The 136,909-nt window shown below is 40.7% G+C and overlaps 4 protein-coding genes and 1 long non-coding RNA gene across 10 annotated transcripts; 2 read left to right on the forward strand and 3 right to left on the reverse strand.

Moving 5' to 3' along the window:
* Positions 1 to 6,242: 6,242 nt before the first annotated feature.
* SCRG1 (stimulator of chondrogenesis 1) lies at positions 6,243 to 14,133 on the forward strand. 2 transcript variants are annotated; one of them, XM_071807703.1, is made up of 3 exons: positions 6,243 to 6,319; positions 10,963 to 11,213; positions 12,709 to 14,133. In XM_071807703.1, exons 2-3 carry the CDS (start codon positions 10,978 to 10,980, stop codon positions 12,761 to 12,763), a joined length of 291 nt encoding a protein of 96 aa, XP_071663804.1. In that variant the 5' UTR covers positions 6,243 to 6,319; positions 10,963 to 10,977; the 3' UTR covers positions 12,764 to 14,133. The 2 variants fall into 2 exon arrangements, with proteins under 2 accessions (XP_071663804.1, XP_065693719.2); XM_065837647.2 differs by lacking the exon at positions 6,243 to 6,319 and adding an exon at positions 10,577 to 10,690.
* A 2,007-nt stretch (positions 14,134 to 16,140) lies between these two features.
* On the reverse strand, positions 16,141 to 23,420 carry SAP30 (Sin3A associated protein 30). Its single transcript, XM_065836891.2, has 4 exons — positions 22,810 to 23,420; positions 21,268 to 21,390; positions 18,525 to 18,623; positions 16,141 to 16,476 (listed from the first exon to the last, which is right to left on the reverse strand). Exons 1-4 carry the CDS (start codon positions 23,116 to 23,118, stop codon positions 16,354 to 16,356), a joined length of 654 nt encoding a protein of 217 aa, XP_065692963.2. The 5' UTR covers positions 23,119 to 23,420; the 3' UTR covers positions 16,141 to 16,353.
* Positions 23,421 to 27,243: 3,823 nt separating this feature from the next.
* On the reverse strand, positions 27,244 to 37,810 carry LOC139827807 (uncharacterized). 2 transcript variants are annotated; one of them, XR_011738801.1, is made up of 2 exons: positions 37,692 to 37,810; positions 27,244 to 28,657 (listed from the first exon to the last, which is right to left on the reverse strand). It is a non-coding gene; the product is annotated as an uncharacterized lncRNA (long non-coding RNA). The 2 variants fall into 2 exon arrangements; XR_011738800.1 differs by lacking the exon at positions 37,692 to 37,810 and adding an exon at positions 31,665 to 32,790.
* Positions 37,811 to 37,955: 145 nt separating this feature from the next.
* On the forward strand, positions 37,956 to 40,288 carry HMGB2 (high mobility group box 2). 2 transcript variants are annotated; one of them, XM_065837758.2, is made up of 5 exons: positions 37,956 to 38,090; positions 38,588 to 38,758; positions 38,905 to 39,050; positions 39,131 to 39,305; positions 39,757 to 40,288. In XM_065837758.2, exons 2-5 carry the CDS (start codon positions 38,609 to 38,611, stop codon positions 39,907 to 39,909), a joined length of 624 nt encoding a protein of 207 aa, XP_065693830.1. In that variant the 5' UTR covers positions 37,956 to 38,090; positions 38,588 to 38,608; the 3' UTR covers positions 39,910 to 40,288. The 2 variants fall into 2 exon arrangements, with proteins under 2 accessions (XP_065693830.1, XP_065693831.1); XM_065837759.2 differs by having other exon boundaries at positions 37,992 to 38,128.
* A 6,200-nt stretch (positions 40,289 to 46,488) lies between these two features.
* Positions 46,489 to 121,391, reverse strand: GALNT7 (polypeptide N-acetylgalactosaminyltransferase 7). 3 transcript variants are annotated; one of them, XM_071807704.1, is made up of 13 exons: positions 121,091 to 121,391; positions 89,688 to 90,145; positions 73,959 to 74,125; positions 67,859 to 67,989; positions 67,494 to 67,573; positions 65,961 to 66,143; positions 62,477 to 62,594; positions 60,433 to 60,555; positions 58,198 to 58,416; positions 55,916 to 56,014; positions 54,450 to 54,578; positions 47,417 to 47,486; positions 46,489 to 46,588 (listed from the first exon to the last, which is right to left on the reverse strand). In XM_071807704.1, the coding sequence occupies exons 1-12, from the start codon at positions 121,214 to 121,216 to the stop codon at positions 47,454 to 47,456; spliced, it is 1,866 nt and encodes a 621-aa protein (XP_071663805.1). In that variant the 5' UTR covers positions 121,217 to 121,391; the 3' UTR covers positions 46,489 to 46,588; positions 47,417 to 47,453. The 3 variants fall into 3 exon arrangements, with proteins under 3 accessions (XP_071663805.1, XP_065693505.1, XP_065693506.1); XM_065837433.2 differs by lacking the exons at positions 46,489 to 46,588; positions 47,417 to 47,486; positions 65,961 to 66,143 and adding exons at positions 49,555 to 51,784; positions 65,610 to 65,792 and having other exon boundaries at positions 121,091 to 121,281; XM_065837434.2 differs by lacking the exons at positions 46,489 to 46,588; positions 47,417 to 47,486 and adding an exon at positions 49,555 to 51,784 and having other exon boundaries at positions 121,091 to 121,279.
* Between the last annotated feature and the right edge of the window lie 15,518 nt (positions 121,392 to 136,909).

A 136,909-nucleotide genomic window follows, 5' to 3' on the forward strand; every position in this document is an offset into this window, starting at 1 on the left:
GCATGTTAGACTTTGACCTTTCTCACAGGTAAAAAAGGTTATTTGGATTTTGAAATGGAATCTCCTGTGTTCCATCTGGTGCCTATTGCCTCTTGTCCTGTCACTGGGCACCACTGAGAAGAGGCTGGATCCATCCTCTTTACCCAATCCTCACCAGGTATGATAGATAGATAGATAGACAGACAGACAGATAGATAGATAAAGATCTCCTCTGAGTCTCCCCTTCTCCAGGCTGAAGAGCCACAACTCTCCCAGTTTCTCCTCGTCCAGGTCCTTAATCACCTTTGTGGTCCTTCACTGAACTCACTTCAGTTTGTTCGCATTTCTCTTGTACTTGGTCACTCAGACCTAGATACAGCACTCCAAGTGTGTCTCACCAGTGAAAAGCAGAAGGGAAGAATCACCTTCCTCAACTTGCTGGCAACACTCCTTCCAATGCAGGCCAGGATGCTGCTGGTCTTCCTTGCTGCCGGGGTACATTGCTATCTCATGTTCAACTTGATGCCCACCAGGATCCTCAGGTCCTACTCTCCAAAGCTGCTTTCCAACCAGCTGGTCCCCAGCCTGTCCTAGCACATCAGTTATTCTTCAGCAGGTGTAGGACTTTGCATTTACTTTTGTTGAATGTCATGGTATTCCTGACAACCTGTTCCTCTGGGACCTTTGAGTAGCAGCCTAACCATTAGGTGAATGGTCCCCTCCCTCCACTCCTGCTTCATTTGCAAGCTTCCTGAGGTTGCCACCACTTCCTCACTCAACTGTGGGTTGCCACCTCCCTCTTCTGTTGTTCCTTGTTTAAAGCTCTCCTCACTAGGTTGGCCAGCCTGCTGACAAAGATGCTTTTGCCCTACACAGTCACACTTAGAATCATAGAACCGTTTTAGTTGGAAGAGATCCTCAAGATTGAGTCCTTCTATTAACCTAACACTGGCACTAAACCATGTCCCTGAGAACCTCATCTATGTGTCTTTTAAGCACCTCCAGGGATCATGACTCAACCACTTCCCTGGGCAGCCTGTTCCAATGCCTGACAAGCCTTTCCATGAAAATTTTTTTCCTAATACCCAATCTTAACCTCCCCTGGTGCAACTTGAGGCCATTTCCTCTCATTTTATCTCTTGTTACTTGGGAGAAGAGACCAACACCCTCCATGCTACAACCTCCTTTCAGGTAGTTGTACAGAGCGATAAGGTCTCCCCTCAGCCTCCTTTTCTCCAGGCTAAACAGCCCCAGCTCCCTCAGTCTCTCCTTATAATACCTGTGCTACCAGACCCTTCACCAGCCTCACTGCCCTTCTCTGAAGGGCAACTTGCTACTTTCCGTGTCTCTGTTGGTTGTGTTGTTGGTGACCGCATAGGTGAGCAGCAGGGGTAAAAGTCTGAGGGTGGGTCAGGCCTTCACAGTCTCTGCAATGCTCCAGATCTGAGCCCCCAGCAAGCAGCCTTGTGTAGGGTCAGAGCTGTCCTGTTACAGTCAAAAGGCAGTGGCATGGTCAAAGACTTCAGAAGTCAGTGCAGTATCTGCAATGTTTTCAGTGGTGGTGATTAAGGAAAACTAAGTCAGAACTTATAATTAGCATAAGTTTGTGGAGGTTTTTGTTTTGCTTTCATATTTTTTCTGTAACTACAGAGAAATTACCACAGGTGATAGACACAAAGGTATCCCTTGGTTTCTCTATTGGACTCCTGGCACCAACCAGCTTCAGCAGCTGCAGAACACTCCACACCCTCAAGGCCGGGTGCCTTGAGTATCAACAGCTAATTCCTAGCAAAATATAAAAAAACCCAACCAAAGAAAAACACAAAACCAAACACAAACAAACAAGCAAACAAGAATAAAACCACAACACCAAAACATTTTGAATCAACAAAGAATTGAATCAGGCATGTACTTCTAGGTATCAGGCAAGCAGTATCTGCGATGGCTGGTAACTTGGAATAGTTTCCCACCTTAGAGTAATTTTTCAATAAGACATTCACATTGCCAGTCTGAGACACCAGATTTCACACATACACACGTACAACATTAACTCATTTGAACTGCCTGGAATTGATAGCTCATAGTATCAGCAAGTTCTGAATATTTTGCATCCTGTCTGCCTTCACAGAAAAGCAGCAACAGCCTGAGTACGCCAATAGATCATTGATCTGAGGAAATATACTAAACGATGACTTTGATTAGCCCAGCACTTTTTTGTCACATATTTTAACAAAGCAGAGATTGCAGCCTGCAAACAAAGTTGAGAGAACTAACTGCAAAATCAGGAAACCAAAAATCAGACACATAGAGAGAGAGGAAGCAGAGGGGCTCTGGGGCTCCACAGAGAACAGTCGCTGGAAGTAAATCAGCACCCAGCAACAATGGGAAAAACAAAACAAAAACAACTAAACAAACAAAACCAACAACAAAATAAATGTTGCATGAACAAGAACTACTGCACCCACAGTTTCTTCAGAAGAAACAATGAACAGTGTTCCAGAAAACTCAGATGAATCCCCCAGGCTAATGCAGGTACAAGGTATAAAGCAAATCATCAGATGCAGGAATTGCAAAGGCAATTGTAGAGTATTTAATAGTACAGACATTTTCTAAAAACACTCATCAACAGAAAAAGGGACAAAAACATTAGAATTACACAAAGTAAAAGCACAAAAGACTGCTTTCAAATACTTTTTCTGACTGACATTATAGCAGATGTTGAGTGATGGAAAGCATGACATAAGGGGTGCAATGCAAGTTATATTTGTTTTGCACATGCAAATATTTTTTTAAATGAGCATGTGAGATTTTTATCTTCACTTACAAATGCGTTGTGCTGAAAACTGACTCCAAGGCACCTTACCTACTGTGAGCCTGTAACAAACGATGACAGCAGCTAATGTCTTAGTTGTGATGGCACTGTCATTATTACTAGCATTAAGTCTCCAAAGTCTTTATGTATCCCTACAATACTTAACATTCCTTTACAGTCTTCAAGTGTAGGTTTTGGATTGCATCATCTGCCAAAATGATGTTTTCAGTTTCCTTATAGATCTCCTCATATAAGCTGTTATGTATTAATGAGCTGGCATACTCATAGGCTGAGCAGTATCTTTTAAAATCTAATCTGAGTGGAGGTATTTCTCACTGTCAGCCTGCTAAGAGCTCAATGTTGATATCAAGGATACAATAAGATGCAAATCTAGTTTTATTTACAGAAAAAAAAAAAGATAAACCTTTTTGTTTAACCTGTGTGGGTCATTCTAAACATGCAAAGCACATTTAGAATGTTGAGTATGTTAAAAAAAAAAAGTTATTTTTCCAAGGTATGTTACACAAATATAGCCTAGAGTAATGCTGTATCCCAGAGGTAGCCATGCTTCTGCAGCGGAATTTCAGTGCTGCCTTTTCTTTCTTCCTTCTCACCCTACCTTTGAAAACTACTTCTCTCCTATGGATGCTGCTGCTACCTTGTCACTACCACCTCCTGTCTCCATCTGCCACTGACTCCTCATGGGCCATCACTTCTTGCTGGCTCCAACAGCTCCAGCCTGAGGGGGAAAGTAAAAAAAAAAAGGCTAAAGCAGATCTACTTCACATCTCACCACTAATACTGCCATACCTCTTCAGACAGGAACAGGAATACTTACATATCTAAAAACCAGTCTCTAAATATAAGGAATTGAACACGATTCATGATTACCAGATCTACACAGATGAAGCAGGGTGAAAAAGCAAGATTTCCATATGGTTCTCCTGCAGCACCCAGATGCCATGGTGGAGAACAAAAAGCCTCTGCAATTCTCAGCACCCCTTTGTGAGGGCTGGCACCCCGCCAGCCTGTGCCAGACACCGGCTGCTGAGCTCGCTGGGGACACAGCACTGGAGGAAAGAGACAGAAGGAAACCAAAAATAAAGAAAGGGCCACTGGGGCTGGAGACAGAGGGTGAGGTAGAGTCAGTATAGAAAGGGATATTTAGTATAGAAAGAGATATTGAGGGCAAGGAGCTAGGGGCAGAGTAGAGAAAGGGGAAAGGAAGTAAGATGTGGAATTGCTGCTTTGCACTTCGCTTTCTCACACTGCAGGTATTCCTGTCCTTCAATGCATTTTCCTATAAACTCCCTCGCTTTTCACACCTTAAAGACATGTTCCTACAGCAGCCTTCTCCTACCTCCTCTTGAATTGCATTTTCCTATCAAAATTCCTTAAAACTTTTGCTTCCTTCAAGTCCCAGTTCGCTTCCCAGTCTCTACTCTGAATCAGCATCATGAAGGAGAAAATTTCCTCCTGTTCCTGAATGTTTCCAGTGACTGAAAACATCATACATGAAGCTATGGAGGGAGAGGAAAAAAAATCACCAGTGAAACATCAGTGTTGTTAGAACTGGCTTTTCTCAAATTGCAGTAGGACACTTGCTGAAGAAAACTATCCCTCACACACTTCACTTCATAAACAAAACTGTCAGTTCACTATACTGCCGTCCAAACAGGGCTCTCCCAATATGTTCTGGAAACACAAGGTACTCCCTGGAAAATACAAGAGAACCTAAACAGGCAGCAAGGGAATAAATCTAATACACTTTTATTACATCTTCTGATTAAACCTTCAAATTATTCATACCAAAACGTATTTGCTGTTAACTGAAAAAGGATCCAAATTCAGAGCATCAGCACAATATGGTCTCATTCCTTCCTCTAAGTTTTATCCCTGCTTACAGCCGGGATCCTGCTGATTTCCATCCGCACCAGGCTCCCAGTCTCCTCCCGCATCAGAGTGCTGCCCTGGAATGCTGTGTTCCCCAGAGGCATTAGGATAATCTTGTTTAAGGCACAGACTGCTGTGGGCAGGATCCATGCTAGAAAATAATTTCTGTAGAAAAGCAGAGCCCGTGCTGGGCATTTTGTCACCCTGAAAAGGCAAGAATGTCCTGTTCTGACAGCAGCTGCCTGTAGCTACCTCCTCCCTCCCCTTTTAAGTTGCCATGCCCATAACAGCAGCAGGAAAAAAAACATCCTGCCTGACTTTTCTAATCTGAAATAGAGGTAGAGGTACAACTGTGCATCCTGCTCTCTGCTGCCCCAGCTGCCCTTTTTCAGGGTAGAGGGGGGCTACCCTGCTGGGTAGGGCCATCAATGAGTATGTAGGTGGGCTCAGTTTCAAGATGCTTATAAGCATCTGTGCTCCCTGCCTACTCTCCTTGCTGAGGCAGCAGAAGATGTGACATGCACCTCTTCAGAGACCTAAGTTTACTTCTGGTATATTGGCCTGAATGATAAATCCAACTGGACAAGCACCAAGATATCCAATTGCAAATTGAGGCAAATGAGCAGAGGTACTTTTTTGCACTCCTAACAAACCTCTGTACTGTAATAGAAGCAGCCCAACAGATAAACACTTACAAAGCAACACCAGAATCAAAACAATACAGACTAGCAAGCATAAAAATTACAGTTCAACAGCTAAGCTGCAACCATATTTCTCTATCCAATTAGCAAAATAGAATGGCCATAACAGAACGAGGTCACACACTTTACCCCCATGACTATTTACTCATTAATATACAATATACTTCAATTTAAGAACCTCATTATGTGTTTTTGTGATACCCAATCATTTTATTAGCTGTATTAGTCTAAAATAACTTCATCTGAAATACTGTCCAATGTGGTGCTTTAGGTCCTGATTAAATGTTTGGTCACTAAGGAACTCAAGGCATGGCATCATTGTACTCTGTATTAGCAGTCGGGTAAAAGTAATTACAGTTTCTTTATTATTTCAGTTTAAAAAAAAAAAGGAAGAATCCCAAAATCAGGAATTAAAGGATTGCAGGAGATTTTTGTTAAGGTCTGTTCTTCCCATCCAAAGCAGAATAAGGCATCTGTCCAGTAACCACGTTCTTCTGCCTGTGCAACACTGTCAGCTCACTCCTTCCCACTCCCCCCAGCCTGCTCATGCTCTGCAGCAAGACAGAGTTATTCCACAGCGTGTTTCCTATTCCTCCATTCTGGATGTTATGCTTTGCTCTCTGAGGTTGTTCTCCTCACTGAACCCTGGATGAACTAATCATTTCCTGCTGGAAAAGATGCGCTCATTTTTTCTGCCCTGGTCTAGGTTGGCAGTGACTGAAAGAGACAGCTCTGGAAGCCCATCCTCTGGCCCCTCGCTGGAGAAGAGAGCAGTCAGTCACAGATAGAAGTCAGGACAAACAAAGGGCTGTTTGTAGAGCACCTCCCGTCATCCCTCCCTCTTTCTTGTCCCAGCAAGCTCTCACTCTATCTGGGTACATCTAAAAAGGCAGAGCTGTCAAGAAAGTGAAAGGGAGCGAAGCAGAAGAGAAAGGTATGTCTTGCTCTGGAAATTATCCTTGCACACTTGTTCTGCTGATGCTAGTTACAGAGTATAGAATTAGAAATATACGGGATTGTACAGGACAAGATTTGGAAGATGCAGATACATCATATGCAAGAGACCTTATTCAAGACAGATAACACTCTCACGATCCAGCTAATTATTTTACTACCTTGCTCTTCATCAACGTTGGATGCTACATATTAACATCTGAAGTCACAAAACATACTATATATTGCCTTCCAGTGCTCGATAACATCACAAAATTGGAGAGAAGTGTGTTCATAATTAATTGCTGTCTTCAAGAAAACCAAATAGGTCTTAATGAGAACTCAGTTTCTGGGAAGAATCATGGTATTGATGGTAATTACAAAGCAGTAATTCACTGAACTCATTCTCAGTGAACTAGCTGCTGTCCTTACAATACACCAACTGTTCAGGCAAAATAGATTTGAAGGAATTTTATTTTTTTTTTGTATGGAAAAAAACTTATTCATAATAATATCAGTTATGCAGCTCTTGTGTAATGATTTCTTATGAATGCACTGATAAACCTAACTATTACACACTAACACAACTAAGCATTCTACAGGTGTTTCCAAAATAGAAACTTGACAACCAAACAATAAAATACATTTTATTTTGAATAGTTCTTGAACTCAATGTGTATTAAGAAGCAAATATATATATCAAACTTGTTTCCTTTTAGGTGCAACTTAACCCAGCACATGCCACTGGGACAGAATGCAAAAGATCATACAACAAAAGTGTATCATTTAATGTATTCCTTGTTTTCAAGATTAGGCAATTAGACATGAAGCCTGCTTAATTACCCTGAAGGGTATATTAAATGGTTGATAGACCAAATTGTAAATATTTTATATTTTCCCAAACATGCAGGATCTCTAGGGGTGCTGAAATACACATTTCATGCAATTTCTCAGTTTTCTCTATTTCTATCCGCTATTTCTAACACCTGAGCTTCTACTAATATCACGTGACCTTTAAAGGGCATCACTTCTCATGAAATATTACCCTGTTGTTCTCCATCAACAAGACTGAAATTTGGACTTTTCTCTTAAGTCTTTTCTGACTGCCTCTGCATCTAGCAGATCCAAAGACTATATGGTACCAAATTGCCTGGCAGGATAGTTGAAAAACCCTCAGCTGAATGAGCGGGACAGCACTGATCCCAGACTCACTGTGCGTATTCCCAAACCAACTGTTTTCCTTTACATAAAATTCCAAATTATTTCAAAGCATTTGTTATGCCAGCTACACTTGGTCTCAAACTTTACTTACGTCAAAGTAGCCACAGTGATTCATTGAAAAAAAATCCATGCAAATGCAAAGAGCTCATTTTAACTATTTTTAGATGGGTTTAGTCCCGCTAGAATTTGAAATTATATGATTTCTATAGAGCAGTCTGGTCAGACTTAGCATGGTTGGCATTGTTACCTTTCTGGAAGGTTTTATAAAATCATGTAAGAGGGTGCTTATTCACAATGGGTTGAGTCACCTTAGTGATTGGAAAAATTAATCACATTTCCCTGATTTGTTTTATGAGAAAAGACTGTTTCATTAGTATGCAAAAGCAAAGAAGGTCTTTGACGTGTATTTTGAAATAAACATGCACATACTAGGCTCTGTTCTTTACCTAGGCAATCAGTGACACACCATCATCTGTGCAATCTTATTCAGGAAAAGTAGTTGCAGCAGTTTGTCAGAAAAAGACACTGTATCTGAGAGGTCTGCTGAGTTATCAGCACCAATACTGTGCAGGGAGCTGATGGGACACTTCAGGTCCTTGGCAGTCTTTCATCTGCAAATAGGGAACATTCTCTCACAGGAATGGAATAACCTTTTGAAGAAAGGTCTTTTGACTAAAAGTTTCCTTTTGGTTACGATCTAGGGAAAAACAACAACAACCACCACCACCACACAAACAAACAAGCAAACAAAAAAAAAAACAACAAAAACCCCGAAATATTTAAGCAGAAATAAAATTATAGTAGAATAAATATTTTTCTTCCTGAATAACAGCAATGCTGAGCATTGTAAGATGCATAACTGACCTGTCAGTGAAGCTGTCTATGCATAGTTCATCAGCATATTGACTTTGCTAATATTGATTTTGGCAGTCATCTACGTAAGTCTTCTCAATTGCGCACTATAGCAATATCCTGCTACATTTCAAGGCAAGTAGTGAGTTACTTACCTTAAATAGTAGGTTGCAACTTCTGAATCCAGCAGTTTGACAGTCTATAGAGAATCTGCCCTTTTTCAGGACAGAATGAGTTCCTATGAATTTTGAGCAGACAGGCAGCTGGCAACAGATTCAAACGAGCATTCTGGCTGAAGTCCAGGTATGGAAAGATCACACAAATTATTAGGAATTAAAAAAAAAAAAAGTACACAAGAGTAAGATATGATGAATGCCCCAGCCTCACGGGCAGAAATTACAGAATAATCCAGTCACAGGAAACAAAGGCATAAAGCCTGTTTCCTAAATGTCTCTTTCATGGAAATTTTCTTCCATTAAATACATAACTAATTAAGCTTAATTATGTGAACAGAAGAATATTAAATTGTATTTCTTGACATTGGTATTTATCGAGGCATGGTATAAACAAACTTGTTTTCTTTGAGCATTAGACTTCTCTGAGCAGAACCCTCGTAACTGCAGTGTTTATACTCCTACAAAATAAAACCGTTATTATAACAACACAGAATCTTTACTTTAGTCTAAAAAACAACACCGGGCAAAGTCAGAACAATGTTTGCTTCATTTGAGAAGTAGTTCTGAGGTCTAAAACGAATGAAGACAGTAGGTTATTCAATATTGCACTCTAAGGTAATTAAAAAATAGATCCCCAAGTCTCCATTACTAGTAGTTTATAGGAGTCTCCTGCTCAAAAGTTCACATACAAGTTCATTGAAAATAAGAGGAATCATTCAATGAATTTTCCGTCTCCAACAGGAGTTTAAAAATACGCAAGAGCTTATTTTCACTTCAGTCATGTTCTTTGATATAACGTCCACATTTTAATACTTTATTTGGCTACTGGTATTCAAAAAACAATTTTGCACTAAATCTTATGGAAAAATATAATCAAAGAGCATCAAGGTGTAGTACTTTACCCCTAATATGGATCCAAATCCCCAGATTTTCTTATAGTCTCTAGTATGTCATTAATTGGTTGAAAAAACGGAAGATCAGAAAGATAGCTATGGTGGTGACATAACTATCCAGGAAAAATTACGACAAAATACAGTAAACTTCTACATTTAGTAGCTTACTGTTCGTTTCTCAATTGTGACCTGAAGAGTTTTACAAAGCAATCCAAGTGGGACTCTGTTAGTTGACTTCCATAGCTGGCATGCTGATGTTTGTTTTTTTTTTCTTATTGAGGTAATAGCTCTGCCACCTTAATGTGGCTTTGACCAGACATTGCCTTATGCCTAGTTAATTTTGGGTTAGTCTAGAGCCCTCTATTCTGCAGCCACACAAGACTAGAACCACCCCACGGTGATGTGGTGTCAGGAGGCTAAATCTAAAGTGCTAACACGATGAAGGGCAGCAAAGTCTTCCCCAAGGGGCACTCAGGAAGAGCTCACTGGGTAGAGCTGGCCATTGCTTTAAGGTACTTTTCAGCGCAGAATTCGTATTTGAATTCAATAAGGTATCAGACCCCCTCCATTCAAGCATGAGAAAGGTGAAAAACACTCTCTTGTCTAAATCAATAAAGCCTAGGTTGAAACATTGTTCAAAATGCTAATTTAAAAGTAAATGCAAGTTCAAGGGTCTTATCCAAAGTTTTGTGGCATGGTCAGTCACTGTGCAAAGCAGCACTGAATAGCAGAGCTAGCATCAAATACAGATGACAGAAAGCCTAGTTACCAGTAGCAGAGGTTTGCAAGGATTTGTCCCATATTTTAGAAAGCAGCATCAATTTAGCCATAATGGCCTCCTGTAGCAAGACTAGGCTAAGCAGTACGCAGTTCTAAAAAAAAAATTAGAAAAGAGAAAATTGTTCGCAGCGCTGTATTGCTGTAACACACCAGAGCTGGCTCTCCTGACAGGGGCACCTGGCAGCACCGCCGAGAGCTGCAGCCTCCTTTGCTGTTTAATGCTTCAGTTTCTCAAGCACTCCATTACAGAGGATTCAATCAGCAGTTTTTTCCACAGCTTCGATGGGAAAAAATACTATTAATTTTGTGTGAGTGACTCCTGTTTTGACAGGCAAAATGGCCAGGAAGGCAAGGAAACACACCTGGACATTCTGCCCTGGTTTGGTAGCAATCGATACGTTCACTTACACCACAGAGAGAACATTGCCAGCTCAAAGCAATTTTCTCAAGGTGAGAGGCCAAAGAAACAACAAAATTGCCAGCAACAGAAGCCTCAATTCCCAATGAAAGGATTCCCAAGGTTGTACAGAAAGTAATGAATATAAATTCTGCTACAATATTATTTACCTCCTAGGAGAAAACACTCTCCGGCACTCAGGCTCAAACCTCCATAACTTCACAGGAAAGAAAAATGCAAGCCAGAAAGCAAATTGAGGGAAAAGATCTGTTGAATGGCTATAGCTGTGTCACGTACCTCATTCTTCTTTAAAACTCTACTGCAGGAAGCTTCGCAAAAAATGAAGATGGTCTCAGCACTGCTTCTGCTGAGCACCCTCCTGGGTGCCCCCGCGATGCCTTCCCGGCGTCCCTCATGTTACAAGAGGGCCCTCAAAGGCCACAACTGTCACAACATCCCTGAAGGCACCGAGAACCTTCGACAAATCAATGAAGGTTTGCAAGACCACTTTTGGGAAGGGAAGGGCTGCGAGGTGATCTGTTACTGCAGCTGGAATGAATTGCTCTGCTGCCCCAAGTAAGACCCGCTCCTTTCATACACACTTGTACACTTCTATACGACCATCCATTATATTTCCACTGTTTTACAGTTTCCACTGCAGGAAATAAGCTATCATTTTAAAATAAATGCACCACTTCAGATGGTTTGAAACTATATCGAGATATAGCAAATTACCTGATCTGCTGCCAGTTTTCAGCTTTTGTTTTTCAGGGACTCACCTAGGACCTGCTCAGCATATTTTGCAAACCTGTATATCCTATTACAGAGGAATTCAGCATTTAAATCACCCAACTTTTTATCTAAACTAAGTGTGAGAACTACATCAAATCCTTATTCACAGCAATGAAGATGTTTTCAGGACCATAAAAAAACCCATTTGATTTCTGTTCCACAGTAAAGAACCGTATTGCTATTCTAAGGCATACGCAAATACGTCAGTTGAATATATTATTGTGTAAAAACAGCTGTTTAAAGTAGGAAAGCAAATGGGGGAAACAGAGTTCACAAACGCCTGCAAGGGAGGGAAAAGATATAGCCCTAGAATATTGACACATCCCTAGCTCGCTGGCACTGCTGACAAAGCTGAACAGTGAAGTTCTCACTGAACATCATTTTTTTGGTTTTGTTGTTTTACAGAAAAAATGTACATACCAACAAAATTAATACTGAGTTACTAAACCCCACAAGTCCATATGGATTTGAAGTAATAAAATGTATTAAGAGGTACTATTTAATTCAGCTTTCCAGTGAAATCTTTAATTCAGGAAATTTAGATTAAAAATATCAACATTTCAAAACTTACTAATACTTCAGGGACACCAAAATGTGACGGTATTATGCAGGCATGCAAAAACAACTTTTTATGCATCCTTGTCTTACCACCCAGGTTTCTCAAGCCACCTAAAATCCAATAAAAGGCAACTTTTCATAATTCCCATAGGGCACTAGATTTGAACCAAGTGGGAATGACTTCTAAAGCTAGAAACCTCACATTCAAACTGAGAGCAGGGTTTAAACAGGTGATATTTCACTCTCCCTAAAACCAGATACGATACACTCACCCCGAAGCACACTTTGGGTTTCCAGTTTCAACCTTCCAGCAGCCTAATAAAGCCTCCTTGATACAAATACATAAGGAGGTCTTCCTATAACTGTCTTCAGGTACAGAAGACCTACTTCGCAGGTCTGCTCTCAGGACAAATTGCACTAAACAGTGCAGGCACATACTGAAGCTCTTTATTTTTAAAATGTGATGTATTTGGTAAGTTTACTTTCTCAAAGCTAAAATAGGGGGGTGAAGTCCTGCCACTTCGATCAGAGGTAGAAATGCAGTATCTTCATCCAGACCTGCAGTTGCATTTGAATTGCTGGAAAGGCACCCCTCAAACACAGTAATCCCACATTTATCCCACCATAAGCTAAAAAAAATCCACAATTGGAAATGCATGCCATGTTGAAGTTTTGATAAACCAATGATCTAATTGTTTAAATATCTGGTGGTATCTTTCAGGGATATTTTCTTCGGACCAAAGATATCTTTTGTGATCTCCTGCAATAGTCAGTGATGGACATCAAGTCTGTGAAGACAACAGACATCATTCTACAATAACGTAATAATGCTTTCAAGGAGGAAAACAAAACCACTACCAACAGAAAACCCCACCTTCCTTTCTGACCACAATACAGTGCCTCTTTTTATAATGTAGAAAAAATTCCTTTCTGTATGTTTTTAGTCTCGAATATGTGAGTTCTCCTTTCAAATTTGGTAGCTGACTTGATTTCCATAATGGTGTAAAAGACTGCACAAGCTTTTGATGCATCTCCCAGCAAAAAGCCTAACCCTTGCTACTCAGCACATTCTCAGTTAGTTTGGATAAAGAAAGTTCAAGCCTAAGCCTTCACACCATTAGGAACGTGACTCTCTTAGCAAACTACCACTGTGCAGCTTCTTATTGCCCTATTGCCATCACACAGTTAATGCTGGTTAGAGCTGAAGCTACTCAGTCCCTGGCACTCCTGCTGACAGGCTCCCACATTAAGATGCCCATAGGCATCTTAGAATACATGCACATACAAAAGGCAAACTTTCATCATTCGTATTTTAAAATCTACTAGCAAAAGTCAAAACTCCCATTAACAGTACTAACGCACACTTAAGTCTTAATTATGTCTAACTGGTCATCTGTATTAACTATGGAATTTGTAAAAACCTTAAATTGCTTAATCGTAACACTAAATATTTAAAACACTAGAACAGATACAATAGTATATATATTTATAAGGGAAAACATCTAAGGAGGATGTGACTGATGCAAAGTCTGTTAAGACAACATAAAAATCTGCACATAGGCAGCTTTTTTCATCAAGCCTTGTTGGAAATACAGTACCCCAGAATTAAGTCAAAATGTTGGGATTATTTTTAGGCTAGCTCTGCAAGGAACTAGATAGTGAAGTAAAGACAAAGAGGTATCTCAAAATAGTAGAAGTAATCATCTTAATGTTTAAGACTTATCATGATCTAGGCTATATATACACAGGCACCTCTCAATACTGATTGCAGTACAACAACAACAGAAAAAAGCCAAAAATGTATGTCCCTTTGTAAGTTAAAGAAAAGTCATCTAACAAGCCAGGCTTACAAACAGTAAGCCTGGCTTATTGTCTTACTTATAAAGACTCTTATAGCTAGCAAGTCAGTCACATGGAAGGTGTGTAGTACTGAAGCAACTATTTAGTCTTCCACTCAGAAAGTGTCCTGTTCATCTAATCTTAACACCGTTGCATCACAGAAATTGCTAACACCAGTTTCCCAGACATTTCACATGCAGTACAAAATATCACCATAATTGTTTTTCTTCCTCTGTTAGTAATTGAAGGTTGGCTACTGGGGGAGGGAGGTGATTATACATAGCTAATAATAAATGTTTCAAGTAAATCTGTGTGTACTATTTTTGCCAAGTAATTCTTAGGTTACTGACTGTTAAACAAACAATTTGTGTCACCAGGCTTTTTAAGCCTGGTTTGTGTAATTATTCCTGAGTCATTCGGGCTTCCCACCAAATCACCAATTAAGGGTAAAAAAAACTCCATAAATCTGGCAACCCACAGTCAAAATATCCAAAGTCAGCACTCTGCTAAGAAAACATATGGTATCGGCTCTTGTGCAAAATCTTCTATAAGCTTCTAGCAGTAATAAGGGCACATAACTTCTGTTAGTTATGCCATCCAGTTTCTACATGAATCATGGTGCATATGCCTGGCATTTACAGCCTTCCAAAGAAGCAGTAGCAAAAAATTTAAGGTGGATGCAAATTCGGGTAGTAAAGTTAGTAGGTGGTTTTCAGTTATGTTCCTTCCACCACTCCTGGTTAAGAAAAATCCATAACCCACTGGAGAAAAACTTTGCCACTTTCCACATGCAGCAGGACAGGGTCATTTAGGCTACTACTTTAAGACTGATTTCCCATAGAAACTTGGCTTGTGTTTCTCTTCCCGCTCTCCTCTTCTCCCAAAGCTGCTTCTACAGGTCCTGCCAGGCCTCAGTGAGAACATTCGGCCCAGTCACGCACTCAAGAGACAAAAACTTTATCCTTTGGATACCCTATCCACAGCCAGGTTCCCTGGCTGAATATGTGCAAAGAATATTTAGCAAGCAACTAGGCACTAACATTTTCTTCAAAGGAACACCCATTTTAGCTGCCACTAGCTAGATATCACTAACTGTCTTGAACTCAGGCCAACGCCATGTACATCAGACACTGCAAGTGAGAGAAATCAGGCCACTGAGAGCTACTGGGGAGGCAGTCAGTTTAAGGTTAGGGTTTATCATCATTCAGTTCTATGAAAGTATCACAGATCAAAAAAGCAAAGCGGAGCATCTTCGTTGCAGTGATACCAGCGAAGTAGTAGCCTTCGAAAAATCTTAGAAAATTAACACTGAGTAGATTAGACCACAGAAATACTGCCTTCTCATTTTTCCCAAATTAAGAAAAAACTTTTAAACATCTGATAAGGTTAGGAGTTGCAACAGTTGCAACTGAACAACCTCAAGTCATGTCCCCCTCTGCTTTAAGATGAGAACTCTTCTCTCTCCACCTTTTCTTCAGCTGACATGCACAGCTTAAAGCGGAAAGAATTCATATTTCGTACACCACAACATTTAGACTGGAACAACAGTTAAACAACAGTGTGCAAAGTCATTCACAATATTATCTTAATCAAACTTTACTAAGACATTCAATTAAAAGCAAAAGTATTGCTGGATATTTTTCTCATATGTTACCACAAGGTTTGGTTTGGTTGTTCTATTTATTTATTTTTAAACAGGCCTGAGCTAAGGCATGCAATGAAAAAAAAACAGTATGCCTATTAGGAGGTATCATACTTGACCCAGCACAGACTCTGGCTTCTATACCCCAATTAATTCCTTAGCCAAAGTCTATGCAGATTAATGGAAAAAATCAGCAGCTAAAGGATTTCTCACCGAGTGGAAGGATTTCTCAGCACAGTAAGCTGCAGAAGTCCTTTCATCTGTACTTATAGCTCTGAAATTAGAGAGCTGCATTTTGGTTTTTTGCAATTTCAATATAGGAGCAACAAGGTCTCAGTGCTTCTCGGTACTTGGAAGCACATATCCCAGCAATGACAAGTTGAGTAAACAAATCAGAAAAGGTCCCATCAATTCTTGTCTCTGAAAGGGAATAAGAAAATGTTTTTCAGTCACTTCTGCCCAACTAACAACTGGAACTGTCATTTAGAGCCTTCTACCTTAGGAAAAAGAACCTATTGCCAAGTCTGCTGTCATAATGACAACTTGAGGTACATTCATAAATATATCCTTGGCACACTTTAACTGAAAAATATTTTAATAATATTACATAATTAATCAAAGTTTAGCTATTAGGTACAAGTAACTCACTAAATAAGTTATAGACACAGCCACTTAAGCAACAATATTAGTGATATTTATTTAAAATAATTTTGCTGAGGAAATTTGTTTCATAAGAGATGGTTTTCAAACAAATCAGCAAGATTATGAAAAATAAAAGAGACAAACTCTCTGAGGAAAAAAAAATACAAAGAAAGCTTTTGCATATCAACAAAAACCCTCAGTCTTTTGATTTGCAGCCTGAGTCTCAGTCCCAGCCTTTTCAGTCTAATGAACCCCACTATCCATCTTTAGGTCTGGTTTGTTCTTGTCGTTCTTCACCGAGTAGATGAAATACGTTAAGGTGTCCTTCTCATTCACTGGAATTGTCCTAAAATGGCAGCCAATTATCTATAATGGAAGAATACAAGGAAATTATATAATCACTCTTATATTCAAAAACTAAGATTCAGATTTAAATTGACCACATTAAACAAACTTTAGAAGCTTGATCAAGAAGCTTACAAAAGAAACTAAAACCTACCTCTCTTCAAAAGTCTTTCATAGTCATAAAGAAGGGCAGAACAAGAACCATTTTATTGAGAACTATGAAGCAAATAAAGCAGATTGTACCCTAATTTCCTAAAGCAAAAGTCTAGAAAATTTTCAGGGGGACAAGGGGAAGAGTTCTCAAAACAAGCATAGGAGGATCATTACACCTATGTGGTCACAGCTTGACTATAAGGCAATGACTATAGAATATCAACAGAGCAACAGTGCAGAAATGAGAGGCTACTGCTCATCATTCAGGTTGGGGGGGGATGTGTATCTGTATCAAATCACATACAGAAACATTTAAGACAATACAAGATTCTTCAAGAATTATAACTGAATATTCAGCTCTTCGAAACAGAGCTATCGATGAAAATTCACCATGCTGTAACCACTAAAATACAACAATCTCTAAACATTTCTTGAGTCACTTGAGTCATTCTGGAAGTCTTTTCCTTCATCAAAATAAACACCAACTTTAAAAGAAAGCACTCAAAATATTTTACCTGCCCAAGCCCATCCTCTGACTTTTTGCAGAATACTTTGGTAGTTTAAAGTTAGCAAGAGGAAGAAAAATGGGACTGCTCATTTTACTGCTACAGAGTATAAATGTTTAGCATAATTAGCAAGTTAGAAAGCTTTCAAAACCCATCCTTGAAAAATTCATAAACAGTTTGACAGAATCCTTTAAAGTAGACTTCTAAGTAACAGCAAGAGGAACGTCTCTTGTACATTAGGACAGGTTACTAGGAATCACATCTGCTGTAAACTAAGCTCTGCAGCACTGGCTCACAAATACCTGCAGGTCAAACCAAGCATCTGACAGAAGCTTTGCCTATTCACATCAAGCAGCATTAAGAAGCACAGTGCAAACAGCTCCTGAGATGTACCTAAAACACTAGTTTTACAGAAAAAAAAAAATCAATAAAAATGCTTGTACTTTTTCAAATCACAGTCCTGCTAATTCAAGAGCTGGCTCTAACTCAGCTCACATACACAAAACAGAAAACTGATTTTAAATTCTTACTCATAGTGGCAGCAGCACTATTCCTTTATAGCTGAGCCTTCAAACTCCCACACACTTAAGAGCCTTGCCCTTAATCCACACAGATTGAGAGACCAACAAAATGTCTACACCAAAGTACAACTGAGCATTATCACTGCACAAAAGTGAAAAACCAGTAGCTGTATCTCCCTGTTAAGAGATCACCGGTTCTCCCATATATTTACATCAGCATGCTCTAACTGCATCTTTGCAGTGCAGAATAATTCCTTTAAAATCACACTCATGTGAAGCAAAGATGCTTACACGCTGTTGTTCTCACACACAGCTTCAGCACTTTTAGAAGTATTGATGAGAAAAAACCTAATTTCATGAAGTTAGATTTTTCTGGTGGTAGATCGCAGTGGTTTTACTGAACAGAACTAATTACCAAGAGAAGCCTGTTTTGCATGTTCCCATACTTTACATATACAGAAACATATCCTTTACAACAACTAGCTTTTTAAAGCACAGTCTCAACCTTGCTACAAGTCCACCACTACCTTTCAGTTTCTAGTTCTTTTCAGCAGGACACTTAGGGTGGGACTGATGCGGAGACTATAAATCCATGATTCTACGATATTCAGGGACACACAGATCATCTTACTGTTCCAGCTCAACACTTTGTATTTTTAAGCAGCATATACTCCTTTCAGAAGTTGAGTGCCTCCTGTGGAAAGAACTTTTACTTTTGATTTACTTGGCTCAGGAGTTGAGGCCAATGAAGGAAGCTGGATAAGCAGTGCCCTTTCGTTCTCCTAAAATCCACATTACATATGCTCTTTATGCAAGTATCACATTGTATAGAAAACCACATGCCATAGCAAGTTGCATTTTCTATTATGGAACAAATACTCATACTTACTTCAACAAGTTGTGCTTTGTTAAGTCCTGGTCTGGTTTGTAGCTTGAAGTGTCTTTTGTACCTTCGAAGTGTGTTTACCTGTAACTGATACAAATCAACCTAGAAGAAAGGAGGGAAAATGGGAGGAAAACAATCTAATGTAACTAAAAAGGATTCCATGTAACTAGAAAGGATTCAGTCATTACTAGTTCACCTCTCAAAAACATTTTGTAATATCATAGTGTAAACCATCAGCTCAGCAGATCTCATTTTGACAAAAAACAAACTCCACCTTGCATCTTACAGCAGAAAGGAAAACAGCTTGGCTCAGTTTAAGAGCACTTAATTGTTACCGAGCACAGCTCTGCCTCCCTTTAGTTGTGGACAATATCTGGAACTCATTATTGTACTTTAATCATTTCTGGGTTGTTTGTTCCTCAGTTCAAGGATGATAACACAAAGCCCAGTAACAACTTTCATAGAACATCTATGAAGAAGCAGATTCAAAAAGGCCCCTATATCGTGATTTCGGTCAAATTTTACACAAGTTAACAAGTAAGATACAGCACATCTGCACCACAAGACAGCACCTAGTAAAACCAGGAAAAAGTCTAGAGTGCAAAGCCTTCTTGGCTTGAGGAGAGAGAAGAAAACAGCTGCCCTTGTTCTCCAAACACAACCCTGCTATATAAGCACAGTGCAGGAGTTATGTGTACAGACATAGTTGTCCAAAACTATTTTTCAGCACAGGCAGACAGTTTAGAGAATTGCACGAGGTCTTCTGAGGGACAGAGATACACAACCATAACCCTGTACTCCCTCAATTCTGAATACCATGAACTCTGATCAACAGTGACTACTCCCAGCAACAGCTTGCCCTCCCACCCTCCCTGACAATGTCAAAGAGCCGAATCAGACGACTGAGCTGGAAAGCAAGCTGAGAAAGCAGGCTGAATGAGAAATTCTGCTAGATTAGTTGCAATTACAGCAGTATTCTCCAAACTCAGTGCATTAAAGATTGGTTAAGGCATTCACTTCCACTTTAAATTCATTTAGCGGCCTCAGCTATAGAATATTTAAACAACGTCAGTGCTACTGCACACTTGATAACCTGGCCAAACCTGATGTGCTGCCATCTTGCATGATAGAGGCTGGGTATCCTTCAGTACTCTGAAGTGTACAAAGCACAAATTCCACTTCCCAAGTCACAGTGGAGACCCTACACCTTAGATCATCACACAGAGGAGTAGCAGTAGCTTTCCAGCAAGTCCCAGAAGCTACCAGTACTGCAGAAGCCTCTTTTCCTCTCAGGAATCACTTCTGACAGGTAATAATGGTTATGACTGAGGTGGAAAGACGAGGGCCTTACAAGTCTTCAGCAGAAGGATTTTTTTTTTCCTTAGTAAACTGGATAGCTATTGAAAATAAAGAAGGTCAAGGGCCAATAGGCATCTAAGATATACAGTAATCACATGGGATGAACATAGTGCCATTGTCCAAATGGCCAGTTGAAACTCCTGAAAAATACTTCCCAGACAGTTTTCTTTCCTGTAGTAGTACCACTGAAAAAAGCTTGCTTTCTTGTTTTAGAGATATCCATTGATTGTGACATGTTTTATAAGTTTTTACATGAGAAAACAAAACAGGCTTGCAGAAGAGCTGCAATTACCACTGTGCCAGACAGTTACCTGAAGTCACACAGGAAATGAGCTTTAGACAGAACCTTCAAATAAGTGATCCCAGATATTTAACAAACAACACAGCCCAGCAAACTACTCCAAATCCCCTAAAATCCTCTTAGCTAGAGCCTTCCGACCAGAGCCACGTGCCTTTAGGCATAGATTCTCATATGAAGTTTCATCACTTATGTTGCTGATATCTGCAGATGCTGACCATAAGGATGCCACTAAATTAACACAGAGCAGTTTCTGAGGAATGCTTAAAAATCCCTCTTAAGGGGGAGACACAGCAGGCATGACAGCCTCTGCTCAAAATTAACACATCGAACAACACCTGCTAAGCCAGGCTGCAGCAGAAATAACCAACAGCAGGAATAAAAGAGAGCCTCAAGTGCAGTCTCTCCCACTATACCATGAAAAAGGTTGAAAGCTGTAGTTCGCTTTTACAATGGATGAGGTTTCACTGGTCTGCAGTGGAGAAAACAGGCTGGAAAAACACCATCCTTTACCACCCTTTCCAGTACAGGTCCGTGAAAGTCTCTACCCCCGACAAGGGGTAAAAACAAAGAGCTACTATCATTAAACTTTCTGTGTTTAATGTGACTAAGGCAACGGAGTAACTGCAAGAGCACACATTTCACACAGAAGGAAAATATGGGAGGGATGGGGCAGTGAAGCATTTCTATCCCAAGTCCTCTATGCAATTCCTTTCAACTTGGCAACTCCTGCAGAAGACAGATTTTGCTGATATGTAGCAATATACCACTTCTAGCAGAGCACTGGAAAGGAAGCACTAAGAAGGAGAAAGTTGAAAATAGCAGTTTTCTGAGAGAACTAGTAGACACTTAAAAATTACCTAGAGAGTTTTGTTCATTGTACCCTGCAAAATTAATCCAGAAAATACACCACAAAATTCAATTAACTTTTGTTAAGAACTGAGTGAATCAGAACCCTTCCCTTTCCCACATGACCCAAAATACTGAGAGCTGTAAGAGTGGGAAAGTGGTATGTGTGCAGCCTGGGCAGTCATTAAGAACAAGCTTAGCACAACAATTAGAAAAAACAAAACAAAACAAAACAGCTACCTCTGGAGTGTCGATGTCTTGCACTGGTGAGTCACCATCATCATCGCTTCCTTTCCTCTTTCTTCTATTTCTCACACTCTGAATTAGGTTTTTGTGGAAGTCACAAATATACAGATGTCTTGCCTACAAGAATAATACTATGTCTTTCAATCAAATTCATTTAAGTATCTAGCAGACTTTATAAATGCACGTACAGAGACAACCCCCCTGCAGCCACATTAGCCGAGTTGAGGAAGCTTTTCTGCCAGATTCTTCTAAATAAAGAATGCGTTGTGCTACAGATCACTGCCACCGGCTCGGCCCAGAAGACGCTTCAGTGCTGCGATCGACCGATTCAGTAATAACAGGCTGCAGAGGCACACGAATCCAACCCTCCCTCCAACCGTTCGGAGATCGGGAAACAACCTTTCAGTTGTTGTTTGGAGGGCAAAAAGACGGCTCTCATTTCCCAGATATATCCCCACCCCCGCCTCCTTGGTTTGCTTCCACTACCTAGGCGAGGCCAAGAAACACACTTTTTTTCTTTCTTTTTAAAAAAGTTTCCCTTTGTACGATCTGCACGCTTTGGGAGAACTGTTCGGCACGTACCAACCCCGATTCTCACAGCTTCGTGCTTCAATGGCAACGAAAGCAGGGAGCCGCGTTTAGGGACCACGCCTGCAGGGGGAGGAACCCCCGAGTCGGGGAATGTGGGGGGTCCCTGGGGGCACCCGGAGCTCCGGCCAAGGCGCGGAGCACTTCAAGCGCATTTTAAGCTGCTTTGCCCCCACGCTGGAAAGCCTTCACGCAGTACCGGGCAAGAGCAAGCACTCCTCCGAAACGCTCGGGCGTTTCATCCCCCGAAAAGGCGTCCGAAGGGGAACCTGCAGCCGCCCCATGCGCCGCGGCTCCGCTCCCGCTGCCCGGCCGTGCCGAGCCGAGCAGTGCGGCGCCTGATGGCTGCCAGGCGGATGGCGAAGGGAGACGTGCAACATTGCAACACGAGGCGGAGCAGCCGAGCGCTGCCCTCGCCAGGAACAGACAAACTAGCGCGCCGGGAGCCATCCAAGCTCCGCTCCGGGGAGAAGCGGCGCTTCCCCGCCACACATCTTCCTCCTCCAGCAACACGAGGGGCCACGCAGCTGCTGCTCCCGGCTCTTGGTGAGGTGAGAGGGAACCCCAAAAGGAGGCAGGAGAGGCGGGGGCTTCCCCTCCACCCTCTCCCGCAGAGGGAGAGCGCTTTCAGGCCGTGCTGCTGCAGCGGCAGCCAAACTCCACCGTGCTACTGAGAAAAGGGGGTAAGGGGAAAACAACACTTCCTCGACTCAAAATAAAAACCCAAACCACCCCCCAACCAACAAACCAAAACTTTATTAAAAGCCCCAGAACCAACCAAGCCATCAGGACAACCGGGTCGCACGCAGCATGGCTGGGGCCGAACACGCCGCCGCTGCCGGGGCACGCACCGCCGGGACCCGCCGGCCGCTTTGTCTGCCCGCCCCGCCAGCGGCGGGGGGGGGGCTGGCGGTGGCCCCGTGTGTGTCCTCCCCTCCCCGGACTTACGCTCTTGTCCAGCTCGATCTTCACCTTCTTCTGCGAGATGCTCTTCTGGATCCGCTTGCTGAAGCTGGCATTGCCGGCGGCGCGGCCGCACCGCTCCCCCTCCTCCCGCAGGCAGCACAGCTGCCCAGCCCCGGGGCCGCCCGCACCCCCGGCAGCCGCCGAGCCAGCGGCGGAGGCCAGACCCAGCCCCGGCGGCGCTGGCGGCGGCGGCACCTCCACGGCGGAGCCCGCATTGCTCACCACCGCGGTGGTGGCGGCGGCCGGGTCCGCCCCGCGCTGGGTCACCTCCTCGGGGGCGAAGCCGTTCATGCCCGGCACCACCTCCGCGGGCGGCGGGGAGCCCGGGGGAGGGCGGCGGGATCCCGCCACGCACCAAACTTCCCCAGCGAGACGCCGCGGCCCGGCGGTGCGCTCCCCTGCTCCCTGCCCGCCTCCTCGCCGCGGCGGCACCGGGACTCAAGCCCGCGCTCAAGGGCGGCCAGCCCGCCCGCTGCGGGAAGGACTGTCCCCGCCGGCTGCGGCTGCCCGAACCCCGCGGCTACCGGAGCAGCAGCAGCGCCCCGCAGATCGCCCCACTTCCTCCTTCCCCCCCTGTCATGTGGAGACTCTTCAGCTGTTTCCTATGTAACAACAGCAACCAACCTGCCCGCCGCCCCGCCCCGCCCGGCCGCGCATGCCGGCTCCCCCGCCGCGGGGCGCCACGGGAAATGCAGTTCCTCCGTCGCCGACCCCCTCCCGGCCGGCGCGGCGGAAAAACTACAGCTCCCGAGGTGCAGCGCGGCGGCGGGAGCGCGGGCGGGGGTTCGGTATGCGGCTTTGCGGTGCTCGGGCGGCCATGCTGTCCCGCCGTGGCGGCGGGAGCAGGCCCTGCTCTGTTCCGCCGCGGGGGCGAGCGGGCCACCTTGCGCTGCGCTCCGTTTACCCCGCCGCCGGGAGGCCGGGCCCGCCGGGCTGGAGCGGTGGCAGCGGCTCAGCATACTTTTAAAAGGCCCCGTTCGCTCCCCTCCCGGTTCCCTCTCGTCGCTTCTCCCCGGCGGCTCCCACGCTGCCTCCTGCCCGCCCGCCGGCTGTGTTAATCCTCCCCCGCCCTGTACTTTTCTCGCTGTACTGTTCCAGCCTGAGCCGCACGTCTCGGGCTGCTTGTTCAAGATTTTCTACTAGTTGTTTGTTCCACCCTACACCCCCTTCTGTATTCTGCTCCGGTCTTGCCCCTCGCAGCTTCACTTCTCTCGCGCTCTTCCTCAGCCGTGGCTGGAGAGCGAGGGCGGTCGCTGTCCCGGGCGGCCGAGACGGCGCTCACCGGGTGCTACAGCGCTGCCTCCGGCTGCGGATCTCCGGACCGAGAACATCCTTTGTTAAAGCTGCTTTTAAAACACACGTTATCGGGGGCTCGTACTGCGTTCTTTTAGTAAAGGTCTTTGAAGACAATGACGTTTTGCAGTGCTAGTTTCCAGTTTTGTTATTTAAAAGGGCTTGTTAATGAAGGAGACTTCAACAACAAAAAAGACTCAGAGTGCAGAACTATATTCGCTAGTGGTTATCCGAGATCTTGCTGTGCACGTGACTAGCTAAAGTAGATACTGTGAAAATACTTGATAAAAGCAAGTACTTCTAGTTTTGAGACTACAAAACTACGTAAGAGATGCATTGGCATTAAACCATTTAACAATTCAGCTGTTGACAGCAGAGCGGCAGAAACAGAAAGCTTTGACCTACTGTTTTTCTTTAACCGCATTCAAAGCACGTGCAATGAAGGGTGCGGTTTTTGCTTTCCTTTTGAATTGCCGCGAATATTCCTTTAAATCTCAGAAACGGCATCCGAGCCGACCGTACTCAAAGCATAATGTGTTAACCACTGAAATATTTGACCGTATCGCTTGCCGTGTGTTTCCAGGTTGCAGAAGGAGAGGAGTAGCGGGGAGGCTGGTGAATGATTCGAGGAGACACATCGTGCGTAAGCCAAAGTTCTGCATGAGCCAGGGAACATGATTATAGCGCAGTTCGGTTTGCACTGCAGATGGCTTTTTAATCGGATTGCATAACCTGGTATTAGAGAATAAGGGTCAGTCCCACTTCATGCTCCCTACAGCCACAGTTGAATGAAGGATGCAGTAACTGAAGTTAGACTGACCATAAAGTCATGGACTGCAGTTACGTAGAAAGCACGTTTCAGTGATTAGAGGGGTGAACTGGATAAGAGTTGGAAAAAAACACCAAACCCTGCATTGTTATCAGCCAAGCTGAAGACTGTGTGGAATGCCTGGGTTTAATTCTACACTCTGATGCTGTGCAATCTCAGACAACAGATGTTTAACTCACTTTTTGAGTTTCATGTGATTTTACACTTTCAAAATAATGTTAAAGTAAAACAAACAAAGCCACAATGACAGCAGGCCTTAAAGAAGGACATAGGAAGCACAAGCTGGAAAAAGTGGGATGAGAGTGAGTTCCAGGAATTCTTCAGTGGAAATCTGGGTCACGAATAGCATTTTCTAGACTCTTAGGCTATGTCTTTTGAGGTCTCTTTTATTTCTTCAGGTGGTTTTGACCTCACTGTGAGCATCAGTCTGGGTCCGGCTGCTGTGATTTGCTACAATGGAAAGATCTCTTGTGCATTTTAAATATGTTTCTGATCCTCTTTGTACAGATTGTGAGCTGTTAAAAGCCCGATTATGTTACCCAGCCATGCTTGCCAATATGTTAATTTCTAAGCAGAATTTCAAGTAGAGTAGTATCATAGTTTCATGATCAGATCATGATAAGACAGTATTGGGGCTGAGAAAGACAGTTCTGCTTCTGCCATAAGCTGCTTGTTTTCACACCTGTGCCCTGTCCTTCTTTGTGCCTGTGAAAGCATTTCTGTGGCTGCATGGCACACTGGATGGGGTTACTACTAGACCAGTGACAAGAAAATCAGTGAAGTTTAACCCTGATTTGCTTCACCAGTCAGCTGTGTGATGTCCCAGCACACAGGAAGGTCCAGTGGAAGGGCAGGACCGTGTGACCAGTGCAGGGGGATGGCCACCTGGTTTGATATGAACACCTGCTCATAGCAACAAAGAAATCCTGTCACTTTTAATCTTGTATCATATGTGAGATAAAAAAATACAAAGCGCTGCAGCTACATGGGCTTTTCAGGCAGTATGAAGCTTACTGCAAGATGGATTTGCAAACTTTCACGAAGCCTGGGCCCTAGGAAATAAAAAAAAATACTCATTGTAGAGGGATTCTGCTAGATGGTATGTCATCTAAAACTATGATTTTATAGCATAAGCTTCAGTAGTGGTTAGCAGAAGTATTCAAATATAACTAAAGCAGATTTTAAAATAACAGAAAAACAGATGGTATTGCAACAATATACTGATAAGAGTAAAACTTCAAAAATTAAATCAGTTCAAAGGAACAGTCAGCTCCAAACCAGTAACTCTTTGCATGAGACTTTGCCAGCACTTATGGGCCATGGACACAAGCAGATCTGAATTATTTGGAATGCAGCAGTAATCTACATCCATCACGGGTGCCAAAAGCACAGCATGGGTGACTGGTAAGTGGCACGCAGAAGGACCGGGAGCTACAGCATCTTGACAAGTGTGCCTGAATTCGTAGCTCCTGGGCTCCGCAGTCAGCGGGACTCAGTGGCCTCTCCCAGTGCAGGTGGGAGCTGAGCAGCTTGTGCCTCTCTGAGATGCCGTATGTCCCAGCTCCCATTAGCTTTTGACTGATGTGTTTTGTAATTTGAGGGAAAAAAAAATAACTGGATGCATCACCTTGGATATATTGCAAGCATACTGCAAATGTGTTATTAGTAGTTAATCCTGGAAAGAAAATGTGGCTTGTAACTGTGTATATATCTTCATGTGATGAGGTTCAACTGGGCATAATTATTCTCTCCCCCAACAGGTATCATTCACCTGAAGTCTACATGTACATTAGTGTACTTGTGTGCAGTACCTGAAATGATCCTGCTGGCCAATGGAATAATAAGGAAAGCTATGGGTATGCATTTTTCACAGGAAATACACATTTTCTTTGTTTTGGATTTCAACAATTTACATGAAAAATAGATTAAAACAGTTTAAAAATTCCACAAATTCCAGCACATGCCTTGGTGGTTTTGATAAGAGCAAGCTACTCAATAGGCATTCACTGGCTATGACACAGAACAGTGACCAAATCTCTCCTTCCTTATCAGAAACAAGCTCAATTCTTTTAATTGCTTTCTCTCTGATTTTTTAATCTCTGATTTTCCCTTCCCACTCCAACACCAACTAACTGTGCTACTGCCTATTGCTCTGCCTCCAGTTTATTGTCCAAACGTGTTAAAGCATAGAGTCCAAAGCACAGGAATATCGGGAGTTACCTACAAACTGTATTTATTTATTTATTTTACTTCTTTATATGTTTACATTAAGATAGTTAAGTAACTTTAGATAGTTAATTGTATGACAAACTTTAATTTCTGTTAGCACACATAGAGCTTATTGTATATGATTCAAGTAATACAGTAAGATAAAAAGTCATACCTTTAACCAAAATAGTGATATTGGTGCAAAACTGGTATTTCCAGGTCTTTGAGTAATCCAGCTGAGGCCAAGGTTCCCTTTTTAAGCGTTCTGCCTTGTACAGTGGAAACTCAGGGTGTATGAAAGAGCTTATGTAACACAGGCTTTTATTAAAAAAGATTTAAAGCAGTAAACAGTGTCCAAAAATAAACATTGTATTTTAAGAATAATCTAGGTGTTACGGGATTAAAACTGATAAGCCTGTGTACTGTAAAAGCTTTAAAGATTTGTAATACATGCCCCTTCATGGTTTGTGCCAATTCATTTTCGTAATAAGCCATTAGTTAAAGGAGGCATCAAAGGACCTTCTGTTAGAGGGCTTCATTCGTACGTGCAAAAATCCAGAAATGTTGGTACAGAAACTGTAGATGCCCTTGTTGAATGTACGTGACTAATCGTTTGTTGGAGGATTTAAACAACGAAGTACGATACTGACTCTTGGTTGATAAATCAACAGTAAATGCAGTGTAAGGGAGATACCTCAAACACGACAACTGCATGGAAGCAAACAGAGAAAGAAGCCAGTCTCCAGCTTTGCACTGAGGTGCTGTTGCGGTGTAACTCCAGCCTGCAATCACAACCACGATGGCCACTCGCTCACCTCCCCCACCTCCGAGTAGAGGAGAGAATCGAAAGGGAAGGGAGAAAGTTCTGGGCTGAGATAAAAACAGTTTAATAAAATAACAAAATCATACTAATGTACTACTACTAATACATATAAAATGGAAAACAAACAAACAAACGTGATATTCAATGCAGTTCCTCACAAACTCTGTCTGCACTGAGCAGCCAGTCCTGGGACGAGAAAGAGCACCCTGGTCCCAATCTCCCTGATCCCGGGGAGAGAGCGAAAAATACCAAAAAGGCAGAAAGGCCCAAAGACAACTGCAAAATGGCAGAATGGCAAAAGGTTGGAATAAATCCCCAACAGAACTCAACTGAAACAGAGCAGAACCAGAACAGATCTGCTGAGCTGGAAAATCCAACTCTTATTAAATACAAAGTATGACACTAATGGTATGGAATATTCTTATGAATCAGCCCGAATGTCAGTCAAGGTCTGTCTGCCCAGAAAGGCCTCAGTCTCCCAGACAATGGCTATGATATTAGCAAGTTCTTACATTCTCTTCATTCCAACTCAAAACCACTGGGAAGTTACTTGAAGAAAAACATTGTCTGTCCTGGGGTGTTCTATTATTCTTCTCCTATATGTCATCCTTGTGGGTCCCTTCCAACTCAGGACATTCTTTGATTCTCAAACGAAATCCAAATGATGACTGTACCAGCTGCAAAAAAAGGAATTTCCAACTGCATGAAAAAAATTAACTCAATTTCAGTTAAACCAACACAGGTGCCGAGTAGGTTTCAACGCCACTTCTCCTCACAAGCCCCCATTCAGCCACATCCATCTGCTTGCTTCAGAGTCACTGTTTCACCAATCATTTCTCCATACAGGTTGCTTGGATTAATATTTTGTCTCATATTCTATTAGATCTCACCATCAGAAAGAGGCCAAACAAAATCACCAGTAGTGCTTTTCTGAAATGTAATGCAACTATCTGGAGCATACAGTGAAAAAGTATCACTCCCAGAGGTTTTGCTTAATAATGCAATACAAATTTAGTTGCAGTGTATTGCTTAAGAGTTACTTTTTAATCTCTTGAAAAGAAACGAAAAGCTTGCTCAGCTATTTTAATTTAATTTAATTTAATTTAATTATTTTATTTTATTTTATTTATTTTATTTATTTTATTTATTTTATTTTATTATTAGTAAGAGAAACATTGTCATATCTTTTCAGCAAATTTTGCTGGTCTCAAAAGCACTCTGGATGCCACCAAAAGCACTGTATACTCTTTGCTACAGTCTTACATTTTGTGAACCACTGTTTTCTGCTTATAGAAATACAGATTTGACACTGTATTTAACCCCTTGCTTTTTTGCGTATTACACCATCTTTGCAGTTTTGTCAGAGGATTCAACAAACTACAGTGCTCCTTTACAGCATCATGTCCTCTTCTGATATAGATTCATTTTACAGAAAGAAAAATGGGAAACGTCTGTAGCTCAGACACCTCTTTCAGTGCCCTTGTCTTTGCAGGACAGTTACAAGCATCTCGAGGTCTGACTTTGCTCTTGTTGAAGTTAACAGCAGATTTTAAGTGCCCCGTGGGAGAGAATGAACGCTTATACTCCAACGAACTCAAGTATAATGATAGTTTTGAACTGCAGTTGTTTTTTGCCGATGTTACTTGACAATAAACCCTTACGTGAGAAATATTATGGGAAAAGGATCAGATAAAATGTTTTGCTTTTTTTTTTCTCAAAAATGGCCATCAGGCAGAATGTACCAGGTTTCCTACTTTTGGATAGTACCTACTGCTATCATCCATTCAATATAAAGCAACAGATCAAAAGCATTGCTTCTTCATTAGCTATTGGAATTCATCTTCAATGCTCCTCAAACTTCAACTCCCTTACTTGAAGGATAACGTTAGAGTCTCAGCTTTCATACCAATAAAGCTTCTAGCCTTTCCAGTCCCAAAGGTAAGTTTGAAATCCAGTCAAGGACATATCCTAAAGCACAGAACACAAAAAGAGACCCCCACCCTCCAGTTTCAACATTATGGTTTTTAAACAGATATGATTTTAGAAGTTTTTTTATCCAAGTGTTTGGTTGTTAATATTTGTTAACATTATAAACACCTCAGATGAGACCTGATTCTGCTATTAGAGCTATCTACAGGCACTACAAGATCTTTACCTCTCTCCAGAAGTGACTGCTGGATCAGGATTTTACATGATCTTGTAAATTATTTCAGAATTAGGAAAATAATCATACAGATCTTTCACCTCTTAAGCAACTTTAACTTCTTTATCTGTGTTTCTAGTTATATCATGAAAGTCTGTTCCAAAATTAAGTGTGTCTATCGTTACAAATAATTTTTTAACTACTGGAAAAGGAGAATGGGAGTTTTATGCTTTTAATATCTGTACATATTACAACAATTTAACAACATATAAATACTAATAATTAGTATAAAATGTAGTGGCATAAAAATCACACAGCATGATCCAGCCTACAAACTTGAGTGCATTCATCAAGATGGTCTCTCTCTTAAAGGTTCATGTTGGAGTTTACAGGCTTTAAGGTTTCCCTTTTCCAACTTTTAAAAACTGGCAGAGACATGCTTTGGGCTGCACTTTAGTTTCCCGTTAGCTTTGAATAAACCAGCCTTTCTTCGACATGGGGCAACTTCACTTAAGATTTCATTGTTTGTTTCTTCAGATGCATGACTCTGCTGCTCCCCATTTCTTTTTCATTTGTAGTAGGCATTTATCACTGCCAGTGCTTAGGGAGAATTTCTACTTAACTTCACACATAGTCACACTAAAAGATGAGGATTCATCATAGGCCCAAGGGTTTGTCATCAAACTTCCTTAAGATTATTTTTTTTTTTTCCCATACAAGAGTTGGGTCCATGGAGTAGAAGAATTAGGTTATGACTGGTACTATAGACAGACACAATTTCTAATAGCATAAGGTCTCTGAAACAACCTTCCTTGTTACTGTAAAACACGTAACAATATAGAGTAAGGTATACAATAGGATCCTCTAGAGAAACTGTACATTTATATGATCAGTTGCTGGAAAATCCCACAGGACCCATGACTAAAAATGAGACTGATGAACCAACAATTTCAAAATTTCCTGAGTATTTTCTTTCTAGTCTCAGATTACCTGTGCATGATAATCTCTGTGACACATATGACAGCACTATTTGCCAGAAATAAGAGGAGAAATTAATTATTCTACTAGGACAACATCTACATTAGCAACAGCACAGTGTGTACTCCATGTGACCAGAACCTGAGACCCATTTAAGTTTAATAAGATTCACTGAAATTACTTTAAGTTTTTCCACTAGCTGGACCCAAGGCCAATGTGTTTACGAGTGTGATGGTGTTTCTGAGGAACCAGGCTGGTATCAGCCAAACATGCTGCTCTCTCCTGGCTGTGGGAGACAGGAGGGTATGATTCCTCCTTCCTCTTGCAGCCCATGGCACGCAGCCTTGTGAACTCACCCGATTCTTTCTCTTTCCTAAAAGACTTCAGAGCTGCAATTGCATAGGAAACAGTTTCAACTGCCAGGCTCAGCTTGTTTTTAAATTTCTAGCCCACACGACCGCAAAAAAAAACAGTCCCTCAGAACACACAAGGTACAACTGGAACATTCTGGTTTGTTCTGTAGAAGTTTAAACATGTGTAAGTCACCATGGGTTGACACGTACTTCATTTTGCAGCAGGGAGTGCCAGCAGCTAACTTCACACAGGTGCTTGGGCAATTTGGGAGATGGGCAGTGACCCCAGCATCCTTCACATCTGCTCTGTGGATGTCACACCTCCAGGGCCACCTACAGTCCTACCCTTTGTGTTACTGCTTAGAAGAAGAAAAAAAATAAAAATCCTGGGACTATGTTCTCCAGTTGCCAAATGATGCAATGATTTTGTTAGTGATCAGATTTTATTTCTTTAGAGTAAGTTGTGTATACACTCCAAATGAAGTACCAATGTTTAGCAAGGCTGGAAGAGTTTGGAGGGGCAGAGGAACAGAAACTTTTCTTACCCTTTTAAACCAATTTTGTAGTGTAAATTACAGCTATCCAAATTTTAAAGCCTGCTGTCAAGGGTTTTGATTGTGGGGTGACAATAAAACCGTGGCAGATGTATTGTTAACCCCCTCTCCTCCCCTCTTCCCCATTTATCCCCTCTCTCTCCCCGCTTCCCACTAAGGACAGGTGATCAGGAGGGAAAGAAGGACAGAGAGAGTTGGAAAAATTAAAAATGTTTTACTAATGCTACTAATAAGAATAGAGAAAATAATACAGAATATACAAAACCAATCTTGAAAGTCTCAGCAACTGCAGAGCCAGCACCCAAAGTCCTGGATTGGACTCTGTAGCCAACCGGAGCTGGATTGAGTCTCTCACTGGGCCTCAGTTTGCAGGGACGACTGGCAAGGTACTCTCCTAATGCCGGCCATAAGCAAAAGGGAAAAAGGGCTGAGATCCTCGTGATCTCCCACGTTTATATGAAGTATTCATGTGAATGGGATGTTATACTCAGTTGGTCAGTTTCTTGGTCACCTGTTTCCTGTTGCCCCTCTCGTGAGATGTGAATCTGTCCTTATCAATAACCTCGCATTCCATTGCTATGTTTGCCAGGAAAACGCAGCTAATATGAAGGCTTTAGCTGACAGGCAGATTCACTAAAAGAGAAACTTGTTTTTAACAAAACCAGGACACCCCCCCTACACTGCCTGTGAAACTATATAATGGATGAACAAAGGCAAATTACTGCTTTCTTTTCATACCTGTTCAAAAGGGATTAACGATATAGCAAAACATAAAGACAGTCTATTAAGATTCCCAGGGGAAAACTGCTACTTGAGTATTACTTTGAACATAAAATAGAAAATGAAAGTGACGTCCTGGAATAGAAAAGTAAAAATATATTTAATCCAAAAAAGAGCTTGTAAACCCAATGTAAGCAAAGGTCTTGTCAAATTAAGACTGAAAAAGTTCAGTTAATACTTATTATGACCAGGAACAGCTGGTGTTCCTAATACTATCTGCATTGGTACCACAAGAGATTTGTTGTACTTATTTCCTATAATATGACTGCTGCAGTTCAGTCTCTGGTCCACAGCTGTCCTAGGTAGTGCCTAACGTACCCTGCCTTTGTTTTAGGTATTTGGTACACCGCACAAAGTCAAAACCAGTTCCTTAGCTTTCAGACTACACCAGCCCACTGTAACTTGGCTGTTGTTTGCCTACGAGCTGCTTAACTGGTTATGCAGGCTTTACAATAGCACATATAGTAAAACTGTGATGTTTAAAGGATAACTAATATTTAATTTTTATAAAATACACGTTATTTTCATGTTATACAACAACAGAAAAAATGGGAAAAGCTCTACTATATTATCTTAAATGCAATTCTTTAAGATATTGATAGAAATATCAGTTTTGTGAACTTTCGGGCAGCTGCAGTTATATACGTTTTCATCAAATTATAAAGTTACTGCTTATAACTGGAACACAACAGTAAAAGAAGTTTTGTTTTGAATTAGGTAAGCAGTAGTATAGGTAGTTCTGGTTTTTGCTTTTCATCCTAAAGCTCCTACCATATATCTGTTATGAGATGCTCACATGAAATAGGCCAAAAACCAGAACTGCTGTCTGTAGACTTCATAACTCTCATTAAAATGAGTTTTAAAGCAGTGACCCATTTAAATCCCTTTTGTGTATTGGAGTAAAAGCTAAATTTGCTTTTTCATTCAGCGTCTTACATTATTGTTAGTGAGGTTAGGTGACATAAAAATCAAGAGCATCTGTAACGCACTTTTGTTATTCATCCAGTAAACACTGACTTCTCAGGCCCACAATGGAGACCTTTTCAGTACTAATCAATCAAGAACAGTCACTTTCCAAAGCAGAATTTTATTGCCATTAAGGCTACATTAAAACATATTCTGTACAGGAATTTAGGTAATAGTAGAGTCTCTGGGAAGAGACAGCAGAGCTTCTTCATCCATCTGACTGAATTAAAACCGACAGTATCACAACATAACACACAGCTAGAATGAAAGTTTGGTCAGAGTTAAGGTCATGCAACTGTAGCTTGCAATTTCCTCAGCAGAACAGTATTTGCTGCAATGGATCTGTTGATGGGAACATTAATTCAAATGAAAGGTCTTTGTTACTTTCTTCCCTTGCTTTGTCCACACTGACACCAATATCCAGAAAAGCTGCAGAAGCTGCCCACAGAATCCGGGAGATACAGTATGACGTAAAGTGTTATCACTCCAATCACAATTTTTGTTGTCTGTAACACACTTTTCTTTAAATCTATCTATCATCTTTGTAACCTGGTCTCACCCACCTGGTCTTTTCCTTCTATCCAGTGTTTCCAGTCACTACATTGTTTATCTCTCCTCCACATGCAGTTTACTGAAGATTAAGTGAAGTTAACAATAGCACCCAAAATTGTAATTGTGAGGCAGATTAGAAACTCAAAAGGGCCTGAAGCCAGGGAGCTATAAAACTTCACAGTAATTTCATGAGCCAAATTATTCAAGCAGAAGTAAGCTTCAAGTCCTGGAGTTTGTGCTTCTTCCCCACAACTGTCATCCACATGTGGTTAATAAATTAACCATGCAGACCCACCAAAGTCAATACTGCATACATCACTGCTTTAGAAGAGTAACAGTGACTGAATCACTTGAGACAGAATTTGTGGTTTTGTCTGAAAAGGAAGAGTGTGGTGTAATGAAAGAACAGTGACAGCTTATTGTGGAACCAGGCATGCAGGGAAGTGCTTTTCCAGGCGCGGGGGTGCTGGGAGGAAGGCACGGCTTTGGGACTGACAAGTTTCTAACATAAGCATTCTTGCATGGAGCTTTCGGCATCGGCACTGCTGTGGAAAGCTTCCAGGATCATATTCAAGCGTGGAAAATTTTCAATACTGCCTTCCTTGTTGGAGGACACGCAGATGTTAAAGACTACAACTGTTTGGTTTCTTATGCTGCTGTATGTTGCATGACATAACCCTGTATGTATCTATTTAATTGTACAAAAGCTTTCTTTTTCAGAGAAGAGAATCTAGGAAAGGAATATCTTTAAGAGAACAAAGAACCTGATTTCTTTCTAAAAACATTTGATTAAATCATTTGAAAAGCAGGCCTCATTTTTTCCCATAGCAGTAATTACACTTTCTCACCCTACCTGCTTTTCCACACTAATTTTCTTCGTATTCTTAGAGCAGATATGAAAACAGATGCAGCAGAGCAAGCCTCTCTCCAATTGTATCCCATAATTTCCAAAGACTGTTCCAAAGTAATTTTTTCCACGAACTCACTGTTAAACTGTTAAACTGTTCACTGTTAAAAGGAAGAGTAAAAATGTTAATAATAAACTTGTATAAAGCATGTGTGGGGATTTTGTGGGTTTGTTTGTTTTGTTTGTTTGGGTTTATCTTTTTTGTTTGTTTGTTTGTTTTACCCTCAAGAGCTGACAGAGAATTGATTTGGAAGAGTAAAATGAGCAAAATTCTTCTGTCCTTTCACCTGTTACAAATTTCTGGTGCCTGTAGCCATCCTGATAACTCTTCAGTGGCAAATTCCCAGAGGTCAAGACTTGCTATTTTAGAAGCACTAACATTGAGAAAACTCTGTTTCCCGAAAACTAGTGGACCATTTCATTGTTCTTTCAACTGCACTGGTGAGGATTCAGAAGTAAAACTGATTTTGATGAAGTTAGCCTACAATTTTTATATGCTGTCAACAATGCGGAAGGTATCTATGAATCTGTTCTTGTTTCAATGATGCGATATTAAAAGCTCTAGACAAGTCTGGTGGACAAAGAATGGTTTTACACCAGAGATACTAATGGCTGTACTATGATTTGTACACTACAAACGAGTATTCTGAGATTCTACCATCTGTTACAGAACTACTTTATCAACTAGAAAACACTCTGCAATAAACTGTCATATTATACAGTTGGGTTACCACAAAGTGCCCATCTGGAAGCTTGATTCACCAAACAAAAGGCATTTTCAAAGCTACAGAACTCACAAAGTTGCTCGGCCTTCACACAACTCAGTACCACAGAAGGGAGAACATTAATTTGCTACGAAGCAGTGGAACAGTTTATAATAATAAATACTGGAACACGTGATACCCCCTGTGCAAATGTTTGTTTTACAAGATAAGTGTAAGCTTTGTTTGCAGGTTAAACACTATCAAAAGGAATAGCCACAGAAGCTAGCCAATGTAATAACTCAAATAACTGGCCTCTGACAAGTATTGACATCTGCAAAGGGAATACATACCTCTGCATCAGTGTCAATTTACCTCCCAATTACCTTCTCTTCAAAGATTTTTAATAACTTTTTCCAGTTTACATTATGTCTTTTAGGGCAACAGTTTGAGCAAACATGTAAAGCTTAATATGAAATAGGGATGAAGGAGGCATTTTCTCCCCATATTAGTGAACTGTTCAGTATAAGTCACCTTTGGAAGGAAAAAAAAATAAAAATCAAATGAGCTTGAAGGACTGGACCTGATAAGTGCTGCTTATTAAATGGTCCTTACACTGAGCAGATCTGGAATGGGAGAAACTATGGAGATCAAGATATTACCCCCACCTCACACCTGCAACATCAATACTCTCAGAGAGCTTAAGGATTCTTGCTGCTGTTCTTTAAGGCTTGCCTTCCTTTCTTCTTTTTTTTTTTTTTTTTTTTTTTTTTTTTAAATTTTAATTAACCATTGAGCTGGGTTAACATGATTAGAGCTCTGCTGAGGGCATGGCATGTTCAGTAAACAAAGTTATAACGTTATAACCTGCTTTTCACCAGTGCTATAAGCAACACCTGAAAAAAACCGAGAGTGTTAGAAACCGCTTAGATTAGTAAAAATAATTACCTAAACTATTGTTTATTAGAGAACTGGATGAAATTGATTAGAAGAAAACCATCAACAAAACCCACATCGTGTAGACTTGGGCCAAATCTTAATAAAAGAGATTGAATGACTGTATGGAAACTCCGGGTTTATCCCCAGACCAAAAGGGTCAGATTCACCACTAGTGGTTCACTCGAAAGCATTAACGCCAACCACAGCCGTCACATTTTGGACTGAGTTTTGCCCGCGGGTTTCTCACTGCTGCGGTTTTCACTTTGCAGAGAGAAAAAAACCCGCAGAGAGGCGACACTTTCCCTTCCCAGCGCTGGTATTTTTACTGCGGCGTAAGAGGGAAACCAGCCACAGGCTTTCCCTTCGAACCCTGCCAGCCCGAGGAGGAACTACACGCTCCCCCCAGCCCCTCAGCGGCGCCCCGCGCTGTCCCCCGCGGTGCAGGAACCAGGACGTTAGCCCGCAGGTCCCCAGGAGCGGGCCTCGCCCGGGCGGCGAACCGGAGTTAAGGCCCAGCTTTACAGCCGGCGTTAGCTCGCCGCCCCCACAGGGAGGAACGGTCGCGCTCACCGCCGCGGGCTGGCCCTCCCTGGCTGCTCCCCCGGGCAGGAGGAAGGTAGCGCCGAGGGGGCTCCCCGCGCGCACACACGTTCCGGCAGCCGCCCAACTGCCTTCCCTTGCAAGGCGGCGGCCGCCACCATCACTCTCCCGCAGCTCCATTCATTTTTGCCCACCCCATCACCTTCCTGGCTCCCTTTGTATTTTTAAACCACGCTACAGCATCCCGCTCCGCCCAATCAAAACGCGCACAGTCCTCGGCGGCCAATGGTGGGCATACCCGCGGTTTTTTAAACCGTCTCTCTCGTCCAATGGCCGCCCAGCGCGCTTAGTTCCGCCTTCTCCACTATCCTCACCCCAACCGGTTCCAACGAGTATGAGCGCTAACGACCCCCTCGCGCTCGACCTAGCCGAGGAGCTGCTCGGCCACTGACGTCGAGCCACAGCCAGCGAATCCGCGGCGATGACGGCCCTAGGGGGCAGGGCTGCAGGCAGTTTGAACGGGCGCGGCGGCCAATCCGCTACGGCGGGGGGCGGGCCCCCGGGCGCCGCGGGTCAAGTTGCTGTGGCGGGTAGGGCTGTGAAAAACAAGAGGCTGTAAGTGCGCCGCCGGGAAACCATTTGGCAGCAGCCGCGGAGGGAGCAGAGCCCCGCGCCGCCGCCCGCTCCACTTAGCCAGGCAAGCACCCGCGCACCCTCCGCGCCGGAGACCACAGGGTAGCGGGAGGGCGCCGAGGGGTGGGAGAGCGGGGAGGAGCGGGCGCCGCCGCCGGCGGTCCTGGGTGCGGAGGGAGGGCGCGGGGTTCCCGGGGCAGGCGTGCGGCGCGCCCAGGGCTGAGGGGGAGCTCCCGCTGGGCGGGTGGGGCCGGCCGCTGGGGGAGGGCGGCGGGTGGCCCCGCCAGGGAGGGCTGGAGCGCGGGCGGCGGCGCTGCACGGGTCGACGGCCGCGGCGGGCGAGTGGAGGCGCCTGGCGGCGGGAGGTGGCGCGGGGCGAGAGAGGGGCCACGGGGCGGGAGAGGGGCCGCGGGCCGCGGGGGGGGGGGGGGGCGTGTTCGGGCGGGAAGGCGCCGGTGGGCGGGAGGCGGGAGCGGCCTGAGGCGCGGCCCCGCCCGGCCTTGGCTCCGCTCCGCGCTGCGGGCCCCGCCCTCACGCCGCCTCCCACCGCCCCCCCTGCAGGGACCCGCCGCCGACCTCGCCATGGGCAAAGGCGACCCCAACAAGCCGCGGGGCAAGATGTCCTCGTACGCATACTTCGTGCAGACCTGCCGCGAGGAGCACAAGAAGAAGCACCCGGACTCGTCCGTCAACTTCGCCGAGTTCTCGCGGAAGTGCTCGGAGCGGTGGAAGGTGAGCGGGGCCGGGCCGTGCTGAGCTGAGCCCCGCCGGGCCGGCCCCCACCTCGGATCTCTGCGAGCTGCTGCTTAGACGTTAGTGGGTCACCGGCCGCTTTATCTGATCCAGACCCTTCTCCTTTCTCCTCCGTGTGTCTGCAGACAATGTCTAGCAAGGAAAAAGGGAAGTTTGAAGAAATGGCTAAAGGAGACAAAGCTCGTTATGACAGGGAGATGAAAAACTATGTTCCTCCTAAAGGCGAGAAGAAGGGGAAGAAGAAGGACCCCAATGCTCCTAAAAGACCACCGTAAGTGTTCCTGTGACCGAAAAAAAGGCATTCGTTCTAACAGTCTGACACTTAAGTTTAATCACTATCTCTCATTTTAGATCTGCATTCTTCCTTTTCTGTTCTGAACACCGTCCAAAAATAAAAAATGATCATCCTGGCTTGTCTATTGGAGATACAGCAAAGAAATTAGGAGAAATGTGGTCTGAACAGTCGGCCAAAGATAAACAGCCATATGAACAGAAGGCTGCAAAACTAAAGGAGAAATATGAAAAGGTACAGTGAGAGTGATGAAATGGCTAAAGTTGTAGAGGTCACTGTAAACATGTGACTTCTGTTTTGCACCTAAACCACAGATGGTTCATAATCCTTTGTCGGGCTTCAGAATGCATGGGAAAATGTGGTGTGGGAGGTATCTGGAACCCTACAGTGAAATGAATGCAGTTTTTACACGTCTAGAGATTTTACCAGTAAGATGCTTTACTTCCAGAAAATGGGTCACCTGCTTGCAAAAATACACAGTCATACTCCACGGCACTGCGGTCATAAAACTCTTAAAACTAGATCATGTGTTCTGTTGCCAAAAGGTGTAAGCACGGAAGTCCCAAGGCTGAAACTCTGCTTTTCCGCACACATTGTATTTGGTCTGCGCAGTATAGTATGAAGTTATTGAAGCAGTACAAATTTGTCTTCTGAGTTACATTGCTAAGCATAATTTTTCTTGCAGGATATTGCAGCATATCGTGCCAAGAGCAAGAGTGATGCAGGAAAAAAGGGCCCAGGTAGGCCTGCAGGATCTAAGAAGAAAGCAGAACCAGAAGAGGAAGAGGAGGAGGAAGAAGATGAGGAAGAGGAGGAAGAAGATGAGGATGAGGAATAAGTGAATGTCCTGCTGTAAAGATTTATGCTCAAGATCCAATGTTTTGCTAAGAATGTGAACTCAAGTGCAGCTCATTGTTAGCTTCAGTATAAAAATCTGTACAGAATTGTGTATAGGTAATGTGGTTCTATGTAGGGAGACCTCTATTTTTAATGTAAGTAGTAGCTGATGGCTGCTACAGTTTGGTTTAAAAAGAAGAAAAAGTTGTGGAATGTTTCTTCGTATTTAATGGTTTTGTTGAAATTCAGTGACTGATAGCCAGGTGTTTCTTTATAGCTAAGTAAAACAAAGGAGGTAGCTTAATAGCTGATCTTATATTTTGTAGTATATTGCATTGTATTACTTTTTTAACAGTTTTGTAATAAAATGTTGTACATGATTATTGTTGTATTGTTGATGTTTCTGAGAGGCTGTGAGTATTCCTGGAATGCTGAAGCCCTATGCAGGATAAGGCTTTGCATTGTTCTTGGGCTACTGCTGTTGCCACAAAACTGACAAGTCTTGAGGTGTTAACTCCTGAAGTTTATATTAGATTTGAAACTTTTTTTTTTTCTCTTTAACCATAATTCTATGTCCCACACACACTACCCTCAGTGGTAATTGATACCAGTTTTCTTATACCAAGTATTTATTTGCGTCACCTTCTGAGTGAAAAAAGTATCTCTAATTATAATTAAAGTACCTGACTTACTGATATTCCTGGATTGTTTTCCTGCTCCAGCTAAACTACTGAACAGAGGTCTTAAAAGTTTTGTCTTGGTGTATTAGCTGATAATGAGTGAACCTTAGGAACTCAGTCTCCCAGAGCTCTGGGTCACTGGCCTTTTCTGCTGTCTGTATCAGGACAGGAAAGTTGGCTTTAAGACAGATGTTAGAGGTATGTCTTCCCAGATGTTCCCTACTCCTTCCCTCCCCTCCTGGCCCCAGTTTAGTGCCTTCTCATAAAATACACAGCTTGCAGAACAGCATGAAAAATGTTGGAATGTTATCTCCACACGTGCCAACAGACTGCTGTAGAAGAGAGGCATTTGTGAAGAACATGTGCTCCTGAGACGTTCTTGTTCATGATGTTAACAGTATCGCCAGTTGCACGATTTCTTGGTTTTCATTTTTTTTATTCAGCCTTTAGTATATTTTCAAGTCTAAATCTGGATAGCTAACAATATTTGCAACTGGAAAATTTGAGATGTTACAGCTAAACTAATAGCTTGTTTCATTTGTTGAGATAAATACTAGGCAATAGCTTTTACAAGTCTTTGAAAGGCCAGCACTGAAAAACACTTAATAGGAAAAGTATTATAAAGTGCAGGCTTCCAACTTCATTTTTAAACTCTTCCTATTGTCCACCAACTTCTGAAATACATTTGTGTACAGCCATTGTATATGTATAAGATAAAGAGTGATTTCAGCACTGTAATCATGGTAAATGTCACTGTGGTGCACTTGCTGAAAAAAGTCTTAAAAAAAAACACTGTATGTTCCTGAAAGTATGGAAATAAGGTAGCTGTAAATGCAATTCAAACATTTGCAGATTAGCTGGTACTAATCTTTGAAGGCCTTAGAAACAGAATTGTTTTTTCCTCCCCATGCTGCCCAAGATACACCAGGACCAGAAGGATTAACTGCTGTTTAACGTGTTGGACCTGCTGGAGATACTCAGCACTGGTGGATCCACGGCTCCGTTCTGCAAGCTCAGGTTTTGGGAAGCCGCAGGCGGAAACTGGAAGTGAGAGCCAATTGTTCTCTAGCACATCCAGTGCTCAAGATCATTTTACCTGGTAGAGAGTTTGGAGTCCTTGAGCACCTTTGTCCTTAACTCAAAAACTCTGCCAGCTGGAGGCAGCTCCCTGTCATGGTGTGTAGCTGAGACTATGCTGATCTCATCAATTTCCAGCATATTCTGTTCAGATTTATCTGTAGAAATGCACTATCACCTCCCCTCAAGTTCTCAGACCCTCCCTGAACAAAGTGTGATGCTTCAAGAAGTGTCTCTGATTAGACTGAAATAATCTTCTGCAGTGGAGCAGTAGCAGAGTAAATTGACTAGTTTGATTATTTGAAACGTTTTTGACTTCCGCGCAAGTGCTTTTAAATTGAAACTAAATATAACCCTTCGGGTGTCCTAGAAAGCTGCATGTGTTACAGAATATCAAATATTGTGTTAGAATAAGGGCGCATCTTGAGGTAATTAAGAGTAAAGGAGCAATTCCAATATTTTCCTTAGTGAGGTAAAATGGCTTTTGGGTTCTATTTCATTTAGCATTAACTGGCTAATTTAGCTTCAGCCCAACTTCTGCACAAATCAGTGCAGAATTACCTAATGTTGCCACTTTGTTGTTCCATGTCCTAACAATGCTCTATGAAGTCACCTGTAGGTTACTTTTGTTTATAAGCTCATTTACAAAAAATATCCTGACTGCTGGAGAGATCTTTATTGCAAAAACAGTCTGTTGCGCGGCTCTACTGGCCTGACCCACATCATTATAGAGATCATCTTGTGTGCACAACCTGTCAGCATGAGCTGCAGCCAGCCCCGGCAGAGCTCTGCATCAGGCTGATCTATCAACTGAGAATGATGTCATGACTAAAGATAATTAGTAATCTTTTTAAATAATATTTTGTCCTTTCAATAAGAAGGACGTCAAATATAGAGTAAAGGCAAATGGAAAGAAGCATGTGGAAATTACTACTTTCAAATTAAGATTTAAAAACTATGGTATGTCAGGTCAGGGGTTCAGATAATGCCCATATGTGAGCCCTGAAAGAAGCTGCGCTGGAAAGGCTAGTAAGTGATCAAAGTCTAACAGGAACGTTCAGAAAAGATAAGGCTGCAGAAGAAAAGCTAAATTAGTTTTTCGCATCCGTGTTCAAGATGGACAATCTTATGAAATGACTCACTGGAAACTTTTCACTGGAGGTGAACTGGGAGGTCTGTCTCAAATCAAAGCTAAAAGGGATGCCCCAAATGGTTGCAGGCACCAGGGAGGCTGCTCACATTGCACTAGAGGTCCAGCACGAAGGCATACCACCCACTAAAGCAGGCCAAAAGACCACCAAAAATAAGGCTGAGGTGGATAAAGAGCAGGTCTGAGGGAACAGCAAATGTAGGAAAACAGTCTTTAAAAAGTTATTTCTAAACCAGTAAACCAGAAGAAACCTGCACCTCGACAGGCCAGACACAGCAATGTGTGGCAGGGAAAAAGAGCATGAGAGTAACTTGAAAAAACAAATGGATTAATGACAACCTTCAAACACATCAGAACCAGAAGGCCTGCCAAGCTGTCCTAGGGACAATAGATGCTCAAGATATAGTAGCAATGACTAGAGACGATTTCAGGAAAATAAAATGTCAGGTTTTTTTGTTTTGTTTTGTTTTTTTAAACCTTGTAGAAGAGCTCCAGGAAGTTTTCATGACAGAACTTTTTAATGGGAGAGGCATGGTGGAGCATCTGTCTCAAATCCAAGTGTAAAAGGTTTTGAAACAAAATGACAGGACAGATGGTATTCATCCAAGAGTTCTAAGGAAACTCAAGGATGAAATGGCTGAACTATGAACCGTACTTTAAATTTTTTCACTTAAAACTGCCTTAGTGCTAGAGGAATGAAAGGCCACAAATATGATGCTAATTTTTAGAAAGCATTCCGTGGAGATAGAGGAAACTTCAGACCAGTAATGTCCATATGGCAAGCTGGTAGGAGCTACAGTACAGCCAAGAGTTGCTGGACAAATGGCTAAATAGGACTCATGATTTCACAAGAGGAAATCCTGTTCCACAGACCCATAAATATTCTTTGAAGAAATCAGTGAACATGATGGTAAAGGACATCAGGCAGTTCTGGTCTACTTGAGTTTGGTCTGGTTTACTTCTCATAAAAGAAAAAAGTCCTCCTTGAAGACCTTGCATGAATCAATAGCTGGTTAACAATACAGGAACAAAATAGGAGTTAGTCATCAGTTTCACCAGTGGAGGAAAATCACCTATGAAAACCAACACATTACATTTGGAGATGTGATCAATGACTACTGATTGTTTAATATATACGTAAGTGACCTGGAAAAAAAGTGGTGCTGCAAAAAAAGATGAGAGCTAAGAGCGAAGAACTGCAAAGCCAGCCTGCCACCCGAAGTGACAGGATAATAAAACCAGCAGGTGAAATACAGCATTAATACAAAGTGTATTATGTGTTAATATTTGCTCCCCCAACACACGTGAAGGGGAAAAAGCAGGCCTACCATTTATGTCATGAGTAATGTGAGTGGACAATAAACTACATTACATTAGTCTGGAGGAAATACTGGAGCTATAACAGATAATTCTGTGAAGATGTAATAGATGTTTGCTAGAAAAGCAAATAGCATGTTAGGCATTATTAGGTAAAGAGTTAAGAACAAAACAAATATTTAGTATTACTATTTCTTCACTGTCTTCCTAAAGGAATACGAAGTTTCCTTTTTCTTAGATCAACTTTGAACCAAGCCTGTTCACAAAGCTGGTCTTTTGCCAAGCAAAACCTATGGGCTGAAGAGCTGTAAATATGCCTCTTTTGTGTAGTGTTTTTTTGGTTTTTGTATGTTTTCAAAAGGAAAACCTAGATTACAACAGGTACAGACCTGGGAACTGACTGCAATATATACAGGCTTTAGAACTCATATTACACAAAAGAAATTGCAAACGGGTGTGGAGAGAAAACCAGAAAAAGTTGAATAGGAGTTTTATCTTTGATTAGCTAATGATCTGTTGAACTGTTTCTTAATAGTGTATCACAGACATCTGGTATATAACACTGCTACATAATCGAGTACATATTGCTCCGTGATGGATTATTTGCTGTGCTGGTGGCTGTCACTGATCCTGCATCGCTTGCCTTACCATCCCTAGCATGTATTTATTTTTCTGTTTGTTTTCTCATTTTGGCTTGTATTTCTTTCCACATCTTGAAATATATAAGTGTTTTGCCAGCAACCCCTGCATTTCCAAAATTGCTGGGCCTCTCGTGTGAGCTGCATCACAGCCCCGGCTGCTTTTCCGTGATCCCATTGAATCCAATGTCAAGAATCCTGTAACGGAGCCCAGATGTTGAGCTTGCTGCTCTATTCTCCAACGCACGCAGCCCTTGAGGGACGCATTAACTCTGCTAACTGCGGGATGTGCACAAGATTCAGACCTTCCCAGTAAAAAAAGCTGAGTGCCCATGCGAATTTCTCTTCATCAGTGCAATTAGGTAGTTGTCACAGGCCAGTACCAATTAGTGAGTGAACCTGCACGTTGCTCCAGCTACCTTGATATCAACTCTTCCCTCTAGCCTCAGTGTTGGAGAGGCTTTTGATGTTCCAAAACTGGAGTCAACCACCAGAAAAATCTTTACAGCCAATAAATCCAGTGCTCCACCTATTTTCAATGTTTCCAGGCCCAAATATCTAACAGTGAAGTTTGTACCCATAAATCAGTTCTCCAGCAGAGCTGAAGGGATGATGTTTGTGTGGGCGAGACCACACGCTTCTAAAAGGTCCTTTGAAAAATGTGTTGCGATTATGTTATTGTCAATGCCGGCACCTTGAAGCCAGCTCCTGGCTGGCTGGACTCAGCACTGACCTAGCACTAACTACTCCTTCATTAATTAAGACCTTTAACAAGCCTTCATAATTCTCCTATATGCAACTGATTAGTCTCAGCAGAGGAGTGAACTGCAGAGCCAGCGTGCCTCTTCAGAAACCTTGAAACTTTTCGTGTTATCAGATGTGACTGGAGACCAAAGTCTGCTTAGATTCAAACAGTGGTTGCACAAATTCTGGACTATTAAGTAGGAAAGAGAGTCTCTAGCTCAGTAAGTGCTTGAAGCAGGGACAATATTAGACAAGGTGAAGATGTGCCAGGGGAGGTTTAGGTTGGACATTAGGAAAAGGTTCTTCCCCCAGAGGGTGGTGGAGCACTGGAACAGGCTCCCCAGGGAGGTGTCACGGCCCCAAGCCTGACAGTGTTCAAGAAGAGACTGGACAACACCCTTGGACACATGGTGTGAACTGTGGGGTTGTCATATGCAGGGACAGGAGCTGGACTTGATGATCCTTGTGGGTCCTTTCCAACTCAGGACATTCTATGATTCTAAGTATCCTTGCCCCATCCTTTCACTCTGCCCTGCGGCTCCCTTACCACATTGGTTCTACTGATCACTGAGGGAGACAGGCTATTCTACTAACTGGACTTTCAGTCTGATCTTGCATGCACTTTTTAAGTTCTTATGTTAAGCTCAATTCTTATCCTAAGTCAAAATATTTTTCAACTTTGTCCATCAGAGACAAAGGGTTCTGGTATTTCTGAAGCATGGACTCCATTCCTCTCATGATTATCACATGGAAGATAACAAGATACCATAACTGGGGAAAAAAAAAAAAAAAAAAGAAGAAAAAAAAAAAGCAAAATAAAAAAAAAGCAGGAGTAGTTCCTGTCTCCAGTTCAACATTATCCCCAATAGCTTAGTATCAACTGGTAACCAGACCACGCTCTGCTATAGAGCTACAGAATTGTTTTCCTCAGCAAAACCCCACACCATCTTACCTTCACTTGCAGGTAGCAGGACAGGCAGCTTTCCCTTCCATCACCAGGTCGATCAGCTCTGTCTCTGGAGATTCCTTGGCATCCTCAGGAGAGGTAGGACTTCACGGCATTCCTCAGTGTAACTGAAAGAAAAGTACGACTTGAAGCACTTCCAGAGCTTGGCTTGATTTTCTCCTGGTCAGCTCTCCCCAAATCTCCCTCCTTATGAGCCCACAAGAATCCTCCAGAAGGCCTCTACTTTCATCCAGTTCTACTTTTGTTCATAGTTTCTGCTGCCTCAGAAATAAAAATAAGAAAATTGCAATTGCATCTGCCTGTTGGACAACCATGATGGCCTCGAAAACTCTGGCAAGAAGAGGCTATAGCTGTCCTGCAAGCCCAGGCTAGCGAGGGGTCCATTGCCAGGTAGGGCTTGGGGTCTCCTGAATGTACCACAGAATAACATGGCGCTTCTGCAGTGGGTTTTGGGGATGACATCCCTGGCTGTGTGGAAGCATGCTGCCTTCCTCACTGAGACACACTGCCACGAGCAGCCCTTTCTAGGAAACTAAAAGATAATATCTCCATTCATTTTCTCTTCCCCTTTCAGGACCCCCACAATGCTCGGTCAGAAGTCTGCTGTTGCCATCATGGGCATCTCAATCGTTAAGAGTTTGTTTTGTTTTGAATATGAGTTAGTGCTATGCTCCTCCTCCTGCCTTTCTGCTCCTTTCTTGTGCAGGAGATGCACAAGAACCATTGCCAAGCTGTTTGAACTGGCAGCCCACGAGAAGCAGTTCTGCTTCCACATGGAATGATGGCATTCACGAGAAACAAAGAACCCACCAGGCCCTTAGCCCCACTCTACCTGCACTCCAGCTGGGGCATGGTTCTTGTCCCTAAAGCAACTGCATTTCTTTTCAGTGAAGTATGTTAGTGAGAAAAAGAAGGGATCTAACATCCAACTATACCTTTTCTTCTTGACATCTGAACAGCTCTAACTCCTCCTTACGGGCTTTGATCCTTGTCACCTTCATCAACCTGTTAAGTGAAGAAACATGCATTTTTCATCAGTCAGTTAAGATCCATCAGACATGCTGCTACCTTCCTGAAGAAGCTCCATCCACACTGCTGTTCAGAACAGCCACAGAACCATGCAACACAGTTGTGCAGACAGCTATTTGTTCCACTTACCAGGACCCACATTACATGGTAACAAATAATATTTATTTCTCAGTGTAAAGAACAGACTATGTTTTTAAGATTTAAAGAAACAAGGTCACTAATGATTAACTGGGTTACCGAGATATATAATCCACACAAACCTCTTCCCAGTTATCGCAGCCAAGGGCGTGATGAGTGAGGCACCACACACCAATGCACACTTGCGTCAGCAGCCTGTAAAGGAAGATGACCAGAGGCTCCCTGCGGTGGAAGGAGGGAAAAAATGGCTTCAGGGGTCACTCACATGTATTTTTTTCTTTCCAAACCCAAAGGGAGGCAAACTGACCTTAATTGTTCAATAGTCTATCACTTTTTCACCCTAGACTCATTCTACATAGAGTTCTCCTATACAGTGCCAGCCAAGCTACACGACTTACTGCTTCAACACTACAGGAGTTCAGAGGAGGCTTGTAAGAGAAGTCAACGACCAGCAGACTAAATGCTGGCAATCACTTCTGATGTTCCCAGAAAGTAAATATTACCCTGGAGGATAACCACTGACACTTCTCAAAGATTACTCTCATAAATGTAAGCAAGATACAATTTCAGAACACAGCAAGACCTAGTATTTCCACGCCTTTTATAGTAAGGTGAACAACAACCAGAAACAGAAATGCCACTAATTTGTTTTTCGTCAAACGTTTCTTTTCACCTATTAGAGTCGATAGATCTAAGCTCACCAGCAGGGAACAAACAATAAATGCTTTTACAAAAAATAGTTTGTGTTCAGTGGTGTAGATAATTTCTTCTGCATGTTCTGAAATTCCTCTCCTTATTCCTGTGCCTCCATGGATCTCACACAACTTGATCTTTTTTAACCTAAAAGGAAAATTATGCTTGATATACAGCAAAATCTACCACAGCATCTCTTGTGTTTTTATAGACATTGGTATCTCTTCCCTTTTCTTGTGGAAAGTCTCAAAGATCAGAAATAAGCATAAAATTTTCACATCCATGGAATAATGTAATAAACAGTTCTCAGGCTTGGCCTAGTCTCAGACCAGTAAGTCATTAACTTTTGCCTTTAGGGACTGCAATTTGAAGGCAGACGGTATGGAAGAGGCAGATAATAGTAAAGGCGATTGACTGGCATTAGGGAAAGAGAATGAACGGATCCTAGGATGCCACCAATGGGGGCAGCGTCTTTGGTACAGCCCAAAGGGTACTGTTGGTTCTCCTGGTGCTAGGATCTCTGGTGATGAAGAAATATGTTCCCCCTCCTTCACATCAGTCCCCGTTTCTGTACATAAAAGGGAATTCCCTGCACGAACCGGCTGCTGCCTTACCCCCAGGGTTTCACCACAGGAGCCTCTCGAAATCTGAATACACAAAAGTGCACTGACAGACATGGCTGGGAAACAAGAATCCGATCTGTAAAAAAGTGCTGTAGATTTCAGCACTTCAGTTTGCTCTTAGGCCAGAACTTGTGTCTTCCATGTCCCAATTTAATTGCATACCCTTTTGCTATGAAACCATCTCAGGGAAAACAAAATAACAACAAAAGTTTGATTGAAACATTTTTGTCGCTGGAAACAAACAGACTAAGATAAAATATAGAGTCAAACCACTACAAACTAGTCCTGACCTTTAGTTCTACTTCAGAAATCCTTCTCAAGTTAATTTTCTATGAGTATATTAAATCTACCTAATTAGATCAATGCAGGTAATACAAAAATCCACGTGTCCATGTGGCAACTCTCTGTGGGAACTGCATTTTTCATTTCACTAGAAATAACCTGAGTCCCCACGGACGGCAACAAAAGGTATCTAGAGAAAAAGTAAAATAAAACACTCCTAATATTTGTGGGTTTGTAACATTTAAGTTGTCTAGATTCTGAGATATGGGGTTTCTATAAAGATAATAATTCATTTTTACTCTGTAAAATTATAGTAAACCCAAAAATTCAAATATTTTATTTATTTCACCTAAAAAACAAGCAACCCATAAGTAAGATATACATAGGTTTCCCAGATTTATCCCTAATAAATTTTTTAAAAGATTTATACAATTTCTACAGAAACATACAGTGTATCAAAATCTGCATAAATCAAATTTATAAAATATGTAGAAATGCATAGTGATATTATCATCAACTTACAAAGCAAGAATATGGGAATTATTCTTTTTCAAGCTGGCTATAGTAGGAAAAGTCATTACAGCAACAGCTTCTTATGATCTCATGTTTTGTAAGGTTTCAGTCTCACATACAGATTCATATTCACATACAGCATCAGCTTTCAATGAATTGCACAGAATACCCATTTAGAATGCACACCCACACAATTTATGTGCCACCATTCTTTCTCTTATGCATAGTCATATGATTAAATTAATCTACCCAACACACAAAAATGGAGTCAGTTTTCGTACACACAAGGAACAAGTACCAGCACACACCCTTATTTTCCTTTTTTTCCAGTTTCTCCCTCCTTTATTTTCTATTTTTCATAGCTCTGAAAGAACAGATGAGTTTAAAGAAACTAGGAAAGATCTTAAACTAAAGAACGGTGTCCACAGCCCTATAAAGATCAAATTCTGTCACCAAACATGATACATAACCCTCGTTAATATAAATGGAAGCTGCATGCAATGCTATTCTAGATTTCTGGGAAGTATTTAGTCATATTTAATAGTGTGACATGTTATAGGCATAACTCCTATGAAATCAATACACTGATGTCAACATTTAACAGTTACAAAATCCGGAATAATGAAGTGAGGATACGTCATTTCTCCTCCACCTCTCTGATCATTCAGAATAAATATTTTATTTGTACTCCTAAGGGAGTTTGCATCAACTCTTTTCCAGAACATTTTTAGAAACTACTTCTTCACATTCTATTCTGTACACTATAGCACCAAGCAGTTGCATTTTGTGTTTGTAATCCATCAGGAAAAGTTTCCAATGACAAAAATAGGAAGAAAAATAGTATGAATAAATGTGGTTTCAGGGTTTCCACTTCTCTTTTCAAATCTAAATCCGGCATCCAAACTAGTTGACAGATGTCCTTGTAAAGAATTACACAGATGTGTTAAGAGTCTGGATGTTTTTCCTAATTAAAAGTTTTAGTCCACCTCTAAGTGATTTCCATTTAAAATAACAATATAAACGAAGCATTGTATTCTTTGTCAGTTTTACATAATTGTGCAGCTTTATTTATTTATATTACTTTAATGTAAGGCATGGTTTAAACACGCAAGTTAGTGCTTATAAATTCTTAACTGGAATCGCGAGGATGCGTACTTCCCAAATGTACCACATAAGCACTAAACTCGATGCTACGCTCTTCCTCGCACCATACGAAGCATCCAGTCGAAGGAGAGCAGCCAAAGTGGCAATAGAAATTTGTCTTCGGTAACACAACAATTACACAGGGTGTTACGGTTGGTCCCTACCCCTGGTGACAGCGCAGAAAAATCCACTGTATAATTTCCAACAAGTGATTTTCTTGTGAAAGAGAGAAATTAAAGAGGCACTAAATATGTTGAAATTCACCTTCCAAAAAAGCAGCATGACTGTGAGAGAAGGCCACCCTGGCTAATAACCTGTGGCAGTGCTTAGTAAGATGTAAAATTAAATAAAAATATACAACAGGTTGATAATCACCAAGTTCTATGAAAATCTGGTTACTCCAACCTTTTCAAGTGTGTGTAAAAAAACTGCCTTCAGACCCCTGAGTGTAATCCCAAAGAAGACGACAACGCTTCTAACTATGTTCCTATGAAACATAGCTAACAGCACATTAATTTATCAACATCTTAAAACAAAAAGATGTAAACATCTACAGAGTTTAAGGTAAAGCAGTTTTGTAAACATTAACTGCGGATGATAATGTTATTGGAATAATCACAGTTCCTCTATGTCCTTCATCCAAGCCAGGAGGCTCGCAGCTGTACAAAGTTAATAATTGCAGCAGTTTTCAGGCTATTTTCAGTCCTGTACAAATTAATGTGTCAGTAGGTAGGTTTTGTCTGTCTACACACTAAGTATGTTGTTCATTTCCCATTTTTGCGTTGCTTTACTGGAGTCACACTCTGAAATGAAAACTTGATGGAGGACTTCGGAGCGATCCAAGCACTTCCCTGATGGAATGTGAGTAAATCTGTGCAGGTTCTGGAAAACAAAACCATCACGAACATGTTTTTGTTGTGTTGTTTTTTTTTTTTTTTAAACATTTTCTTCACAACTGCAATATAGTTATTTACAAAACCAGGTTTCAGGGTCCCAGAACAGATCAGTTCTATACTCATTTTACTATTTCTTAAGCCTAGACTTTCACAGCCTTCATATAATATGAAACGTTTGATACATGTAGGTCCACTTGAGACGCCTCCTCTTTCTCTTTAGGCAACAAACTTCTAAGAAAATGAGCAAAACTATGTCTAAAATGCTTCCAGCCTTTTCACCCATCCTGTAACTAAACCAAAAGATTAGCTCTTGAGGAAAGCTCTATGAGAACTGACTTCACTGGCAGATGCTCCTTTGGTTAGCTCTCACATAAAGCAACTGTACAACACCAAAATCAACCACACTGGACAAAGAAAAGCACTAACTTTGCTCCCTGTTTGGCTGGTAGAAGGAAGATGGTACATGAGCAAGTCTGGCCTCTGGAGCAACAGGAGGTTGCCTGAGAAACTGCAGACCTATTTTGCCTTGCATATTCAGGCCAAGACTCGCACATTTGGCTCCTTCCACACCCCATGTGCTGCCATGCCCAAGCCTCACGCATTCCTAAAGCGGCCCGTGGCTCCCCTCCTGCCTGCTGAACCCCTGCACCAGATGCAGCCCTGACTCGCTGACCAGTTGCATCTACCATGGCGAACCTGCTGGGCTCCACAGCCCGGCCCCATGTGCCCAGCTCCCTCCGGCACGGGGACCCTCTCCATCACCCTGTCACTCCCACACCTGTGTGCACATCCAAATACTGGTTCAGGTCGGTACTTGCTCCTGCCCTCTGGCCAGACATACAGGTCCTCTACTTGGAGAGGTAAATAAATGCTTGCACAAAACGGATAAGCAGACCACCAACAGCCCCGTTCCGCATGGTGCTTATGGGCACCGAAGCCCTGCTACTGGCTCAAGGCTTCAGCAGCACAGATGTTATGTTCACCAAACTGGCACAGAAACGTTAATTCCAAAAACAATCAGCCAACCAAACAGATAAAATCTCCTGGAAGCTTTCATTCACGAGGCCACAACATTTTTCAACAGTTCATAAGCATTTCTTTCCCTACACCCTCCTGGTTAGAAGGAACGGCCATACCCTCTGCACTGCACAGGAAAGTGTGCCAAATTCCTACTATCTGCTCAATTACACATCCTTGGTGGTCCTTTCACTCTTACCCCTCCTTTGTGTTTTACTTCTGGAAGCCAGTCAGTGTTTTGTTCTACAGCCCAGACTGTGCCTACTGAGCTTCCTTATAACTTGCAGTAATAAGCAAACAATTACACAACTTGGTACCACTGTGGAGGAAATGGATCTTGCGTAAAACAAATGCTTCACAAACAGCCAAGAAACATGCTGGGACATACTAGAATGGCTGGAGAGTTAGCAAGTGCTATATATTATTCCAGTGTTAAAACAGAAGTCAGCAGGCACTGAAACACTGCTTACTGATTTTTAAATTTCAGGTTTAAAGACTTGTCTGCCTACATGACGCAAGAAAGCTGAGTGGAAACAGCATTGTGGTGCCTGAGATTTCCTAGCCCCATGTAAATACCAGAGAAAGTGGGGTGGCTTAAAGGAAAACACATTTCACTGCGCTCAACAGTGTCTACATCTTTCAGACAAACAAGATCCAGATAACCAGCTGATGAATTAATAAATACGCCACGCGCTAGACAGACTGAAGAAAAATCGACACAGAAGAGTTTTTTAGACACAGAACCAAGTTATGTGTGGCTCTATCCAAGGAAAACGTCACCTTTAGACTGTTCAGTCTCATTTTTTAAGAGACAAACAGAAATATAACCTCAGACATTTTAAAAAATAACACTTTCAAAAACAGAATTAATAGAGGACTTACAGATGTAGTGACTAAATATACATGCGAGGGCTGCTACAGTCTATCAGCCAACATTCCAAGTCATCATTAAAAATCCATAAATTTTGCAACAGCATTATAATGGTGCCACACCCAGAATTCACAACCGAGCATGTCATTAGAGAACAGCTAATGAACGGGAAAAAGAAATACTGAAGAAGACAACACAAAAATACAAAGGGTAATGATATGTTCACCTATTCCTACATAGGCTTACAAAGATCTGTCTTTAAACAGAGTGACACTTCAATTTGGACCTTCCAAAATTAGATATAATAGCAACCCTAGCTGCTAAAGGCACCCCAGCATTAAGTAATCTTCTCACGGTGTACATTAGATAAAGAAACTTTGATAGAAAGCATACAAATAGAGAGGGTGATGGCACTAAAAGCTTTTAGAAGCTCTGTCACTGGTAGCAGACATCCTCTTTGCGTCCTCTGAGACAAGTGCTGACTCCTAACACACCTGTGGCAGCACGTGCAGCCTCACGAGATTTTCCTTAAAGATTCTGCTCCAGAAGACAGCAACTAGAACTGCTAGCAAAACCATCTTTCCCTAGAGGAAATTTTCCCGGCAAGCACGGATTTCCAAGAATGTGCAATTACCAATTTACTCGGTTCAGTTGACCTTGTCATAGATCTTTATTTTCAGATACACATAAAATAATCTTTAAAAGGTGCCAAAAACCAGGATGCAAATTATAATTTATTTTCTGCTATATGTCTGTTGCATACCTTGAAGTATTGCCAATCCTTGTATTCATTCTGATTACAGTGTGTAATCATTATTTTGGATCCATCTGGTCCTTTAGTCAAGCACTGATCATACTGCATGAGTTGATTAGCTTCATTGATTCGGAAAAGCTAGCAGGAAAAAAAAAAAAGCCACCTTTTTAACAGTTGACTCAAAATAACTACGATTTTAGAAACACTGAAATTACCAATTAAATTGCATAATTCAAAATGTTCTCTGGTGTTATTACACCTATCTTTCAGGAAGGCTCTTTATTTTACATGATGTAACATATTCTTACTAGCACAACACTCAATTTCATGGATAACTTTACTGTAGTATTTAGAAGGCCAAGGAACATAGCTAGTAAGACAAAAAAAAAAAAAAGGTAAAAATAAAGGGATCTCTATTTGGGAGACTTCTGAAAATGTCTGATTAAAGCCTTTGTATGATTTGATGACCAAATAATCCATTGTCTTTCTAAAGGTCTGGTAGCAAGCCCTTGGTCCTGGACAGTAAATTCATGAGAAGACAATAAAACTTCAACATTTTACCCATGGAGAAAATCAAACTAATGTATCTAGATACAAAACGATTATCCTAGGTACTTCTCATGAAATAAGTGTTACAGGGTTTTGGGGGGTAACACATACAGAAAGAGTAGTTCAGGGAACTTCTTCATTAAATATCAAAATAAAAGAGACATTTCCACAGATTACTAAGAGCTAACCCAAATACGATATTTAAAAACATCATCCTGCATGTGATTTCATGGCTTCGACGACAAAAATGGACTGGTTCAAGTCTACATCAACATAATAAGGACTTTAAATGATGAAAGTTTTCCAATCAAAACAGGAGATGTAAATACAGAACAGCATGTTTGTGTGGTAGTGTGGGTAGGTTTGTGAAGATACAGGTCAAACAAAACTGCAGCTTGGATTGCAATGACCTATTAGTAATTATGCTCTGCTGATTATTTTGTAAATGAAGCAGAGACAAATTTGTATTCAATTTCTTGTTTCCTGTGGTGGAAGATAAGTTACTGCACAGAAGTGTTTTATACTTCCATTAGAGCAAAACAACTTTGATAAATAATTGAGCCAAAGTGAGTAAGGGGGTTGTTTCCCGAACAATTAATTATTAAGAAAAATGATTAATCAGCAGCAATGCAAAGAGCTGCAGTTGTTCCAATGCAATGATATGGTCACTTTAAGACACAGTTCTTGCTTCCCCATGTACCTGCTCCACTGAAGACATGATTATGAATTTACCTTCAATTTTGTATCATTTGTATTTGAACTCATATTTTCAGGTTCCCATATTTTAGCGATGCTTAGGGAAAATCCCTGCCTCCCATCTTTGTAGCTGGCACCTCAGTGATTTTACATACAGGCTTAACAGAAAACCAGCCTGTTATCCCCCACAGCAAGCAATTCTCCTTCAGACTTGGCAACAAGCTCCTTACCTGATTTCCTCCCATTCTATGGCATGGCCCAAGCTCAACGAAGCCACCGTTGGTGTGTCCCATGCTGTCAATGCAGTAAGAGGTTTCAAAGCCTCTAATCTGGAAAAGTGGTTTTGCACTCTAAGTTAGTCTCAAAGAAAAGATATGCATGAAGGAGCTCAAAAAATTCCCACTTACCTTTCAAAACCAGAAACAGATATCTGACAGAGAGATATGAGACAAACCTGCATATGAAATTTAAATACTGATGTTAACTGTTCTGGGAAATGGAGCTTCAAGCTGCCCATGCTAATTCGAGGGCTCATACCTGAGTTAGAGAACACTGATAAAGCTAGAATTGCAAAGCTCAGTTCCAAATTAATGACACTGAAATGTAGGACTTTCAAGTATTTTAATTTATTCAATCTCCTATCAAAGCACGTTCAGTCTCTCATGTCTGCACAAATAAAGCAGGAGCTCAGCTAAGTTGCTCTCATCCTGTGGATGAGAGAAGCGGGATGCAGAGCAGTTTCATGCAGCCGCTGTTCATTGCAGCCAGGCACGGGCCTCCGAACCAGCTGCCCAGAACCACCTTCTGCAGCAGCAATTACACAGAACAAATGAGAGCTACAATTGATGAGGGGCAGGCACAGGGATAAGGAACAGAAGTCCTGTCAGAAAGCATGTCTCAACTGCTGATTATCCCATTCCTGTCTTCAAAGGGCTAGAAAACAGCTTTACAAAGACTTTATGACACAAATAACATTCTTTCCAGACCTATTTTCTTTGTCAGAGTCTCTTTCTTCTTTGTGATGGTAGAAGAAAGTCCGGAGGACTAAGCTTAGACCTGACTTCCTGAGAGAGTGTTAAGGAAGATGAACCCCACAGTGATTCCTGCTAGCTTGGAAATGCAATTAGTGTGGTGTTACAAATAGGTGGGGAAAAAATTTCTCAGATGCAGGATAACTAGCAGCCAGTGAAGAAGAACTGACAAAACTTCAGAGAAGTCTCTGAACTTCCAACTTTCCTGTTGCTTCACCTGAGCTACTCACTTTTATCAGGGATGATTTCTCACAAGGTGGCCATTATTATTTTATTACCTTCAGATACTTTCACATCAGCGAAGAGTGATACATAACTTGCCTTCCTAATCCTTTATGTGGATTCAAAAGGAAGTCTAAGGCTAATGTAGTAACTGATGCTATGTGCTAGCTTTTAGAAAAGAACATATACGTGGCATTGTTCACCTGGTCGCTCAGATACAAGACTACTTGTAACCCCTTCTACCATGCGCACACTCTATATCACTAATGCCTCAGAGAAGTTAAAGATTACATTTTCTTGGCAGCACAGATCTGTACTTTCTAAGGCTCTTTTGAAGTCAGAAAAATGGGTCCATCATATTTTGGGAAAAAAGGTTGTTAAATTTGGTGGGACACAGGAGTTCTCTGTTGCTAGCAAGATGATTTTTTGAGATTCTGCCTTCACAATCTGCAAAAGTGAAATTAATAGGAGCAATAGGGCAAGGCTGGGACTAATGGAAAGAGCCAAAACCAAAAAACCCCAAAACAAAACAAAAAGGCAGGCAGGAGACCTGCAGTAAGAACTCCTCAAGGTGTGGGCTCAACGGAAGAGTGAAACAGGCAGGGTTCAGAGAAGTGTCCTGTGCCTGCCTGGTGACATGCTGTCTGTCTCTGTCAACTGTGCAGAAACACTGAATTTGTAACCATAGTCTTAGGTTAGCAAAGTCATACTCATATATACTTAACACTGGAAATGACTGTTAAGGAATCATATAAAATTATTATGTGTAGATAATGAATCTACTGAGGCTGTAACTGCATAAGAGCATCCCAGGCTAGCAAACACAGGCAGAATATACTCCATCTGGAGTTCATGATCTATTCTGTAGGCCTTCACAGAAGATTTTCACCTATTAATCTTCACCAATACTTCTACGCACATAGGGTTCACATTTTTCTTTAAAAAAAACTCTAAATTCCAATTATGGAAAAAAGAGCTTTATACAGATCTGAAGACAGGGCTAGAGATAAAATAATCCTTAAAAGAACTACAGAGCTAATTTAAAAAAATAAATGCACCTCTTAAAGAATATACAATATTTTTTTTCCTAGGGGTATATCTCTTTAGCTCTCTGGCTAGAATCACGTAACTCAGTACAGCAGTAATCAAAGAGCCTGTTCTCAGACTGATGTCAAGTAACAAACTCTTCCTTTCAAATTGCCATTTTTTTTTTTTTTTAAAAGCTCCTAAAATAAATACAGGTTATGTGTTGTACTTACCTCTCCCCAGTCCACGTTTTTAGGTGGTAAAGGATAATACGAAGTTATATCATATGCTATCTCTTCCATAAACCACTTAAAACTTTTGCAGTTGTGATCTTCACGGAATTTTTTCAGCTCAGATATATCTCCATAGGGTAGCGCTTTTGTCTCTGGGCGACTGGCATAAAAATAATCTTTGTATTCATCCCACCACACTTCCACAACTCTGACATAGTTCTGTGAAGAACAAGGAAATTGCTGCCACCTCAAAGTACACACAACAGGTCAGACACAACTGCATGTTAATTCCAGAAATTTAAAGGATTTCTCGTCTCAAAAACTCACAGCATGAAATTATTATATAGCACTAATAGTTTGCCACCTTCAGCAGATTACAGAAGACACACGCACACTATTTTCAAATGACAGTTTAGGACTGAAGCCAGCAAAATAAACTGGCTTGCTTAATGAGAATACAAAGTCTTTTTATAAGTTTACAGAACGTTTACTTAAAAATAAAGACTCTTCAGTTATGGGTGCAATAAAGCACTGCAATCATTTGCTGCATACCACAATTGCAATTCAGAGTTTGTATTCACGTCCTACGGTTTCAATACAGAGAACGATATGCATTAGTCCACTATGGGTGAAATAATTAAGTCTTAAATAGGTCAGATATGACACATCAAGGAGATTTTATCTTCTTAAGTAAAGGAGTTTGCTGCTGCTTGGAGAAGGGGAAAAAATTGATAACTCGTCTGGTAAACAAGCCTCTCCCTCAAATCTTTCTTCTCAGTCTCTGTGATGGCTCTTATCTCTATATTACCTGTACGTGTTCTAGGTGCACACCTCGCTTTGCACAATTCTTCTAGCATTCATGACCTGGTGTTAAAACAGTCTTAATAGATCTGACTTAAGGCACAAATTACTGTTTTCCTTTAATCAACATCCAGCATAAATTGAACAAAGCTCTAATAAAAGCACATTTACTATGGGGAAAGGAGGGTGCTTGAAGAGGGAGAAAGCTATTCTGCCTCCTGCCTTGCACAGAGAAGCAACTTAGTATTTAAGAACACTCAGTAGTGTTTTGATGTATTCAGTAACCAGACTAGCAGGGTCACCTAAGGTGTTTAGACATGCAGTAAATATTTTTGATCAGCTTTTCAGAAAAGTGAAATGGTTTTTATAATTTCAGACAAGGCAAACACCTTGCCCACACTGAGCCGTGGACCTACCATTTGCTATCCTGGTCCCGCTCCCAACTATGCCCATTTTCCCCTACCTTCCCTTGTACTAGTCCTAGTGTTTGTTTGATCAAAATGTTAATCAATTCATATTACTAATAGAGGACTTGGGGTTTTTTTGGGTGCCAGGTTAGTTTTCCACCTTCAAGCTAGGCTGAGACATTCCCTTTTCAATAGAACCAACTGCTAGCTTGGCTCAGGCTATACTCTGTCACCCTACTGGTAATCATTGTCACAAGTAACATCTAGAACAATGGCTCTGGTATCGGAATTTACAAAGAACTGGGTCTTTGGGAACGGGATTTACCAATGCCAAAACAATGCACACGAGGAAGCTTAAATCAGGTAACAGGAAACCTTCACAGGAGAGTTGTCTCTCTTCCTGCTGGTAGGTGAAAATTAACATGAAATGGTTTTGCTGGATTCAAATTGTCTCTTCACATATATACAGCTGGCTTATGCTTTTCTTATGTGACGTCTACTTTCAATATCATGGCTTGGGCAACGCTTCTGAGCCTGCAAGGTGCATGTGCCTTAAGTCAGCTTTCCAATGATGTGCAGCCTACACCATTTTCCCAGGTGTCATTCACTGCTCCTTAATTAACAAAAGCAGACACGAAAATCTGGGAGATGACAGTAGTTACTAACTCAGCCCGGGATCACACCCTACCAAGCCAAAGTGGGATTTCAGACCCATTATTGTACTTCAGTTAGGCACAGCACAGCAAAAGCTTGGGGTGCTGAGAGTAAGTAATAGGAGATCTGATTTGTACCTCAAAGATGAGGAGGGGTGTAGCAAGAAGATGGGTTCCAGGAATCTCTACTTACAGTAACAGTGGGATTGGCACAAAGATTTCCCTCCTGTGGGGATGATGACCTTAGCTTTAGATACTAAACAGCTTTGGATGAAGTGCTCTTTAAATTGCTACTGGTAATTTAAACAGACTTGGCTGAAACTGTTGTTTTCTAAAATGAAAAAAACACCTCCAAGGTTGCAGCAAAACCGTACCTTTAAAGTAGGAGAAGACCCCACGTACACAGGGGGTGGATTTCCTTGCCAACCCTGGAGACGATAGATGTGCCCCACACGAGAACAGGGAACAAACAACAGTTTCCCCCCACACTGCCAGATCTGCAAGTTCAATGAGAGATGCAGATATTAATATATACACACAGGAATTTAAGACACACAAACAGATAATACATTATGGAAGAAACATCAACTAATTTTCTTACTATACCAACTGTGTGATATACTTAAATATTTCGCTTCAGCTGTAAGCATAAACATAATAGGTCTCTGAAATGAAAGGCTGTATTGAATATATCTTCAACTCAGCCATGAAATTACTCAACTAAATTACTTTTTTAAAAAGCTTTTTTGAAAGTTTCCCATCTCATTCCATTGCTATTTTAAAGCAACAGTTAATGAATGAGTGCACAAAATCTGGAACTGGGTAGTTTTGATAATGACAGAATTAATAAGATTTTGATTTTATTAAAGCAATTCACATACCATCACTAAGATGGGTTTTGGTTAGATGCCCATCACATTTAAGTTTTTCTTAATAAAGACTAGCAGGAGATAAGGATGTCTTTGGTAACCCATTGCTCCAAGTACAAACAGATTTTTCTCCAACTACAGTAGCTGAAAATAAAAAAATGGGTAAAACATATTACCATTCTGAAATTCCCTCCCTCCCACATGTCCTTGGATAATCCATTTATGGGGAAAAGAAAACATATGTAAATAATGCTAATTTAGTTGCTTATGGTTTTGATAAGTTTGAAATGTAGCATCAAACTGAAATTCAAACTAACTCTATGGATGCTGCAAATTGGTCCAAATTCCAGACTAAAAAATATGACTTAACAGTATTAGGAAAGATAGGCAGAATAGTTTATTTCTTTCATTTCATCATATTAATTTTCTTATGTTTAATCAAAAACCTCCTCAGATATGAAAGGCCATTATATTTGTTATCTCAGAGTCAGCATGCAAGACTGATAAACGTTGTCTAGTTGTTCCAAACGCTGGTTGTGATCTACCTAAAACCAATCTAGAGGTGTCTACATAATCAGCACTTCAATTACAAAACTACTCTACGTAATTTCAATCATGATTTAGCTCTACACAAGCTGGAGAATTAGAAGGATGTGTAACATCCTCAAAAACTACCTTTTGTATATGGATTTACAGCTGAGCAAGTGTACGCAGAGCTTTCCTCAAAGCCTTGAAGAGCAAGAGTAGCTGGGGAGCTCTGAATGTGCTTTTAGTAAAATTCAGCTACAATTTCACAGATCACTACTAAGGATATTAGATGTCTCCACTTTTGTTTGAAAACTGGGACAGATTCCTGCTGTCTGCCACTTGTGCCATTACAAATACTGAAGCTACAAGAAGCTAATGATTATCATCCTATGTTTCCTGCTAACTGAGGGGCATACATATGCCTAGGAGTGAAAATAAAATCTTCTGCAGTGATGATGAACTCCGCAGTTAGCATTTCAATTATGAAGATTTTTCCTGTAAAGAAGTTCTCGAAATTCTGAAAAGTATATGAGATCATTTTTCACCCATAAAAATGGTAGGGAGGAGGAAGCCAGGACAGATTACTTTGTGTTGCATCATTATATACTTTGCATGCATCTATGCATAAACTGAATGGTACTTGTGCTCTATAATCACTTTCATTAAAAACAACATTTTTCTATATATACCATGAGCGCACTCAGTTGTCCCCATCAAATTTGCCAGTCTGGTTTCAGATGAGATATTTAGGGTTGTGTGTGATACCAAACCATTAAGAAAAAGCAGATTACTCAGTATTTGGGTCTCAGCACTAAGTCACCTCTCTGAACACTTCTGCCCTGAAGCTCACAAGGAAACACGGAGGAAACCTGCCTCTGTCATGTTCCTCACAAGAAAACCTACTGGGCTTGACGAGGCAGAGGAAGTGCAAATCAGAGGTAAGTCTGCCTGAACTCCAAACAGAAGTATTTTCAGAAAAAAGATCTACTAAACTGAATTAGTTTTCAATTTTTGGTGTTACCTTGTAAGAAATTTCAAAATTTTCACCACCCCAAATTTGAAGCCCAGGGTCATAGAGACCCAGTTCGAAGAAGAAATCGCGTTCAATGGCGAACAATCCACCAGCCATTGCAGGGGACCTGAAAGAGGAAAACAGTGTAACTCCTTCTGCCAAAAGGATATAACAACACTTGGAGAAAGCATTATTTAAGGAAGCAATTCACTGTTAACATATCATAAAGATTAGATAAATGGCAATACACTGAAAAATTATCAAGCTTTGTCATCAGCTTCCAGTGATTTTCTGTAATGACATTGGTATAATCTCTAGTGAAGTCACAGATTATTATTTGTTTTTAATGACACAAAATTTTGGTTGGAATTATACATTCAGCCAGCCAGTGTGCTTCTATTAAAACAAAAAAGGTAAGAATCACTGTGGAAGGTATTTTCCTCTTGAAAGTCATTCAAGTTTCTGAGATAACAGATAAGACTGTATAGCAGACTTAAAGCTTATGCTCTGAGGAGCTGCCACATTGAAACTTACTGTCCATTACACAAGCAATATTTTTTTTTTCAGCTAAACAATACCTTTCTATCTTCTCCCTCTGAGTCTTTTTCTACCACTGCCGCATGAGAAACTTTTCATTATCCTCAGTGAAATTTTTAAGAGGGCCTGGATTGAGTTGTACAAGGTTTCCATTTTGGTTTAGTGGTTTTTTTTTTTTTTTTTTTTTTAATGGCTTTGTAAATCCCTCCACGTATGCCGGGGTTCAATTAGCAAGTTTTCATGTGCCTAAAAGACACTGTGGTTTGCATTAGAGCATTTTTGCTGAATGGCTCTAACCAAAATTCTTTGGTTGCTTGCTCACACTGAAATACACAGTAGGACATGTTACGCCACTTCCAGCGCATGTACCAAGCATTTTCTCACCTGACAATCAATAAACATATAAAAATCTTAATGGATAAAAGTTGGAGTCCCCACTACATCAGCAAATTTTTTTAAAAGCTGGTAAGGAAAAACTGAATTCTTTTTGAGTTCAGATGATCTGCAGCACTGAAAGGAGGAGGATCCAAAAGTCCAGATTACTCTGTTGAGCCAAGTAAAACACAAGTGAAATAATCCTTCGCGACCAAATTATTGAGAGATGGATCATTCCTAGCACTATTCAGTCTCTTCATTCCATTAGATTTTTACCTTAGTGGTGCTCCTTTTAACAGCAATGATTACACATTTCCCTTCTGCTTAAGAAAAAGCAACCCGCCGGGTTTATCAGCTGAGTTATGTATAATGGTTATCAGGTTAGCTGCTCTCCAGACCACCTCATCAGATGCTGAGTTACTCCTAAACATCCCCTTCTGCTTGTCTGCCTGTTGTATTTTCCTCCAACACTGCTTTCACATCACAGGGGCTCAAAGGTTAGGGAGGCAGCAAGCAGAGCAGGGAGAGGCGTGTTGCACAGCACAAGCCCTGGGGCTTTCCTGCGTTTTTCGTTTTCCTCAGCACCGTAAAGACTTGGCAAGTGCGGAGGCCTCAGATGCTGAAGTTGCAGTCTTGGCCTCCAATATGCTGTCAAGTATGTTAAAGAACATAGTAAAATGCACATAAGCTCAAGCAGTGTATTTTATAGGACATGAAGAAGTAAGAATGATACTCCTGAAAGAAGGACTCAGCCCTGAGGCAATTCTCACATTACAAAAAGTTTGTTTCTGTGCTTTAAGCTGTTGAGGTTTGTTTGTTTGTTTGTTTTCTTTTTAAACTAGGCAATCCTGGCTATGGTGTCAGCAAGACTTTTACTTGGTCATACTTGCCTTGGTATTGCTGCAAAAGGCTTACAGCCTGGACATAAACAGACAGAGGGAATGTCTCTTTTTAGAATAAGCGCTGCAACTCTGAAAGTATTATTAAAAATAAAGTCATGTTTTAAACCATTCCGAGAACATGTGTTCTGTATTTCTGGGAACGGCCTGAAGGATTTTAAGACCTGTTTGGATGGTAAACACAGAACACATCAGTGCTGGTCGAAAGAGTTTATCCCCCTCTAAGTGAATATTAAAGTTTCAATGTGGACAGCCTTGTCAGAAAATACTGTTATTTATACTGTATACAAAACAGATCAAAGCTTCATAACTTCCTTGCATGTGTTGCCATTTTAGCAGAGAACAATCACGGGTGAGGACAGGGAATTACCAGCATCAGTTCTTACAATGTTTAAATCATACATACAAGCAATAGAAGACATTAGATTCTGAAGGTGTAAGGATTGTTTTCAAATGTAGTAACACGATTAGTTAAGTGTGAAGGGGAAAGTAATAAAAAACACCAGAACCACAGTCTCCCAGGCTTGAAAAGCCATCCTGAAACCCTAGTTTCCAAGCTAGGGTTTCCAGCCAGTTTCTGTTTGCTGGGAAAAAAACATACCCCCCAAAAAAGTGTAAGAAAAAGGTGGGACTTCTGTGAAAGTTATTGGAGTTTTCCCAGAAAATAAGGTTGCAGGGTTTTTTTCTCTTTTTCTTTCTTTTTTTTTTTTTTTTTATGTGTGTTAACATTATTTGTACTAAGTTAAAATCCCCAAACATACCCAGACCTTAGGAAATATCTAGCCAACAGTCTTAAAGTGTATGCTTCTTTGTCAGATGTGATCTATTACGAAGTGAGTGGGAGAAATATGACAAAAAGCATCTTTTTGATGCACATGCATAATCCACGAGCTGTATGCATGCATCAAGCCATGACAACAGGCTACAGATTTTATGCATTGCCAGCTATTTTATAAATAATCACGTCATGCTCGTTATTTCAAATCAAACCGTTAAAAAAGCACTGTTGTTTCCAACCACTTTTTAAAAATATATCATAGCTAAATAAAGTTTTCCCAGGAAACAAAGTCATAGAACATTTTATTTTGCCAAGCAAAACCCTGTCATTCTAATGTGCACCCTATTAACCACACAGAGCAGGAATGGAGAGGCAACACAAAGTAGCAAAGGTATTTTGAGCAAATAGTCAGCTGTAGCAAACAGGTCTGACCGAACAAAGCAGCTGGCGTGGTTAGAGACAGGAAGATTTTCAGGCTAGAAGTACATGCAAGTCTTAGTGGATCAATAGTGACTCCAGAAGAAAAGAAACGGGTAAGTGATTTAGTGATTACCGATACGGTTCAGTTTTTGTCTTTCTGCTTTCCTTCTCTTGCTTGGTCAAGGGAACCCTCTTCCATAGCATACTCCAATCCCACGCGCCTCTAGCAAACCCATCTTCGTCACCACCCCCTTGCGGTACAATCTTATAAGTGTTGCCATCTATGACATCTATAAGCGGCACAGTGCATGTGGTTCTGCGGGGCGGCGGGTGGATGGTGGCGGGGAAGATGCAGTTATGGGCACGGACCCGCGTGGCACACGTGCACCGACCGTAGTTCATGGGAAAAGAGGGAGGAGGGAAAAAGGAGAGGGTTTAGACAATTATTCATTACGATTCACAGTATGTAAACAGCTCTCTTTACCGATAAGGCTCAGTTTTATGTTTTCGTTTGGACTTTTCCTTCTGGCTTAACGGAATTCGTTTCCATAGCAAACTCCAGTCCCAGGCCCCTCTGGCAAAACCATCTTCATCCCCACCTTGCTGCGGCTCAATGGAATAATCATTCCCATCTATGTAATCTATTAGAGGTACAGTACATGTGGTTCTGAAACATTTATAGAAAGGAAAGAAAGAGCAAAATAAAATTTCAGAAGAGTAATCTGTCTAATCTGAAATTTACACCATTAATCATTAATCTTATAGAGCAGCTTATACCAAAAGTCACTTGTAAATATATTAAAAAATGAAACCTCAGTAGAAGAAAAAAGAGATAGTCCTTTGTGTTGTATTAACATGTTCTGAAAATAGAAGTTAGGTCTAAAATGCTAATATATCAATTAATTTATCAATAATTTTTCCTTTCTGTGTGTTTATTGACATCAATATTATAATAAAACACTGCTGGAAGCAACAGAGGAGCCTTTAACAGTCTAGGGATTTCACAGTATCATTATGTCTCTTGATTTCTATTTGTGTCAGATCTCAGCTGTCAACAAGTATGATAAGCTCTTAGCTTTTACTAGTGTAAGCATGAATTTTTCACTATTCTGCCCCATTCAACTGCCCTGCAGATCCAGCCTCATAGGATAAAAAACCAAAACCAAAACACTGGTGCTCCTAGCAGCAGCCTTCAACAGAATTCTTCCTTTTTGATTTGCAACGTGCTCCTCATTGTGAGCTACTGCATAGAACATCCACTAAGGAAAAGACATTATCTTGCTGTTCCCCTGAATTTTCTAAATAAACTTTACAGTGACCAAACCTGGAGTGCTTCCAACTCTTTAAGTCAGATTCTATGAGACAGATAAACAAGTTGGGGAGGGGGGGAAAGAACCGCTAAGGCTGTTCTCTTCTGCGGACAGTGCTGGAGGATGCCCCTGAAGCTGCCTCCTCTCACCTGCCTTTCTTGTGTGAAACAGTAACACACACTCAATGGAAGCATACAAGCATTTCCACCTTCTGTCTAGTATCCTGGCCCAAATACAGCCTTGAAGCTGAGTTACGGCCTTTAAAACACACAAAACCACCTCTTCAAGAAAGTTCTGCTAGTACGATAGGTTAACAAATAGTTTTTAGGATTAAGCAGTTATTTTATGGGATTAAAGAGTTTGAACAAGCACATGGTTTCCTAAACACACACATCCCCCTGACCACACAAGCCAAGAGCGGGGTAGCACACAGCAACAACAGCATTTCAACAGCTGGAAGAAAGGAAGCAAAATATTCACCATGTCTACTAAAATAAGCTATCTAGAGATTTATTTGGCTGACTATTTTCCTTCCTCCTTACATAGTTTTTATGTTGGGAGATACTAAAATCATGATACAGCAAATATTGATATAGATATATATAGATATAGATCTAAAACATATTGACTACAGTTTGAAAAATGAAGATTGTTACTGTGACTTTTTCTTCTTAAGAGGCCAGACACTGGAAATAACAGAACATTACCTGTCCTTAGCTATAGGAGCTATAAGTGGCGCATACCAATTAATTCCCACCTCACAATGGGCATCAAGGTAAACCAAGACCTTCAAAAGAAAAAAAAAAGTGAAGTCATTTGTATTTCGGTATACGAGATCATAATGATTTAATTGCGCTTATTGACATTGAAATACTTTCATATTATAAACAATAAATGAAGCTTAAATAAATAAAATTTATATATATATATATATATATATATATATATATAAAATACATCAAACAATAATACAATACTACAAAGCTATATGTATCTTTGAACACAGATCCACCAGCATCTCTCCCCCCAAAAAAGAAAACAAAGACAGACTTGTGTGTGAACTGGCTCCTACCTGCCCAAGTTTAGCCTTCTGGGCTCCGATGCTCCTGGCTTGGATTAAACCTTCTCTCCTCTCATTTCGAAACACCTTTACAAGGCCGTTCCACTGCTTAATATACTCATCCAGCCTCTCTTTCAAGTGTGCTATCAAATGACAAAGAAAAAAAAATATTTTGGTGAGATTTAATAATAAGCTTTTTTGTACTCTTAATACAACCCAAATCCAACTCTACTTGAAAATATCTACAGACATTTAAGAGAATCTTGAATCCAACTGCTCATACTATGGCTCACAAACACTAAACCTGAAGAGATGAAGACTTGGAGCTCTCAGACTTCATGGCACAGGTTTGTCTCTGGCACATATTCAGAAAAACCATCTGCAGTGGCTGGCCACACCACAGGGGAGCTGGGTTGGCAATTCCCAGTTACTTTGGTATATCGCATAGCAGCTCTCAGGTCTTCACCTGTATTTCAACAGGACAGAGAAGTTTCTACACTTCAGCACATGGTCTTTCGTCGTCAGATCATGTCACATGTACAGTCAAAGGCATCACTTTTCAGCTAGACATTTCACTTGCTTTCTGCCTCACGAAATTCGCTGTAAGTCTATTAAATCTGGAAATCTGAGACAGAAATCCATCGTACTCAAATTATTGCCCTTCCTCATCTACACCTGTTTCTCCTGGGGGCTGGGGTGGTCTTATGCTAACATTCTTAGGAAATTTATAATAAGAATAACTGGAGGGCCAGAAGTGCAGTGAATGAGCTGTGGCTTATCATAATGATGAGACAGGAAACCTCTAGCCAAAGGGACTATTCAATAAATGGACAAACAACCACATTAGAATTAAGACGGGCTACGATTAAATGGTTACAGATTTGTATTTGCACACTGGTCTTTGCCAAACTAATCTGGAAACCACACTCCTACCACACAGTTTGAAAAAAGGATCCCAGTGTTGCATAATATTTTTGCAGAGATGATTCTGCTGAGAAAACTCAGGAAGGCAGAAGGGTGGCAGTCAGGTGCTTGCCACTTGAGCTTATGCTGATTTAACCACCGGTGTTCATTTAAAATCTATTTTTGTACTGAAAGCCTCAAAAGTAATTGCTTACAGCTTCAGTTTCTCTCAGCTGGGAATCAAAATAAGCCACCTAAGCTACAGACAAGGCATCCAAGCACTGGTTTGCACCAGCTCTGAGGGGCTGCTAGATGCCATCCACGCCTGTGCTGATCTCATAGGACAGGGGACGTGTGGAGGTAGAAGGAGAAGGATGCCCCTTTCAGCAGCAACAAGCCATCAGGTTGCTTCAGCAGCAATGATTTCTGCATCCTCAATCAAAATGATTGAAGTCTGGAGCTTGCCGCAACTTCTGTTTCAGTATGTTTTACATTCTTGTCAACAATGTTAAAAAAAAAAAAAATTCTAGTTGAAACAAAAGCTACATATAAATAACAGAAATGAAAATGGTGGGTTTTGGAAGTGACGTTTGCAAACTTGAAGATTCAGCAATTCTACCACAGAACAACCTTCTGAAACCACTCTTCTAATACTCTTTCTATTCCCCCTCTTCACATCTATAAAATAATAGTTTTTCCTCAACTAGAAGTTTTACGTATCCTCTTGCCCTTTCCCACACATTTACAATTTCTTTTGCAAATCCTTGTGCATGAGGAAAACTTCAAGGATACATAAATATCAAACTGAAGAAAGAACAACTTTATCACATATGCTGTATAGAATAATGTGCCATGTAATATATATAGAATATATGGTATGATAGCTGTGATATAAATTTTTATAAGATAAAATCAACCAAGTTAGGAGGTCATACTGAAGTGGTACTAAGACAACCTTTATAGCACACCATTATTTATTCTGTGAATTCCAAGTACATGTTACTGAAGGACTGTCAGGAATGTTTTAAAGATTTAAAACCTGAAATTATTTCCAGCTCTCCTGCCTATGGAGCCAAATGTTTTAGTTATCAAATGTTCAACTATGTAGAGCTCACAGTGAGCTGCAAAAACCTGTCATAGTGATTGTGTAAAGCTTTTCTACAGTACAAGTCCCAGGACTTTGCAGTACATTATCTGAAACCATGCCAGGGTTAGCAGCAAGTTCTGATTCCCATAGGAATACTGAATTTTCACTCCTTCCCATACTACAAAGCCAGCACGACAGTAGTGTATAAAATCCTGATACTTTCACAGTTAGAAATACTGTTTGGCCAGCATTAAATTCCATTCACCTAGAAGTGTATTTATGGTATCTGTCAACAGCCTTACAGCATTCTGGGTTTTGTTTTAAAAAAAATGTGTATTTTACCTTTCAAAATATTATAACCATCAATCTGGTCTTCCTTTGTCTGGGTTCTTCTTTCATGTCTCAGTGCAAAATTAAAGCATGAACCAATGTTTTTTAAAAACATGTCCTTTCCCCAGTAGATCTTAGGCATTGCAGAACACAAAGTGGGGGAGGAAGAGGAAAGCAGTTTTTTTCCCCTTGACTCATGGCTGTCAGTTTGAGAACTCGAAAAATGGTGTTAGAAGTCCACCCGACAGCAGCTGCCTCTGAGTCCCCTCTACTGTAACACCACTAACATGGGGCACTCAGCTCTAACACAAGCACTGATTAAAGCTTTGGTGTCCCCACTGCAAGCACTGTCAAACAAGTTAATAACAATACTGTTATCTGCCTATGCTCATTGCTTCCTCCCTGGTTATCTTATGGGATGCTGTATCAGAGGAAATATAGATAGCGATAAAGAAAAAAATAAGTAAATGCAAAATGTAGACAAACCTTTGAATACTACTGTGAACACTGGTATTTACCTTGCAGTCACTCTTCACAGGTGCATGGGCTACAACAGTGAACTACACCAGCTGAGACATTGATCTCTGTGCTTCAAAAAGAAATAAAGCTGGTACCTAAATCCATAACAAGTAGTCATTGAAAACCTATATACACAACTGTAATTGTAGGGACCTTCAGAAAATCTAGTGTTATGAATGCTCATCACCCTTCCAGAATGGCTGTATCCTCCATACAGCTAGTACTTACAGTAAAAGAAACTGTTTTACCAAGACACACAAGAAAAACTGGGAATCCCCCCTCCATATGCAGCAACGTGCCCCCCACTGACACTGTAGTAGATGCTGCTGGAACACTTCTTGGACTCTAACATGCATTAATACAGAGGTCTCCATTGAAAATATCGGAACTAGGATCATTCAACCAGCTTAGTGTCATGTTCTTGTTTACTGTCCCCTTTGTGCTTGACAAAGGAAAATAATGCCCGAGGAGAATTCAGCACATCTCCCCACACAGTTCTCCACAGTCAAACCTGCTGTTTGCAGAAGAGATTAAGGAAGGAAGGGAAGAGTGTTATTCAGCAAAAAAGACTGCTCCCAACTGACTTTATACAAAGAATTATAACGAAAATAACATTTTCCAAGCACTGTAACCGTTCCTCCCTGTAAGGCATAACACATATAAGCTTCTCTGCAGCTATAACTCCCTTCTGATGAAAGAGGATTTCTCATAAAGAAGGACAGGCAGGGCTCTTTTTGAGCCCGTTTGCAACTGCTACGCTCTATTTTAATTTCATATTGCTGGAGAAGGCTGCAGCTAAGAAACAAGGACAGCCACACCGAGCATGAGCAAACATCTACTCAGCCCAGCATGTCTGTCCCTTAAGACCGGTCTCAAAGAGTGTAGATGCTCTTTGCCAGATGGAAAGGCAGATATGAAGCATGCAGTCTGAAAGCCGGTGGTCAAGGAGAAAAATCCTGTATCTGTGCTGTCAGCACCGCTTCTCTTCTGACTGAAAAAGCAAGAAGCCACCAGCAGCTCTGCTATGATTAAGAGTATGTGTGTTTTGCAGCTCTCCTGACAACTGGAGATCTCTTCAGGTGGCTTGGCACACTCTGCAGCCCCTACCAGTTCATGCCTCTCTGGGGAGAAAGAGGTGGAGCAAGATTCTTCTCTCTCGGCCATTTTTCATCTAGAATGCAATTTGAATTATTGAAATTAAGTTAATTATCTTTACCAAGTAATAGCCTAAAGCATTTTGAAGAATTATTATAGCCAAAAAGTACACTTGCAGTCTGTGCTTGTTTTCCAGTCATATACATGTGAAAACTGGGTCTTGAGCTTGCTTTACTGAGTTTTCTGATTCATGAAAGTTATTTGGGAAGATGAAGTGTGGGAAATACAGAGACAAAGGTCTGCTGGATGTCAGGTCCAGACTAGCTGTATCTGCTAACCATCCATATATGGGCAGAGAGCATAAGTGAAGTTCTGTATTTCAGAACAGATTTCTTGAAAAATAGTGCCTTTATTTAACAATCGTCGTACACTGAAAAACTGTAGTATGAGTTGTTATGCCAGACAAATTCGTTCCATCAATTAAATATACATAGCATAGAGTCACCTACAATTCATATGAAACCCAAGTACTGAGTCCCGTCATTAGTAAAAGAAATTGGTAGTTTTTTCTAGAGACCATCAGTGTTATAGTGATTTTATACAGCTAACTCAGTCCCTGAATAGCTTTGAAGGAAAACTGTGATCTCAGCTGAAAAGGAAAAGCACAGCACGTTGTCTGCTGACCGAATTATTAATACTATATTCCACAGGAGAGAAGATATTTTTGTTTTATAGCATGTGTGCATATCTAAGCCAAATTCTCAAAAGCTGTAAAAGGATACAGGAGACTATAATGTAGTGTTCAGTATTTTTATTAGACTAAACCAGATGTAGTCAAGTTTACAATGCAAATAACTTTTCCTATCCTGTAAAAACAAACAGCAAATGATACCTACCTACTGGTATGATGTAGAAATTAACATACAATAATTAGTTTAAATAGTGACTTATACTCAAAAAGGCAACTTCGACTATGTGATGAGTTTGACTGAAAATTTTGTAGTGGGTATACCTGCAGAAAACAACTCCTGTGAGGCTGGAACTGGGAGAAGCCCAGATCACTTGAAATGGAGAGTTTCAGAACAGAGTCATCTGCTTTCCATGCCACTACCCAACCCAGCTATTATAAAAACAAGAGGAGGGTAAAGTAAATGTATCCTATGCTGCTGACTACTGACTAGTTCAAACTTGCCCAGGCTCCTAAAAGCCACCATTGTTGCCATCTAGAAGAGACTGTCATCCTGCACACTCAAAGTTATGTTTCTATTTATGTGTCTACTGTTTTTCTCTGTCAACTTCTATTCAAAAACTATACTGCAATAAAATATCACAGAACTTGCAGCTTTGATGCACTATTTTGAAATTGGTTTAAAGTTTAAAACGATACAGATTTCCTCTGTATCAGTCATATTGTATCTCTGGCACACCACTTTCACTACTTCTCTGTATTCAGCCTTGATTTGCATTAACATGGAAGACATCACCATTAAAGGAAAAAAGTCTGTGTATGTTTATAAAAATCACACCTAAGTACACACATCCTGACTATAAATCAGGATGTAAATGTATATGACAAAGGAAGAGGAAAAACTCTGGACTTCTGAAAATGTTGATATGCAGGACTCAAAGACAGGCAGAAATTAAAACACACTTGAATTCTTAAAAGACTCTCCCCCCACTAAGAAACAATGAACATCTTCAAGTGACATTTAATTAAAAAAGAATATTGGAAATGAAAAGAGATTGAAAATTAATCAGAATAATTCAATAGCCTTAGATATATATTTTATTATAGTGGGAAAAAATAAAAAAGAAAGGAATTTGGATTCCTATACAGAACAGAGAAAAATTATTCCTAACAGGCTTAACTCAAACTCCTTTCTCTTAAAACTACTCATTTACACATGAGCTAAGAGAGACAGGAGCCATCCCTGCTTTCTGCTATATACTACTCCGTAAGAGTAGACAAGAGCTGACCACAAATCCTGTTATTTCAAACAGCTGAATACGCATAAGGATTGCCTCCTTTACAAAAGCAGTTAATTGGAAAAGAGCTTTCCATTCACTGAAAACTAAAGGACTGTGAAGAAGCAACTCACTTTTCTTGCAGAGTCTACTGGTTTTAAAACAAATGAAGTTTCCTTTTCTACAAGTAGTGCGTTAATATTCCAAATATACCTTTGTTGCTAAAATCATCAATCAGCACAATTTCTGCCAAGTATTTCCTTGGTGTTCTCTTAATGACACTGTGGACTGTCCTCATGAGCGTGGACCATCCTTCATTATGGAAGACAATGACAACGCTGGAGGTGAGGAGGTTTTCATCATAATGCCAGTATTTGCATCTGTAAAAAGATTTGATGTTATTAGTTTTCACATTATTATTTACGGAACTGCTTAACAATATCTTTGCGCAAATGAAATGTTCACTGGTGGCTACTGTTCAGATTAAAGAGAAACAGGATATAAAATGTAGTATAGAGCTTCAGTGCATCCCTGAGGTATGGGGGGGCCCAAAGAGCAGCTCACTTGCAGCCAGCGAGCCCCTTCTCATCCTGAAAGAGAGAGCATGAAGCTGGTGAATGACGACTCCTGCCTCAAGAGACAGAAACTTTTTCCCATGTAGGCAGATTGCATTGCACAGACCCCACTGAGAGACATCCCTGCCTCCACCACCCTGCTGTTTGTATGGCCAGTAGAGAACTGGGGAAGAAAAGCCCCAAACAGCATCTGCCAAGATAAGGGTCCTCTCCAGACCACCAGATATCATGGTATGGGATGGACTGTGCATTTGGCTAATCTACTACAGTGATTTTTTTTTTTTCTTAAGCCTCTTTACATCAGATTTACCCCATAGAAGGGCTGTCTGTGAAGTGCTTCTGTTGGTTTACACAGTCCACATGCAGAATCTGCATAATTAGCAAACTTAAAAACACGGTTGCGACAAGACAAAGTTTGTTAATTTCTGCCCTTTGACAACAAAATATATTTAAACATAATAATTTGCTAGAAGTACAGCAGCACCATGTGAAACGCCCATGCCAGCTGCCCTGCATAGAACTGTCTCCACTCACAAAAACTGTCAGAAAAGTATAGCTACTCATGGGGAAAATATAATCCCATGGCGGACAAAACGTGATCTTTACTATTTATTATTCCAGGTTAAACTTCCAGGTGTAACACGCTAATGTAGCTAAAAGAAAAAAAAGTCACCAAACCCATTCAGGGTTTCAGCTTGGCATGGCATGAAAAGCACTCCTGCATCCATTTAAAACATTCTGCATTTCAGTTTCACTGCAGACGTGGACTTGGGTCTTTTTTCCTGAGGGATTACAGATGATTCAGAAACAAGCAATATGAGTAATCCAGTTCACACTTACCAGTATTTATTAATCACATTTATCAACAATGCATTTCATTTGTAATTGTAACGTCCATTCCACAACAGCATCCCTAAATGAGACTGTTCACAGTCTCTCTAATTACAACCAGTCCAGGTATTTCCTGGAAGTCTCCCTACCATAGCACTAGCCCCCTTTCTAACTATAATAATACAATTCCTATCACCAAACCCAGAGACACAGCATTTTTTATATAAACAGGCAAAAGTCTTCCTTTTTTCATTTTTTGGCGAGTAAAGTCTCTACTAGAGAGAATCTGACTTTTCAAAGACAACTATCATGTATTAAGAAATTGTGCTTAACAAATATAAACTTTTAAACTTGTGGACAAACAAACTTCCATAGTTATATTTCTCTATATAAAATAGAAAGCTTAAATGCACAGAAGCATTCCTGTGTTTGAAGAGAAACTTCCTTAATCATCAGAAATCACCAGAGTTTCTGAAACTAAATTGAGTTAAACGTGGAAAGAACTCTCATAACAGATCTAACAGGTATTTAAAGAGCACTACTTCGGTGAAGAAAGACATATTTCACTTATTTTCAGGGCACAGTATCAATATATATTTCTCACCCAACAGAAAAAAAAACGGTAGAAGCACAGCATTAATTTTAGTCCTGTGAGAAAAGCAAATTACAGAATCAAAACAGTCTGTAACTAAGTCTGATCTAATAAGGCATGTCTTCTCTTAGGCATAGTAAGTAACCTCTGAAACAGCACAACCTCTACAAGTACAGTTTACTGACTAAAATCCTCCAGCTTGATTATTTTCATGCCCGAAGTAGCTGCAGTTAATTACATTTATAAGCTACCAATACACAAGTGCTGGACCGACTGTTCAAAGCGCACGGCTCAGGTCGATGCCTTACTTCCACAGATCCCTCTCAAAAGACTTCAGCTGATTACAGGTCGCAATAACTCCATTTGTAGCATAAGCTTTTAAGCTGTCGACAACTTATTTAGCCATTGCAGAGATAAAATGGATATGCTAAAATGGATGTGCATTAAGATTAATAATAGAACCGTGTTGCTTTACACATGCATTCACACGGATTAATTCTGGTGATAGTTGTGTTAAAATGGAGGAAAATGAGGTGTTAAGCATTCAAAATTGGTATGCCAGCTGAATGCCATTCAAGAGCTTCAAGTAAAAAAGGCAGTGGAAATTACTAGCACCTTTTACCTCCAAGAAGAAGGCAGTTTCTGACACAGGTTGCGCTGTGCCACTGATCTGTACCTTCAGTAGTTTGCCTAGGAAACTTTTTTGCTCTCCAATTAAAAAGACAGACAGCTACAACATTTCAGACTGCCTTCAATGACAAACAATACGAAGCAAACACTGCAAACCCCCCCAAATATTTTGGTCGCTTATTTCTCCTACTTCCTGCAGTACAGGTAAGTCATATTTAGGAAGAAAATGGTGAAGAGCCTAAGAATGAAACACAGTAAGTAATTTAACACAATTTTTAAAAGCCAAAGCTATTACAAAAGCCTGAATTGAACAACACATCTGTGACCAATTTATAAGCATTTTTTGATCTCTATTTAATACATTTTAAAAATATAAATCCAGAGGTCTAGACAGGCTTTTTGCTACCTATCCAGCTTAATCTCCTGAAATCTGTCATCACATTTTACCTTTTAAACTTGAAAAATTACGTGTTGCTAAATGTGCCATTTGCAAGCCATAAAAGCACTACATTTATAGTTCTAGTAAGATCATACTTTTAGTTTTTTCCAGAGGCTTTATTCCACTTGTTGGACAGTCCACAGACTGAGTCATCAAGCCCATAAACTGCAACAGACTGCAGTACCTCCAATGCACAATCTTGTCTCTCATCCTGCATTTAGAACTAGAGGTTTGAAACATGGTAGGTTTTTTAGATGCAAAAAACCTAAGAAATATTTTAACCTCTGCAGCAATTTTGTTTTTTCCAAGAAATGCAAATGTTGCTCAAGTATTTGAGTGATGGAACTCTCATTTCCTTGCATCCACAGGGAAGGAAGCGAGACGAGCCTTTCTTCAGTGGAGCAGCACTGACATCCAGTGGTTGGCAACCCAAATACCAGAAAGCCATAAATGCATTTTCCTTGTGTTTGAAGGTGGATTTTACAGCACTACTTTCCCTGTAAATTTTGGGCACAAGAAAAAGAAAATAAAAAGCCTGGATTTCCAGACTCATGCTTCAGTTTTACAAGATAGGGTCAAGCAGATATGGGTGTCCAGGAAACGCTGCACTCTGTTGAAAACTGGCATGGGCGGATTCAAAATACAGATGGGTCTGTGACAATGAAGACTAACATACATTTCAACCTCCAGCTGCAAACCCTAGGTGCTGTCTTGCCCACATACAGTAGCACGGTGCTCTTGCAGGTGTAGCCTGCAGGGCAGCTGTGCTTATATGCTGTGAACCAAATAAAGTAAACAAACTCAAAAAAATTTATTTTGAATTCTTATTGGCAGAGTTGAGAAGATGGCACATTGCAGCAAATACGTGGGAATGTGAAGGTAGCATCCTTTAGCTAGTCTTGCCTCCAGAGACTTCACATCACTTTTCCTGAGCCTTGTGAAGAGTTATTATCCATGGCAAGACGGAGCAGGTGGGCACAGCTCCGAAGGGCTAGGTGAAAGGAAGCAACACCTTCAGATCGATGTCCATGAATAAAAACCTCCCATCCCCAAATCAGCACTGGTAATACTCAGCAAAATCATGGACTGACTCAACACTAAAGCAAGAGCAAACCTTTTGAAAAATAGTGATCTGATGGAGAAACAGTGAATAATGTTTCTTCTGTTAGCCTGCATATTTAAGATGCAACTTAGTCCTACTCCCTCTCCACCCCTGGGAGGGAACAGCACTGATGGGGACTGTGCCACATCAAGACCACTGTCCCTCCATCACAAAGCTGCTCATCGGCCACAGCAAGTGAGGAACATTTTACAGGCGACCCTTCTGCACCACAAGCTAGACATCTGGGCTGGAACACTCCTTGGCTTGAGGAAGTTTCTGCTCTTACAGCTTTGTATGCTATTTGTTGGCTTGCTCTCCACTGATGTCCCCTGGCCCCACAAATGTGATAGTGGATGCTCCAAGGACTGGATGACCCTGCAGCCTCCCTGTTAGCCACCACCACTGCTGCTGCAGACGTATGCTCATGTGTCCTCAGGCTTTAAAAAGTCCAGGCTAGAGGCTGCTTCTGCTGGAAGAGTAATCCAGTCATCAGGCCAAAACACAAGTGAACAAGGAGAGCACCTGAACAGCAATTTGAGGGTAAGCCCCAATCAGATAGATACTTAGAGGGCAACTTGAGATCTTGAGTCAACAGAACTGCTTCTTGTGTCATCCTGAATTCCCAACATTCCTATCACACCAGCACCTAAGCTTCAGAGAAAAGTAAGAGATATCATGGCTGGAATCAACTCCCTATTCTGATACTATCTTCCTCAGGTCAGCTATCTAACTAGCACCTGTGCTTACCAAAGGCACATCAGTCCCCTCCCTGGATTTTAAAGCACTGTACTTGTGTGCTCAGACCAAAAATGTAGCAGCACAGAGTTCTCTGAGACAGCAGGCAGCTGCCATCACATCCCAGCTCCTGAGAACCTTGGGTCAGCTGTTCCAAGCTGAGAGCCCTGAATCAGTACAAAGCTGAAAGTCTCAATTTAGCATTTATCTGGAAATTGTAATTGGCATTAAAAAGTGGAATCCCTCTTCCCTCTTAATATAAAACTGTTTGCAATTTTTAATTGTATTTTAAGTTTTATTTCATGTTTAAAGTGGTCTGAGATTCATAGTGATATCAATTATCATCTGCTGATAACTGATTTATAATGCACCTATTTTTCCTTACTCTTTGAGAGGGTCTAGCACGAGCAGAGCCCAAGAATAAGTTAGGAGTTCTGCTGTCACTTGCAGCTTCCTTTTCTAGTAAGCCCTGTTTCTTATCTTTTAAGCAGACAGTCATTCAGCAGACAGCACACTGTTTATGTACTTTAATTCTGAATTCAGGGCTGCTTTAAATCATCAGCTTATTATGACTACCGCAGTAAACTGCATCAACCTCCTAGGAAGATGGATGAGAGGTTTTTTTTTTTTTTTTCACAAAAGACTTTCAACAGTTTGCTCATATGTACAGTCGACACCAACCACCAGGGTCCCAGCTGAGACCGATTGCTTGATGTCTGCAAATCAGAGTGATCATTGCCTAAATCTAAGGGAGACAGAGACAGATTACAGAGCTAGGCATTGCTTTGTTAAGATACAACTAAGTAAATCTAATGTTAATACTGGATTTGTTACCTGTGAAGCCTTACAGGGTATTTTTACGCATCATCATCATCAATATAAGATTATAGCGGTCAACTTACAAAACAGGTGTTTTGGAAGAGAAGTAAACAGATAATCCCCAAGAAGGACAGTTTGTTCAGCTAAGATTGTGGGGTTTTTTGTTCTATTTCCTCCTTCAGCAGACAGCAGCAAACTACCACACACTACCTAACAGCTTATACCTACACTGAAACAGAATTTCCAATTACAATAGCTACAAGCTTTACTGATTTCCATTCCTGAAGGAGCCTGCAAGGCTATGTGACTAAATTTCGTTAGTGCTCCCAGAAGCACAGCTACATCTCCTACCATACCTCTAGAAGTGCCATGATACAAATTCAGGGCAAGATTTGTACAGAGACCCAACATTAGAGTTAATAGAAAAATTAAAGAAATAAACTTTGCATTTTTTTTTAATCACAAGATTCTTGTCTGTATGCTTGTAAGAAGTTACAATTTGCTGTACATGGCAATTCTCATAATTTCTCCATCGAGGTGGGCACTATTTTGGGAAGTTGTGGCTTGATGCATTTGCCTATGTACAGCTCAATAGAGTCCACCAGTATATAATTCTGGATTTATTAAATGCTGATAGGTTTTACCTAATATAATAAACAAAATACTAGAAAGAAGCTTGGGGCAGTGGGCTCAGTCACACAGAAATGTTTTATTTCCACCATGCCTCCCTTGCTCATCAGATATTATACCTTGAATTTCCTGCCCATGCTCAGTTGGACTGAATAAGAATTTACATCATGAAAGTTTATTTAAATGCTCTACCACAGTAAGTTCTGGTTAGCAAGAACAAGACAAAGCATAAGAAGTTACTTTAATCTGTAGCAGAAGTTAATTTAATCTACATTCAGATTACAATTTATTTGACAGAACACTTCCTCCACTGGCCCCAAAATTTCTAGGATGAAGACGGCACCTGTGGGGTTACACAGGCAGCTGCATGAAACCTCTCAGGCTCTTCTCCACCCCCTCCTCTAAAAGTCAGGGTTTAAGAATTTAAATATACTCCAGGCACTGCACTACACATCTTTGTCGAATCAGAGGTCCTGTTAAGAGCTTGGTCTTCTCATTTCAGATGAACACACACAGGTAAGTAAATCCAACTACAGATAACACATCCGATGCCTCTGTCAACTTCTTTGCACTCTCCAGGTGAACTGTGATATTTGCCTGTTGAAACTTAAAATTCAAAATGCTAGCAGCCAACGCTAAAGAGACACAGGATCCATCTTCACTGTAGTTTTCAATATTGGGACCTGAAATGTTAGCAGAAAATGCTTTGTTTTGCTTTAAGTATAAGGCCTGGAATTCAAATCTTTCCTGACCACAAGGAGATGCTCTGTGAATACATGGCTAGTTACATTTTAAATGCTTTTTTTCCTCCAGGAGTCTTGCCAGCAGTAAGGCAGCTGATAACCTGCAGTGGAAAGCCAGCCCTCCCCATTCTATTTGACCACTATAATTCAGCCGATTCTCAACCCCAGCTCTCAGTGAGGCACACAAAGATCTATGTGCATACTATAAAATTAGTTTTCTTGGTTACAGAACAGTTCCAGCGTACTATGTGGCAGCTGAATAAAAGATTTTCCCAAGGTACCATGTGAAATGAAACCAAGTCCCTAAAGCTCCATTTCCAATGACACAGATACTAACAGTAATTACTGAAAGCTTATTTTGTGTAACAGTATCAAATATGTAATTTGCACAGTGCTATAATTAAGGAACTAATCACATTCCTGAAGAAAGCAGGCTCCACTCCAGAGCTTTTCTGTTCAATCTCCTTGGCTACTGGACAGCTAACTATTTACTGTAAGAGAACAAATTAAACTAATGTTATTTGCCCAGAGTAAAAAGACCATCCATTTCTAATGTGCAGCCAAGATTCATCAGCCTTATTTCACACACTGAATAACTGTTTATAACTGAAGATTTTGGTATTTTTTTCAACTCAAGTCCAGCACTAAAAGATTACTGTACAGTTTGACACTTTTAAGAGCATTTGGACCAACTGAAGGGTTCAAGCTGTCACCATCAACTATGACAGGAAAAATATCTTTACTAACATCTCTGCTTTACTAACACACAGCTCTACATGTGTGCATTCTTAACTAAAGTCAGAAATCTTTATTTTTGGCAAGAATAGTTTCCTCTGCTTGTACTAAAAATAACAAAAAAATAGAACAAACACCCTTCAAAACTACATGTATGATTTTTAAAAACAAGCTAATTGCCATTTCCTTTTGATTTGTTTTATAAAATGTCATGAGCTGCAAAAACAGTTATCCAAAAATACATTTCTGTACACAAGGAGCATTGTACTCAGGCAAGGAAGAGTTACTTTCTCAGGTTTTTCAACAAAAGCTTGTTGCCAGTTGTTCTGCTTGAAGTAAAAAAAAAAAGTAACCCCTGACAACAGATCCAATTATTCAAGTACAAATCTGTTGGCCCAGGGGGCATGCTCTGTAACAGCAATAACGTCATGAAAAAGGACAAGTCAAACTACATAATCCACGGAAGGAAAAAACACTTAAAAATATTTATTTTGCCATGATCAGACTGACAGATGTGTGTGGGTGATGCAGCTGAAATTCTGGCTCATGCTGGTGAACAGACAGCAGTTCTCTATTGTCATATTGAAAAAAAACAATCCAGCAATAGATTAATCTGTCTTGTGCCATAAACATTCACAAAGAGTCATGATGCTTCCTCTCCCAGTCAAACTACTCAGGACAAAATTCCTGCAACATTTATCAAAAGAAGCTGTCAAAAAAAAAAAAAATCTATCTTAAATAGAGTCATAAGACTAAAACCCTCTGGCTCAGTAAGAATAATTTGTAAGCAAGTCTTCCATGGGTTGGATAACAACAGCATATCAAGACTGAGCAAAGCATGTTGAACATTGATCCTTTCTTACAGCCAATACAATTAATTACCCTGGCATGAAATCTGATGAACAGTACAAACACCCCTGGCTTAAGGGTTCTGCAGTAATATACATTAGTTAATAGGACACACAGGGAGTTTCACAGAACACTTACAATGTACTTTAAAAGAACGCTTCTTGCCTTAAATTTCAACCCAAAGTGCAATCAATACGACCCAAACCCAGCAAAAATTTAACAATGGAAACAGCAGATATAGATGGGGAATGTTCTACTGTGAAAGTCAGCTTCATGAAGAAAAACTTGCATTGCTTCTTATCATTTTTGAGATAAACTACAAAGAGACTACTGCAACTAATGCATTGTAGATATGTATTTTTTTAGAAATACTGAATAAAGATTCTTTGGAATAACTCACATCGCATTGGTCTTGTATAACCAGGTGCAGCTCTTGGAATGAACCATACACCGGACAGCCACACTTCTCAGAGCCCCACACTTGCACCCATCAGTGGTTTTGTCCATCAGGCAGTTTTCTCCTCCTTTTTGACTATTCCATAAAGAAACCATTATGTAAATGTTTCCTAACATCTGCCATGAGATGTTTACGATTTCAGGTGTTAAAACTTTGCCACAAGGAGACCATGAATGGCTTCTTTGAGGACAACCTCCCCAAGACACAGGAACAGCCCATTCCCACATGCAGTAAGTCAAAGAGACAGGGCAGAAAGCCCACCTGGCTGTATCAGGAACTCCAGATGGAGCTCCAATACAGAAAGTAAGAGTAGGTACGGTAGATGCATGGATGGCTACCTAGGAGTACAGAAATATTGCCTGAGCACATGCAGAGAATTAAATTCTGTGCCACGCCTGGAAATGTTCAAGGCCAGACTGAACATGGCTCTGAGCAACCTGATCTAGTCGCATATGTCCCTGCTCATTGCAGGGGGTTGGACTAGATGACATTTGAAGGTCCCTTCCAAGGTCCCAGCATGTTTTGAATTCAGTAGTACCCCATTAAATTTTTGGAATAGATTAACTTTATCTAAAATAATCCAGAACTAGATTACTAGAGTTTAAATGTGTCAGGGATCTTCTAGCACGAAGACAAGGGGAAGCCATCGATCCAGCCACGCAGAAGCACCAGCTGTCCTAGCAGGACTTGGACAGAACCTGGCACATGTATGGAGGAACTGGAGTACCTGAGAGGACACGAGACACAGACAGGAGACTTCCACTGCCTCAGGGGACACAGTAAACACAAACTGTGCTCCACAGACTGCCACTTCAGGCATCAGTAGTCAGTGTTTCTAGCAGGCAGGACATCAGAGAAGCCACCAGAGATGCAGCACGTTGTGAGTCCTCAGCTCAGCTGAAGACATACCTGTGTAGGAGCCACACTTTAATTGTGGCCACAAAACACTGACGTTCTAATGCCAAAGCAAAGGTGTCCTAGTAACACCTCTCTTTGAAAAGGGGAACTATAAATGAGTTGGCTTATTGAAAAGATAAACTAAGGGTAAAAAGCCTTCAGGTATCACAGAGCTTTTTCAAAAATACCATATTAGGAGCTGAGAGTGTTTATCGTTAATCATAAAAAAAGCCTAGAGAAAAACTAGGGAAAACCAGCATGGTTAAAAAACAGATGCTATTAGCAGTAAGACAGACATTCTTTGAATGCACAGGATGATGTCCGAACAAGGAAAACAGAAATGAGCACTAACGCAGGCAAACTGAATGTAAACAGTAAGACTGGTTTAAAAAATAAATAAATAAATAAATTGAGAAATAGCTTACTGAAGCATAAAAGCTGCTATTGAAATATTTTTTTCAAACACCACAAATAGGATGCCTGCCAGAAAGTCTGTTGGGCTGACAGATGATCAAAATGAAAAGAGACCACTTCAGAAGCAGGAAAGCTAAATTAAGTATTTCCGTTGAACTCTCAAGCAGTGACCAATGCCAGACACCCAGGGAACAGAACAAAACCAGAGCAAGGACACAGAGATGCCTCCCACTACAGGTTCCTACCTCCAGCTACCTAGAGCTTAGGGTCTTTGTAATTCAGAGATAATAGATTTCTGCATTATAGCTTCTACTGGATTTTTCTACCATGAATAGCCTAATTGCTTTTTTCTTTTTTTTAAAGCCCAATACTTACAAGAGAATGCAATGTAAATTGACATACTAGTGTGATGTACAACTGTTACTGACACCAGCCTTGTTATCAAACAAACAGGAGGAAAACATGACAGCAATTTTTATAAAAGGGCCCCAGGGAGCTAAAGAATTGCTGACCACTAAGTATGACCTCTGTGTTGAAAAGAATCTAGTAATAAATAATAAAATTAGTAAACCACAGACACAACTTTTCTGGAAAAAAGCCATGTTGCAGAAACATCATCTTTTGAAGAAATAAACTATGTGGCTGCGGGTGAGCCCGTTAATAGAGTAACTGAATTTTGAAAGCCTTTGATGAGGTTCTTTGCTTTCTTTACAGTAAAAAGTTCCCCATCAAAGTATGGCAGGCTAAGATGGAAGATCTCTCAGACTACTAACTGCTACAGTGTAAAAACTGTCTATACATTCCCATTTTTTTAAGAGAGTTTGTGACTGTAGCATTGTAAGTATCTGTGCCAGAAGCCAAGCTGTCCACCTCCTCTTCTAGGTCATGATTGAACAATAAAAATTTTATTGGTAGTTGCAATTAAAATTACTATATATAAAGAACTGCAGAATAATTCAAGGACACTACTGAGGAAATGAGCTGGCAGGAGAGCTCATTGCAAATGCAAATGAATTTATATGGAGTGTTAGACCACTCTTAGCAGGTCTACTCAGTGATAGACCCTAAATTTCACATTACCACTCAAAAAAAAAAAAAATCTTGGAATCAAACATGGGTAGTTTTTTGAGTCTTTTACCTCAGAGTTAACAAAAGGGCAAATAGAATGGCAGGAATAACAAGGAAGTAATTTGAAACATTTATATAGCAGGTTGATGTAGATATCTCTGATATTGCCGTATCGCAGGATGGCAGAGTAACAGAGATACTTGACAGCATCCGGGAGGATGTTCTTCAGCCTGGAAAAAGTCACTGATTCAGGATGTCATTAATTCAAAGAGTATAAATGCATTTAGAATACAAGTCTGTGCACAGAATAAGGTATATGAAGCATGACCATCCTGTTGCAATTTTTGGCTCACATGTCCCAGCCCACTGGTTGCCAGGAATGAAACTTAGTCCCTCCTTGTATGTTTTCACCCAAGCACATGCTACTGAGCTAGAGCTAAGACTGTCAAGAAAAATGATCTGTGGTCAGACCCAGTACAGCTGTACTTTTAAAATTTAATTTCTTTTTAAAATACTCTGGACAAGCAGCTTACTATGCTGGAAAAACAACCCAGTTCTTGTTCTCCCTAGCAGTAATTTTCTTCAGTTATGACTTTATGACTTCTTTTTTTCTTAAGAGGATACACCTTGTTGCCTGACAGCATTCATCCTCAAACTTATGTCAATTTTTCATTTCCTTAGTGTGGTGTGTTTATCTTGAATCCAAGATCATCCAGAAGCCTTATCACTCTATATTTACTTCAGCCCTACCTCTGTGCAGACTCTTGATTGCAAAAAAGGGACATAAGAAAATTGAGGGAGCAATCAAATTAACATCCTTCCCTAAAGCTAACATTAGTTTTATCACGGATCTGCTAGCTAGGAGGCAAACAACATGTAAAATTCAATATAAATGACTGCTCTTAAAAGGCTGACACTATCAGGACAATTAAAAAATATCAAAAAATTGTAAAAATCACCCAAGTTTTAAGAAAAAGTTTTCTTCCAGCAATTGTACAGAGGTTTTGGGCAGGGCCTGCTACGCCTAGTCTATTTCTTCAACTAGAAATGAGGTGGAAAGCAGGTGTTGCTCCATTTAAACCCAGGTTATGTCTCCCCTGACCCTCCTGCAGAATCTTGAAAGGCTGTAGTGAGATGATGGCATCTTTGAAATTTTGTACACTGACTTTTACATATCTCCATACATTCCCAATTTTCTTTAGCCAAACCTATAACTTGCTGTATGCCAACAGAAGTGCTTGGCTTCAATCTTGAAATAGATTGGGTAAAATCCATGAGTCAAGAGTATCCAGTACTGGCAAAACCAAAATAATCTGATGTACCTGACAAACAATTTCAGCATGCCATCCAACATTATTCCTCTCTACAGGGTGCAGCAAGAGCTAAGGCTTTTTACAGCAGCTGAGACTGCCCAGAATCACCAGCAAATTTCCTACTGACTCAATAAGGGCAGCTGCTAAATCATCTTGGCAACATGTCCGGCTCCAATGTAAAAACTAAACATAGCAGAATTGAATCCCCCTTTATTAGCATTTCTTCCCTCTTCCCCCTCCAGCAGGGACAAGCCCTGAGGCTATGTGGCTTTTAAGCTGAGGAAGACAGTTTTTGCAGCACTATTCCGCTCCCGCTACCACTGCCTGGGAAATCATTTGGCATCCTTCACTGAACAAACCTCACTCCTTAGGGTGATACTTAAAAATTTTGATGCCTAAAGGAGAAGAAGGCTGAAGTGAGGACTACCTGGATTTGAATGTCAATGAACGAGTAATCCAGTTTTTGCCTGACAGATCTTCAATTATCAATGCTGAGATATCATTAACCAAAAAAAAAAAAAAAAAGAAAATGATATTGCACTTTGGTAGGATTAAACTGGATGTTGACCAGCCTTATCAACCAAAATGGCTTCTAGACTTATAAAACAGATCAGTGGGAGGAAAATAAGGAAAATAGCCTATTGTGGATACACTGTTTATCTGCTACCTTTTGCTGCATTTCTCACCAGTATTGGGGGATGAGCAGGAAAGTGAGTATGTTGATACCTGAAAACACAGCAGTATCAGCCAATTTTACATTGCCTCCCCTCTCTTCTGCCATTCCCAGGAGACACATGGAAGCTATAAACCTTTAACTTATTTAGGGCAATTGTATGCGCCTCAAGTATTCAATACATTAAAAAATTGGTATAGAGTTGTCTGAAAGATGCCTTTTGTTCACATTGCGTTTCATGCTGTTTTGTTTGCTTGCTCAGAATACTAAATAATAAAACCTAAGTTTGATATGGGCTGCTGGCTTTGAGCTCCACAGAAGATTTATCTGCAAGTGTGCTTGCAGGCAACTGTTTCTAAAATTAATCTTTTCTGCTCTGATCATGGCTGTCCCTCCTATTCCTCAAAGTGTGCCAAGTATTTAATCCTTCCTTGGCAATTTCTATTTATTACTTCTGTTCTGAAGGAGAGTAAAGACAAACTCTGGAAATACTTCAGGAAGCTGTAGGTGTGGAACTCTGTAGTAGACAGGTATGCTCCCTGGTGCCCTCCACCTTGGGGAAAAATAGAGGGGAGGGAGTAGTTGAGCTCTGCTGCCAAAGATATGACTGCTAGCCTGGGCAGAAGCAGCCCAGTCCCACCTTCAGATGATGCGGTGCCATTTCTGCTTCGCTGTCCTTGCAGAGTGCAGAGCGAGGAGAGGAGGGTGCTTCCACCTCCTTCCCCATCTCTCTTCAGGGAGGGCAGAGCCAAACCAAGCTCTGCTAACGTGAACTCCTGCCATCGGCTCCCCTCTGCTCGGTTCACCGCATCATGGGGAAATGCTTTTTTCCTCTGTGTTTCCTTAGTCCTGTTGCCTCCTACAAAGGAGGCCCCAGTGGCTGCAAATGCCTCAGCAGAAGCAGTAGTGCCTAGGGAATAACCTCCCTAAAAGAAAACGCCGATCTACACAAGTTACTCAGATCGTTTCTTCCTCTTCAGAAAGATCTCCTTAGCACAGAGGTCCAACTGCTGACCTCAGTGAAGAAAGAAAACTCAAGTGAACCCCAGGACGGGCAGTGCTTCCTCACCACCTGCAGCAGACGGGCACGGCACTCTCCTCTGACTGCTGGCAAGTGGAAACCTTCAGTAAATCACCCAAGGAACATGGCACAAAGGAAAGGAAACACTGCACTCTATGCACTTCATCCGCTTTCAGTGAGCACACACCAGGTAGTAAATCCAAGCAGCTGTACAGCTCATGCAGAGGCATGAGTCAGAGTCACAGCTGGCCAGCTCTCTCCTGCCTTACAAAATGGAAAAACACCCACTACAAAAGGCCACAGCAGAGCCCCAGTAACCAGCCAGTGACCAAAGAGATGAGCTGCCACAGCTGGAAATGTAAAACCCAGAGGCTGGCACCTCATCCAGGTATCAGCATAGCTCCATTGCTAGGGATGAAGGAGAAAACAGGCAAGTACTTCATATTATCATATTTAAATTCATGTACTCTGCCTTGCAAACGCAAAAACAATAATAAAAAAAACCCACCCAACAACAGCAACAAAGTAACACAACCAAAAAAAACCCCTACCAATCAGTCAGTTTGCTAAGAAATTCATCCTTCGCTGATATTCAACAAGGAAAATTATATCAAATGCAGATTAGCCTGAGGGTAAATTTGGCTCCATATTTGCCAAAGGTCAGAAGAGACTGTGTAAACCTGGTAGTAATCACTGAGTAAATGTTCAGAACTTCTCAGAACTTCCCCACACCAAAGCAAACATTTTCCCAGCAAGTAAAAAAAAAGAGTTGGTCTGTTTTCTTTTGTTTGTTTTGTTTTTTCCTAAGACTGCTTCCTTCTTTATAAGAAATGTGGTGAGGAACTGTTACAAGACTACTCTTCTATTAGCTCCAAACCCCAGACACCATTATGGCAGATCTATACTTCCGTTAATGCAGGTGATTAAGTAGAATTGTTTAAAGCCAACAATATTGCTTTGTTTCTGTTCTCTTTTTGCTTTTTAAAGTTTTTTAAAGCATTGGAGTGAAACCAAACCAGAATAAACTAACTGTAGAATAGGAGCTTCTGCATGACATAGTAAAGAAAATAATTCTTTCTTAAAAACAAATATTAGTAAGTTATGTATTAAGAAAATTTGACTATGAAGACTGTGGCTGAACATGGAACATGCCAGTACATGCAATTAGACACTAGAACGGATGACTTCAGAGATAAACCAATACAGACTAAATATTCATGGAAGAAATAATCGGAACAGCATTAAGAATAATATACACAAACATTTAGTATAGTGCAGCACTCCTGCCTGTCAGGACATGAAGCCTTAATTATTTGGCCTAATTAATAATATTATTTTAAACATTGATTAGGATATATGGAAAGAAAATAATTAAATTCTGTAAAAACAGAACTAAAAGAAAACAAAAAGTTTGCTTACTCTTCTTGACGCAAGTCATTAACGCTCCGATCTAGTGAGATCATATCACTTGCCACCATATTAAACCCAAACTCTTTAATGCTGGCTTGAATGGATTCTTTGTAATCTGGTCCTAAAACATATGGTTTCGCTTCCTCTCCAGGGCCACCAACAACTCCATGAGGCTCAGGCTCTTTGGGTTCAAAATTACCAAGGACTCCAGGTCGTAAAACGGGATCTTGGTATACAAATGTCTGAGGCTTAAATGTGAGATACTGCCTCTGGATGATGTTTTGCTGTTTGTTATCACCACCACCATGATGATTTAGTTCATTTTTGGCCTTATTTTTCCTTCGAATGGATTCCAAGTCTACTTCCACACCTTCAACATGAGGCCAAGGTACCACAGGTTTGAACTTCTCATTTCCTAGTCCATGGTCTCCTTTGTTTGGCATAGGTCTGTTGGCTTCCTTGTCATCCTATATGTACACACAGAGAAACAGCAGGAGATAAATTGATGACCCTTTATTTATTTGAATCTACTACTTTAACGCATTGAGAGGTGGTACTAAATACATGTTAAACAAGAAGAGAGAAGTCTCTGTTAGGGGGCTGAACGAACACATTTTACTAAAGCAGCTGGCTGCTGGAGGACATCACCAGTTGGCATCCACACTTACCTTTGGTGAATGGGTCCTGGAAACAGCCTAATGCCCAAAGCATCCCCAAAGACCAAACAGCCACATAGGACACGTTAACTTGCACATAGCTCAAGCTAAACACCAAACCAACGTGCCTCAGCAGAGAGCACTGACAGAGCATTTCAGGCAGGAGAGGGTGGTACAGAGGCAGAGAATGCTGTGCTCTGTAGCGCAACGTTGTCTGCCTCCATACCAATCCACGTCTAATCCCCAACCTTCACCCCTCCCAGACTTGCTCTCACCAAGTATTGCTCCCTCTGCTGCAACAGCAGCTCTGTTTTTAGGGCCATAAGGTAAGTTGAAGGCATCTCAAAAATGAGATGCAGCCCTGATCTGATCTGCTGCACGGCCAGACAGGGCTGGGGAAGCAGTGCTGGGGCAGAATAGAGCTGTCACAGTCACTGGCACCAGTACCTCCTGCATCCTTCTTTAAAACAACTTTATCATTTTACAGCACTCCTCCCGGCCTCCCCACCAAGAGATGTGAAGTTCTCACTGAGAAGAAAGGCTGGGATTTTGAAACTGTTTGGCATTTTCAGTGATCAGCGAGGTTGGTGGGGTTAGAGCAAGGGTGGGTGATTTTGGAAGAAACTGGACAGAAATGCTCTGAAGTGCCTGAGTGTGAAGTCTCCAGAGCACAACAGCCCCACCCATGAACGCTCCTCAAAACACACAGTCACTGCTTTTTCCAATACTACTGTCCAAGAGGACAACAGAGAAACATTGTGGAAGATTAGACTTTCTGCTAAAATTATCTATTTGTAAACAAGACAGATGTTTAGACCACACTGAAATCTGCAGAGAACACCACACATGTTAGCCATGTCTCACTATCTGTTCATAAATACAGAAACAAACAGCTGAGATCAGAAGGATGTCACCTCTTAAAACCTGCTGGAGGCAGGGACAGCTTCACAGTTAGATCAGGTTTCTCAGAGGCTTGTCCTGTCACACCCTAAAAAGATCCGGCTTCTCTGGACAACCTGTTCCAGGTGCTTGACCAGTCTTACAATAAAAGTATTTTTCTTCATACCTCAGTAGAAGGTTTTTCATTTGTTGTTGTTTTCATTGCTTTTTTGGTTGTGTTTTTTTTTTTTTTTCCAGTGTGCACCCCGAGAAGATTTTATTTCCATTTTCTTTGTAACCTCACTTTTTGAGGGTAAAAAGAGGCAACTAAATTCCCCACTAGACTTCTCTCCAGCCAAACCAAGCTGAGCTCCTCTACCTTTTCCATGACTATGTCATGTGCTGCAGCCCTCTAACCTCCTTAGCAGGTTTTTGCTAGGTCCTCTCCATCTGTTCACATTTCTCCTGTGCTGGGCAGCGCAGGAGGACAAACCAGACATGGTGCTCCAGACACAGGCTTGTTAATGTCACGTGTTGGGAAACAAACTACATCCCTTTGCTAAGCTCCTCCTAGTCTAACCCAGCATGCAGTTCGCATTTACTGCAGCAGGGGCACAACGCTGACTCACATCCATGTTTAACTAAACCACACAATTCTTACTACTACATTACAGCATTTTTCTCACATATCATTCTGCATAATAAAACTTCAGATATTAAGAAAAATCCAGTATAAAAATAGGCATAAGTTAATGTAACAACAGGAGTCAGACTGGCTCCAATTCATAATAGAGTTTATTCAATAAACTTTCTGAACTCTCTGCTTGTTTGAGTTTAAACAGGGAAGACGTACAAAATGCAGAAGCATTATGTTATTCTGTTTTTCCATCACAGTTTTCTGAGGAACTCAAAAGCCAATGTGAGAAAGGGAAGGATAAGGGCATGTGAAAATGCACATTTCATAAGGAGGCAGAGGGCTGCCATGATCTAAATAAAGCCCTGAGAGGACCTCTGAAAAGAGCATCATCTTACACGCACCCTAGAAATCAAAAGGAAGGCTCTGCCACTCGACTGTCAGAACACTGCTGAGCACTCAGCTCTTACCAACTTGCATCTAATTCCTGCTCAAAGTGTGTAGGCAGCTATAAAAGCCAAGAAAATGCTGTGCATCACCAGGAAGGATGCTTAAAGAGAGCATCATTTTCACTGCATAAAATGTTGAGGCATTACTTCTGGTCTCCGCACCTCAAAAGGAGATGGGGAAAATACAGACTAGGGCAACCAGAATGAAGGAGGAGGTAGACAGGTGCCTTAAGATGAAAGACCAGAAAGGCTGGTCTTTTAATCTTAAGAATCTGCAGTTTGGAGATGTGACAACTGAGGGGCATACAAGTGAAGTTTAGAAAATCATGAAGGTGATGGATGAATTGCATGGAAAACCATGGTTTACCCTAAGTACAAGAACTGGAGGCATTTGACAAAATCGATAGGAGATAAATGTTCTTTGCACAGTGATCTCCTGGAATATGCTGCACAGGAGGCTGTGGAGAGAGATAGTACCAACAGCTGAACAATGTATGAGAGAATCTGATGGAGGAGAGGTCCATAAGCGGACCATGAAAGGGCTGGGCAAGAAGGTACTTTCTAAAAACTCTGATTCAACAGCTGTGGATGCTGGAGAAGTCCAAATGGTAAGGAGCATGGAAAGCAGACAGGTTTAGATGCACATCCTGCTGCCACTTCCAGACATCATCCTGGATAACTAGTCCCAGGCAGGAATTTCTTATGCACCAGTCCGTATGGAATTAAACATCCTTTCATCCCATTTCCACCATCTAAGCTTTCATTCAGCCAGTTCTCCGACAGAAACATAACACTCGTCGAAGTAATTAGTTTATTTTGCTGTCGTCAGAGCTATGACTTATCATTTACATTTAGCCTCATTTTAACTGTTACGCACAATCTGCATTATAATGCATTTATTTACTGTTCCCTTCCAGACACTAAATGTATTCCATTTTTGCAGGCCTGAAAAAACATTAGATAAAACAAGAAAATGATTCAAACATACAGACACACTCATTCACCTCTTTCCTCCAATTTCTCCGTACCTAGGACAAATACGAGGGAAGGCATCTGCTGTGGGTTAAACCCTGCAGGCATCTCAGCCCCACGCAGCTGCTCGCTCCTCCCTCCCCACCCCAGTCACAAATCTAATGCACAGGATCATATGGGATGCTACGAAGAAAATTAACTCTGTCTCAGCACTTCACAGGCATTAAAACAAAAAAAAGGCAACTAACAGTGTTTCAGTGTGTGGTACAGTTCACAGCTCCTCAAGGTTATTCATTTCTCCAGATATAGCAGAGTCAAAGGTTTTCCAAATACTGTCTGGAAAAAAGCAAAGTCAAACCACAATCACAGAACTATTTTAGTCATCACTAGGCCACAACGCCTTAGTTAGGAACTTCTAGCACTTCTTTTATAAATTATTACTTCCCTTCTCCTTTTTAAAAAAAATATTTAGTGACACATTAAAAAATTTAAAATAAAATTTTAATCAGTGTGCCTCACTGATAAAAATTTTGGCTCAGCTAAAAATGTAGAACCAAACTTCTGAAAGATTCATACAACAGTCAAACTGAAAGGTGCATATTAAAAAAAAAAAAAAAGAAAGAAAGAAGGTTGTTGTGGTTTGTTTTTTAAGTGGAAAAATAATATTGTCTTAAAATTACTTGAAAAAAGCTTTGGAAGAGTCCAAATCAAGGGAAGGCAAGGAGAAGGGAGGGCTCGGAGGAAGTGAGCATGACATAGATCTTCTAGGTTTTCTAAAAATGAGGGAAGAAAATAGAAAGTGTGAATTCACTCACATCTGAAGACAAACAACAAAATCTCATTACATCTTTATAAAGGACGTATACTAAGCTGTTTACATACAGTAATACAGAAAAATGTTTATTCCACAGATCATTTTTTTTTCTATAGGGCTAAATCTAAGATCTCCTGCCAGCTTTACCAGCTCCAGCTCAGTGCATGCTGCTTCATTTTTTACATATTCTTTTCACTCCTTAGGGGATTATGTATGAGTCACTGCAATGGGTGTTTCGGAAACAGTGGGATGATATAAATACACTCAATCCATGACTTCTATTAAAAAAATGAGGTATTTGGTGTAAGGTTTTTTTTTTTTGCAAATTAAGTTCTTCCTTTTTGCAAAAGAGAGGAATGCAATTGAAGGTATAGGGAACAACTGTGTCCCTTTAGAAACATGCTTCTAAATTATACAACATAAAATGAAAAACTGGGAGAGGTCTTTGTAAGGCTGCAAGACTGGTCAACTGGTAGGAGGGCTGGAGTTGTAGCTGGCAATAAAAATGAAATGTCAAAGTTGCATAATTTGCTTTTCCTCAGTCAACCAGTTCAAGACTGGCAACTCCCTATGAAATAATGTCTGAAACACAAAATGATGTTGAAAAAGTGGATTTGCTTCATTTCCAGAATGGAATATGATCATACTGAAAAAAGGTTGCTAATTCAAAGCAACATCTATAAAAGCAACTTGCTCATCTAGGGAAATATCAGTGATGCACAAAAAATTAAGAAGGGAACAATTAAGTAGAATCCAGTAGTATTTTCACTATCCAAGGATGCAAAAGGAAATTAAGAAAAAAACCTTACACTCTCACAATATCCATGTGATACCAAGCATTGCAATATTCTGGTGTTCCTCATGAGAAAAATTATAAAAGCTGATACAGTTTAATATTTTAGTAACCTAGAAGGCCAATCCCTATGTAGTTCTATTTTCTCCAGTCCAGCTTTTACCTTCCTTAAATCTTGGCTGCATTACTCCATTGCACTTACCATGAAAGGCAAATACAACAGATGATGTTCTGCACTAAGGAAGGGCTCAAGGACTTTTAACTGAGGACCAATCAATATCTCTCAGAGCTCCCCTGATGCAAGTTCCTCCTCTATGCAAAAAAGCAGCATTTTGACTAGAGCCACTGTTGCAGATACTCTGAGAGAGACCACATAACTATCAGTTTAGCAAGGATTTCAATGTATTTAAAGTATTTTTCTTTGTTTACCTTAATGCAGTCACAACCTGAGTTTATCTGAGAAAAAAAAAAGTCACTCAAGAGAAATTATATACCATTTTCAACTGAATAAACAGGATTGGGTTGTTGTAATTTATTCGGCTACTTTTTATTTTCTCTAACAAAAACAAACAAACAAAACCCACAAAAAAAACAAAAGAAAGGACTACAAGCTGGACTATACTCATGCTGGGGAGATACAAAATAATGCCTTTTCTCAGCCAAGTTTCTACCATGATTTTGCTCTACCAGCTAATAAGAGAGGAAAAAAAACCACTCAACATGGTATATCTTGGTTTGCTTTGAATCATTATGTGTGGGTCTTTCTTACTAGCTTACAGTTCAGGGCATAGATGGAAAAAATAAAGTTCAACACTGAATCACTTAGTCCTACAACTATTTTTGTGCCACATGATAGAAAAAGACTTCACAAGACTCTTATGACCAAAAAAGTTGCAGACTTCTCAGTGTACAGGACAAAAGGAAAATCAACACATCAAACAACATATTTCTGAATAGATTTCCCTCTGAACACCCACAAGCTTCAGAATAAATAAGGAATGATTCCCACAACACAGTTGGCTGACTGTCAAAGGGACCCATGAGACTGCACACCTTCCATTTCCACCACGCGTGGTAAGTTCCATCCAAGCAACCAGAAGTTCTGCCTACTGCAGGACTAGCTGTAGAGGGAAAAACAAAACCAAAAGCACACACAATGGAAAAACACAGCTTCTCAAACAAGGATAAAGAGCTATGGCACAACTGCCATCGCTTTGGAAAAATCAATAAATAATAAAAAAGCGCTTTGTAATCATCACTATTTTTTGCACAAAACCCATCTGTTTTAAGCTCCACACGCAGCACTGCCTTCAAGTCATATTTTGCAAAACTTTCCATCAAACAATTTCATCACAAGGCAACCATGTTGACTCAAATTAGGGCAGAAGTTGGACCAGGATAATTCTTTTGTTGACTATGAGCAGTGACATTCAAGTCACCTGGCCTGGAAAGGGCATTTGCTCTCACAGTGCCTGGGCAAAACTGGCTCTTTTGCCTTGGCTTCTCCTCGTGATGCATTTCAGGACCACTTCAAAGGTAATCGAGTGCACGCTCCATCCAGTGCTCAGTAGCTCCTACAGTGACTTTTAAAATTTGTGTAAACTTAGAACAGGGCAGTTAGGAGAACTGTAGAAACACAGAAATACAATTTTACACTAAATCAGAGAAAGCTTTTGAAGTCTAAAAATATATGCTAGTAAAAATAACATTGCTAAATCACTGTAATTGCATGCTTTGTGCAACTCTAGGGAAAAAACCCATACTGTTGATGGCAGCACTTCCAGGAAAATATAAGTCCATAAGTTATGTTCTTATGTCCAGAGTTGCCACCAGTTTTCACAGATATACTGAAAACATGAAAGTCCATTTTGGAACCAGTGCCATCTCTCCACAGTAGATTTTTGCCTCATTAAGTAGTCTGGGGAAACAAAGTGTACTTACACAAGACCTAAATCATACCTATTGGTGCTAGAACTGCGTTAGTTATGTTACACCAACATGGAATAAGTTTCGGTATACAGAACTTGCTTGACTACAGTTTTGTATTACAAACACTTTACTGTGACAGCAACTCCAAAGAGCAAGTAATTGTGCCAGAGAACAACCCCCTTGGTCAACTTTTTGTAGTGTTCTACTAAGACTTGGTCAGAAGCCAATTATGAGCCACAAAGAAAACTCCCAAAAAAGTTAAAAAAAGCCTTGACAATATTAAAAAAATCATTACATTATAAGCATATTTTTAATATATATTCTATTAATTAAAAAAAAATGGAACTCTGAAGTGTAACTGAGGTGCAAGGGCCACAGCAGCTTTGGAGAAATGTGTATTCAGCAATAGTTTTATACTATTGTGTATTGTACTCCCACATGCATCCAAAGAATGAAAAATAAAATGGCTTTTTAAAAATTATTATTTTTTAAAAAGCGGGGACATTTCCCCCTTCACCCGCTTCTTAGATTTCACAGCTTTTATCAAGCTGATTGATACATGATGCATTACTCCTTGCCCTGCACCATCTTCTCTCCAGCTTTTACCGCCTTTCTCTCAATTCCCAAGGAGCTCCTTGAGAAGGAACTGTTTTGCCAGGGATTAATACTTGGGATAAAACTGCTGGTCAACAGCATTGAGGAAAATCCCTTTTTCCACTCAATTCCTTATGTCTTATCTGCTGAAGCAGAACAGGACAATCACTAGTATTAATACTTCCACAGTTACAGAATTACCTATTCATTTTTACTAGATACCAGCAGACTATAGTAATTAATATTGACTCAGGCCACTGAAAAAAACAAAAATAATGAAGTAGCAGTATCTTTGAGCCTCAAAACTACCTGAGTTAGCTGAGGCAAAACAACTTAAGGGAGTAAAATGAACAATTTTCTCCTATCTTATGGCTGACATTCCTGGTGTTCGAGAGCATTGCTTATGGAAAAGCAAGCAGCATGTTCAAAAATACAAAGGGCACATAATAAAGCAAAGGAATTGTTAGTAAGAATGTGAATTTGGCAAAAGCTCAATGTTCTGCTATTGTGAAGGAGTTCAGAGAATTCAGCATTCAAGTTCTGAGTGACTTGTATTAATCTGTACCACTGATTCCAAAAACAGGTAAAAACTTTTTGTTGCCTAGTAATGAGTTTAAAAACTAACAATACTCACATACACCAGAGGTCATCTCTGTAGGTGTTAGAACCCGTGAGTGGAAGAAAGGGCTCAGTTTCTCAACTACTTTTCAAATGGTTGCTGTAAGAGTTCTCTGGGCAAAAAGACCAACTAGCTCTTCCTGTCTCCTTGGATTTTTGTGAAGACTCTGTCTACTTTGTCACAGCAGAAGCACACATCTAGGACAGTGACTTAAGGCTATTGCTTGAATACTGCCACGGTTTAAAGTCAACATCAAGGTCACTGCATGTAAAGTCGCATTAAGCTGTGGAATCCCTCAGGTAACAAATCATACGGACATTGCCTCTGTCCTTCTCTTTTTTTTTGTGTGGCATATCTGTAAATGTAAGTAACTGTGAGATACAAATTTCTGACAATGAAAGAATACTTATTTTCAGTTGAAATAACTTGACTGCCCAGTTATTTGTCCAACAGAGGGGAACACCATAAATCCCGAGTTTTACCTGTTTACCTGCAGAGTACCTTATTTAAAGATCTGTATCTGCATTTGGATAAGTCAGTACGATACCCATCTAAGCATCCCATCTAAATGAAATGGTTCTGTTGCAATACTAAATTCCCTTTGCAAGTGAAAGCTAATGATGCTGCTGTCATCCCCTTTGGCCGTGCTGTGCACCTATCACCTGAACTCCTGCAGAGCAATGCAGTCCTGCCACAAGTGCTGTTTCAGCTTTACCCTCAGGTATTGCTCCTACACTCCTTTTTCTGATGTCCCTGCTCCCCTACAACCTCCCGCTGTACCTGTCTCTCCTCTTAGAGGAGTCTGGATTTTCTGTAAATGTAATGGTCACACTCATATACATCTGGTCCAGACTAAGTGACTTCTTTACTTAGCAACGTTCAGCTACCTTCATCAAAAACAGAGACTATCAGGAGACCTGGCCAGAGCACTTAATCCCAGACACATTCTCTTTTTGGGGATGCCACTGGCCACCCATAACTTGCAAATTTCTGTTTCTCTCACCTTCAGTGAGATTTAAGAGTACAAAAATGCCAGTGAGAACATGGCCTGTGCCTGACCTGTCTCACATGATGCCTCCTTAGGAGAGATGCTGTACTTGAATTCCTATGCAACAGGCAGTTTCACAATTAGGCTCTGCCTGACAGAAAGCAAATAAAAATAAAGAAACTGAGTACTTCACAACACATTACTGTCAAAAATAGCAGTCTTCTATTGTCCTTGTTTTTACTGGTCCTCGGTGTTTGGGGAATATCAAACCAGCTGTTAAACCTTCCAACTTGCCTTCCTTGTTGCCCGAGATTCAACTCATGCACAGCTTTTACACATCACATCCTTCCACTCCTGGTACTGTCATAGTTTGTTGTCCCATACTGTCCCTGATCCCATCTGTAGTTCAATAGCCATGCTGTGTTGAAGAAATCTTCCCAGAGATCCACTTTCTCTCAAAGCCTCCACTTACAGAGATGCCCGAGAGCTTTGTGGAGATAACAACAAGCAATGCACCTTTCCTTGCAGCTCTGTAGAGTACCATGTAATCTGGGATAGCAACTAAGCAGATCTAAAATAGAAAGACTCAGATAAATGCCTGAATAAACAGATATTATAGAAATCTCTGCTTAACTTCGTATCTTAAGGCTAGTTTTAAAGCAAGCAAAACAGCCCCTTAACGTTAAGATTATAATCATTTTCAAGCAACACAAATATTCTTAAACTGAATCATAAATGAAGCTGTTGTATTACCTAAGGTGATGTTGTATTTTAGTCGTCCATGTTCTAGAAATGGAAAGATGTGGGCACTGGTAGCCCGTGTAATGAAAAAACACAGCCCATATTTGTAGCTGCTTACTGCAGAGTAATAAAGTTGTTACAGGATGCTGGATAAGACAGAAATATGATCCAGAGCCTCCCAGATCCTCTCCCTTAAAGATAGCACATTGAAGATTACAGGCTTTTAAACAGAAGAGCAAGAATCTATTACAAGTTAATTAGAACTAGAATAATGAACATTTTCAGTAGAAGAAAGACAAAGTGATCAAGTGCGACAAAACAAAAATAAAAAAGCATAAAAGCAAGTATTTCCCTACATACCGCATCTTATCAGGTATGATGTTTCTTCTTGTTAATTAAGTGGCTTTCTCTGTTGCATCAAACTGCAATTTCTCTGGTTTCTGGGGACCAGAGACCAGAAGAGACCACACATTTTCCCTGCCTGACAAAAAGGTTGCCCGTACTGAACCTGCCCCACTCTCCTTAATGGAATGTCAGACAAACTGTATGATGTATCGTATTGGTGTTTTGTCAAAGTAAGATAGTTTAGGTTAAGTACTTAAGGGTGGTGTAATCAACCAGCTGACCTAGAGACTATGCTTCAGCTCTAGGAGTCTGCTATCAACTGCTTTTCAAATGCCCATAAACTTACTTCTTTCTCTCCACAAGGGACAATTTTCTATGTACTGCAGCCTACATTATCATTAGCATGTATTTAGCATATTTCAACTGCAAACTTCTGTAGAGCATCATCCACAGTAATTCATTCTCAAACAGAGACTGCAGTGATTCAGACCTTCAAACCAACAAAGCAGCACCTGTTCAGTATGTTTACCCTCAAATTCACCATATGGATTGCTATACCATAGATGAGACTCCCCACAAATTAAAAATAAATAAGTTTATATGCTGGTTGACTCACTCCATGCTAAATTCATCCATTTAAAATATTTTATTGTAATTTATTCAGAATATTGTAATGATAACAGCCGAGCCCCATGAAGAGGCTGAAGAGCAAGGAGAGCACCAAGCCCTGGGGCACAGTTATCATTCTGCTACAGCACCAGGCAGAACAACTGTCCCAGGTAAGCAAAGCCCACCAGACACTGACCCCTGCCTCTCCAAAACAAAGTCTAGTTTCTTATCTTCAGAGTGGAGACTCCAAGGACCCAACTGATTTTGGTTTACCTTCTGTTCCTGAAGCAACTTTCCACCTGAAGTCTTAGGACAGGGGTGTCAAACTGTAACTACTCCTACATTTATACAGTCCTAAAATCACATTCAGCCCTTGGAAGGCAACCATGAGACTGATGTGGCCCCCGGTGAAAATAAGTTTGACATCCGTCTTAGGAGATATCAAGTTGCATCCACTCACAGGGAGGACACCACTTATTGCCCAGAAAGTTACACCTTGTTTTCTCTTAAGAAACTTAATAAAAATAATTCTTTTTCAGCTTCTTAGCCTTGAGGCAAACCACGGGGTATCTTGCTGTGTGAGAGGTTCAGCAAGGTGACTTGTTCCTTAAGCAAATGTGCCAGCTGCTGTAGGTATCACAGGAGGAGCAAAACAATAGATGAACTAATGCATTTCTAAACAAAAAGTGCAACAAACTGGCTTCTAGGGACACAGCCAACCCCAGAAAAATGTTTAAGCAGATGAAGGCTGTGGGAAGTCTCCAAATGCTCAGAATTCTGGCTGGCTATAATCAATATTATCATCTCTCATTTTTGTAAACATGGGGTTTTATGTATTTTGTTCAAATGCAACCTTCTGTTCTCCTTTTAATGTCTCTCAAATTTCCAGTTTCGTTTACAGCACTTCGATTAAGATGGTGCCATTGCTTACCCTATTGTAGAGGGGCAGAAGGCAGAGGCAAAATTTTTTTCCAGCTCTTTCTTCTAGACAAAAGCTGAGTATCAGGAAATCCCTTTCAAAAATTGATTGTAGGAAAGGATGGCAGAAAATACAAGATTTTTTTTTTCCCCTGTCTCCCTCCTCCAAGTGACTACAAGTACCACATTTGCACATGGTTACATGGTTTGGAGCAATGCTACACATTCAATTAGATCTTGAAAACAGTGCTGAATGGTTCACACCACACATCTAGAAAACAGTAAAATCATCAACAAAAAAAAGCAAAACGTAACTCTGTTCTTCAACTTGCACACAAGGACTTCAAAGTACTAGATGCTTTTCTTCATCTTCCCTAAGGTTTTCCTAAAAGACAAGCACTTGGATCATATAAGTCAAGACCAGCAAATGAGAATGAAGATAAAGGCATTTACAATACAATTAATCAGAAGCACACTTGGGCTATAATGAATTGCTTCATAATAATTTGATTAACCAACACCTTGCTGGCCTGTGAAGTTTTTCCACAGGATATAAAGAAAAAGAGGAGCGTACCACAGACAACTGTCTGCAATTTTTCCTCTCTAGAGGCATTTTATAAATGCTTGACTGGAAGAATTATGAATATTAAGAACAAAATGGACAATTGCTTATAACATCATCTCCATCAGAGTTGACTGCAAGATGCAAAAGGGCCTCCAGATAGCACGTCTTTATCTATGACATTTGGACCATTTCTTCCCTTTCTCAGAAAAAAAACCCAAACATTGATTTTTCACCTGCACTTTACTATCTTTCTCTGTATTGCCAATTAGAGGCTAGCAGAATAGCGGATATTTTGTTAGTAAAGTATATGAATAAAACAGTACTCACACAGGAAAGCAGGTCCCATTTCTTAGCTTAAATGACCTCCTTCCCTTACAGATCCGAGACCATGCAACTTTAACAATTAATAAAAATTAAGAGCAAATTATTCTGAATACCTGAAAATATAGTGGTTTACTAACGCCTTGTCAATTTAGTATATGCCAATCCATGTATTTCAACTATTTCTACAGTAATATTCTACTGTTGTCACAGGCACAAGCTTTCAAGTGCTTGGCAAACAACTCCAACAGCTTTTGCAATCGAATGACAAAGAGAGAAAACAATAATGAGAATGAATTATTCCAGTGCAATATTGCCATAATCCAGAACAGTATCATTTCTATCACTAAGACCTCTCCGGTACTTTCTCATTACACTCCTGCACACTGCAATCTTCAGCTGCACTTTCTTGTCATCCATGCCCAGCTGCTGGTCTCATCCCATCCTACACCTACACTGAAGGCCTCACTACAGTTGCTAGATCTTTCTTCTACAGCCGTCAATGGTTCAGCAATGACAACCCATCTCTTTCCCACCCAGAAAACCTATTTCATCCCCCCCACTCTAAGAAGATTGTGACCTCTAAGGTGAAAGGCTGAAAACACAGCATCACTCAAGAGGGTCACTACAAGATTTGTTCTCGTCACTGCATTTCAACATTACACGAAGCTCGTGACCTTTCTAGTTGAGTCACTGCTCCTTCCATATTCTGTCTCACTCCAGGAATATCCTTCATTTAATGCATATGTTTGAGCAAGATCTTAAAAATAGAGCTCATGTTTATTCATGTGGACATCAGAGATTCTTAAGGACTTCTTAGATGTCCTCTGTCCAGCTTCATTTCCTTCCACAATGGAGGGATTATTCTCCTTTTCTTATGTAGTAATGTTACACAGTAGACTACAAGGGGCCAAGGTTTTTCATTTTGTGAAGACCAAGACCCTTTCAAATGTTCTCTGTAGGCTGAAAAAATAGATGAAGCTGTTTCTTTTGGACTTAAACAACCAAAATTTAAGTAATGACATTTTAAGCTACAGAAATAAGCAGGTAAAAAAGCACATATGCTTGAATTTAAAAAGTAAGACACTGAAGTGTTAGAATTTATAAGCCATAACTTTTCTATAATATCCAACTTCTATTATTTCTCTCTCCAGAGGGAAAAAGCCTCAGAAAGAAACACAAACTACCATCAATCCTCATGTTCTAAGCGGCTGAGGACAGCTTTTCTGGCCCTCCAGACATCAGCTATAATATTGCAGTGGTTAAAACCCGCAGAGGAACTTCATCCTCATTTCTCAATCACCCGAGTCAGATGGATATTTAAAAATCATGCATTTTTTGGTTTATATACCTCAGTGAGTAAATGACATTTACAATACAATAAATCCATCACTGATGGACATGCTTGATCAAGGGATGAAGGTTGCTGTGCTATATCTTGTCTGCCTCAATTTTTAAAGACACATATGTCAACCTCATTTCATATTTCTTGCTATTAAGAAGCAAAACGCATGATTAGATTTTCATTTATCTTGAAATAGTTACCATTCTCAGTCTTTACAACAACATATTTATGTTTTTTTTTTTTAATTGCATTTCACAATTTGATCAGCCCTACCATTTTGAAAGCTTTTTCAAAGTAAAAGCTTTGGCCAGCTGAAGCCAAAAGCTGCATTGTATGAAAATTATGCATACAGTCTAAAATCAGTTTCTGAAAGTTTCATCTGAACTCCCAAATGATTTCAGGAATTCAAAGTATTCATGTAATTACCTTGTGTACTGTTTGACTAGATAAGCGAGGGGAAATTACTCATTATGATCAACTGTGTTCTCAGTCTCATCTTTCCTTGACCCTTCATTCCCATGTCTTTTCTATGTAGGATATTAAAGATAATCTGTACGGTATTTGTCAATAAATTATATTCTAGTGGATTCCTGAGGTAAGCTAAGTGCTTATCTATACTAAATACTTAAATAAATACTTGGATCAACACAATACATACATTTAAAGCATAAGAAGTAAAAAATATCTGCAACAATACTAAATTAGTAACAACCAATTTGTTGCACAAAAAAAATCAATCTTGGTAAAATTGACTGTTCTTTTTTAGACAAATACAGCTAGTGACATCACTTGTTTTGCTGTGAAGCAAACACAATGAATATCAAAACCTGTGTCATAGCTCTGCTTTAGAAGCCACATCATGCACAACCTGGACAGGCTGGTTCTTTGCATCCTTTAGACAGCAAGAATATAAACCACAAACTTCTTCAAATAGACTCTACTGAACCTGTCTGCTTTCCACTATCCTTCCAACCTTGCACTTCGCTCTGCACTCTCCATGTAATATCTTTTTTTAACTATGGAAGTCATCACAGTCACATTGAGACCACAAGACTGAGGAAAGATGCAGACATGCTGCACCAGGACTTCAAGAAATGGACTGCCTTCACATTTATTTTGCTAATGCAGATGACCTAGGGTGGTGCCAGCAAGCTAAACCTGAAGCTGCCCAAGACTAACATTCGAAATCTTACTCTCAAAGCCAACTTTGGAAACCAACATCCTACTTTCTCTTAACAAGGCACCAAGGACCACCCTCTAGCCCTGAACATCTTTCAAGGGACCCATCTACATCTGTAGGTTCATAAAGAGAGTTTTCACATGACCTTTGTGTTTCCAGCTCAGGTACACTCTGGCTGGCATTTCTGACCACACATCCACAGAGATGCAAACGAACACCATCCTCACATGTGCACTGATTCCTTCGCAATCGAACTGCAGCATTCTACCGTTTAAATTACTTGTCATACAGCACACACAAAGAAAGATGCACAATGATCCTTCTTGCTCACAATGAATGGAAGCCAGTGCCCTCAGCACCACGTCTAACAGCAGGATACTCCCCAAACAGCACAGCAAGAGGCATTTGTCTGAGGCACCGTAATCTTTTTAATAAATATTCGCTCTTGCTAAACATTTTTGTTACAAAATCAGAAGTCTTGACAATTCAGACTCTCCGTGTAAATAACTAGAATGGAATTTTGGTTAAAAACTGACCTCAAAACAACAGCAAGCCTTTCCTCATATTATACTCACCCCAGTAATTCCCAGCTAGAGCTGTTTCCACAAGCACAAAGCATATGCGGGCCTGGTAGGCTTCAAACAGGGCTGCTAATAGCTACATTTATGAAAACTGTGCCCTTTGCTTACTGCATCTAAGGCAGAAAAGATATTAGCGAAGCACACTTGTGATCTATCCAGTTCATTAAATGGGTGTTTAAATCAGAACACAATTCGCTGAATCAAGACCTTTGTGTGCTAGCCTTGCACTTTAACTTCTAACAAAGACAATTTTGTCAAAGCCTGTCAGAAAACTAATTTCAAAAGCCCTTTGCATTCCCCGAGGAAGAGAGTCTGTTGCCTCTAACAGGGTAAAATCCAGCCAGCAGCTGGAGAGGCAAGAGCAGTCATACTTGTGCCTGAGTGGGGAGAGACAGTGCCTCCCAAGAGGAAGAACTGCAAGAGAAGAAAGATATCAGTATTTCAGTCTTCTTATAGAAGGAGGATCAACCAAAGAAGGTTGTAATAATAATAAATACCAAAGAAGGATCAACTGACAGATATACGAGGACAGGACAGTAGACAATATACACTCTTTTACTGTATATCAAAACAGAATCACCAAAACAAACCCAGAAATCTCTAAGGAAGACACTCTAATCAAAATACAAAAGAAATAAAATGCACTGTGTTTTGCAGGCTATTGAAAAGGTAGCAAAACTAGTATATTGAAAGTGGTACAGAAAAGCAAGATAGAAGAACCTTTTCTGTAAGAGACAATACATTCACGTTGGTTGTCAACCAAGACAATATTATTGCCGTCATTAATCAGCCACATTTTGGGATGAGATGCTTTCATTTTCAAAAGTTTTGCACACAAGTGACAACAGCACAAAATAAAAAGGTATATGCTCCGTTTAAAACTGTCGTATGTGAGCTACTCAAATCAACATTTTCTTAATACATTACTTTATCATACAATGGAGTCTTGGACAGACCTTTTATGTTAAGATAGAGAAAAACAGATTAAGTCACTAGCCCACTAAACAGTTCCAGTAAAATAAAACAACAAAAATACACAACCACACAAAAACCAAAAGGCCCACATTTTTTTTTCTTAAATTACAGTTAAACAGTTTTACAGTTTAACGTGTCATGACGCAACTGATGGAATGTCCAACTAGCTATAAAAAAAAACAGAACAACTTGCACCATGAGGACAGCCAAACAATGGGACAAGTTAGGCAGCACGGTTGTACCAGCTCCCACTTCAGAGGTTTTCAAGGCCCAACCGCACAAAGCCCCAGGCAGTCTGTCTGATCCCATAGCTGACCCTGCTCTGAGCAGGAGGTTGGACTAGGGAGCTCCTGAGGTCCCTTCCAGCTTGAATTATGCTATGATCTTATGCAAAAAAATTCAGATAGCCCTTCTGACATCATTAAAGCTGGAATTTTTCACTTTTCAACTCACTTTATTTAAAAAATATAAAAGCTTAAAAATAAGCTACTATTCAGCTTTCCATTTCTAGTAATTTCAACAGAACAGCAGAAACTCCATGCATTTCTTTAGCAAAGAGTAGCTGAAAGCTACAACCAACAAAAGTCACTTCAGACATAATATTTTACCTGGAAACAGAATATTTTCCTTTTTTTAGTGTATCAGTTTCAGTTCTGTAATTCTTGACAGTATGACACAACTGTACATTTGTAAGGGAAGTCAGATTTATATAAGATGTGGCAAAATCCAATAATCACTTGCCTACTCTTCCTACTGAGTAAAGGGACTCAAGTCTGACTTCCCTGTTTTATTTAAAAAGCAAAATTTGGAAGACTTCTGAATGTCAACACTATGATGCACCACATTGACATTTATCTTCCCAAGATTGCAGATATACAGTAAAACCTGAGGATGATATTTTTCATCTCTGCCACAAGGTGAACTGCGGAATACCAAGAATACAAAACAAGATGCACCTAGCTCTTGCAGAACAAATTAATGAAAACTATATTTTTTAGCTGATGCAGATGAGCTGCCTTTATGGTTTTGTTTTTGCTCATCTGCTGTGGATTTAAAACTGTTTGATAGGTGCTGGATTTTTCAGGCTGCTGTTCCAGAGTAGGATGGATACATTTCTACAATATTTTACTTTTCCACTACACATTTTTCTCCTGCCTGTGTGCCAACACAAGCACCTTTACACCCACACGCTGAGCTGGATATCAAGGACTCCCTGAAGCAGGTTGTGCGGACAAGCCAACAAATCTGGCATCCGTAAACCAGGTGAACACCAATGCTGAGCTATTTCAGAACAGGAGTGTGGAAGAAAAAAAATAAAAAAATTTAAAAAGCAAGCTACTGGAAGCAAGGGGTAGCTGAGAAGCAGAGAAGAATGCCCTGGTAGCAACACACAGAGAATACAGCTGCTTCCTCAGACTGTTAAAACCATTACTTGTGCACAGACACACACAGCAGAGAGAGAACAAGTACCTGCAGGCTGGTGGGGAAGCAGCTGCCTGGCTCAAAAGAGGGTTTGTTTCTCTTGTGTCTTTAAAACAATACAACCCAAGCAAACAAACAAAAAAATCTCATCAGCAACAAAAAGCTCAAAAGGCTTCCCTCCAAACCTTTCTTCTCCCTTGGAGGAGACTCACTTGCTGTGCTGAGAAAGCAGAGGCATAGAGGCAGCACACTTATATCCCTCTGGAATTTAGGGCCAGACACGATGCGCTAAGAGCACCAGAAAAATATGCAGGCATGCCCCGTCGTGTGGTCTTCTGAGTCATCACATCCAGACCCCATCTCAGAAATAGTCAAAGTGTTTCAGTGCAGGGAATGCCTGTAACAGTAAGCCAGGCTTAGTTTCGAGTGGTTGGGGCAAGGGTTGCTCTTCCCCCTCCCAGGACACCCCGGAGTGCTCTTCCAGTGTTTTCCATGGTAAATGGTAATGTGGGAACACCGTTGTGCTCTAAACAAAACAATATTTATGTTAAATATTCTTAGCAGTGTCAATCTCCCTTTATTCTTCTAAATCAAAACAGAGATACAAAAAAAAAAAATTAAAAAAAAATATCCCTTACTACAGATTAAGCAGATAGCTGCACATTCTTAAATTCCAGGAGGAGAGGGAAGATGTGCTTAACCAGAAGTTGCCCTGCATAAGGTGAGGGCACTTTTCCTTTTTCAGGAAAGCTCCAAGTCTCAATAGAGTTTCCATCAAAAATATATATAAATGGTGATTTTTTTCACAGCACGATGATTTGAACACTATTTCTAGATCTCCAGTACTACCCTTTCCTTAAAAAAGGCACCCAAATGTCAGGCAGAACTCCCTTCCACATAAGTATTTTCTCACTCTTACATCCAATCTTTTATGTCACTACAGCTAGATAAGAAAGGGTATTAAGGAATGTGCTAGTCTATTGCTGGCCACATTTCTTCAGTCTACAGACAAAACAGATCAAAATAAGAAACTGAAAGGGAAAGGAACACCACAGAGGTTAACATGCATTGGGATAAAATCAGCACTGTTTATAAAATATTTGAGCTGCCATAATTGGTCTTTCACACTATTTAAAGTTTCTTTGAGTCCTATAGCTGATACACTATAAAAGCAGTTAAGCAACATTAAGGCCTGACAAAATGAACAAATATTTGCATGTGGGGGAGAAAATGGACTTCCCACAGGAAAGCTGCTGGGTTTTGGTGCTAAGACCATGAGTAGATCTAAGTATACACTGTTGGAAGGTTTCAACTGTAAAGCCAAAGTGACTTACAGAAAGTCAGCTACATTCAACAGGTTTAGCTATGAAACACTGATACTGTATCTGAAACCTTAACTTCCTCATTACTAAAACTCTGCTTCAAAATAAATGCTTATGCATTTTAGTAAATATGTAAAAAGTGTATTGCTCTGGACTTTTGAATTCTCAGGTTTGAGAAAGAAAAAATATGATAAAATACAATTTCTGATATGTGAAAGCATTCTCACTTACAAACATTTTAAGGCAGAGTCAAGATTATTCAGTTAAGCTATTAAAATATATTTTTAAAGCACCAGGCTAAAAAGAATAATGAATTCCGCTTGCAATATTATGCCATTGGTAATACTAAGTAGTACACCACGGTTGTTAGGTAAACCAAATTAATAGATAAAAGTTCTGCCTGTTCCTTCGAAATTAACAGCTGTGAACCATTCCTGAAAATCAGGATTGCTAGGATTAGACTACAAACTGTATTTTGACAAGTTATCAGTACAGACTAAATTCTTGCAAATATCATGCAAGATAAAACTGGTTCAAAAACCTGTTCAAGCTGCCTCTTCTTTGCATCAACGCTAACTGGCCAAGTCCATCAGTGAAAACTTCGGTGCTTAGTGTTTAAGGCTGTGAAGATTTATTTAATCATAGACATGAACCGTAAAGTTTAAAATGAAACAGGTTGGTTTTTTTTTTTTTCCCATAAAATCCTTAGCATTTTATATCCTGTAACAAACCTGTTGGAGGATAAATTGCCCAACCTATTACAGAGGATAAAGTCAAAAGATGAAGTCTAATTATTTATCTTTCCTCCTTACTCCCAGATATCCATTTCATTTAATATCTTACTGCAACATAAGAAAATTCTTAAGCTGTTGAACAGTGGGTCATGGGAATAAGCCTAATTAACTCCCCAAATGCCCATAAAGCATGAACAAGGAAAAAAAACTGACCGGGGGGGGGGGAAAAGTGAGGTATTCATCCTTCAGCAGAGGATGAGATTGGAATAGGAAGCAGAATAGTAAACACCAATGCATCTCCTTACACAAACACAGGCTTCTGCTGGCTGCAGTCAATGATCAAGTCTTCGTCTAAGGATCCAATCATACCTTTGTCACCTGACGCAAACATACAGGACTCTTTAAAAAAGTCAATTTTTAAAAGAAAAATATCATTTCTACATATTAAGATCAGAAAATCAGTGTCTTGCAGGCCTAGCTGTAAACCTGGTAGTCCCTCTGTTCTCAGCTTAACAGCAAAAATATAACTAGGTACCTCTGATCACCTGCAGTCCCTGTGCACATTTCACCACACACACACATATTCAAGTCAGCTTGGGTTAGAAGGTACACACCCCTGGGAAATATTGCGAAAACAAACACCTCCCAAAGAGGCACAAAGCATCTCTTCCGTCTCTCAACCACAAGATCTAGGCGTACGGGAGTCAGAGAAAGGAGACATAGGACAGATGAAACATGCTCAAGGACAGCAGATTTCAGAGAATTCTAATTATTTTTAAAGTAGGCCAACCCCCAGGACATATCCATTTCATCCAGAAAAATTAATCCAGCCTGCTCCCTGCCATCCTCTTTTCCCAAGGCCCCTCAGGCATACACAAAGATTAAAGGCTACATGAACTATCCTGGCAGTCTGCTCCCTTTTATCGCAACAGCTTGACAACTCCCCTGTCATCACCAGCCTTGGTAGAAGATAATAACAGGAGCAAAGCCTGGTAACTCCCCGAGAGGTGACTGACATGACTATTCATAGAAAACGCAAGTCTGCTCTCTAATACTGTGTATCTCACAGAGACTCACCAGCTTTTGTTTATCTATCATGATGGTATCTGCAGGTTGGTTTCCTTCTCACTGCTCAGTACATGCTGAGGGCTCTCACTGTACTTTGCCAAAGCTGGGCCAGAGTAACTATTTGGCCCAGGTTTGACATTGAAGTCTTCTCCTAGCCTTGATTCCAGCACCACGGATATCTGCACTCCTGCAGGATGTTTTTTCTGCTGGTGACCCTGACAGAGGAACTCACGCCTGGACCTGCTCAAAGAGCTTCACAGCTTCACTGTCAAATCAACACTTCTTGGCCTTCCTTAGCCCAATCTTTCTTGTACTGTTAACATAACTAAAAAATAAGCAAGTCTTCAAGATAAACACTTCAGACCAGTATTAGAAAACACAGAGAGGGACACAAGACACAAGGAGTCTTCCGCTCTTAGATCCCAAGATCACACAAATGCATCCCAGAAACTAATCTGCAGCCTTACTTGAGGGTTCAAATACCTCCAGAGAGAGTACTCAGGACCACTTTACACACTCAGTAAATCTCATGCCATAGGAGTACCTTACATTGAGCAAAATATCAGCATTTGGAGCTGAGGATCTCAAAAAAGTGATACAAGAGGCGGCAGGAGATTCTTCTCCCTCACCAGCAGGATCTGAGGCACAGGAAACCCACACACTGTCCTCCTGGCCTCAAGAGCTGCTGGATAAAAACTCTCTGATCAGAGGCAGGTGAGACACTAAAAGCTCATCTTCTATCAAAAGACGCAAACAACATAAAACACCACCTCCCACCCGTTTCCACCTCTGCAGATTACAGAGATTTTTTTTTAATATAATCACTAGTGAAGGTCTTGGTTCTGTGCAGGAGGAAGATACTTCATAGATGGGAGATAAAAAGGGTGAAAAAATGTGGAAGCAAGAAAAAAACCCCCATATTTCATCACTGCTGTTTAAAGCTTCTGAGAGGCTTTGGCATGTTAGAGTAACACTGTGTGAGACGGATTAGCAGAGTCAGGACAGGTGAAGCAGTCTAAGTTGCCTGATAAATGCATGGCTTACAAAAGACATATATTACCAGTCTGAAAGAGCTGACTTCAAGGCCTCATTTAAGCAAGGGTGTAGCAAACCTTGATTCAAGTCTAAAGCACACAGAGAACAACTCATTTTCTCTGAAGAGCACCTTATTTCTATATTGTCTTTCTTGGTCTTCCTTCCTCAACAAGAGGAATAGAAAACTCAGAACATTACCATCCATGATGCTTTCAAGAGGTAGTTTGGTTACTTTTTTGGTTTTGCTTCAAAATGTTATTAAAGATGAGGCATTTTCTACAGTCAGCTTAAAACAATAAATATCTCTTCCTTTGACATATCTGGAATGCTTATTAACTAGCTCAAAACAAAGACATTGCTTAAATAGTTCAGATCCATAAAGGCAGGGGTTCAGAAACAAAATGTAGTGCTGCTGTGCTTCAGCTCTGCTGAAATGCTACTCATCCTTAAAAGGGAAATCTTTTACTACAGATTAAAACCAAACCAAATTTTAATCCCCAAGCCGTAGCAAAAATGTTCAAATATGAAAAAACCTACATTCAATTTCATTTAAAATCTCATATTTTCTCTAAAGTATGTTATTTGAGTTAATACTTTCTGCCTTATTAAAAAGATCAACCGTATTCACTCAAGTCAGAACAGTTCTTTCTGAGCCATTTTCATTGCCAGTTTTTTAGTAGACAACAAAATAAGTAAGAAACTCTGTGGGCTGAGCACCATCTGCTTACGCTTTTATTTCATTAACAGTTATATTTTGAGACCTTCAACTGTAAAGAAAGTTTTCCAAGTGTAAACAGCATGTAAACTCATATACTGTTTTTACCTTACACATTCCTACAATCCTGTGCTGCTGTTGAGGGGTTTACTGCACACCAGTGCCGACTGCTGCTATTTGCAACTGAGCATTCCACAAGGAAATCAAAAGAAAGCAAATTGTAGCTTAGGAAAGCTACAGCAATAGTAACAAACATTACTGGAGTCAGTAGAATGAAGGATGCAAGAAGAGGTGGTAAGAGAGAAACCTAAAAGAAATACAGACCACCGTGGAACAACAAACAATTAGCATTTATAATAGGGGGAAAAAAGAAAAGACAACTTGTTCTGCAAGTTGCAAGAGGCATGCTTAGCTCCTGCTTAATACAGTCCTTTTTTAAAGCATCATCACTACAAGAAGTAGCCATTTTTGTTTTAGGAGTAATGTACATACGTAGCCTGGTAAGAAAAACACTTTTATTCCCACATGAGAAGTCAATGGGTTTTCAGAAAACAGGACTTCTGTGCTATAAAATGGATCCCTAGGAAAGCACCAACCTATTTCAGTAAAAAAAGAACTCGTTAGGTTCTTGGTTTGTTTTTTAAACTTCAGAGCTACCAAGTAAAATGATACATCCAATGAATAAGCAAGCATTTCAAACCTGTTTATTTCCAAGCAGCAGGAACATAATAAGAATGTTTATTTGAAAAACAACGATAGATTATAAGTGTTACCCTTCTCTTCCATATCTTCTTAAAATGATTAACAACAAAACACCCCTTTTCCACAAAAGTACATACTTTCCCAGCAAGCTCCTTCAAGAAGGAGGCTACAATTAAACTGATAAATGGCAATCTAGAAATCTGCTATAAAACACAAGCTTAAGCTTTTGTTTAAGTTTACAGAAATCTACCTTTCCCCCCCCCCCCAGCACCTGTATTAGTTGAAAGGCCAAAACGCCCAAAAATCCAACCCTGAACAGCATCACAGGTTGCAAAGACACACATGGTGCCAGCTGCTTATTTCTCCTCTTTGTTGGACCACTCTGGCAACATGTTCCTGTCTGAACACATAACCCCGTCATTCCGATAAGTCATGGGGGAAAACCTCACTCACCTAAACAGCATCTAAATCTAGAGCACTGCAGGACTGAGGTAGACTGCTACAGGCAGACTTGAGCAAGATAAATTCCCTTTAATTCACAAAAAGATTAAAGAAAACTGATGGAGGAGGCAGCCTTTTAAGCAGCATGTTGCTATTTTTAAACTAATAGTTCACAGTAGATGTTTGTTTTCCATATTACGAAGGAAATCTAGTAATTAAATGTAACTGTTACCAGACTTGGAATCCTTCTCTCAGATTATACGGCCTAGTTTCTGTAAAAAGCATTCCCTCCCCACCCCCGAAGGTAGAAGTCAAACCTATTAATGTAACAGCTTATCCTACCCTATTTCCACTTGGCAGTCTCCTGTAATGCTGATTTAATATCTGACAAAAATAGGACAAAGATACTGTCATTTTTCATTAGGGAACGTCAGCTCAATAAAAGCAATTTTAATTCTGGAGAGCTTGGGTTAGGGAAGGTGCACGCTGCTTGGCCATGTGGCAAAAAAAAATCATGTATGTATTTCTGGATATGCTGTGCCTTCTCTCAAGGCTGGCATCCTGATCACCCACTGAGCCTTTTCCAATAACTAAATTTACTCGCACCTGAACTTCTACTACTTCAGCTTAGCCATCATATCTTAATTCACCACTTCTAAAATAGAAAGTTAACTATTACCTCGATTTTTATTTTAAATAGGACTTTATTACATGCTATTTTTAATGCCCCATTGTTTGGCCACTAAGCAGTACAAATTACCACGTCTGTTACTTTTTTTTAAACAAGTGACAACCTAACAGACCCATTGTGTTGATCCTTCCTGATTTCTGTGGTCTTACTCATGGTTTCTCCATTAGGTACTGCAACAGTGGAACAGTGTTACCTGTTCAAATTACCAAGATTTTTATTGCATAATCTTATCTAAGACCGCAGAGTCATCTTTCGTCCTATGCTGAGGATCCTGCCAAAGGTTCTCTGAATGCCCTATATGCCCTTCTCCTGGAATGGGATTCTTGAAAAGCAAATGCCAGCCTCAACTTAAGATCTTTGATTTTTCAGCTGTTCAGTTCTTTTACATTACTCATGAATGGTAACACTTGGGGCTAGAATAAGACACAAGGAGTCTCGTCGCATAAATATAAAACAGTGTGAAACTGCTCTCTCTAGAGGAGTAGACATTTACATAATTAACAGTCTTGAGACAATAATGAGTTGTTTACCTAATTTATTACAAGGGATTTTAATGACAAAAGAGTTCAAGAAAGTTTTAACACCATCTATGTATGTACACAAAAACTGTAGGAATTTTGCATAGTTTCCCCCCCCCCCCACTTTTTTTCCTAATTTCTTCACATTATTTGCTTTGTGGTCATTTATTCTGCAATAGATCTGGAAGCATTTGCCAAAATGATATAACTTTTCATACGATGAGGATTGGGGTTTTTACACTCTCCCAAGGGTGACGGATTTTTACAAGCTTTTTCAAAGCCAGTTTAGATGAAAGCCCACATTAAAAGAAATTAGCATTTAATATCTCAAAACATTTTGCCTATTACTGTCACTATCAACACTAAAAATTACTGTAATAAACAGAGGGGAAAAAATAAAGTGATGCTTACTTCCTACAACAGCAATACTTTAGCTATAGCAAGCTCACTGCCTCGCTGCACGCAGATTTCAAACCAAACTTGTTGAACTTGAAAAATTTGCCAAGGTGTTAATTTCTGCTGTCACACAAGAAATAGTGACTTATGACAGCTTTGACTACAGAAGGCAGCGTGCCTGTGCCTAACCCTTCACCTGTAGGGAGCTTTTCAGACCCAGATGACGAATGATTGCATTGAGCTTTCAGATAATGCCAGAGTGTCAGAACTGATGTGGCGCTCCTTGAGTTAGGTCTCACCCAATTATAGAAAGGCAAACCAGTAAAAAAGTGACCAACATATAGATCACTACACAAAGCAACTGGAGAGTGAGAGAGATGGAGATTATTTTGCTGTTTGATCACCTGTGCACCACAATGAGTCACATTTTTACCAAACTCAGCCAACTTCAGTCTCTTTGCTACTGAACATGACTCTCCCTGTTACATCAGATTCATCACCTTATTTCAACTCCCGCCTTTCCTCCAGTGAAGAAAAACTCTGTTTCTCTCCTAAGCACATTTGTGTTACTCCTTAAGAGAAAGTGGAGAATTTCCAATGGGACTTCCATCACAAAGAAGCTAATTTAAACCACAATAACACTTCAAGTTCAGTCTGCAACTTGTCATTAAGTTCTCAGTGACAATCCAGCCAAGGCATACAGGAAATTTGTGGTCCTTCAAGTGAGGAAAAAGAGGCGTCACCAAAAAGCTCAGAAAAATGTCCATTCAGCTTTGTTTTCTTTTTTCCCCTATCACCTCCAGCTCCACATCATAAATTCTCCACCTTGTAGTGACCAGGTGGGAACTGTAACATCTAAACTTGGTGGTTGGCAGGGGCCCACAGCCCCAGGTGCAAGCCCATCACCTGGTTTCCTAAACCAGAGGCATGTGCCAGAATCGCCACCTGCACCAGGGCCCTCAGCAGAGTCTCCCCTCTTCCAGATCTGAGGGGAACTGCTCCAACCTCACCATGGCTCAGCTGCTGTGGCATTTGGCAGCAAGGACAGATAACTGTCCTGGCAGGGTGATGAGGCTGTGAGTGTCTAAGGGTGGGAGACTGTGACCTGAAAAGCTTTTGTTAAGTTACAGTGCACCAAGAGCATATCTGGTGTAGGTGATGTGCACGCTTTTAGCGGCAGTAGGAGGAAGGGGACAATTGTTCAATTATTTATGCACACAAAAAAACCCCTGGGAGCCCAGTCCAGAAAGTCTGAGAACTGTTGATAAATACTTCCTAAACAAAAGCTAAGAACATGTCACTTACAGACACAGAAAATTAAACGTCTTCAGTATGTGACAAGTTAAAGGCAGCCCATCGGTGGCTCAGGTGTGGTGGCTATGCCTTAGGTAAAGGTGGGAAATACCACAAGGATTGCAATGCTTCAAATCTGAAACAGCAGGTTCCCAATTACAAGGTCAAGGAGCCCATGCCAAGATTTCAGGAAGTCATCCTCACTGCAAATGAGAAGAGGAAGAACAGGGAATTTATTTTGTGGATTTTGCAATCATCTCACCACCACAATTCTGACCCATGCAAGGTCAGCCACACACTTCCAGAAAACGTTTTACTACCTTCCTAGTCTTCAGAAGGGGAAAAGTAACATGCTGGACACTTTTTTTTTTTCTGTCTTTTATATGGATAAATGAATACAGTCATTTTTATCAGCTTCTCAGAATGCTACAGTGAAGATTAGAGGAACTATGAGACCACTGATCATACTACTACCATATAGACTATGAGCATGTAAAGTCGTACTTTGAGCTTTGTCTCAGGTAGCCTAAACAGGTCTTTCAAAAAAAAAAAAAAAAACAAAAAAAAACAAAAAAAACCCCAAAGTACCAACCTCAATTATACCTAACTTTTAAAGCTTCTGAATACTAATGTGGTCACTTCAACACTTTGATTAGATTTGGAAAGTTAAAGGTGACCTACACTACATTTACTCCTCCAAATACACTGTTTTCAACTTTTCAGTAATGAATCTTTCTTTACTGTTTCAGTCCATTGGCTCTGCTTGCTATACTACCCACTCCTCAATGACACCAGCTTTTAAGGCTGTACCTCTGAGGCTGATCATCAGCAACACATCTCGCAGGAGACCAACAAGTACTATAACTGGGATCCTTACAGCAATCTTCTGACAATTAATAGCCAGCTCATTGCCTTCTAGCTGCAAAACTGATCTCTTGATCCAGAAGAACTGAAGTTATTGGAAAACATTCAAAAGACTGCACAAAATCGAATATTTTTATTGTTTCTATTTGGTTTAGATTGGAAACTAAAAGGTCTTTAGGATAAGGATTATTTTGTTCTGTTTGGATATTTCTGGTAATGCAGAGAAATAAATAATTCTCCCTCTGGATCCTACAAGCACTTTTTCCTCAAATGGTGTCTTGCAGAAACAAGGCTCCACAGTCAGGTTACCTGGGGAAGAGCTTTGTTCCCCCAACTTCTGAATATGCTTTCAGCAAACAAACATATCTGTAGTAGTCTTCTATAAAAGAGAAATGTCTTATCTCCAACTGTCTGTATTACTGTTATTACCACTGTGTTCTCTCATTTCCTTCCTAAAGAGCCACTTCTTCACATTCACTTTTTCTTTGAAAAACTCTCTGTACATTAATCATCCTGCCTCTCCAAAAGATCTCTGAAATCTCTTAAAATCAGTAGAAAAATCATATTCTCTCTTCAAATACTGTGTTATATTTTCTTATAAAGGTACATAGTCATAACACTACTACAAGATCTTCAGTATTATCTATTCTTGTCTGCTGCTGTAAGCATGGAAAGATTCAAGGTTATAAACATAAAAAGAACAATAAAGCAGAACTTTTAATCTTTGCTTCTTTAATGCCTCAGTGTTATTAAAAAGTGCCCAGTGTTACAGTGCAGAGAGAAAGGGTACTGCCTGAGATCAGCTATAAAAAGTTAAATTCTATTTTAAGCTAGAGTTTTTGGCACAAGCAAAGGGACGAGGCTGCTGTATAAGAAGAAGAATTACTCTGTTATCTTTAGCTTAACGAACTTTTCTGCAGCTAACAGAGCAAACATACACTTCTGTATGACTGAACAAAGTGTGCACCAGTGCATTCCAGAGAAGTGGTTATGATTAAAGTCCTAGTTCCAACATGCCAAAACCGTACTGAGGCACAGCCTGTTTCCAGGTGTGGCAGGGAGCACGCCCCGAGACAGAAGCCCACCTCACCGGGTCAGCGTTATCTCACTCAGTAGGAGGGAGGACACACAGGCCCTCACCTTCAGATGAATTCCAAGGCGCTGCCAGCTCTCCAGAAGCACGCCAGAGCACTGCTGGTAGCAAGCCTACTCACTAGTTTCCATCACCCAAGCAGCTTCTGAGGAGGAAAGCAGTACAACCCAAAGCAGAAGTTTAATAATAACAGTATCGTTTCCCAGAAAGCGATGAAGAAGCATGTGTTATCCACTCTCATATATATATCACAATAAACAAACAGCTGATCTAGCTAATGAACCAGATACTCTGTTTAGATTTAATCTTTGACAGTGTTTACTCAATATAATTCTATTTGTTCCCAACAAAGACAGAATTATTTAATGAAGTGGCTGTTACCGATATTTCTTCCCCCAGACAAGGCAGGGGTAATCTAGACAGAATGCTGCTTTATCAGGGGCTGGACTGTAAAAACCTTTCTGACTCCTTTTATTGCCATGCACACCAGCTAGAAACCATTTCCAAATTAGACCTCGCATGCAACTGAAGGTGGATACAAGGGTTCAGCTCACAAGTCTCCAAGGGAAAGACTTCAGGCTTGTGAGAACGAATAGTGTGATTCATTACAGCACCTGCATAAACTGGTAGAGCACACACACTGTAGGACTGCAATATTTCAGTTGTCACCCCAGAATAATCAGCTGAAGATTGTCACTGCCCTGCACACCAATACAACCATAACTGGTTTTTATTTTGAAGGATGTCACTTTAGAGGTATGTTATCCTTTCCTAAGCAGGAAGGGTTCAACTGTTTTTGACTTACTGCCTGATGTTTTCTTGGGAGGTATGCAAATAAAACTCCTAAAGATTTTTCTGCACACAGGAAAGCCCATGTTGTGTCTAAAAAAACAGATTACACAAACTTCACTGCTTAATAAAGTGCGTATCTCAAAAAGAACTGCTATGGCCTATTATCTCAGTAGTAACTGCCAAGATACAGGAAGCTGTAACAGCTTCAGAAGACAGAGCATCTGTTGAAGGAGTCTAAAGTAATTTCTAGTTTTCAAAAGCAAGAATTTTGTCAGCTCACTTGCCTTCCACAAGTATTCAAAGCAGCCCACTAGAGAGGACCAAGATCATTAGTGAACACATCATGAAAGATCACTTTTTAAGATAATCACTGTAAAATGTTATGACTTTACCAAGATTAAAATAATCCTGACTAATCTTACTTCAAGCAGATCCCCTTAAGTCCAGTTACATTCCACAGCTCTAAAACATCTGGGCAAAAGGGAAAAAGCACTTTCACTCCTTCTAAGACCTTGGTGTCAATGAATCAGATTAGTCTCACCTGATGTGTCTAATACAAGGCCATGGCAAGGCTCACTCCCCAGATTTTTTTGCCCAACCTTCCAAAGCATTTCTAAAGGTTATTGTTGCTTTCGGCCCAAGCACTGCCAACCCAATGCCTCTCAGGTAACCCCACCATTTTGGGGTGAGAAATCTGCACCACTTGCATGATCACTCCAACGTCTTTTGGCTTCCCATGTTGCTGTTCTTAAATTACCTGATCTGCTGCCTCTCCTTGGCAAAACCTGCCATTTGGGTAGGAAAATGTCAGGAAGCTGGTGCAGAGCAGTGGGGTGTGTGGGAGAGAGGAACAGCTGCACCCTTAGTTGAAGCACTAGGGGAGACCTTTACAGGATACTTACGCAGCTTACACCTGCGTCGTTGTTTTAGGGATGGAAAAAGCCCTCAAAGGAGACACCGACATACACAGTCCGGGTACCCAGGGCATCGGCCTCGGCGGGGCACCACACGCCCCACTGCGCCAGCGGCTGCCAGCGGCGGCGCGCTCCCGGCCCGACCCCGGCTGGAGGACCAGGGGGCTGTGGCGGCCCCGCACCGGGTGGGGCGGACCGGACACTCTCCGGGCTCGGCCACCGGGGCCCAACGGAGCGCGGCGCACCGGGGCCCTGCCGCGGTCCGGGCTGCCCCACAGCGGGCCACGGAGCGGCGCCGCTCGGGCAGGAACGCCGGATCCGGGGGACGGCCGGAGACGGCCCCGCCGCTCCGAGCTCCCCTCTCAGGCCTGCAAGCGCCGCAGGCCGCAGGCCGGGCAGCCGCCCCCTGCCCGCCCGCCCGCAGCCGCCGGTCACATCCCGGGCGGCGGCCCCGCCACCCGCTCCGTCCCGCCCGCTCCGCCGCCCAGCGCGGCTGCACACTCACCCACGTCCGTCCCGGGGGAGCCGGCTCCTCGGCGCGGGGCGACAGCGAGGACCAGAGCAGCAGCAGCCCCAAGAAGCTGCCCGCCAGCAGCACGGCGCGCAGCAGGAAGCCCAGCTTCAGCCGCATCCTCCCGCCGCCGCGCACGCAGCGCCCGGCCCCGCGCACCGGCGGGCTTCCGCCCCCCGCCCGGCGCGGCGCGGCACGGCCCCGCCGCCTCCTCCTCCTCTCCCTCTCCCCCTCCTCCCCCGGCCGCCGCTGCTCTCCGGCAGCCGCCCGCCTGCGGAGGCTTTCCTGCCACTGCACGCACAAACTTTCTTTCTCTTTTTTTTTTTTCTTTTCTTTTCCCTTTTTCTTATTTTCCTCCCCCGTAGGCTCCCTCGCCGCGGGCTGCCGCGCCCGCCTGCCTCGCCGCCGGGGTGATGCGGAGCAGGAAGTAGCCGCCGCGGGAGCCGCCGTTCCACGTGGCCACCTCGCACCGGGGCGGGGGCGCCTCGCACCGGGCGGGGGCTCCCGCTGCACCTGCTCCAGCCCCGGGTGCGGCTGGGGTTGAGCGCGGCCGCAGCCCGCCTGGGAAACGGGAAGGAATGCAAGGGCTCGAGTAGGGTTTGGCTTTTCTCAGCTGGGTGGGCAGCTCCGCTCGGGGCACCGACTTGTGAAAATGAAGGTGCAAGTGCCTAACTTCAGTGATTGCCATAGGAGTAGGGTAACACAGGCCTATTAATTATTGTATGCAGCTTGGGCAGAGTAATGCTGAAAAGTCAACAGATTTTTCCTGAGGATAGCAGATTAAGTAGAAGATTACAGAGATGTTATCAGCCCTTATCTTGCATGTATTTTGTTACTAATTTTCTGCACTAAAAGTCAGGCATCCTATTTCCTGCTTTGAAGGAGACTCACACATGCATTCACACACAAACCTGATTATGTGAGCTCCTCACAAAGCAGAGTGATGCAAGAACAATAATTCCAATGTAATACTTTTGCGGTGTACTCATTACTATCCACTTGCTCTGACATTTTTTCAGTTCTATTTCTTGTGTGCACTGCGAGGATATCAGGTGCAAGGATCCTAAACATTAACTTTCAATGATAAACACTGTAGAAACGAAACAGGATATTACACTGTGACCAGGATCACTTTGGAGGAAAAGAAAACCCCACACCTAAGTGACCTTTGCAGTTGGACACACCTAGACACAGCAGGCTTTATTTATTCACATAACTCAATGCAAGTGCTCCAGCACCATGTGATTTTTTCCCCTCATTCTCTAAGATTATGGTATGAGACATAGGCAAATACAACATTTAAAGCGTGAGCAGCAGCTCTAATCCTTGTGTTTGCACCACGCTGTGCCTTCCATGGGTCCCCAGGAGTGTTTTCTCCTAAGCCCCCTCCCTGTTTGCAGTTGCAGCAACCACACAAACATCCCAACACAAAGGTTTATGTGATTGTTTTCAGGTAGATAATGGCACCTGCACAGGGCTGGAAGGGACTGGGGTTTTTTGCTGGGAAAGGCACATAGCTGAGGTGCCTGAGTTAAATAGATCTCTTGGCTCCCTGAACCCAGTAGGAAAAGGCAGGTTGGGGGCTACAAACTGTTACGCTCTGTAGGCTGTCAGAGGTACAGAAATGTTCCCCCCAACTCTTCTTTTACCACTTTCCAGAGACCTTGCTGCAGCCAAAGGTGCTCTTTTCTCATGCTGTTTTATTTTCCATTTTCGGGATCCCTTTTTACTGTCCTGTGCTGGTGCTCTGCGCACACTCAAGAAGAGTGAAAACAAAAAATGCGTCACTCTCAGCACTGCAGGGAGGGTACTGTAAAACTGGCCACAGACTTGTGATGTGATACTACTCTGCTGCTGCTTGTCAAAGCTGTGAATGACAGGGACACAGCCCTCTCCATGCAAGTCAATAATACACGAGTTCTCATTTGTAAGGCTGTCTCCCAAAACTTTTTTTTTTCTTCATGTAGGCTTGCGATCTGCAAACACCCATGGGTGCATGATGATTGTCACAGACAGCTGCACACTTGAAAGTGACCACGAGTTTTGTTGTGTTTTGTTTTTAGAAAACCAGAAGTCTCACCGTCAGTCAATTCCCCCATTAGCTGTCTGAGGACAGCGGCATCTGTACTGGGCATCTTATGATAAAAACGCTGCCTTTTCCCCTGAAAGAGACGTAGTTGATGCCCACTGGGAGGCAGTGCGGGCCAATGGACAGGGTGTTTGTGCCAGCCAGCCCCTTTCTCCCCTGGAACTGCCATTGACGGGAGATTGGAGATGGCATCATGTTTCTGTTTTACTATTACACCTGCCTGCCCTGGTCCCTCCCCGGCAGGGAGCATCATCCACCTTTTTTTCTCATGCACAGGCCATACAGTCTGATTCCAGAAGTATCAGGTTAATACTGACCTTGGAAGTAGGGTTTTTTTCCAGTTTTATCCTCATTAAGGACACACAGAAGTTTCAAATTATGCACTTACAGTCTTTCCTATGTAGTAAAGTGCCTAAAAATACCTGCAGAACATATTTTCACTCTTGCTGAATTTGTACTGGCTAAGTCAGAAACTTCAAATTAAAGTTGGCTTTGGATTGTCTCCAGTAACATTCAAAACCACTTCAAAAAGTCTTTTATGACCTGGAAATGGAGAGAGAGAGAGAGTTAAACACATTTTTTTCACCTCTCTCATTTCAAAATACCATATAAACCATTATCCTTTTATTACTCAGCCAGTACTAAAGCAAAACACAATCCTGATGGTTATTCGGGAGTTAATCAACCTCTGTTAGACTGATACTCTGTCATTCAAGCATTTCTAGCAGACTGGCAACTGTCATAATGTTTGTGGATGTGTCTGCTGCTTGCTGCATTGAAATAATATGTTCACTTCTCCATATGCCTCCAAATAAATATCTGATGGTGTTTAAGTCATTACAAAACCTTGCCACTCTTGAACCAGAGACCTACAATGACCTGGAGGTGAAGTATCTGATTACCAATCCCCTAAGCCATGCAGTTGCCCTTATTGCTGGGGATTTGGGGTGGCATCTGGAGCAGGGTCACTAGCCAACATCAAAATCTCATGCAGTTGCTCATATTGGAGAAGTACCAGGATCTGGATATGTCTCTTAACTCTTGTCCTGAATATCTGGCCACAAACACTCTGCTTGCTCATTAATAGTGTGTTTGAAAGGAAATACATATAAACTTTTGTACTTATAAAGATGAAAACCATGTGGTACAAAGTTCCATAATACAAAAAGCAGCTGTAAAGGCTTTGCTGCACCTAAAGACCCCCCATTTTGATCATCTGTGGGGTTTTTTCCAACAACACACAGGTCTTCTTTGTATAATCTGCAAGTCAGAGACCAACCTCCCTTTCTACTGAGTGCAGTGAGCACAAAGTGTTTTGTTTTGATGTAAATAGGTTCTTTGAAATTAGCAATGGATTGTAGGCCTCAAACAATTTCACTTTCCTTAGAAGTCTCTGAAATTAACTACCAACACTTCACTTAGTGAAGTTTTTCACTATATGATATATTCTATGCTTAATGTAAGAGGAAACTTGTTTGTGCTTTGATTAAAGAAGGAAGTGCTGGAACATGCCAGCTGGTGGACAGTATCTTTCTTTACTAAACTGTATACCCTCAACACAAGAAATTCTTCTGCTCCAGCAAAAACTTCCAGCTCGATGCAATCCTTTTCCCCATCCCTTCTGACCTTCCCTACTCCACTGTCAGCATTTCTCAGGTTATTTGCATTTAAGTGGGTAGCTCTGAACAAAGCTTATGAAGTTTTCCATATTGCTACTTTGGATTGAAGGTGAGCTGACCATTGACATTTAAGGAAGACTCATGTAGTGTATTAGCGCTACAGCAGATCTATTAGTGCTGCAGATCGAAATCCTTGGCTGTCTAGGGTGGAATCCAAGACACTCCATCCAGCGTTTTGCACCCGAGAATGTAGAAGTTGAAGGTGTGGCTGGAGAAGCCTGGCCAGATCTACCTTAACTTCTGTTAAACATGGTCATTCTTCCTCCTGACACTGTCCTCAGTGTTGAGGGAATTGCAGAGACATTCTGGATTAATGAGGTGGTCACTGTTTGGAATAATCCAGAAGGGCAGAATTTGGCATACAATACGATGGAGATCAAGCTATACACTAAACATCTGTAATTATGTATATTTAACCTCAGAGCTGCTAAAAAGGAACTGAAGTACAGGTTTTTACATTCTTCTTAATTTCTGTGATTGCTTTAAATGTGCTTTAAACATACTTTAAACAAAGAAGTGGCTCTCAGTAATACTTAGCACATGCTTTTGCAAATGAGACTGAGATGTGCTTTATCTTCATTGTTTCATGTTCATGATCTCTAGTCTTTAGTACCATTCTTCCTGTCATTCTCATTTATCCTTCTTTTTTTCTTTTTTAAGCCAGAGGTTTAGCAATGCATGTCCTACTGAAAATTATACTTCAGTATTTCAGTATTTGAACGCATGCTTTTGGTAGAGTGCAGTTTGCCTCCTTTGCTTTTCCTGTCACTTTTATGAAGAACATGTTATGAAGTTCCTGTCATTCTGTTTAGCCCCCGTACTCCTGTCATGCCTACTTAGTTTTCCTCCTCCAATATCACCTCTAGCTCCTCTTTTCCCACACAACAACAGTAAGCGGGCTCATTATTTTGTACTGGTTCTGGATTCTACCTATGTCCTGAAAACTGGCATGTAAAAAAAACCCAAAACAAACTATTATTTTTCAGCTGCAGTTCCTGGTATTGAGTAGCAATCAATGTTTATGAATGATGTTGTATTATTATTACTGCTTTTGTCTAAAGAAATTTAACCTCTTTTAGATTTGCAAGTCCTCAAAATACCCACACTATGATGAGTGTTGACAATCCTTGACAGATTTAGATCTCATTAAAATAGTGGATGGGATGGTCTGTTACATGGGTGTTTCATTTCAAAAAGAATTGGAATGATTCTAACCATGGTTTTGCCATTTTAAAAGTAAAAGCAATATAGATCAATTTTAAAAGGCTTTTTTTTTTTTTTTTTTTTTTAAGGAACTCACCTGTATTTTGAGCCAGATGTAAATGAAAATAGTCAGATATCTCAGATCCAGAGAAAGATCCTTTTCCAAAGTGTCATATTTCTGAGCACTTTAAACAGACATTAACTCACATCATTTCCTGAATCTAGGGCAGAGAAAATTGAAACAGGTTCCTGCAATTTCTGTTATGCTGAAAAAATGGTGTAAACACCCACATTTCAGATGCTGATTTACTTTTAAAAAAAAAAAAAACTTTAAAAACACAGGAAATTAGAGGAGTTAATTCAATGAAATTGTCAGTATGAACAAGATCCACAGTGCATTTGAGTTACAAAATGAAACATGTTACAACTATAAATTAATTAGATTTTCATATTTCTGTGGCCTTACTATTTAGTGATAAACTGTTGATAATTTAACAAATAACTGGTAATTTGGATATTATTGATTCAGTGTCATACCTACTACATCAGCTGTAAATCTTCAATAAGTTTTACAGCTTTTTCTTCAGTATGTACTCTGTTATGTTGTTCAAAATTAAACAAAACCTAACCACTGAAGATACCAAACATTTATAAAGCATTGGGTAAGCTAAAGGAAGTCAACATGTCAAATCAGAACAAGATAAAGCCCTTGGAAACTTCATAGACAAATTCAAAAATTAAAAAAAAAAAAAAAAAAGACGACAATTTAAAGTTCTTATGTAGAAAAGCATGGAGGTGCAACCGTTACTAGTCCCTGAAACAAGTGTCTTTTGTTGTTCCTTAATTTAGTCACAGGGTAAGTGAGCAAAGGACTATTTCAGAAAGTGTAGTGTGTCTCATTTTACATAAATATGTAAAACACGTAAATAATTACTATAAAAGTCCAGCCCAGTAGATAGGGTTTATACATTAATGTTGAGATAATAGAAACTGAGTAACATCACAGAGATAAGTTAGACTCTGATTTTCAGACTGGGGTCCCTGGATGCCTGGGGAATGGGGAAGGTCTCTGCCACAAAAAATGACAGCAAGACTATTGCCATTAGTCATGCAAAGCTTGTGGTACAGAGCCTGCATCACAAATTGGTAACTGGAAGGTGAGAGTCTTAGTAGCAATGAATCGCAAAAGCAGTGCTAGACAGCTCTGAGCTTTCTGGCTTCTTTGCAGATTCTGCAAGCTGTAGGTTTGATATTAGCAGTGGTTGAGAACCAACGCCAGGGTGCTGAGCAGCCTCTTTTCTTACCAAGCTGCTGTTTGGAGAGACATTCTTAAAGAGTAGATTATTCTATTATGTATCGTCTGATACCAAGTTGTATTGATTAGTAATTGAATGAAATGATTCTGTTATAAAGGGCATTTTTTGTGGGAATTGCTGTGGAATTGCAGGCAATAGTAGCTGTTGGATCATAACACTGCACACATTCAAGTCTTTTACTAGATATAAACATAATCAAATAGATTTCATAAGAGCTTTAGTACAACATACAGATGCATCATTTTGTGGAAGTTTCTCCCTTTTCTCATGTCCAAGGTTACATATAGATATCCTTACTTGATACAAATTAAACAATTCCCAATTTATCCAGTTTTAGCTCAGATATCAATACAGATAATGCTTTCTTTTTTGAGGATGTTTTCCATCCTCTTCCCAAACTGAAAGCTAAACAGAACAAAACAAAACAAAAAAAACACAACAAAACAAGCCAAACATAAAAAACTGCACAACCAACTTGAGAGAAAAAAATCCTAGACCTGTCAAAAAGGCTTTGAAATAAAGGTGAACTATAATAAAGTCATCATCTTGGCAAGCTGAACTCCATTCCTTTTTAGTCGCCTGTGACAAGTAATAGTGACAATGGCAGGAACTCATCCATCTTCAAACACTGCAGTTTTTCATATCTCTCAATTCACTGCCATTCAACCCCCCTTTTTAATGTATAACTGCAATGGCTTAAAAACTAGCTGGCTGAGTATTCCAATCAAACAAAAAAAATTGCTAAAATTCCCAGGTGCATGCAATTAGCACGAAGAAGATCTCTAGATTGCACTTTTATTTTAATGCTGGTTTAACTAAATATTTGTTCTGAGTAGTCTGATCAACTCAGGGACATCCTGTAGACGTTAGTTGGAGTTTACAGAGTAAGTAGGAAAAGATTAAAGTTCTGTCCTTTAAAAAAAAAAAATCAATTTATTTCACTAGTTGCAAGTTGAAAAGCATACTTACAGAGCAGAAGACTATTCCAATTAACGTTGTTTCAAATTAAACTGAAAAATCACTCATTTATTTTTATTCCTATTCACTGACCCTTTGAGGAATGAAAGCTGCTCCTGCAAGCCTTAGGCCAAAGTGAAGTTTATTCCATTCCCCATTTACTGTCAACAACTTTGGCATATTTGTATATAACTAAAAATGAACACAGCATCTGTGCAATTAATTGATTTTTCCTGCCCTCCCCCCGCTTAAACGGTGCTTTGGGACAAAGTAGAAATGACAGAAAAAGTTCATATTCTGTTAAAGTATGGTGATCCACAGCCAGGCTTTTGTAGACTCTAGCTAAACTGCTTGAAAAATCTGGTTAACTTCTTACTAACCTACAAGATAAAACATGTTTTCAATACATTTCAGATTTAAATAAGCAGACTTATAATATGAATAAAAATTAACAATTTGCCTTTGTTTCAGGCTTACAACCAAACACTCTCATCCAACCTGCCCTGCTAAGCCTTTGGTGTCAGGGTTGATTAACAGAAAGAAGGAGACGTGGGCACTGTTCCTCACAACATTTAGGTCAGCTCTTATATTCCTGGGCTGTATCTAGGCCACGTCTAATTAATCCCAGAATATTCCATTGCTGCTGGATTACTTCTGTCAGCTTCTCCCACAGAAACCTGGCAGCAAAGATTTTTACCTTAGGTGAGGAATTTCCTTTTTCTAAAGGCAAAGGGGAGTGGTTTTTTAATAGTCTAACTATATAATGTTTATGCAACAATGTATAGATCCCTTAGGATATAAAGTATTTAGTAGGGGTGAATACCTTCACTTGAAATTAGTAAAATGTTGCCACTGATTTAAATAGAGCCAAGATTTCACCATTGATTGTTTCTATGATAAAATTTCCCAGCCATGGCCTTTTCAACTCTAAATTTGATGCCGCTATTCAAAAGAATCACATATTTTTTCTTTTTTACTAAGCCAAATGTGATTACGAGGAGTTTAATAAAACGAAGATCAGAAAATACAGTAGATCTTAGAAACAAAATAAGAATTCCACCTAAAAACCTGTTGCAGATCAGAAGTTAAGCGCCTAAATTGTATCTGTGCACTTTAAACTGCAGTCTACAGTCTTCTGTGGTCATTGCTAGAATTATACAGAAACAGTTTGCAAAAACACCCATCAGCTTGGGGAGGTGCTTAAATCAAGACAAGTTGCCAGTGTGGAGCAATAGATAAACAACTGGTGACCACTAAAAAATAACCCAACACACTTACTGAACTAAGGATACACTGCATCCATGTCCTGTGTGTCACAATAATGACGCAAAGAATCACAGTACTGAAAATAGAGCATTAATTAGCAATGCTAAATTCATCTGCAATTATGCAAGGTGCTGAATGTCTCAGGCAGTACCATGTCTGCATCCTGAGGGCAAAGTATTGTGACTTTTAAAATCAATGCTGTATAAACATGCACTCTTCTAGTATGCACAAAGCCAGAAGATTTTTTTTTTTTTTCTTTTTTTACCTGACAATAAAGTACTAGAAGAAAAGACAACTTACTACTTGCAGGACAAGATATACCTGTTATTTGAGATCTATTAAAATGCACTTAAAACACAGGCCAAGAACAGAACAAACATTTTTGTAGTGGGTGAGGTATGGTTTTTAATCCCACCCTCAGTTTTTCAAATTATGTCCTTACAATCTCCTTTAATTAAACATCAAAAGGATTTTCACTGTGTTTGGTTCAGCACAACCCTCATTTAAATGCTTCTACTGATACCTTCAGCATTATATAATATTACAAATGTAAATAAGATGCAGATTTTTCACATACTTGTTTTCCTTTCCTGTGTGAGTTGATTACTAGAGCAAGAAATGCTATTCATAAGTGCTCGATACCAACACATTAAAAAATCCATATTGAAAAACTTTTAATTTCATTTGAGCAATAGTCAAATCAGTATCAATCATGAGTTTTGCCTGAATTAAGGTTTACCTGCCCTTCAAATATGTGGTTATAGGTCAGCTGATCCTTGCATTAACATGCCTCGCATCTACATAGTGTTTGACAAGTCATCTTATGTTTTAGCTCACATTAGAAGCAGAAAGGTGTAGGATGAGTGCACCTGCAGCAGAAGTACATATAGATGTATTGTGTTCCACAGCTAATGCTGTGAAAGGGCCAACTCACACTATCCTGTTACATTTGGTAATAAAATTGCATCATTTTGACATCGATAAAAAATGCACACAGGCTGGTGATGTGCTATTAATAATGTTCTAAGTTAGTATAAGCCATCACAATTCACATTATTCTTCCACCAAGGTCCCCTACTATGATACTGGACTTCACCATGGGAGAGAGCCTCTCATCTTTTCTGGCTGTATCTTAGAGTCCTACATGCACACGTGGCAATGGTGTGCACTAAGGCAGGTGGGCTCTGCCTGGATTTAGGTCATGCAGCTCAGTCCAAAGCTGATAGATGAACTAGACTTGTACAAGTGTTCCTGACAGTGATGGGCTTCCTGATGCTATGCATTAAGATACCAAAATAGGCTTGATGGTGTGGGACAAAGTACAGTTACTGAGAGACTGCAGCATATTTGCCCTTGTGCTTTAGGGATGTTACCCCTTCTCATGCTTCATCACTCAGTTCAAACAGTGTACAGACTGTGGTTTGGTGGTGGGAACAATATGAAAACAGCAAAATGCCCTCTAACTTTGTCATTCCCCATCATGCACAATGCCCAGTAGGCTACTAAATTTTCACCACTTTTTTCTGACCAGCCTGTCAAATTCATCAGCCTCAACTGAGCAGGTTGTAGACTATTAGTAGAAGTTGCAGCTGTTGGAGTTATCTATAGTCTTCACGATATCAGCGTGATGAGACAGAGGTAGGTGGGCAGTGGAGAGGGGAGTTGTGTGGGTTATACAGGCTCTAAACCTTGCGTATTATTGCCCTGTACACAGCAGATAAAACCAAAGTTGTTCTTAAAAAAGTTTATTAGTCACATTAACTTAAAAATTCCCTAAATTTGAGAATCTGGATTTTAGACTCTGTTAGGCATAATTTTCCTTGTAATACCTACAGAAGCTAATTAAACAAGTAGTTATGGCTTTACAATCCAGACAGAGATGCACTATTGACTTAGGTGGGAGTGATCAAATAACTTTGCACTCCCTGAAAGAGTAAGTGCATATAGTACAAGTGAAATGCATGCCATTTTCTTAAAAATGGCTTTTGAATTTTTATGAGTGGCTGCATAACTCCAATTGTTGTTGAAAAATTTAAATAGTTCATTGTATGCCTCCCAGAAATTGCTTCATCTGATAATGGTATCCTCTCTGATCATCCAAAGATTTCACCAAATCCTTTCTTTCCTGCTACTGCCCTTTTGTCAGTCTGTCATTCTTCCCCCTCCCTCGAAAAAAAAAAAAAAAAAAAAAGAAAAAAAAAGAAAAAAAAAGTTTCATAGGGTATAAGTTCGTCATCAGGCTCCAACCTTGACAGCAGGATTTCCAGTTTCCTGGTCAATTATCTGAGTACAGTTAAAGGATTCTCTCAATTCAATTATCCACAATAATCTCCATTATGAAGGCAAGTGTTTCACCCCACCCCCACGGTCCATGGAGAGGACCATCAGCATCTATGTTCACTACATAGACTAAGAAAAAAACAGACCTTTTTGAAGCTTCTGGTGTTGCAGCCTTCTCCCTGCTACTTGCAGGTGTGGAAGCAGCTTCTCTCAGTGATCAAATAAGCCTCCAGCACTTTGGGGTAACACCAGTTTGCCACTGATGAATCCTGAGACCTGACATAAAAGGCAGAAAATAGGCTGATGCATTCAGAGAATGGCTCTCACGGTTCAAGAACTTCTGACAAGAAAAGTCCTTAACGAATACCTGCACCCTGCTCAAGTTTATGACTTTGAGGTTCCTCACCTCTGCACAACAGCACATGCCTTCATTACAACAGTGCTTCTATTAAACATGCTGCACCTGGACTCTTAAGAAGTGGCAGAAATCAAGCTGACAAATTTTCACATAGTTGTCTGAACACAGCCAACTTTCCACCAAGTATAGGCTCAGTGGTTCTGGGGATGATCATCCTGATGAGTTTTGAACCAAGATAGAAAAGATGGTGTCCATTTTGTTTCTTTTGACATCATAAATATCTGGTGTCCATTGCTGTTTATCCCAGATCTGAAGTACTGTCCTATCTGACTTTCTAAATAAAGTTAGATTGTTAAAGAACAGCATTATGTAGGTGGATCTGTCCACAAATGCTTAGCAGATGCATCTGGTTTTCTTCATTCTCCTGTGATGTCATATTTCAAATTCAATATATTATTTTATGTATCCTGCTGACAGTGTTTATTTTTATGACCATGAAACTCTCAGTTCTTGTCTATTCTTCCTCAACTCTGACAGTGCCCTGAACATGGCACTGGGTCACTGAAGCAATGAAAATGAAATAAGAGTCATCTTAGAAAAGAGTCTGCTTAATGTCAGGACAGAGATTCTGTTGTCTTCTGGGTTTTAGATTTTAGTATGGAAAATGCAAAAAGATCTTAGGAGCTCTGCAGCATAGCAAGGGAGTACAAAGTTTGGGTACTGTTGTGCTGACTTGGTTAAGCTCTTTATTTATCTTTCTCTGCTGGCTTTTTGCTTTGCTTTGTGCACTGTGTGTTGTGTATTTGTGTGCACATACGCAGGCACATCACAAGAAGAGCCAGAGGCCACGGATGCATTTGCAAAGAGCAAGTTTTATTTTAGTTACCTCTCTACTGGGGGATCTCCAAAGCCACACCTGAGCTCCCAGGCAGAGGCGACACAAGCGGGGACGCAGGCGCTGGTCAGTTCAGCCCTGCTGGAAGATCACTGGGCCTGTTGAGTTTGCCTGTATTTCAAGGCTTCAGGCAGGCGCAGACTCCCGCTCTTTCTCACAACAAAGCAGGAATCTCAGACACTGTGATAAGGTGCCCAGAGTTTCTCCCAGGCCTGTGTTATCTAACACAGAGGTTCTACTCATCAAGCACACAAGGTCAGTAAGACAATTAGTGTGATGTGTGTGCTTTTTCTACAGACAGGTGCAAGTCACTTGAGCGTATTTACATTTAACTAACCTCCTCACCAAATCTTCCGCTATATCCCCATACAGTATCTTTGTCTCGTGTTTGCTTGGTACTGAGCACAGATTTGTTCCTAGAATGCCTACAGGATGGTGCACGTACTTACAGTCTCTTAACCCTGGAAAAAGTTGGGTCCTCCAGTGCACACACATTCACATACAACCTGCTTACCTGGGAGTTTCAATATGTTTTCAATACATACAAAAACCTTGCAGGAATTTCAAAAGGTGTATCTGCCCTAATTAGAGTCAGTTTAATTTGCGTGCCAGAGCTTTCCTCATCACCTCCAACTGCCCCCCCTTCCTCAGTTTTAACCTTCACATCATCCTGCTTCTTTAAGGACACTTTTGAAAATTAGTTTCACGCTTACATTCCATCTCTGAAGCAGTAATGAATCCTGTGACAATTTTTGGTTTCAACAAACTGGCTTGCGTAGCAAGTCACAGCTTCCATTACTGTTAAATTGCTTAATTCCCCAAGACTCCTTAGGCTGAAATACCTTCATCTCTGAAAATATAAGTACCTTTTGTGCATCAAATACTATATACTATTTTTTTCTGGTTGTATTTTAATAAGCCTGCATGACTACTTTTACCCAATCATTGTAAAGATTTGCAGGCCAAGATGCTGAATATGTATAAATCATGCAGCTCCAAATACATCAAAGAAACTATATTGTCCCAGGATTTGGCTTCCTCCTTCCCGTTTTACTAGACTTTTCTTCAACTAATCTTGCAAATGCCTTCACCACATCCACTTCCTACTCTACCCCTCTCAATCCCTTTCAATTACCTCCTTCTTAACATATAACCCCTCTGTAATTCTTTCCTTTCAAATCCTTTTAAATCCTATTTTTTCCTTTTTTTTTTTTTTCCTTTTAAATTAGCTAATTGTTAGAAGCATTTATAACTCCTTGAAATTATACTTCTGAATGCATTGTGGTATGTTGACTCTAAGGGCTAAAGTTTCTAAGCAGCTTTCAGAATAATGAGATTTGTGTGCATGACTCCGTTGCACTGTTTTAAAGACTTATTCTTTAGAGTTAAAAGATTTTTTTAAAAAATCAGTTTCTTTGTGTCGCTGGCTTGTAAACATTGTTCTGAGCATGCATCCTTCACAGCACAGTTACTCTTTTCAAAGATACTTGCTGTGCTTGAAGAGCTTGTGAACATCTACTCTTAACATGCAACTTTATAACCTAAGGGTGTGTCATCCTTGAGAGCAGCCGATACTCTCTGAAGTTTTTGTCCAGTTTGCCTCAAGCCTGCACTTAGCATTTGTATATATACAATATTTGCACTAGGCATGCCTTTAACAGGCAATGCAGTCTCTTGGTTTGCATGACCAACATTTCCACTGATAAGTGGAAGCAACTTGTAGATACCTTTTGTAAAGCATGAGTGGCTGTAACTTGGAGATATGTAGAGTTTCAGTCAAATCCAAACTGGTAGAATCACATGCCATATCTTTCAAGTCAGCAGTGCCTCAAGTGTTTATCTAAAACACCTGTGTTTTGCAGGCTGGCCTGGTTGCCACAATTGTTCCCAACACATCACAGTCTGTTAGACTTTGTATTATTATTTCACATCAAGCTTCATGACAAGGAAGCCTGCCTAGCATCTAATTATTGCCTGCAGTATGCTTGACCTGGTAATTCGGGTTGAGGTTGCTGAGCCGGAGCCTGGATGCCTTTGTTCACTTCCCCGCTGCTGCTGCAGCACACGTGTCTGAGCTGGCTGTGCCAGACAAGGTGGGCTGGCTTCACTCATGGTGCTGGTTGCTCCTGGAGTATTTGCATTGTCCGAGGTTACCTCGGCACATCTGCTGCTTGGGTGCTCTCCCTGCGTGCTATGGGTGACCATCAATCTGAAACCCAAGGTCACTCTCTGATGTGAACGAGGATGTTGTATTGTTGCTTTTTTTCATTCTTCACCCACATCCCCCAGCGCAACTAAACCAACTCTCATCTTGTTATTTTCCTCAGAGGTAATAAAAGTATGTGCTGAAGCCTTTTTTTCATCCCAAAAAAGCATGTTATTCTACTGTTTCCTCCACAAATCACATTTTAAATTCCAAGTTTTTGCCTTATTGGAAGTTTTTTAGTTAACCAGCTGAGTCTGTTACCAATGAGCTACATGAAACATAATCACAAATAACTGGAGAATAGGAATGCTATGCAAGTCCACTGTGAGGGAAGAAAAAGCTATCTTGTACACATAAACGTTTTCACACATGGCCTCAATTGCCCTCCCCTTTCCTCAGGGATTATGGCATAGTGACTTTATGATGACCCTGTTTTCACAAAGTTAGACACATACCTAAGCCATCATTGGAGAACCAATGCGTGTGCTAGGTCTGTGCTTCATGTGCCTGAAGCTGTGTAAGTGTATTGGCTTTTCCATAATTAAGATGGCAATAACCACTGACGGAATTTAACTGTTCCCTGAAGAAAAAATATTAAACTATTAGCTGCAGACTTCTTAAAGATCCTGGAAAATGCTAAGGTTACAAGAGTAACATGCACTACAGATAGACATGAAAAGCTGAATGACAGGTAGGAAGACAAAGCATAAAGTTAAGACTGTTGAGTATTTCCACATGCTAAGGTGTTTAGAAGGCTTCACTCTTGCTCTGTTTCTTCCCTGTAACAACTGTATTTTTCTAATTATTTTTAAATCTTTAAATTCTTCGTAATACAACTTCAACACCACGTGTGTTCTCTAGGTATTTTAAAGTGCTTTTGTTTTGAAGAAAAGGTTTCCTGCATTCAGAATCACCTACATGCTTAGCATGCACTAGAAGTAGAGGAGGCTGCAGTGCTGAGGATGTGGCTGAATCCTCAATACACATTCCCATCCAGCACCTTGTAGTTTATCCTCTTCAAATATAGAAGGATGGGGAGGTGTCTTTTCCTTTTTTCCCCTTCATTTTGCTGCCCAGTGAGGTTACTTGGCATAGGCTCTTTAGGAGAGGCAAAAGAAAGGAAACCAGAGTGAGGCTTTTGTTCCTAGGCTAATGCAGCATTTCAGGTCAGTGAGCCAGGCTGTGCTTGCTGCTCTGCATTCAGCCTCTTCTCTGTATTAACCCCAGCCTTCTTATTCACCTTTGAGGGGAAAAATGCTTTTCTTTCAAAATATTTATTATTGGACATTCAATTATAGTTAATACAGGTTTAAGGAAGCATTACACAAACACTTTAGCAGTCAAGAGTAAACTCTGGAAGTCATATACAGCCTTAAGCATGACAGGGTGCATCAGAAATTGTAATTTTTTAAAAAGTTTGCCAACCAGAGGATGATCCTGCCTGGATCCAGTAAATGGACACAACAGTTCCCACAAATTCGGCCTGCCATCATCAGTAGAACTAAACTGTCTCTGACAACCCCAGACATGGTACTGTAACCAGAACCCCCAAAAGCAGCGTGCT

Source organism: Patagioenas fasciata, chromosome 4 (assembly GCF_037038585.1).
Source record: "Patagioenas fasciata isolate bPatFas1 chromosome 4, bPatFas1.hap1, whole genome shotgun sequence".
NCBI classification, from domain to species: domain Eukaryota; kingdom Metazoa; phylum Chordata; class Aves; order Columbiformes; family Columbidae; genus Patagioenas; species Patagioenas fasciata.

Bases quoted from the DNA above. Each gene is read 5' to 3' on its own strand.
- GALNT7 (XM_065837433.2), bottom strand. From the start codon at position 121,216: ATGCGGCTGAAGCTGGGCTTCCTGCTGCGCGCCGTGCTGCTGGCGGGC. The intron at 60,556-62,476 runs GTAACACCAAAA...TTGAACTTGCAG, and splicing joins ATTTTGAAATTTCTTACAAG to ATCTGGCAGTGTGGGGGGAA. The intron at 54,579-55,915 runs GTAAGGAGCTTG...TTTTCCTGCTAG, and splicing joins ATAGAATGGGAGGAAATCAG to CTTTTCCGAATCAATGAAGC.
- SCRG1 (XM_065837647.2), top strand. From the start codon at position 10,577: ATGGCCAGGAAGGCAAGGAAACACACCTGGACATTCTGCCCTGGTTTG. The intron at 10,691-10,962 runs GTGAGAGGCCAA...ACTCTACTGCAG, and splicing joins CTCAAAGCAATTTTCTCAAG to GAAGCTTCGCAAAAAATGAA. The intron at 11,214-12,708 runs GTAAGACCCGCT...GGTATCTTTCAG, and splicing joins GAATTGCTCTGCTGCCCCAA to GGATATTTTCTTCGGACCAA.
- HMGB2 (XM_065837758.2), top strand. From the start codon at position 38,609: ATGGGCAAAGGCGACCCCAACAAGCCGCGGGGCAAGATGTCCTCGTAC. The intron at 38,759-38,904 runs GTGAGCGGGGCC...GTGTGTCTGCAG, and splicing joins AGTGCTCGGAGCGGTGGAAG to ACAATGTCTAGCAAGGAAAA. The intron at 39,306-39,756 runs GTACAGTGAGAG...TTTTTCTTGCAG, and splicing joins TAAAGGAGAAATATGAAAAG to GATATTGCAGCATATCGTGC.
- SAP30 (XM_065836891.2), bottom strand. From the start codon at position 23,118: ATGAACGGCTTCGCCCCCGAGGAGGTGACCCAGCGCGGGGCGGACCCG. The intron at 21,391-22,809 runs GTAAGTCCGGGG...TTATTCTTGTAG, and splicing joins AGATCGAGCTGGACAAGAGC to GCAAGACATCTGTATATTTG. The intron at 16,477-18,524 runs GTAAGTATGAGT...CTTCCATTATAG, and splicing joins ACAAAGCACAACTTGTTGAA to ATAATTGGCTGCCATTTTAG.